We start from the raw sequence: 142833 nt of genomic DNA, 5'->3' as shown, positions 1-142833 counted from the left end.
AAACCAGAGCTGAGCAGTGCTCTAGCAAAAAAAAAACCAAAAAACAAAACAAAACAAAAAAACCAGAATTGCTAATGTTTATGCATATACTATACACATTTACTAGCTGGGAAGCATTTTGTTGACAGCTGTGTGTAGTTCTTTGCCTGTTAAGTAGAAACATTACTTCCCAAGGTTAAGGAGGCCAGTTCTTCCCCACCTTTTCAGTGCCATTATCTCCATTTATGATTCATTTGTTAAAGTCTGCAGGAGTTTAACAGATTTCCTGGAATCCTGGTTATTACTATTATTTTTAAAACTTGCATGTAATAAGTTACTCTTTATGTTATATAGCTGTGTGTGTTTTGACAACTATGGAGTCATACATGCATCACCACAATACCATATATTATAAACTCCCTTGCACTAAGCTCCTCCTTTCCCACCAAACCTGGCAGCTGCTGATCTGTTTCTCATTCCTTCCTATAGTATTATCTTTTCCAGACTGTCATGTAAATGGAATCATGAAATATTTATGTGAAGCCACATGCCTTTAGTAAAAACACTTAAGATTTGACTATGGCTACACGAACCACTAGAGAGCTCCTTTGTTTTTGCTGTAGAGGATGGAGAAACTCACTGTATGGGTAGGACATAGCTTGTTGACCTGTTCACTTGTTGAAGGACAGCTGAGATATTTCTAGATGTTGGCAATTATGAACAAAGCCGATAGACAGCCAGGTGTAGGTTTTAATGTGATTCTTAGTTCTCTCTCTCTTAAATATTTTTATTTATTTCTCATTGGATAGAGACATAGCGAAGTTGAGGGAGAAGGAGGAGATAGAGAGGGAGGGACACTGAGAGACACTTGCAGCCCAGCTTCACCACTCATGAAGCTTTCCCCCTGCAGGTGGGGACCAGGGGCTTGAACCTGGGCCCTTGCATGCTGTAATGTGTGTGTTTAACCAGGTGTGTCACCACCTGGCTCCTGAATCCTAGTTCTCAATTCACTTGGGCCAAGACCTAAATAGTAGACTGATGGGACTATAGTACAAGTGTCTGCTCACAAGAAATCACCAGCTTTCCAAAGGTGGTGACTGTGACTGTGCTTTGTGTTCTCACTGGCTATGTGTGAGCCTTCCTGTCCTGCATCTTCTCTGACATGGGATCATCCACATTCTTTTTAGAAGTTAAAATGCTCCTCTACCCCCAGTCTGACTTCTCCCTTCCTCTTGGCCTCTGTTGGGATTACAAAAGCATCTGTATGCTTGCTCTGAAGCCTGCTGGTATTAGCGGGAGTGACCACTTTAGATGACTTTCTATTTCCACTATGCACTGACATGCAGCTCATGTTCCCCCTGACTGTCCCACAAAGCATTCTTAGCAAACCTTCTCAGGCTGAAAGACTGGACAGGAGCCATCTGCTTGAGGAGAAGTCCTTTCTGGGCCTTACTAGTTATCCTCTTTGGTTAGCCTCTCAGCTCCCAGCTCATCTTGGCCTCTCTTGAACTTATACAAACAAATGCTCTGGAATATGAGGGTAGTCAAGGGTCTTCACATGAAGTGCAGTGAAGCGTAGTGACTATGGAACTGGAAGGATGGGTCATTACAAGTGATGTTCCATCTGGGTGGCTGGGACTTAATTCTTCAGGAAAGAGCTGAGGGCCCAGCCCTTGTTCAGAATTCATGTCTCCTAACTCGGCAACTAGCATATTCTCATAATCATTGCAGTCCCCATGTGATGTTTCTTCTCCAGGGTTCATCTGTTGCTTCTCATTCTGTACAGCTGGCTGACGGCTCACATAATCCTCTAAATCCATGGAAGTTCCTGACTGTGTGACAAGTTGGATGTGTGCCTCTGGATGGCCTGTCCTGCCTTCAACATGGTCCGTTGATGGTGTCGCCTCTTCCTCCCCCTGCTGCTGTTTTCCTTTGAGATCTGCTGGTAGGATATTTTCATAGTCTCCACCGGGCTGGTCTCCCTGGGTGACCCCAAGGTCTATCCCTGCCATGTTGACATAGTCATTTGAAGTCTGAGAGGAAAGCTCCCCATCGCTGAGTGGATCGCTACTCCCAGTTTCCAGAGGCCAGTATTTGGTGCAGTTCTCAGCATCCTCAGCATCCTGGCCTCTTTCCTCAGTGAACTCCAGCTGCTGGGCACTGGGGAGGACAAAGAGATTCCCAAGAGGACTGCTGCTATAAGTCTCAGCAGTCACTTCTGCTGTGGGTATATTGATGTAGTCTCTGGAATCCTCTGACGAAGTGCTGGAGTGTCCTCTGGGAGCACTGACATTGATGTAGTGTGCAGAGGGCATCTGGGCCTCCAGGGCATTGTCATAGATGTCTACTGAGTAGCTCCGGGCATGCATGTTGTCTCTGTGTACCTGGAGGGCACTGTCCGAGTGGGACACCTATGGGCAGGACGAGGAAGCAGGAAGCAAACATGACTTTGAACAGTCTTTCCTCTCCCCAGCTCAGTACTGACCATTAGCTAGATAATTCCTTCACTCAGTTTTCCACTTTGGGGGGGGAACCCCTCAAAATTAGGTGTTGGTATGCTTCTAATTCTGCTTCTAAAAGCCCCTTCTGTTTCATTTGGTTTAATCCCCCCTGCTTAACACTGTATTCTATTTACATAACCACTGTATTCTATTTACATAACCACTGCAGGGCATTGGTTTAATCCCCACTGGTTCATGATGTGTTTTTGCTCCGCCCCCTCTCATAGTACACCCTGATTTCCACCAGTCAACTTTTCTCTCCACCCTCTCTACATCACATCCTGTTTACACCCTACTTGGCAAATATATATAAGGACAGGTTTGTGAGTTTTCAGTTTTAGTTTAGTTTTAGCTTAGCTTGGCTTGGATTGTGCTGCGTTCTGCATGAATAAAGAGATACTGCATACAACCCAGCCATGGTTGTCTGTCTCCCGTCAGTGAAGCTCAGCCCGACAAATAGGGGGCCTCAGATTACAAGACTTTATTTGTTTATTTATTTGTGTCATGTTTTATGGACCTGGGGGCCTTGTGCATGCCCAATTTCATTTCTCCAGGCAACCTTTTCATTCAAAGGTAGAGACAGAGATAGAGGAAGATTGAGATAATGAGCCCACAGCACTAGAGCTTCCTCCAAGGCATCTCCTATGTGGTGCCAGAACCCAAACCTAGGCCTCAAGCATGGCAAAGCAGGCGGCCCACCCAGTGAGATATCTCTCTGGCCCTTCAACCTGAAGGCTTTAGATACTATGCAGGTACAAGTAAAGTAGACTGAGTTTAAGGAAAGCAACATTGTAAATGTGACAATGAATCGCAACTGGCTTTTGCTTGCAAAGTGGGATTCACTGGGGAGTGATGTGGGGTAAAGTACGATAACGTGGAGTGAGCCTGCCACCTCAGAGCACACTGAACAGCAATATTAGAGGCTGGGGCGGGGGGAGAGCACAGCTCTGCAAAAGATTCTCATGCTCGAGGCTCTGAGGTCTCAGGTTCTAACTCTGACACCATAGGAAGCCAGAGCTGAGAAGTCTTCATAGTAAAATGAAGTGTAAAAAATACAAGCTAGTCATTAAAAAAAGAGGAAAACCAATAGAACAATGTGGCTAGAGGCTGAAGTTTCTAGTCTGGAGTAACAAATCCCAGCCTCGGCAGTCTGTGGTGAGTTTGGGTAAGGGAGGCACTCTCGCTGTGCCTTAGTTTCTAGACCTATGAAAGGGGGCTATTCATAGTAACTATAACCTGAGGTTCTTGTGAGGAGTAAACAGATTGCCATCCACCATGTTTAGCATGGCTTCCGTCATGTAGCAAACACTAGCACATGCAAGGCACTGTGGTCTAGGGAGCAGTCGATTCATGGCCACTTAGGGATGCTGCTCTGATGTTTCCAGAACTTTTGAATTTTCCAGAAAAGTGGAACATCTCAATTTTCACTGCAGACTCTCTTCCATGTTTAAATGTTTACAACCAGTTTTAAAATGTTCTTCAAATATTACAGAGTCCAAGCCAAACATATCTGTGGGCTGAAGTCAGTTTGGGACCTAAGTTCTAAATGCCAGAACCCCACAGGACCCAACTCAATTCTGGAACTAATATTGGTCTTAGTTCTTGCTCCTTTTAACCCTTTCTGAGCCTCTCAGACTCACTGCCCAGAAGTCTCTGAGACAGGAGCAGAATTCAAGGGTGGGTCATGGGCGAGGAGAAGGCAAAGGTGACAAGGAGGCATCTGAACTTCAGTGGAGCATAGACCTCTGGGTCATGAGGGGCTGGTTCACAACAGGTTTCCAGCATGGCTTGTCCACAGCACTGGAAGTGACCCCTGAACCAGAGAGCAACTCTTTTAGCAAGCAAACAAAAGGCTCCTCTGTGGCAATGAGCTTCCTGGGCTTCCAACTTGTCCCTTTTCTGTTCCCAGTGACTCCAGCCCATGTTGTTGTGGGGCTCCTCCTTGAGGCAGGGCATCAGACATAGGGGATTGCCCTTAACTGTAATGTTCCCCTTGTATCTGCAAAGGATGTATGCCCCTGCGTGATCAGACTATTTTCACGAGAGACAGAGGGAGACCAGAACACTCTTAGCTCTGGCATCTTGGCTCAAATACTATCATTTGTTTATTTATTGGCCTGCTGGAGCTCCAATCTGCATGATTTTACTTCTCCTGATTAACTTTTTCTTTCTTTCTTTCTTTTTTAAAATTTCTGACAGAGAGGGAGACAAAGAGTGACAAAGAAGAAGAGATATCACAGAACACTCCACCATTCATGGAGCTTCCTTTGGTGCCACGCATGGTGCTTCCATGTGGTTCCGGGGGCTGGACCCCAGGTCTTCACACGTGACAAAGTCTATGTACTCTACTAGGTGAGCTACTTCCTGTGTCCTAGCCAAATACTTTTGACAGCGGCTACAAATACTGAATGAGATAAGGGTATTTCTGCTAGTGGGGATAATTGAACCAGTTTGACACAAACTTCCCGAAATAATCCCCAAAGCAGAAGTTGGAGCATCAGCAATAATATTCAGGATATTTGAGTGCTCTGGAGGTGACCACTTGAAGGGGACTCACTTGAATAAACATGCTATTAGTGTCTCCATTAAAATAATCCATTTCAGGTCTAAAATCATGTTCCTAGTTGGTTTATTGCACCAAAGTAAAAGACTCTGGGGTGGGTGGGTGGGAGAGAGTACAGGTTTTGGAAAAGGATGATAGAGGACCTAGTGGGGGTTGTATTGTTATGTGGAAAACTGAGAAATGTGATGCATATACAAACTATTGTATTTACTGTCAAATGTAAAACATTAATCCCCCAATAGAAAAATTAAAAAAAAAAAAAAGAAATGGTAGGGGATTAATATGAAAACAGAAAAAAGAATCATGTCCCTGGATACTTGGGCCCCAGCTTTTTCCTCCCTCCTCCTCTTTCTCTCTTTCCTCCTTCTGTCCCTTCCTCCCTTTCTCCCTCCCTTCCTTCACCAGAGTACTACTCAACTCGGATTTATTAATAGGACCTCAGGATGTGTGCCAAAGGACATGCTGTTTGTGGTGACCTGAAATCTGAAACCTAGAACTCTTCTGTCCCAGTTCATGTGCCAGAGACATATCATTTCTCCTGGGAGGCCTGTCATTTCACAGATTCTTACCGCTAGTTCAGAGAAAGGGCCATCAGAATTTCTGGAGAGCAGGTTCTCAGTGCTAAAAACACGGGTACTCCTTGGCTGGTGTCTGCCTGAAAGGACAGAGAACAAATGTGGAAGACAGTCAGCCAGGCCTCAGTCTGTTTCAGCAGGAATAGTCACCACACCTTGGGGTCTGGTTTCTGTGGTGTGAAGCATCAGAGCTGCAGTGATGATGTGCTCTGAGACCTGGAATTCTGCCTCTGTGTCATTGAGGGGACACTAACACAGGAGTGGGGAAGTTGGGACAGAGGCATCTGGGGTGAAGCTTCCCTGACAGGAATGTTGGCAGCCAGCTTGTCATTGTATATGACCTAGATATACTCATCCGAACATCAAGAACAAAAGAACTCCAAACTCAGATTGTGAGGGGAAGATTAGGGCCAGAGGTCCTGAATCCCAGTTCCACCAGGAATACCTGAGACCAGGACTTTTGTGGCCTAGCTTGTCTGTTTTTGGCTCCATTACTAAGGGGGAAGAAAGTTTGGAGAACACCTGAGGAGAAAGTTAGGTCTTTTGTTTTCCTTACCTAGATGGAAGAAAAAGGAGGACACAGAGGAAGAAGAATAGACACAGGCATGGCTTAGAAAGGAAGAAGAGGGTCCCTGAGGTGGTGCACAAGGTTGAGTGCACATGTCACCGTGCTTAAACCCATGCCCCCACCTGCTGGAGGACAGCCATGCAAATGGTGGAGTGGTAAATCAGGGCTTCAGGTGTCTCTTTCCCTCACTGCCTCTTTCTTCTCAGTTTCTGTCTCTATCCAATAAATAAATTAATTAATTAAAAAAAGAAGAAAGAAAAGGAGAAGACTGGGACCTTAGAAAGTCTATAAAAAAGCTCAGTTTTGTCAACTCTTTGCCATTTTGCCTGAATGATCTATACATCTCTCTTTTTAATTTTTCTATTATCTTTATTTATTTGATAGAGACAGCCAGAAATTGAGAGGAAGAGGGATATAGGGAAGAAGAGAGACAGAGAGACACCTGTAGTATTGCTTCACTACCTGTGAAGCTTTCCTCCTGCAGCTGGGGACTGCGGGCTTGAACCCCAGTCCTTGCACACTATAATGTATGCACTCAACCATGTGAGCCACCTGTTGGCTCCACCCATGTATCTCTATAAATGTTTTCATTTCCCTATATAAAGTATATAATGCCTGACCATGGCCTCTTCACTTCTTTGTGGGACAAAACCATGGTGAATCAGACACAATGGTGAAAACACCTCAGTCGTATCCCCCCCATAACAAGATGAGCCCCCTTTAAAGTACCCCTCTCTCAGTTGGAGTTGCATCTTATAGCCTGTCTGTCCCATTCTCTTCTGCTCTCTGAAGGACAGAAAGGCTTCAGACCTTAGAGAAACTTGCTTCCAGGTAGTGGCCAATGCATCCTGGGGAGTTGGAGTTTGGCTTGTCTGAACTCCACAGATCAAACAGGGAAACCTACCTGACTCTTCTTGCCTCCGAGGCAAGAGGTCATAAATATTTTTGGCTCTTGGCCTTGGCGGAAGCCGACTAGTCAAGGGTGCAGCAGTAACTCTGTAGTAAGGAACTTGTCCTGAAAGGCAATGAGAGCAGTGGGTGGCTTAGAGAGGGCCAGATGCACAGACCATGGGGACTCCTGGGGCTGAGATGGTCCCTGAAAACAACCTCCCACCCTCACCCTGCATCGTACAAGATTCGGAGTTAACCAATCCATTTGAGCTACGGCAGGGGGCTGAGTGGACAGAAGCAGGAAGAAGAAACAGTCATGGGGCTAAGTCCTCCCAGTGGAGCTGTCATCAGCACAACCTCTCAGAATCGCAGCTTTGGATGTGGACAATGAGCAGCATTTTGGAGCAGAATGGAGGGCTCCCTCTCCTCCCCCCCGCCCCCAGTCCACCAGCCCCCACCCAGTGCAAGAGTTTATCTCTGGAGAGTCAACTGGTCTTTCAGTGGTAAGGTCCAGTGTGCTTTAACTTTGGACAGGCAGGGGGACTCACGCTTCTTGCGTCTATTCCGGTTCCACAGGACACAGAACACCGCAACAAACAGGAGCAGGGTCAGGAGCCCCAAAAACCCAGGAATAATGCTGCTGCTCCAGTCTTGGTTTCTAGGAGGAAAACCAGGAGCCATGACCTGTAGGAGGGTGGGGAGGTGCAGATGCTTCCTTCAGGAGTTAGTGCCCTGGCACTGGCGGGAAGGCCAGCATGGGCTGTGGGGTGGGAGGGTATTACCTCTGCACAGTGACACCAGGAAGAGGGGGCATGTGGACACAGCAGAGGGGAGCTGTCTCTTTTGAATGCTTACTGGATGCCAGTGATTTACATGTTAAAGAGATTTAATTTTTTTCCCCTAATGATCCAGGGCCTTTTGTATGCTTGATTTCACTGCTTTTTCATACAGATAGAGAGACAGAGAGGGAGGGAGAGACATCACAGGACCTGAGCTGCCCCCAGTGCTGGTACACCCATGTGGTGCCTGGTGGGTCTCAAACTTAGGCTGTCCACATGGCAAGGCTACCCAGGGAGCCAGCTCTCTGACCACAAAGTTATGCTACAACAATCCTGAGATTTAGATAACAAACTGTCAAAGAGAACACTGGCAGGAAGAGCAGAATGTGAGTCTAGGGCTACCTGGGCCTAGAGATAATGCTCTCTCCAGAGCCAGGTGGTGGTGGCCCTGGTAGAGTGCACACACCACCAAGTGTGAGGATCCAGGTTCAAGCTCCTGGTTCCCAACTGTTGTCTTTTTTTTTTCCCCAGCGCTATCAAAATAAAAGGTAAGAAGAAGGAAAAAGAGAAAAAGAGGCTACTGGGAGTACTTGTGTAGGAGAGAACTCTGGTGGTTAAAATAAAATAAAATAAAACAAAAAGTGCTTTTTCTGCTGTAACACAGTGCCCTCCAGTCTACCCTGGTTTATCCTCATCTCAACTCCTGCATTTCAGGTCTTGCCCAGAAGGAGAGAATGACCCAATTTACAACCAGGGAGTGGCGTGTAACAAAGTCCAGATGTGTGCACTTGAGTAACCCGGAACCCCCCTCCAGCGGTGGGGACTGTAACCAGTGCAAACGCAGTTGGTCCATGCCGAGTTCCAGTGGGGTTGGACCTGCCTCTGCTTCAGCCACAGGACAGGAAGCTGCCATCAAGGTCACAGCAGGAATCACTACTAGAGCTATTAGAAACCAGGTCAGCTGGAGAACTACCTTTTTTTTTTTTTAATTTGTTCTAAATTTGTTTACCCAACATTTTACTATATTTTATTTTTGTCACTGGGGCTTCACTGCTTCAGGTCAACATTTTCAGAGAGAAATACAGGGATGGAGGAGCTAGGTGGTGGCGCACCTGGTTGATCACATACATTACTGTGCACAAGGACCTAGGTTCAAACCCCTGTTCCCCACCTGCAGGGGAAAGCTTCACAAGTGGTAAAGCAGGGCTTCAGGTGTCTGTCTCTATCCCTCTCTATTTCTCCCCCTCTCAATTTCTCTCTGTCTCTATCCAATAATGAATAAATAAATAAAATATTAAAAAAAAAAATCATGTTTTAAAAAAAAGAAAGATAAGGACAGAGAGACAGAGGGGAAATCCCCACAGTACCAGAGCTTCCACAGAACAGTGGGGGCTGGGCTTGACCGTGGGCTGAGCACGTGACAAAGCAATCACACTTACCCAAGTGAGCTCTCTTGATGGTGCTTATTATTATTGTTATTATTATTTTCCCAAAAGACTTATTTAAAAGTCTTATTTAAAAAAACAACATTTAAGTTGTTTTATGCAACAGAGATAGAGAGAGAACTAGAACAATATTCTGGCCTGTGTGGTGCTGAGGACTGGACCCAAGGCCCCACCCACGCAAGTCCTGTGCTCTACTTATTGTGTCATCTCCTCAGCTGCTAGAATTCTACAGAACTTGTCCATGAAGCCACCTAATAAGATGTCTCAAACCCGAACAGAGTACCTGATCTGCTCCTTCTCTGATGGTTCCCATGGTCTGGTGACTAAGTCAAAATGTTGGGAGTCATCCCTGACTTTGTTCTTTCTTTTAAGATCCATTTCCTGTCAAGCAACAGAGTTGTCTGCTCAGCTCTGGGCATCTTTCTATCCCAAACCCAACAATCTCTTGCTCTTCCTCTGCCAACACCTGTGACTCTGCCCCCGTGGGTCATGTGATGGGTTACAAGGATTTTTATGACACACTCTCGGATGGGTCCCCTTGGTTTATACTCTTGTGTCCAATGTGACATCTTGATAAGCGACTCTCTAAAGAGTGACTCAGGTCATATCTTTCCTTTGATTACAGAGCCTGACTTCCTGTCACACTTGGGGTAAAATCCATTGACTCCACCCCTGAGGACAGCACAGCAGCTTGTATTCTGGTCTCTGTCTATGCTTTGACACAATTTCCTGCCCCTTTCTTGTGACTGTTTCCTTGACAGAATGGCCTTTTCTCACACCTGCTCCCCAGCTGTCTGTTTGGCTCAGTTCCTCATCTCACTTGGTTGTCTTCTGAAGTGTCACCTCCACAGATCAGTCTTTTCTGGTCACACCTTAGTACCCTCACTTCCTTTACTCTGCTCTGGTTTTTCTCCATAGCACTCGTGACTAATTTCCATTACAGTATAGTCTTCTGTTTACCTGTTATAGCTGACTGTCCCATCTTCCCACTTGATCTAAGACCTAGGAGATCATGAACTCATCCATCCTTTCCAGGGGTGCCTGGAATAGTGTCTGATACTCCATAGGGAACTGGTGAATATTTGTGAATTGAATGCATAGTGGATTAACAAACAAACAAGTAACTATAACGAGTCCTTTGGTGATGGAGAACTAGCTCTTCAGATAGGGTGCTTGTGGGTATGAACAGCTCCACCACAAAAGGTGTCCTGTGGTACAGGGGGAGACTCAGCACTGTGGTCTCCCTCTTTGCCTCCCTTTCCCTCTCTTTCTGAACAAAAATGTTGGCCTGGAGTGGTGAAATTTGACATACACAGATCCAGGAAATATTATAAAATAAATCTTCTTCTTCTTCCTTTTCTCCTATCCTCTTTCACCTCCTCCATCTCTTCCTCCTCCTCCTCCTCCTTCTCTTGGGGAAGTAGGGGAAGGGCTGCAAGGTTTTAGGATTATGACAACTAATACATTCATTCTGCATCACTATTCCTGCCTACCTGCAGGTGACTTGTGTTTGTTGTGGTAATAACATGTATTTCTCCCCAAATTCTAGTAATTAATATTTATTATCATTGAGCTATACTATTACCACAACCTGGAGATTTATATTTACCAACATATGCTTAAGTTTCAACTTGATGGGCTTTTAAAAAGCTTTAATTTAATTCTGATATTTTTGATAGCTAGAGAGTGAGCAAGAGTGGAGGAGACATCCGTGGCACCGCTCCACAGCTTGTGAAGCCAGGTCCCTACACTAGATGGTGACAGGTGGTAGCACCATCCAGTGTGATATTGGCAGTTATCTAATTTTTAAATTTAAATTTATACTCACCACTATTTGTCATATGTACAGCTATTTTTCATTCATGCAGAATTTTAAAGACATAAATCCTTACAGAGAGTAGGTCTTTTTTTTTTTTCCCCTTCTATTATGGTGGGATCTAGTGTGTGTGTGTGTGTGGGGGGGAAGGGTTTCATGCATGCTTGATTTCATCATTTTGGGCCATTTTTTTCCTTCACTTTGGGGCAAGGGTGTGTGTGGGTGAAACCACAGGACTGAAGCTTTCTCTGTTGCCATCTCAGTTTCCTTGTAGTTCGGAGGCTTGAATTCTACTCAGTGAGCTCTAGCCAAAGGCAACTGATTCTATGGTAGTCTTGTGATATAACCATTTCTCTTCCCTAACACACCCTGTGCCTTTTTCTTTCCTCACAGCAGACTTGGGTGAAGATCTCTGGGTGTAGAATCTGGTGGTGGTCTGAGTGAACCTGAGCTTTAATCTGACACATGGCAGCACTGTTGGGGTTAGTGAAAGCCTCCCACTGCATAGCGAAGGGCCCTCTGTCTAAAGCAGGAGAGCCACTTACCTGTCCAGGTTGCTACCAGCTCCCTGTAGACTACTGGGCTCGGAGGTTTTCCCTCTGATTTCTGAAAGTGCTGGGGTGGTCACAGCCATTGTCACAGCGACCTCTGAGATGCTCTCTGACTTCAGCTTCTCCTTCTAGAGTCTTCTCTTGGGAGATAGGACTGAAATAGCCAAGCAGGGAGAACTTACCTTTCCCTCTTCCTGTGTTTACAACAAAGTTAGTCCAAAATGTGGGCCAACCTGCACAGAAATGGATCTGAAACTCAGATGAGCAAGTTTCCACTGTAAGGTACAGAAGGACAGCACCAGGTGGTGAGGAGAAGAGAGGCACCCTCACCAAGAAAGACACCCTTCTGTAGGACACAAGCTACAGCGAGGATTCACTTTACTGAGCCTGTCACCTTGGTCACATTCTTTAACCTTGTACTCATAATGCTGGGAGGGGAGGCAAGAAGCTATGGGTTAAGGCCTGGGGAGATAACTTCAGGACTTCAGATAACTTCAGGTAAACTTCAGGACTTGCTTGCCTTGAGGCCATGGATTCTATTCTTGGTACCACATATAATCATATTCTCTGTTTCTCTTATTTTTTATGTCTTGATCATCAGGGTTTTGTTGCAGGTTTACACATTATAGATTCCTTTTATTTTATTTTATTCTTTTCAGACAGAGGGTGAGAGACAGAAAGGAGCAGAGAAGAAGAGAGAAGATACACCACAGTACTAACCTACCACCCCTTTGCGTGGGCTCCCATGTGGAGTCTGGAAGCTCAGTCCCAGGACCTTGCACATGGTGAAACGTATGCTCTATCAGATGAACTATCTCCTGGTCCCCTAAGTAAATAATTCTTTTTTTATATAAATTTATTTATTTATTCCATTTGTTGCCCTTGTTGTTTTATTATTGTAATTATTATTGTTATTATTGATGTTGTTGTTGGATAGGACAGAAATGGAGAGAGGAGGGGAAGACAGAGGGGGAGAGAAAGATAGACACCTGCAGACCTACTTCACCACCTGTGAAGCGATTCCCTTGCAGGTGGGGAGCCAGGGGCTTGAACCAGGATCCTTATGCTGGTTCTTGTGCTTTGTGCCAGTAAATAATTCTTAAACAGAACCAAAAATAAAAAAATCCTATAGGCTATGTGCTGGGTGAAAGACTCAGCAACTTTTCTGAGAGCAGTAATGGTGAATGCCTAGTAGCTGCTAGGCGCTTCCAACCTTGAATCTGAGGTTGCCCCCTAGGCCTGCTCAACCTCATTGTGTTCACTACTAGGACTTATACCACAAACCCTTGGTTGTTGCCTAGACCCATTAAAACATGGACCCTAGGCCAGGAAGATAGCATAGTGGATATGCAAAAAAAAAAAAAAAAAAAATCAAGCTTGAAGCTCCAAGATCCCTGGTTCAATCCCTCACACCACCATCAGCCAGAACTGAGCAGTACTCTGGTAAAAACAAATGAACAACATGGACTCTCAACCAAGGTCCTCATGGAGTACCCAGCATACTGAAATGACAGAGGTAATTACTTGTACTGATGGATCAAGACAAAAGTCTGGGAAAATCTCCAAACACCACAGAGTTATGTAAACTTCCTAAAGAAGACTTCAGAGCATCCTAAAGATGCTCTGTGAAAACATAAGTTCAGTAGAAAAGAATCTCAGTAATGTTAGAGAGACATGATAAAAGTTCTAACAGCTATCGTAGAACTAAAGAGTAGCTGAGTTAAAAATACATTAGAAGGACTCAAAAATATAGACGTCAAGGTTCAGGTTATTGAGCTTGAGGATAAAGAAAAACATAAAAATAGAACCAGAAAACAACAGCCAAAACTACAACAAAGATAAATAAGGATTTATGGGACACTATTAAGAGGAAAAAAATTCACATTATAGGGGTTCCAGAAGGAGAAGTGAGAGAAGAAATATTATTTGAAGAAATAATAGCCGAGAAATTTCCCACACTGGTAAAGGATACTGATACTCAGATCCAGAAATCTCAAAAGAGTTTCAAATCAAATCCATTCAAATATACATTATAAGAATGGCAAAGATCGGGAGTCGGGCTGTAGTGCAGCGGGTTAAGCGCAGGTGGCGCAAAGCACAAGGACCGGCATAAGGATCCCGGTTCGAACCCCGGCTCCCCACCTGCAGGGGAGTCGCTTCACAGGCGGTGAAGCAGGTCTGCAGGTGTCTGTCTTTCTCTCCTCCTCTCTGTCTTCCCCTCCTCTCTCCATTTCTCTCTGTCCTATCCAACAATGACAACAACAATAATAACTACAACAATAAAACAAGGGCAACAAAAGGGAATAAATAAATAAAATAAATATTAAAAAAAAAGAATGGCAAAGATCAAAGATGAAGAGAATCTTAATAAACACTACAAGAGAAAAGTGAAATGTCATATGCAAGGGAATCCTCATACCACTATTAGTAGATTTATCAACAGAGATCCTTAAGGTCAGAAAGGACTTGGTGGGATGCCTTCAAACTGTTGAACAGAATAGAATACCAAACAAGAATACTCAGTGAGGTTATCAGTCAGATCTGAGGAGGGATAAAGAGCTTTTCAAGAAATAGCAATTAAAAGAATTCATAAGGAGTCGGGCGGTAGCGCAGCGGGTTAAGTGCAGGTGGCACAAAGCGCAAGGACCGGCATAAGGATCCCAGTTTGAGCCCCTGGCTCACCACCTGCAGGGGAGTCGCTTCACAGGCGGTGAAGCAGGACTTCAGGTGTCTATCTTTCTCTTCCTTGTCTTTGTCTTCCTCTCCTCTCTCCATTTCTCTCTGTCCTATCCAACAACAACGACATCAATCATAACTACAACAATAAAACAAGGGCAACAAAAGGGAATAAATAATAAATAAATAAATATTTTAAAAAATTCATAATCAGTAATCTGACCCTATAAGAAATACTAAATGAAGGTCTATAAAAGGAAAATCCAAGTGGTTTCACGCATATATGACATAGAAAGAAACAAAGTGGGGCCAGATCGTGGCACACCTGGTTAACACATGCATTATAGTGCACAAAGACCCAGGTTCAAGACCCCAGTCCTCATATGCAGAGGGAAAGCTTCAAAAGTGGTGAAGCAGTGCTGCAATGCTGTCTCTTTCCCTTTCTCTTTCCCCTCCTCAATTTCTCTCTATATCTATCCAATAACAAATAATTTTAAAAAAGAAAGAAACAATGCAAGGGAACAAAGTCACATGAAAAACCCTTCAACTCACTTTGCAGAGCTGGTGTTACCTAAAGGGGAGGGGGAGGGAGTTGAACAGGTGAAGGGGGCCCAATAGTTGGCAGAGGTGGGTGGGTGGTATTGCTGCTTTGGTAAGGGGCATGGTATAGTAACACACATCTTGAAGCAGTATGAAGTGGTAAACACATACAGTGTTATGAACTAATACAACCTCAATAAAGAGAAAAGCATAAAAATAGGCTTCTCTTAATCACAATCAGTTCACTAGCATATGTGCTGCTTTTCCTGGGTTTTCTTAAGTTGGTGAGTCCCAGGAGAAAAGGCAAAATTAGTTTTAATTTACATATAATTCTGTAGGATAGAGGAACTGTTTATTTTTTAGTAGATAAGAATGACCATAATCTGCCTTGGTCTCCATGTCTTCTAAATGCTCCCTCATACACACCTTTTCACTCTCAAAAATTCTCCTTAAACCTTTATCCACAAAAATCCCTCCCAAAGAGAAATGGATCACATTCATTTCCTTTCCTAAAACCTCTGATCTTTCTCTCCAGAACTTCCTTTCCCCAACAAACCCTCCATCTTGTGCCTACCCCTAAAATGTCAGGCTGAGTTGACCCCCAAATACAAATATAGCAGATGGGTTCTACCTGGATGTGGCTACATGGCCCATTCCGAGTTCATGCCTGTGAGGAACTGGTCTCCAAGTGATGTGCTCAGGAAGTGATGTGGTCTCTGCCTTCTGGTGAAAGTGTGAGGGTCCCAGAGGGAGAGAGTGCCAAGAGGCCTGAGAGAGCCTCCTTGAGACACTTATCTTTCCCCAAGCCCCAACGACACAGAAAGAGAAGTGCAAACACTTTGCCAGAATGGAAACAGAGAGTCAGTGACAGGAAGTAGCACCACCAATGTGCTAATGAAGCATGGGCAACAGGAAATGCTGTTGAGCTCTTAAAAAGACAGAAGCAAACATGTCTGCACCCCTGTTCCCAGGATTGGCCAGGTGTGCTCTGTGTGTGGGTGTGGGTGTGCGTGTGTGTGTGTGTGTGTGTGTGTGTGTGTTAAAGACTGAGCAAGATAAGACAGTGGGGGATTGGTGATTCCACTGCAGGTTCCTGAGGTTTCCAGAGTGTGTTTTCAGCAGGTGAGTTTCCAGGCTGTGTTTTCAGCAGGTGTGTTTCCAGGCTGTGTTTTCAGAAGGTCTAAAGTGCACTGGAGCCTATGTTTAGACACAAATGCCATCTCACCCCCCACCCCCAAATTTGTGGGTGGCAGAGGAAGTGCAGAGGGTGACAGGCTTCATTCATAGCTGTGTCCCAGATGATTTTGTCTGACTTGATCTGTCTTCCACTTCTTAGGAACCTCTCTGGGGTTTAGCCTGGGAATGGAGCTAATTGCTGGGTTTTCAGGTCTTCTGGAGGCTTTTACTCCCTGTACCTGGTGACTTGGGGTTGCTGTGTTTCTTGCTGTCTCACAGGAAGGCTTTTCCATAGAAGGTTTGCCCAACCAGGTTGGTTGTACATCCATGTCAGACACTATCTGATCCATCCCATGTCTGGCTACTGTGTCCCAGACTCGGAAGATTGCTCAACATTAGTTTCTGACTCCATTCATCCTTCTCCACCCCACTTTACCTCCAACAATCTCCTGAAACACTGTATGTTGGGTGAGTCCAAAAAGAAGCTAAAATCATTATGAGGGAGTAGAGAAGAGTGTTTGACTTTCCTTAGGAAATGGATTTCCAGATGGGTGACAGTGGGGGCAGTCAGCACCTTGCCTTGTCACCATGCTTCTCTTTCATCTTACAGAAGTTCCTGAGGTTGTGGTTCCCCTGAGCTATCATTGTCTCTGCCCTGTGTGTGCAGGCCTCACAGCCCCCATTAGAGCTACCAGCTCTCCAGGAACCTGGCCATTGCAGAGTCTTGGTATGGGGTATCGTATAGTAACACACATAACTCCTACCAATAGTCTTTCCTGGCAGGAAGTAAAGATGGTTCAGAGGTTCAGGTAGGTGGCTCTAGTACTGGAAGTTGGTCCTCTATCCACTTGATCTTTATATTGGGCCTGAGTGAAAACTAAGGCTCTTCATGGGAAAAGGTCCATTGTTCTCCATCACAGTGCTGGACAGAGAGTGGGTGTGTGTGGGAGAGAGAGAGAGAGAGAGAGATTGAATATCTCCCCCTCTGCCCTGAAGGGAAGGGCAGATAAAACCAAACCTCAACCCTGATGGCTAATTCAACAAAACAAACTTTTCAAAACAAATTGTTGAACAATTATGGACCTAAAGGCTGGAATAGTGCAGATGAGGTGTTAGGGGAAGTGTTAAGGGAGGGGGAGAGAAATATAGACACCTGCAGACCTGCTTCACTGCTTGTGAGGTGACCCCACATACACATACACAGGTGGGGGTCTTTCTCTCTCTCTCTCTCTCTCTCCCTTCCTTCCTTCTTTTTCTTCTCCTCCTCCTCCCCTCCTCTTCCTCCTCCTTCTACTTCTAGAACTTCCCCCTGCATGTGATCATCTCAAAGATTTGCCTTCTTATCTTTCCAGCCTGCTTGAGTCAGACCCACCAGACTCCCGCCTGCCCCCACACTTGAGGGAAACAACCTCCTCAGAGGAGGTAGCTGAACCCAACCCCCAGGCAGACTAAACCCCAGCTTTCCAGGCTTGGTTGGGGCCTCCTCCCTGCTCTCCTTTCCTTTGCCATGGTGCAGAAAGCAACCAAACCAACACATTAGAAGAATATAGACATGCACACAAGATCAAGTAGGCATGCTGCTAACACCAAAAGCCTTTCTGAAGTCCTTGGGAAAGACAGCTGCACTGGGTTAAGAGGATCAATATGAGTTCAGATCCTAAACTACAACTTGGGTGATCTTGGCAGGTCTTCTAATCTCTTGGGGGTATAATCTCTTGGATATAAAACAACACCAATAATGTACTTAGGTAACGCTGTAGTGAGAAGCTAAGACTGAAAAATGCTCGTCTTCGGGCATGGCGCATGCCGGAGCTCATTAGATGGGGCTGCTATGATATTAGCTCATGGTGCCTGAGGCTCTTTTCCGTACACTTGGAGGGCCGCCCCTCTGACTTTTCTTCTTCTCTCTGGATGCTCATCTACCTGCCTCCTACGTGCTTTATAATTTAAGGCTGTGCTTATGAGGGGCAGCAGCGCCTCACCTGGTAGAGCACACACTTTGCCCTGCATGGAGATGTGCCCATGCAGAGGGGAAGCACGGTGGAGCAGTGTTCTAGTGTCTCTCTTCTCCCTGCCTGTGAGGAGGGGGGAGGAGGGGGAGAGAGTGGGGAGGGGGAGAGGGTGGGAAGAGGAGGGAAGATGGGGAAGGGGGCAAGAGGAGGGAAGATGGGGAAGGGGGGAAGATGGGGAAGGGGGAAAGGGGGGTAAAAGGGGAGTAGAGGGGGAAAGAGGGGGGAAAGAGGGGGGAAGAGAGGGGGGAACAGGGGGAAAAGAGGGGGAAAGAGAGGGGGGAGAGGGGTGAAGAGAGGGGGGAAGAGAGGGGGGAACAGGGGGAAGAGCTGTGCTCTGGTAAAAACAAATAAATAATAAAAATCTATTACATTAGAATTGGTGGAATTGTGCAGATATAACATCCCAACGAAAACTCCAGAAGCAAAAGAAATTATATATATATATATATATATATATATATATATATATATATATATATATTCTTATTTTGCCTTTTTAAAACTTTCTTTATTGGGGAATTAATGTTTTACATTTGACAGTAAAAACAAGTTTGTACATGCATAACATTTCTCAGTTTTCCGCATAACAATACAAACCCCCCCCCAGGTCCTCTGTCATCCTTTTTGGGTCTGTATTCTCTCCCCCACCCCACCCCAGAATCTTTTACTTTGGTGCAATACACCAACTCCAGTTCAGGTTCTACTTGTGTTTTCTCTTCTGATCTTGTTTTTCAACTTCTGCCTGAGAGTGAGACCATCCCAGATTCATCCTCTGTTCATACTTTTTCTTTTGCTAGAGGGTAAGAGGTAGAAAAGTAGGGAGAGAGAGAACTGAGAGACATCTGTAGCACTGCTTCACAATTCTGAAGCTTCCCTCCAGTCCACAGTACCATGGCAATGTGTCCACTCTACTGGGTGAGCCTTCATCTGGCCCCATGGAAAGAAAGAGATCATATATAAGCGCCTTTTCCTACCACATGGCCAGTCACTGGCTTTGAACACACAGCTGACCTGGCCGACAAGCCTGCCTGTGGTGGCCAGTCCTGGGGAAACCGCCTCCTGCTGGCACTCTGCATTCCAAGCAGGTCAGTCAGATGTCACTCGTGGCAGTTCCTTGGATGTGACAGTAGTGTCTTTTTCTTATGTAGAATTCCAACGAAGTTGTACTTTACAAGTTTGTATTGGTTAGTTCTGGGATATGGGGCTTAAGATATTTCACTTTCTTCTCTGGACTCCTTACATAAATTATTATAAGGAACAAGTCTCTCTCTCTCTCTCTCTCTCTCTCCCTCTTCCCCACCCCCCTCCCTTTTTCTCTCCCTCTCCTACCCTCCCTCCTTCCCTTTACCTCCCTTTATAGAACTGGGACCTCATACATGTGTGACTTCACTGCTTTGGGTCGCCTTTTTCATTGTGATGGAGGGCAAAGGAGATGTTACATCTAAACTTCATCCATTGCCACACCACTTCCCAATGGTGCTGGGACTTGAACCTGGGCTATATACTTGGAAATGCAGGCACCCTACAAAGTCAGCTATCTCCCTGCTATTCAAGTGTCTTCTTCTTTTTCTCCTTCACCTTCTCCTCCTCTTCCTACTTTAAAAAAAAAATTATTTATTGGATAAGGACAGCCATAAATCAAGAGGGAAGGGGGTGATAGAGAGGGAGAGAGACACCTGTAGCACTGCTTCACCACTTGCAAAGCTTTCCCCCTGCAGGTGGGGACTGGGGGGCTCAAACCCGTGTCCTTGCGCATTGTAACATGTGCTCAACCAGGTGCACCACCACCTGGCCCCTTCTCTTAGTACTTTAAAAAATTTATTTTATTTTATTTTATTACCAGAGCATTGCTTAGCTCTGGTTTATGGTGGTGCTGGAGTTGAACCTGGGAACTTTAATGCCTCAGGCATGGAAGTATTTTTTTTACGTAACCATATGCTATCTCTCCAGGCCCTACTCCTACTTTTGACCAGAGCACTGCTCAGTTCTGACTTCTGGTGGTATTGGGGATTGAACTAGAGACTGTTGGTACTTCAGGCATGAAGGTCTATTGTGTAAATAAATCACTGTACTATCTCCCTGACCCTCAAGTGTAATTTTCATTAAAAACAAAAACAAACAAACAAAAAAAATTTGGAAGGCAGTGGGCCCTGGGTGTGAGGCATTCCTCTGCCAGAGCTGGGTCCTTGCTCTTCTGTGTCCCAGGGCACTGTGCATGATAGGATCTCTCAGTTGTTAGGTATCTCTCTCCCCAAGTAGACTCTGGGCCCTTTAGGACAGGGACTGTTGTATTTATTACATCTCTGATAGCTGGCTCAGTGTCTGACCATCCAGCTAATTGGACCCTCTGAATTCCTCCAGGTACTTATTGCTGCTATGAATTTATGATCAAAGTGTGTCCCCAGGGGGAGCTACTGAGAAAGAAACCCAAGTCAAGTGTGTTCTACTTACAGCATAAGGCCAAAGGCAAGCCCTCTGGCCCTCCTCCACACACCTCACTCCACCTACCTCCCAAGTCTGTGGGAAGGGCAGTCAGAGAGCTCCCACAGTGGGTCTTGAGGTAAAGGGTCAGCAGTGGCCTTTGCATTTCTGGACTTGGAAAAGGACAGTTGATTTTTGAGGGGCTGGATGGCAGCTGGAGCCTTAATGGTGGCCATCTTCCCTCCCTCACCCCTCACTCTTTGTCATCCTCAGACCTCCTCCAACCCAGGCCTCCTCCAACCCAGGCAAGCCTGAGACAGAACAGAGCGATCTTCCCTTCAAGTGTGAGAAGTCAGGGAACAGGCTGAGGGCAGAAAGATGGAGTTCAGAGGTATTTGTCTTGCTTCTCTGCTTCCCTCACCTTCCCTGCCCAGGCCCTTGGGAAGAGAATTTGGGAGCAGGGAGTAGGACCAGATCAGGAGGTTGTTTCTGTCCCCAACTAGGGCAGTGGGGTGTCACTATGGTCAGGTAAGGGAACACTTCCCTGTGTGGAGGGCAGGGTGAATCTCAGCCCATCAGACCTCTTGGGGCTCCACGTTTGGCAGCCTCCCTGGAGTCTGGGCAGTCGCAGAACATGTCTACTTGCCAACAACCTCAGAGCTGAGGGAGAGCTGACAACCCTCATCCCAGGTGGCCACTGGCTTGTTCATGGGACAGGGAGCTGCTACAGGCAAAGCCCAGGTCAAGGTGATTTTCTCTTTCCCCTTCTTCCATTCGTAACAAGCTAGAGGGCAAGCAAGATGTCTTAGTGTACTATTTTATTGAGCATTTGATTTTTCAGTGTTTTGTGTGTCACAAACAATGGCATGACTCTGGGACTTGGATGGGTCTGTACCCACATAGCTTTGGCTTGCCTGTGGCATGGTCACAGAGCTGCATTCATCTTGAGATAGAAGAACCCGAGACTCAGAAAGATGTTCTTGAATTGTAACTCAGCTAATGCTCTCCTCCAATGAACACTGTTTCATGAAAGCCAACTTTATAACGACTTACAGATGCCATCTCCCACTTTCAACCCTTTGTCTCCAAACTGGCCTCCTCTTTCCCACATAGTCATTGAATTCTAACCCTGGCATGTTATTCAATCAAATCAAAATCTTGCCTCAGGGCCTTTATAGTTTCTGTGCCCCTTGTCTGGATATTTCTAAAATCTATCTTCTATCTATCTATCTATCTATCTATCTATCTATCTATCTATCTATCTACCTATCTATCTTATTATCTGTCATCATCTATCCAATTTATAGCTCACTTTCGAATATGCTTCACATCTCTTCAGAAACGTCTGTACCTCTCTACAAAAGAACACCACTCAGTTCCCCATTCCCTTAACACCACTCTGCTTTCCTCTCTGGTTCTTGTCACCATTCGACTGTACTATGTTATTTATGAGTTTATTTTATCTCTCCTCCATAAAACAAATTTCAAAGAGGGTGGGGACTTTGGCTTATTCTCTGTTGAGTTCCCAAAGCATATGAGTGTCTGGAACTCTAACTATTTGTTGAATGAGTGGACCAATATTTGAGGGGAGGCAACGAAATCGTAAAAATGATGGCGCTGGGAGTGGGGCAGTAGTGCAGCAGGTTAAGCGCACATGGTGTAAGGATCCTGGTTGGAGCCCCCAGCTCCCCACCTGCAGGGGAGTCGCTTCACAAGCGGTGAAGCAGGTCTGCAGGTGTCTATCTTTCTCTCCCCCTCTCTGTCTTCCCCTCATCTCTCCATTTCTCTCTGTCTTATCCAACAACAATGACATCAGTAATAACTGCAATAATAAAAACAATAAGAGCAAAAACAGGGAATAAATACAAATAAATATTAAAAAATGATGGAGCCTTTCACAAAGTCTGGTGAAAGCTAGATTTGATTTAATTTAGAAAAGAAAAGAGGAAGTCAGGCTGTAGCGCAGCAGGTTAAGCGCAGGTGGCACAAAGCACAAGGACCGGCATAAGGATCCCGGTTCGAACCCCGGCTCTCCACCTGCAGGGGAGTCGCTTCACAGGCAGTGAAGCAGGTCTGCAGGTGTCTATCTTTCTCTCCTCCTCTCTGTCTTCCCCTCCTTCTCTCCATTTCTCTCTGTCCTATCCAACAACAACAACAACAATAATAACTACAACAATAAAACAACAAGGGCAACAAAAGGGAATAAATAAATAAAATAAATATTTAAAAAAAAGATGGAGCATTTAAAAAGAAAAGAAAAGAAATACATTTATCATTTATTATCTTTTTTCTCTTTTTAAGAGAAAGAGGGATAGGAGGAGGGAGGGTTGGGGAGATGGAGGGAGAGAGAGAGATAGCAAGAGAGAGCGAGCAAACAGTACTAAAGCTTCCTTCAACGCAGTGGAGGCTAGGCAGTGCACTATCCATGTGAGCTATTTTGCCAGCCCCATTTTGTGAACTTAAAGAGTTGTAGAGCTGTTTTTCTTGGCTGTAGGCGTAAGTGGCTAAGCCCCAGGTGAAATCTTCCTACACATGTTCTAGTACACAGTAACTTGTACTGTACACACAATGCTACATTCATTCCAGGGGAGACAGAACACTGAAAGAACGATGTCATTTAGACTTTCTTCAGTGATCATTAATAGTAGTTTTTGTCACTGGTGTAAGACGGAAAGGAGTGTCAGAGTTGGAAAGTGGAAAGACTGTGATCTCTAGGTTACACAGCATACTAGCAGAGAGTTTAGTGTTGTGACACTTGAGTTCCCAACCCCTGCACTAGCTCTACCCACTCTAGTTCAAAGGAGCCATCTTGCTTCATCCAATTTTACTGATGATCTGTTGGGTTGGATCTCTGAGTTCCCAAACCACTCCTCTTTCCTCTACAACTTCCAAAGTAGGACCAGCTAGACAACGATCTCAGTAGGCTAGACTATAATCACTACATGTCACATGGCTTTAAGAAATCTATTATTGATAATTACTGATCATTATCAATACCAATAATCACTGATAATTATAATGGGAGACTATTGAGAGGAGAGTCAAATTAGGCATGCCTGTGTAATGACAATTTATTGTTGCACTGTCACTCAAGTGTGGATTATTAGAATGTGTGTAAATTAGAATTGCAGCATTTCAGAGCAGGCAGGAAGCTTAGAGAGGGCTAGTTAGTTAGTTCACTGTGTTTATCAGCCAATTTGTAAAGCTGCAGCTGACTTGGAAGCAATTTATTTCTTATTTATCTCTGAGCATATATATATATATATATATATATATATATATATATATGAATGCTGCTTTTGTTGAACATGTCTGGGCTCTATATCATCTCTGAGGGATTCTTGTCAGATCTCTAAAATGTAATTGAAAAAAATCATCAATGGGATTTCAATGGTCTCCTTATAGAGAGGGAAAACCAGGCCACACAGGAAATCTCCTGGGCTGTCTGTCTACTTTTTATCTTAATTCCCCCAGCAAAGGATGAGCTGAAGAATGTCCAACTCCTTTTTTTTTGCCTCCAGGGTTATTGATGGGGTTCAGTGTGGAAGAAGGGCAAGCGCTAGAAGAAGAAGTGCCTGCATCATGAATCCATTGCTCCTGGAGGCCATTTATTTCCCTTTTTGTTGCCCTTGTTGTTGTAGCCTTGTTGTGGTTCTTATTGTTATTGATGTCGTTCGTTGTTGGATAGGACAGAGAGAAATGGAGAGAGGAGGGTAAGACAGAGAGGGGGAAAGAAAGATAGCTACCTGAAGACCTGCTTCACCGCCTGTGAAGCGACTCCCCTGCAGGTGGGGAGCCGGGGCTCGAACCGGGGTCCTTTCGCCGGTCCTTGCGCTTTGTGCCACGTGCGCCTAACCCGCTGCGCTACCGCCCTACACCCTGTGTCCAACTCCTTTTTATCTTACCTGATCAATAGCAATTTCAGTTCAAAGATTTCACTCAAATGAACCTCATTTATTTCTTTTGTTCTTTACTAGAGCATTGCTCAGCTCTGGCTTATGGTGGTGCTGGGGATCAAACCTGGGACCTCAGAGCTTCAGGCACAAAAGTGTTTTGCAGGACCATTATGCTGCCTCCCCTGCCCAGTTTTCATTCAAATGAAGGCTATTATAGGATGACCATGGAGTCTTCGTTTGTTTTTTTTCCTATCTTTTCATTACATTAAAATGCATTTATTTTCTGAGAGAGAGAGAGAGAGAGAGAGAGAGAGAATGAAAGGCTAGAGTACTGATCCTTTATGGTATCTATAGTGCTTGAGATTGTTCCTAGGATCTCATACATCAAAGCCCAGTGTTCTGTCCCATGAGCCTTCTTCAGGGCTGCTGTTCCTACATGTAGTTTAAGGCAACCCCTAGTTCTTAGTTCTTTCTTCCTCATCTTTGTTTCCATTCTTATTTAAAATGTTTATTTATTTAATTAGGGGGATGGAGAGATAGCACAGTGGTAGTACACTCTACTTGCTTGCTTGTGGCTCAGAGGCACAACACCACTATAAGTCAAAGTTGAACAATGCTCTGGTCTCTGTCTCTTATGAAGGAAATAGTTTAGGAGAACTTGAGCAAGAGTTACAGAGAGGCAGAGAATGAGAGGGACAGAGATACTAAAGTATCACTCCATCATGTGCAGTGCCAGGAACTCAACCCAAGGGTCCCATTCATGTAAGGGATGTGCTACCACTGAACCACCTCTCCAACTATCCCATTTCCTCTTCAAATCATTTCCCATAGATACTAGTTTTAAACAATCTTTTTTTTAAAAAAAAAAAAAACAACTTTATTTATCAGTGAGAAAGATAGGAGGAGAGAGAAAAATAACTAGACATCACCCTGATATATGTGCTGCCAGGGACTGAACTCAGGACCTCATGCATGAGAGAGTCCAATGTTTTATCCACTGCGCCACCTCCTGGCTACAGATACTTGTTTTAAATAAGGCCAGGGAGTGACCATCTGGAGTTGTAGAATATGAGCTTTCAATGTAGTATTCCTGGGCCCAACACAGTGAGGAAACATAACTCCTCTAATTGTACTGTTTGGAAAAAAGTGTGCAAAGTTATAGTTTACAAGACTTCTATGGGTGTGCGCTGGTCAGAGAAGCCGAGTGGTGCCTATGAGCCTAACCCCAGTCTGTGTTCAACCTAGGGCAGAAGCACTTGCCTCTGAGTGAGACCATACTGACCACTCAGAGACTTCAAGTATGTCACCTTGCTCAGATCTCATGCACAGAATCAGCTTTCTCACTGTAATGAGACTTTTCAAATGTGTGGGTCTGTTTATCCTCATTGTAAGGAAATATGAAAGGGCATTAAAAAAACTTTTATTCATTGCATACTATTATCAACTTAATTTGTGGCAGAGAGAGAGAGAGAGAGAGAGAAGAGAAGAGAAGAGAAGAGAAGAGAAGAGAAGAAGAAGATGAGAAGATAGAGAGACCATAGCACTGAAGTTTCCTTCAGTGTGCTGGGGGCCAGACTTGAACCTGGGTCTTGAGCCTGGCAAAGCAGCACACAATCCACAGGAGCTATTTCATCAGCCCATGAAACTACATTCTGATTTTGATCCCAATCTGCTTAGCAGATGGCAGTGGGAGGCCAGTCCAAAGAGACTGTTCCCAACCATGTGTCTTCTGAGGGCAGGGCGGTGTGTGTTGAAACAAGTTTCAGAGAAGTAAAGGATTATGGCTTGTGAATAACCTACATAAACAACAGGGAGTATGATGTGTTGGCAAGGCCATGGAGAAAAGGGAACTCTGTCAAATTGTTGGTGGGAATGCAAACAGGTGCAGCCCCTATGGAGAACAGTATGAAGAGTCCTCTGGTAAAAATGGGAAGACTTCTGATCCAGTAATACCACTCCTAGGTATATATCCAAAGTACATGAAAACACTAATTTGAAGGAACACATGGCCCCGTGTTCTCATGCACTTTGGATAGTGGCTGCTTTGCCATCAACAGACGACTGGATACAGAAGTCACAGGACATATATTCAATGGAATACTACTCGGCAGTTGAGAGAGATGATGTTGCGTCTTCTGGAACCAAATGGATGGAACTGGAGGTTATCATGCTTAGTGAAACTTGTGAAAGACAGCTACCCACTGGTCTCACTTATATGTACAATATAAAACTGAAACACATGAGCTTGTAAAAAAAAAAAAAGGAAAGAAAAGAAAAGAAAAGAAGAAGAAAAAAAGAAGTAACTCTGGTGGTTACCTTTGGGGAGGGGGCACAGAACTTTGGTGGTGGGTGAGGCATGGAGCTATACCATTGAAATTTTGTAAACCACTATTAAACCATTAGTTTAAAAAGGATAAAGGCAAACCTAGAACTAACAGCCTTTGCAGTCTAAAAATATTCCTGCCTATGAACCTAGCTGGCTATTATTAGCTCTTGTGACTTAAATTTAAGTTGAGAATAAGTAGGTGTTAATGATATCATATGTCTACATGGCTCATTTACCACAAGGTTTCAAAATTATCTACTGGTAAAGAATGTGTCATTCTTATTGTAGTGACATGAAGGTCATGCCCTCATAGATTCAAATCAGGGGCTGGTAGCCAGCACATGGATGCCCATGTCTCACCTTTGAATTTGCCAGAAAGCCATGCAGTAGGCTGGTTACATGTGGACTCACAAGGGAACCAGTTGATCTTGGCAGAGAGCTTTGAACCAACCCAGTGGACAAAGGGACGGGGTACGGTAGTTGAGGGCAGATAGATGAAGAGCAGAGAAAGGATCCTTTTCCAGAACTGGAGTTAGAGAAGACGGAAGAAAAGAACATGGTCTTTTTCTGTGGTAGTTCAGGTCCAGGGAGCAGAGCTGGGTTTAACGCCGCCTCCCACCGCCATTAAACCAATGCTTTTCATGACACTGGGCTCAGAGCTATCCTTAAGCTCCTACTCCAGGCCTCACTGCACATTGGGGTTGGGAGGTGTGGATCCTGTTTAGACTTGGCAAAGATATGCTGAGGGTAAGGGGGAAATACATGGCCATGCCTTGAAAGTGACTGCAGGGGTGTGTGTGTGTGTGTGTGTGTGTTTGTGTGTGTGTGTATTTACACATGTGGTGTTTTATCCCTTTTTGACAAGGGTATTTGGGAGGGAACCTAAATTTTAAAAAAGCAATTAAAAAGAGACTTAGGTTCTGTCTTGTGAATGATTTCTGTTATTAAGTAAAACCTAGTTTGTCATCTTTCTTTCCATTGATCCATCCATCCATCCACCCACCCATCCACCCACCTATCCTTTTCAGCCAGTACTGATTCTTTATAACCAGTCTGTTCAAAAAGCCAGGAGTTCTGGGACTGTTTTTCAACACTTTTCTATCCCTTAAGTACTTAGAGGAGTTTGGCAGTCTTCCATTGCTGTTTTTCAAAGAACCTAAAAACAAGAAAGTTTTGATCTGAAACTGGGACCAAATCTGGGTCATGTTAGAGACTCGGTGAATGGACCAATTAGGAGAACAAACCAACCAACCAACCCCACAACAATAACTTTGGAAAGGTGGTAACTAGAATACTCCTATAAGGAGGGAGAGGAAACCTGCCAATACAGGGAAGTCAGTTTCCCCAAAAGGCAAAGCATAGGGCTGTCAATCTTCTTATTCTCCAAATCCCATCATTCCCCCCCCCACCCCAAAGCTCCAGCTTTATACTTTTCTGATTGCTAGCACTTCAAGGCAATGAGTGGCCAAAGGAAAGCACTTGTGGAGAAGCACACCAGGGTCCACTAACAATTGAGTTAGGGGTTTGTGATGTGGCTCTGGGAGGTCTTTTCGTAGCTTGAAGAGTTAGCCAGTGTCATGACCTTTAAGCAGATGCACACCATGACAGCAGTTACACGTGGGCATGGGTTTTTATTCTCAGTGCACTGTAGTATTGGTTTCTGCTCACCATCAAAAAGCTTTATTGGTTCCAAGCATCTTTATCCTTTTTTTTTTTTTTAAGACTCCTGTTCTTCCCTTCTCCATGGAACAACATAATTGGATGTCAGATTTGCCAGTTTGTAGCATTCCCCCCTCCCCCATGAACCATATAAATACATGCGGAACATTGTACAGAGAGCTTAAATAATATCAAAATGCAAGTACAGATCAGGTGCACTGTTAAGCTCAACTGCAAATTATGGCAACACACACTAGCATACACATTGTTTTGATATCACCATTTGTTTATGTCATGCAGACCACATAGTCAATCTCTTGTTTTTCTTTTTTATACAAAAATACCAGTGCTTGTTATACTAGTTACTGAAAAACAACAATAAAAAAATAAAACAAAAAAGAAGCTCACAACTCCTGTCTGTGTGCTGATTTGCAAAGAACATCAATAGAGCTGTTGGCATATATACATATACATATGTATATATATATATGGCATATTGACATATGGCATATATACAGGTGGGGAGGAAAACACAAACCACAGGTCAGTTCAGTCACAGGGAACTCACCTCCCTCCATCTCTCTGAATAAAGAGGAAAAGGGCACACACAACAGGCCTACCAGCCCCTAGCCTGGGGTGGGAAGGCAAAATACTGGCACTGAACTACATGGACAGGCATCTAGTCTGTTCTGAGGGAGAGGCTGAAATGGCTTAAGAATAGCAGGCCTGTGTAAGTGTCCCACCCTCACCATTGCATTTGGGGGGCTCTCTCACCAAGAAAAATGAGGAAGTGTGCATCTTGTGATGGTATCACTGGCTACTTCAGTAGATTGTTAGGCAAGAAAAGAAGGAAAGAAAGGAAGCGAGGTCTTTAAGAGGTCCCAGGGCACATGGGAGCTTGACACATGCCTCTGGGTTTTTGGCAGTGAGTTAATCTCTCAGATCAAAGGTGCTCACTCTCCTCTCTGAAGCTCAAAAAAGAAACTCAAACTCTGGAGAGTTTGGAAGTGCCAGAGGAGTCCTTTCAGAAGGCAGGGAATTTCTATAGGAAGGACCAAACCCCAAGAACATCACCATCTAAGTATTTTATCCACTTAGAGCTCTAGCTACTCTATTGCATGTCAATATTTCCCCCATTGATTCTACTGTAGGAGAACATCCTAGGGGAGGGAGAGACCCAAACCATATACGCACACAACTCACTAATGGAAAACTCCAGGGGTAAGAGGAGGTGAAAAACTGGTAGAAAACACAACTCCCAAGTATGAATGTCTTTGTAGGAGCTGTTCATATTCTGAGTATGACTCTGTTCTTCAAGAAACACAAGTCCAACTGAAGTCCTGATCTGAACCACTACCTATAAGAGTCCAGCTCATGACTCTATCTGCTTTACATGCTTATTTCCCACTGGCTGTCCTTCCTTCCTGGATGCTCTCCTTCCCACCTGCACCCTCTACCTGTCTTTCAAGTTGACCAAGAGAGGATTCTAGGATCTTGCTACCTCCTCCTCCCTCCCTATCAGTTCCTTTCAAATCCAAAGCACTGTCTGGATAAAAAGCTCTCAACTATCTCCCTATCTACTCAACTGCCAGTTGGATCATTGAAACTGAATAGAAAAAAAAAACTTATATAAAAACATATGCATATAAACACTTGAAATTATTCAATTCCATTATCAACAAAATTTATATTAAAAAAGTTTAGAAACCAACCGATTTGTATTTTCCTATGTATAAAGATGGCTGTTTGGAGAAAGGAAGTATGGTGCATTGGCTTTACAAAAAAACCAATTACAAACATACTAAGTCCCCTGTCATGTCTTAACAGCTGGTTATGTGCTCCGGCCACCGGGTCACATGACAGCACTTTATTTTAAATCTTTTAAACAAAATACATATGGCTGACCCAAAAATATCAGTTTCTGATCTAAAGAAAACTATATATATTTTTGCATAATAGACCTATATTTTCTCTCCTACTATGGAAACTAGAACACACACACACACACACACACGCACACACACACACGAACCGCTGACTTGAAACATGTAGACACAAGCCCTCAAGTGACCCGTCAGGCACCATGAATTTCTTCTAGGGGCAGGGATGGTAAAAATCGCCTCCAAAGTTGGTGATTACCTTGGCTTTTAAACTGATCTGAGGTAATAAAGACTTGACAGAACTAAATCTTCCAGATATACTTAATAAACATACGTGTGAACACCTAATGCCTTGGGTGAGCTCTCTCTGGCCCTTGGATACTTAAGACAGAGAAGACACTGCTGAGGCATATAAACTCTAATTTGCTGGGTTGTGTGATCATGAGGGCTTGCAGGGGGTGTTTTTGTTGTTGTTGTTTGTTTTTTTTAAATTTCTCTTCCCTAGGACTGCTCGGCTAGAAGGGGTGAGAGAGGAAGGTGCCAGAGGAAAAGGCTAGCAAGGACAGGCCCAGGTAAACTTCTCTCACCAGTGGAAATTTGGCAGTCCAGAAGAGCCGAAGCCCATTCCCCCTTCTCCAATCACTCTAGAAAGAGGAGGGCAGACTCCATTCATGACTGGCAGACATGAGTTAGACTCTGCACAGAAGAGCTTAAGTTAACATCAGCAGAAAGGAAAATGGAGCCCTTGCAAGCATGGCTCCACCTTGTCCCATTAAGAAGCACTTAGAAAACATCTCCTAGCAAAGCCCCCAACTCCTGAGAGGCAGGTGGGAAGGGGTGACTTTGGGCAGTGGTCAGGGACAGAAGGGAGAGGGTCTCGAGAGGGGGAAGAGAAGGAAGAGGAGAGCTTTGCAGGCAAGTCTTTTGCTCCTTTACATTAGTAAAATGCCTCTGGAGCCCCCAACATGGGACACATATTTTCAGAGTCTGAGTATTTGAGAAAGGTTGAACCCTTTCCAGAGATTAGATGAGTTAGGGTATGTGGCAATGGATGGAATTAGAAAGTGCAGGGGACTGTCAAAGCTGGTTCCTGGGCACCTGCACTCAAGGTTTCTGGTTTCTCAGGGTGCCGTGTCCTCAGATCTTGTAGTAGGGCCCTCAGGTGTCCTCCAAGGCTTCAGTAGTCACTCCCATGACAATCAGCTCCTGCCCTGGGAGATGATGCCCAAAGATGGCTTTGAAAACAGTAGTGGTCATCCCCAGGAGGGCCAATGAGTTTGGCTTTGATGGTCTGTTTTGCCCTAGACCTGGCAGCTTCTGGTTCTCAACATCCATGTTCAGTTAGGAGGAAGGGTCATTCTCAAGTCACTTTAGGAAAAAGGAGGAAGCTCAAGCTTACAGTAAAAACTACATTACACCCAGAGGCAAGCTTTATGGTGAAGGCTGATCACCCCAGCACTTAGGAATCACACACATCTGACAAGATAGCAATTTAGAAGTAGAAAGTAAGCTGGGAACAACAGGAACACATTTTTTCCCCCTTTAACCAGCTCAGTTGTTTCAAAAGGACCCTTGTAGCAAAGAAGTCTATTGCCACGAGGACAAAATCAAGGGTTCCACTGCAGCCAGAAAGGAGAATGGTTAAAGTTGAAGGTCGTCTCTAGTTTCTTAGTCATCACAACTTAGAAAAAGATGCACGATAAGGAAGCTAATGGTCACGAATGACCCAAAGAACCTCAGGGAGGTTTGACTGGATGGCCAGAAAAACCTAGAGTGCTTTAGGTAGACCTTTTCAGATGGGAAAATCATTTCAAAAACAATCATGATAGGCTGGGTCTATACTTTGATTCCTTCCTCAACATATTTTGTTTAAAGACATTTGTCTCTTTGAACCGTCAATTAACTTTATAAATAGCATAATTCATAATCTAAGAGCCAGAAGTCAGGAGATGGTGACATGGGGGTGAATACTAGGGGTAGGTGGCTAGTTCAGGGGGGGAGATGTTGTCATTTTTAAGAACATGACGACTCATTCATTCAAGGAGTAGATTCTGCCACTCATTACCTACCTGGGGTTTGACTAGGTCCTGCTACAAACCCCAGTTCAAGTTTAAGTTTCAATTCTTGTAGGTCTGTGCTCTTGCCTCTTCATGGTCATGTAAGGGTCCCCACATACTTGGGAACAGCTGACATGACAGTGAAAAGTCCCGTCATCACCTTATGAACTGGATAGATGAAGAAGGAAATAGGGACATCAGGGGCGGGGGTCAGGATGAAGTTCAAACTGATGTCTCCAGGCTGTGCAGAGGACTGTCCGAGTGGGAGGCAACAATTTGCACTTGGCTGCAATCCATCGCATTGTTGTTTGTGTTGGCATATGGAGTCGCTTCACCATCCAACAGGAGCACCCTAGTCCCAGTCTTGGGAACCATTTCAGGATTATCCTTCTCTTGCTCTTCCAGAAGTGGTGTTTGTGGCCCCTCCTCATCTATGACGAACTCAGGGTGGGTCATGAAGTTGTGGATGGAGTTTTGATTGTTGGGTTTCTGAATGCTTTCGTGGAGGGAACTATGGAACGCTCTGACCACTTTGATCTACACCAGGGAAAGGAAAAGGAGGATGAGAATTGGCCAGTAGAAAAAGAAACTGGTGCTTCGAAGAGAAAAACAACAACAACAAGAACAACAAGAATTGAAACCACAAAACATTCCTGATCAATCCGTATGCAAAGATAAACATGTAAGAAGAGGTCATGGAACACCAGAAGCATCGTGTGGCTCAAACTCCAAGCACTGGGGTGGGGTGAGTAACAGCAAACAACCAGGATGTTTCCGAAGTGTCAGGGGGTGGGGGGGGGGGGGCACAACAAGGTAGAAAACCAAAGGCAGAATCGGCATTCCCAAACAATCCACTCTTCAAAGTGAACAGAAAACACAAAGATTCATTAGTTCTTTCTGATGGAGGGCAAGGATGGCAGAGCTAAGTGAAAATCATCAGGCAAACTTAAAAAAAGATGGTTCAGACATGTGGATTTCTGTGCTGAGGCCAAATGCTTTGTGAACATGGAGGGAAGAAGTGACACAAGGCGTTTGGTAAGAAATCTGTTTGGAACTGTCACAGAGCCAAGCACATCTTGATATGCAGGTGATACACCTGAGGTGACAAGTGACATTGAACATCATGCAGCAAGTCAGACAAGCCAGTCCTCGTTTGTGTTGGCAGCATGCAAGTCACTAATAATGCTGACAATTCTCCAAGGTGAGGTTTGACCTTTTGTGAGTAAACATGCACATGTACCTATCCCACTACCTCCTCCGTGTCCCCTTCCCCCAAAGAAAGCACAATTCTGCTCCTCAGTCCCTGTCCCAGAGATGTGGATGGAATGTAGCATCAGGAGCTGCCTCTCTGCTGGCCAATGAAAGACCTGGCTCCCCACACAAATGCAGGGTCACGTCTTGCAGACATAGTGGCTGTGCCCAGGCAAGCAGCTTTCTCCAGCTGTTCTGCCTTGTGAAGGGGAGCTTGCGTTTCTGTGGAGAAGGGAAGGGCAGGGCCAGAAGAGCCACCACACAGTCTGGGAGGCAGTGATGGGGACACAAGGAATTTTTCTGATAGAGTGGACAAAGAGGTTGGATGAAGGAAAACAATTTAGACTTTCCCTAGGAAAAAAAGGATGCTCTTTTCTATAGGTGTCAGAAGAAAGGGGTTCAGTCAATTCAGAGGGGAGAAAGCAAGCGAGAGTTGCTCCCTGTGAAAGACCTTTGCCTTATACATTGGCACCATCTCTGCTTTTCTGACTTTAAATTTCTCTGGGGTAGGGACTAGAACTTGGGTTTCTAAGACCAGGGTAGGGGAATGGGCGGAGGCCAAGGGAAAAGAAAATGATTGTACGTCAGTTGTTGAGAGATGGTAAATTCTAATCTTGTCCAGAAATTCTGCCTTCAGAAATGAACTGGGAGCAATGCAGATGACATTGTTGAAATGGGAGAGGGGGAGACATTGGGGTGAGGAATGCTTTTGTTTCTTTGCTGTTTAAACAAAGCATGAGCTCCTGAAGATGAGATAAGAATGCAGCGAGTACAAGAGAGAATCACACCAATGAACTGATTGGATAACCAGTCTCAGTGCTTCTGACCACTGTGTAGAACCTTCAAAAACAATGTGCAGGAAAGGTTCACCAAAGTTGTGTCTTCTGGATGAGGCCTTCTTTATCTTGTCTCACTCCACAAAAGCCTGGCTGACGCACCCAAGACTGAGAGACTGAGGGTACTCAAAGCTTAGAAGGCAACGGATTCTTGGCCACTCATTGGAATCAGCTCAGCCAAGGAGAACTAAGGATCCTGGGCCTATAGTCACCATGCTTAATAGAAAGTCAGGACCTACACTTTCACCCTTCTATGAACCTTATTGATCTTCTGATTTATGAGCTTAACTGTCATTTTCTCTCTGTTCCAGATCTTGGTGAGCTCAGTTGGATTACAGGCTCCATCCAGTCTTCAGGAGATTTCAAATGTCAATTGATTCACGTCAAATCTTAGTGCAAGGCAACTTGGGTTAAGTCAGCCCAAACTCAATGCCTCTCCCTCGGCTCTGGTCAAGCAATGGGTTTAGTCATGACACTCCCCGTAGGAGTGATAACATACAGCCTGTACTTTTCACCTGCTCTGGTGATCTCAATATTTTTGACAAGTGCTACAGGATAGCAGCTACTATCAGCTGATCATCTTCAGTGTCAGTAGCTTTCAAATTCCCTGCTTTGATTTTCCTTTTTTGGGAAACAATCAAATACTTTATTGAAACAATTATATGCAAGAAAGTCCAATATATGAAACAGGGTTTTAAAAAATTGGGGTGGGTCAAGGGGCTATGCTGGCTTTTCCTCTCACCTATTGGGATGATCAATAACTGTTACAGGAAAGCAATGAGATACAACTGAACTGGGGCTGGGCAGATAGGGAAAAAAAAAAGGACACATTTTCTTCTGTTGGGGGGGGGGGCAGGGACCAAGGAAGAACCATCCAGCTAAACTGCAGGACTTCTGGAAGCTAAAGGGAAACCAGCCACCTGCAAGGGAAGCTCAAGTGAAGAGGAGTCAGAAAGCTAGGGAGTGTCAGGGGCCTGGCAGGGGGAGAGAAGGGTTAGGGCGTAAAGGGATTGGAGGTTGTGCCAGAATGTCTAACTCCACCACTCAGAGAACATCATATGCTGACGTACAATCATACAGACCCATTACCAATCCACCCCAAGCAGTGGTTTGTTTCCTTGCCTGGTTTGTTTGTTTTACTCAGCTCTGGTTTATGGTGGTGCCGGGAAGTGAACTTGGGACCTTGGAGCCTCAGGCTTGAAGGTCTTTTGGATAACCATTATGCTATTTCCCAAGCCTGGCGTGTGGGGGGTTGGGGTGGGGTGGGGATGGTGGGGACAAGTGCTGTGAAAGCTTCAGACCCTCTCCACTCAACCAATCAACCCTTTCTCTGCGGTGAGTCATCATCTCAAAAAGCGTCTGGGGAACATTTCTTCGGAGACCCTTTTCCTATAGGTGAAAATGGTTGACTGAAGGCTAACTCTCAGGATTCAGTTCCAGGCTGGAGCTTAGATGAGGTACGCATGCCCAGGAACATTCTCTGGAACTCAGTGAATGACCGGCTAAAGACCCTGTCTCCACAGCTTGCATTCTGCAGGTTTCCCACACCCCTTCCCTTTTATTCTTTTTTAGAAGCCAGAGGAAGAGGGGGGAGATTAGGGCTTTCCTCTAGAGGGAACTCTTAAAAGAGATAAAAAAAAAACAACTGAAGATTGAGTGAGTAGTAAATTCATTTGGGGGATCTGGAGTGGAAAAGATGATTTTAAAGATGATTTTAAAGTATATAAATATAGTTTCTCAAACCTTCAAGTTTGAAGGCACAGCTGGAGAAAGAGCAGGTGTGGCCTGCTTCTTCTTGCCTGACTTTCTAATCTTCAAGGGCAAGCTGTGGACTAGGAGAGCCTGGTGGACTCTGTGCTGTCTACCATCAAATCACGGAGACAACTAACCCATCACTAACCCTTCTTAACAGAGAGACAGCATTTCAGAACAGAAGCTAGTTAGAAGGTGAATCTAGAAGAAAGAAGTTAGAGAGATATGGAAGAACTTTTCTAGTTCCACATGTTACTTGCCTTTGGGGCTACATGAATGCATATCTATAGCTGTCTCGCCCCCCCCCCCCCCCGCCCATACCTCTTGCAAATTGTCTAAAAGGACAACAGAGAATCTAGGTCTGGGAAACATGTATAATAATGTGACCCACAGACAATGGCACTGCTTTTTCTTAATTCTCTTGTCCCAGGGTTTGGTTGGGAGTGAGAGAGTAAAGTAAAAATAGAAGCTCAGACATCTGAGGTCTACAATATACCTGATATGGAGAGATCTCCTGCCCCCTAAATATTGATACATTAATAATACTATCATTAGCCTTATCTCTCCTTTATGTGTCCCATTTGGAGACAGGAAAGTGAGAAGGAATAGGAACACATAAAGATTAGCAAGAACCCAAACATCTGGCGTTGGGAAAACCAGCTGTTAGACTGGATGCTGACAGCAGTCCAGTTGACAGGCTTGCTGAGGCAGTGGTTCCTGAAACTCTGTGTGCAAACTAAACTATGAAGGGATAGCTAGAGGCAAGACAGTCAGACTACAGAGAAGGATTAAAAACAAAACTCCAAACGTGTTCTTCAGAAATTCCTAAAAAAAAAAAAATTACTATACAAGTGAAGAAAACACATTATTTTGATCTTTTGGTATATTTCTCTCCTATCCAGATGCTAGTTAACTGTTCCTTAAGCAGAGTTTGGGTTTAAGTCCCTGAAAAATGAAATAAGGGAGTGTGGGATTCTCCACCCTGTACTTGGCTGAAAAACCTTCCTTTCTTTCCATTCAGGTAAAGCTTTGATGCTAACAAGAGTGGCAACCGACAAGTCAAGTTGAATCATGACTCTGTGACGACAAATTTAGTGGTAGAACTCTAATGGGAACAGTAGTTCATTGCTTACCTTTTTAAAAATTTTTTTAGGAGATCTCAAATTCCCCCCCATCCCCACCCTATGAAGAATCCTTGCATTCTCCTTTGGTCTGACTTCACACTTTACCTAGGAGGTAGAGTTCAGATTCAGAGGAGCAGGAGGAGGAGCGAGGTAACATACTCAAACAAAGCAAAACCCAACCAACTGACCAAACAGCAAAGAAAAAGAAAAAACAAAAATCAAGGAAGAAGCAAGCAATGCAGAGGAACCAATCAGAAAACAGGATTATTGGCTTAAAAATGGTTATGATTTAATAGGTTTTTCAACATTAAAAAAATAAAATAGAAGGGCACACAGCTTTGTTTTGGAGTGGGGAGGTATCTATACATATATATATATATATATATATATATATATATATATATATATATATATACATGTATGTATATATATTTTGCCCCATCTTTCTTCCCTTAACTATAAAAGATCCAAGGCAAAAGGCAAAAGGGAGATAACCACAGTTGGTTAAAGTGGATGCCACGTGCTCTCTTGTGGTCATTTTAGCAAATCATGCATCATAATAGACTATCACTCACTGCCCATATTAGGAGATGAAACAGCAGCAGCAGCAACAGAAGTGGAGGAAGAATGGACTGGTACAACTGACACATAGGATGAGCTAGAAGTAAGTTTTACATCAAGGTGTTGACCCACGGTCTGTCGCTTTATTTTTCCCTTAAGAGAGGCTCCCGTCTGGAATGTGTTAATTACGTCGATCTGCAAAGAATCAGAGAGTGAGACAGCTTTGCTCTGGTAGTCAGAGAGAAAAGAGAAAGGAGGGAGGGAGGGCTCTGGAAGGGTTGAGGAAGGAAGACCCTACAAGGAGCTGGGAAAAGGGCTAGGAGATGGACAGCACAGCAAGAGAGATATTCTCTCCTACATAAAGCAGCAGTGAGGAGAAGGGTTCACTGCATAGCACACTTCATTAGGGGAAGGAACACTTTGCCAAGGAGTTCAGATACTCAGTTAGAATTCAGCTTTTTTAGCCAGTGGAGGACATTTATTTGAGGTGTACTAGACACCCAAAGTATTTAACATATAAAGGGATGTTTCTATTCTGTGATAGCTTATTTCATTGTTTTAACCTGTGCTCTTCTGAATATACATATACTTAAAAATATACACATATATAAAATATATATTATTTTATTTTATTATTATTTTTTCTCCCAAAGCATCACTCAGCTCCAGTTTATGGTGATATGAGAGAGACTGAACCTGAGACTTTGGAGCTTCAGGCCTGAGAGCCAATTTGAATACCCATTATCTCTCCCCACCCTTTGACCTATACTCTTAAAAACGAAGGCATGCCATTTAAGATAGAGGGCAGAGTATCTATGAGTGAGCTGGAAGGCTTGGGATTCTCTAAATCAATTAAACTAGACTCTGATTATTCCAGATTTTCTAGGAAAATAGCTTATCTATATAAAACAAAACAAAACAAACAAACAAACAACCCCCCCCCCCCAAGTATTAAGTATGTCATAGCACATAAGTTGCCATGGTGGAAAGGCTCCTGGCTCGTGACTCATTGGGCTCACTTTCTGCGGGGTTTCTTCTCTGAGCCATCCTCTCCATGGACTGTAGTGGACAGAGACAGGAGCTCAGGAAGCCAGAGGCCAGGCTCTCTGGAAAGAATGCCACAGGCCACCTGGGTGCACGGACATCTTGCACTTTCTGATAGGTAACCTAGGTGAAGTGCTGGTAGGCAGCTACGAGGCTGATGCTTTTAGAGAGGTCGCTGGCTACCAGTGGCAATTAACATCATGTTTCCCAACAACCATCTTGATCTGAGGCCCTGGTGAAGCCAACCATCCTTCTCCCTGACACTTCAAGAACAAGGGAAAAATCAAAAGGAATGCCTTTCTCTCTCAGGAGTTGGTGCATTTTAAGATTTAGTCATCTGGGGAGTCGGCGGTAGCACAGCGGGTTAAGTGCAGGTGGTACAAAACGCAAGGACCGGCATAAGGATCCTGGTTTGAGTCCCCGACTCCCCACCTGCATAGGAGTCGCTTCACAGGCGGTGAAGCAGGTCTGCAGGTGTCTATCTTTCTCTCCCCCTCTGTCTTCCCCTCCTCTCTCCATTTTTCTCTGTCCTATCCAACAACGATGATATCAATAACAACAACAGTAATAACTACAACAACAAAATAATAAGGACAACAAAAAGGGAATAAATAAATATTTTTTTAAAAAACTAAGGAAAAAAAAAAGACATAGTCATCTTAAAAATACCCACATGCTTTTCACCATGATCCAATCAATTGGGAATGGAAGGAGGTGGGAGAGTGCTAATTCCATTTATCTGATTTTGTTTTCCCAAGAGACAAGGTGGGAAAAGGCACCTTGTGAGTCAGACTGGCAGTTTTGATTTCTAATGCTTCCCTGAGGAGCCCCAGAATGCTCTGGGTGAGTTTATGGATTGAGGTCAATGTCTGAGCTAAAACACCACTCCTGCACATTACAGTTTTTGACTCTAGAGGACTAGAAGCCTGATCTTACAGGAGGAAAGGGCTGACATGTGGAGAGGACTGAGCTATATGGGAGAAGGAGGTGTGGAGACACCATCCTCCATGCTTGTTAGGGCTACAAAGGCCCAACCTCCTCAGTGAAATTGATTCCAGTTAACCTTCCCAAAGACTCAGATCCTTCTGTTTTCCCCAACTTCTGCTTTCTGATGTCTTTAGCTCCCTGTTAAGTGGAAGGGACTGGAATGGGGACAAGAGTGTGGCAACACCTGCCATCCCTAAGTGTTGCAGTGAGAATGACAAAAAGCATGAATTAGCAGGTGGTGGGGGTTTTGTTAGAATCCTGCTGAGGCTGAAGGGAGCTTCATATCTCCAGGTCACGGGCTAACACAACCAGGCTCATCAGCTCAGGGGTCTGGCCACACTGACGTGGTGTGGGTTTGGTCGTCATGGCACCTTTAACAGGCTGCTTTGGCTGACCCGTTGCCTTATGCTCCAACAGGGGAAGGCAGCATGCCTAAAGCTAGAAATCCCATGAGACTAGAGGGGTGTCCAGTGTGGGGGAGGGAAATGGTTACTGGAGGGAAAGGGAGCTGCACATATCTCAGCCCCCAAGAAAAAAGAGTGGCAAGGATCCAGGGGACACTGGAACCCTAGAATCCTGGCTAGGGTGGAAAATCACACAGAAGAGGAGGCAGATGATCCTGAAGGAAGAAAAGCAGATATGTTATTTTGAAAAGCACAGATCTGAAGGAAAGCCAGGGGCCTCAGAGACAGGAGCCAAAGACAGTGGGTTCTCTGGGTATGCGAGGCCCTTGCCCACAGTGGACTCGGCAGCCTGGAGGGTGGGCAGGGTGAGGAGGGGATGCTGAGTGTCCTGTAGAGGGAGGCTCCCTTTCTAGGAGGAGAGACTTAGGGAGGCCCCCCTCCCCTGGCCACCCTCCACCCCCATTTCTTGGTTCTCCATCTGTTGTCTCTGGAAGACAAGTTCCTAGCAGGCATCTAGTTTAAGGCGTTCATTTCATCGCCTCCCTATACACTAAGGAGGTGGGGTTGACTAGGGAACTTCCTAAACCATTGGTGAGGCTAAGCTAGAGACTGATTTCTGTACTCTCCAGCCAGTCAGAAGGGGGACATGGCCTGTTCTTGGCAGAGCACCTGATAACCTTGGTATTTACAGAGTTTAGAGATGGAAAATCTAAGTGGTGTAAAAGAGGGCAAGTGACAGGAGCTGTGCTGCCTAGACCAGCTTATTCACCCAGGAGAAAGCAGTTAGAATTGACGTGTGGAAAGTAGGAGGGGAGAAGGGAGGAGGAAGTGACTGAGGGGCTACAGATGTGGGGGGGGGATGGGTTTCAAGCACTAGAAGCAGTTCCTATCACATTTCAGACATGTAGGGAAGGGGAAAGTTTTGGAGAATTGATAGCCTCTTCCTTTCTGGGAAGCGAGTCTGAATCCTGCAAAAGATACTCAGGCATTGAGAGACCATTGACATTTACACACAGGTAACCAGCCACCAGCTTTCCACCATAGCCTTCCACTTTTTTTTTTTTTTTGAGGGAGGAGGACATAAAAGTGTGTTCTCTTACTAAGACCCCTCCAGATGACATCTCAGCCTTGAGGATGTGCATTTATTGCATGCTGGGGATGTTGGTGCTGAGATATTGTCTAAGTCCTTCCTTCCAGAGGGCAGGGAAGTCCAGGACTTATGAGAAATGACATGCAGGGAGCCATTATTCCCAGCAGAGTGTGGGAGCAATGGCTGAGAGTTGCCCCAAAGCTAAGGGGTTGTCTGAACAGTTAGGGCCACCCTCCTCCCAACCCCCGCTCTCAGCCCTGTGTGAGCCTTCTTCTCAGAAGAGCCCTGGCCTCTGTCTGTCCTTAAGCTGGGGAGCAAGGGTTGCCTGTGGGGTAGTGGGCATCAGAAACGGGTGAGGTATGGGATGCAAAGGGCTGTTGCCCCTCTACCTCCCAGCAGCCCCCCCGCCCCAAGAGGGCAGAGTGTCTCCCATGGGGAGGAGAGGCCATTGTCAGAGTACCTGAGTCTGGATTCGGTTCAGGCCTCGGAACCAGAGGATCTGGCCTCGGCGCAGCTCCATCTCCCCGTGGTCAATCTCATCTAGCCCCTCAGCTTCCTTGGTTATCTCCTCTTTGGTGGTGCCATGCCCAGCCTCCTTCAGGAACTTCAGCGATTTGGTAGGTATCATGGAGATGAGCTGAGACAGATTCAGAGAGACAGCAGCATCAGGGGAAGAGCTGCCCCTCAGCTGATATGGCTCAGGCCTGTGGGCGGGTTACTTTTGTGTGCTATCACCTTTCCTGCCCCAGCAGAGCGAGGAAAAGTGCCACCCCACCCTGGCAAGTCTTCCCTTGGGGAATGATAGCTGCCAAAAATGACTAGCCGGCCTCAGGGAGGTCTTCAGTATTGGTGGGCATACAGAGAGTGTACATTCTAGTAACCACACAGCCACCTGCCTCGTTGGCGATCTCATTTTCCTGTTTGTCTGTCCTTCTGGTCCATTTGCAAAGTATCATTTTTAGGGAACTAGAACTAAAGCGTGGTATATAGCACAGAAGGACACACAGGGAGAGGCCAGATCTAGGGACTGACTGGTCACACTGCATGTGTAGGTGCAGGCTAGAGAAGGGGCTGGGAGACAATGATTGTCCTCTGCATTGCCACATGCATTTCTTTCTTTCTTTCTTTCTTTCTTTCTTTCTTTCTTTCTTTCTTTCTTTCTTTCTTTTTTTCTTTTTACCAGAGCCCTGCTCAGCTCTGGCTTATGGTAGTATCAGAGATCAGAACTGGGACTTTGGAGCCCCAGGCATGAGAGTCTCTTTGCATAACCATTATGCTATCTACCCCCACCCTATACACATGCAAATTCTTGTGTTATAAAATTATAGTAAAAGGAGACCACATTTTCTTGGACTTGGAATGAGTAAGTAGATGGGACAGGGCATGGAAGATGGGAAATATGAATTCTATTTAGTTATTAACTTTTTATTTGGTAGGAGAGAGGGAGGGAGGGAGGAGGGGAGGGAGGGAGGGAGAGAGAGGGAGGGAGAGAGAGAGAGAGAGAGAGAGAACTATAGCACCATTTCACCACTTGTGAAGCTTCTCTACTGCAGGTAGGAGCCAGGGCTTGAACCAAAGTTCTTGTGTATAGTAATGTGAGTCCTCAACTGGGAATGCCATCATCCAGCCCCAGGAGAGATGAGTTCAACTGGACAACTTGGAGCAGTATGTTGGGCTTGCAATGCCAAATCAGTCATTAAAGTGAGCTCAGAGTTTGCCACTTGGTCCATTTTTACAAACAGGGTGAGGGGTAGACAGGGCTCAGATGGAGAAGGGGCAATGTGGGGAGTCTAACATGGTGCCACATATTTTAAAATAGGAAGAATGCCACAGTTCTGCTGTTGGATGCTGGACGGAGCAGTGGCCGTGTGGTGTCAAGGTTACATGGCCACAGGGGAGACTGGACCCAGGTGGGAGTTTCAAACAGCAGGCGAAAGAAGTGTCACCTGGGGATCTTTGGGGTCAGTTAGAATAAAGACTGTGTCACTCTGGTATCCAGTCATGCTGGGGAGATGTGGGGTCTGCAGAGGTTCAACCCAGGCCAGAGCTAAGGAGGAGGGGTACCTGCAAAGGGAAGGAGTGAAACTCTTCCTAGACCTAGGGATACTATTCTAATATGAGTAGCTAACGTTTACTGAGGACTTCTAGAGTTCTAACATTGTAACTGATTTACCAATGAACTACCATTAACTTTGTTATCCTAAATTGAGGAGAGTAGAGCTAGAGAGTAGTCAGGTTCTCTCTAGAGAGAACTCAAGAGTTTGCACTGCTAGAGACTTTGTAAGTGCAGATTGATCTCAGGTAAGAGTCAGGCATTCAACTCTCCGATAAGGGCACAGCGAGGAACAGACGAGATGGGGGAGTCCCACATGACATCAATACCTGACTACAGCTTCATGGGGATCAAGCTCTGTGGTCTGTATACTCCCCTCCCCTGAGAACCTCATCTCTCTCTCTCTTGGAGTGACTGGAATTGTCTGTAGTGGTCAACACTACTTGGGATTCTTGAAGATGGAAAGGACTTGAAAACCAAATATCTCCTAGAGGGGGCTGAGTTTGCAGACATGAGAACTGAGTGGGGTGGGGGGGGGTAGTGTATAGGGTGGGGTACTCACCTGGCCCCATAGCAGTTCTCCAATACCGATGAAGAGGCACCACAGCCACTGGGACAGGCTGAGTTTCGTGCAACTAAAGGGTTTCCCCCCAAATTCCACAATAAAAATCTAGAACAGAGAAAGAAGCAGCCTATCATGAGGGAGGTGGTAGTGGGCAGTGAGCTCTCCCTCCAGCCAAGGTCACCAAAGCCACATCCAGGACTGGGCTAGGATCCCTAGCTCCAAACCTAGATCTGCTTGTTGCAGAAAGAGAAAGAAATCATCCAGGAGAGAAAGAAAAAAAATCTTTCTAGAACATTCTGCTGGGGAGACAGACATAGTCACTGTGAAAATTACTGATGTCTGAACTTGAGGCAAAGGAGTTGGAGGTTTGTGGTTAAAGCTAGTGGGTGACACAGAGAAGCCACTGTGGTAAGGACGAGGAATTGAGGATGGGAGGCAAATAAGGGAGACGCCCTGGGGCAGGGTATGTCAGGGACTCTGGCTATAGGGTGAGCCTATACTTTCTCTTATCCACAGATTGCGTATCTCTGGCTAGATCAAGAAGGAAGAGACAGAGGAACACTCTCCTTTCATCACTGAGCCAGCCACATCCTTGACCCCGAGAGAAGCTCAAACCAGGCTCTCTCTGTCAACTCCACATGCACTAGCACATTTCTCTCTCTTTCTCTCTCTTTCTCTCTCTCTCTCTCTGTTGATTACACATCAGGAGCAAGAGCAGGGAGAGAGGGCTGTGTGAGGTGTGGGGGCACATATCAGACAGACTAGCAGGAGGCAGGAAAGAAGGACTGTCCTCTTGGTTGCTGCTTGCTTAGTGGTGTTTTAGAAAGATAAGAGAAAGAGTCCCACAGGTCTAATCTTATCTGCTGCCAAACAGGTGGCCTTGCAACGGAACACTCGCCACAGCAGGTGAATTCTGGAACACGACAGGTATGGAAACAAATTGACAACCTTCCTCAAACGTGTTACCCGCAGCTTCACTGCTCCCCAACCGACTATCTCTTTCCTTTATCAGCCCAGCTGCCACTCCATCCCCCACAACTCCAGCTAGAGTCCCACCTGTGTGATGAATGTGCCCAGGACCACAGAGCAGAAGATGAGGTTGCGGAAGATGCCCCCGAAGACATTCCTCTCCCCATGGATCTTTCGGGAGTTGACTTCATTGAAGAGCTGCATCAGCACGAAGGTGTTGAAGATGATGGTATAGTGCTGGCTGGGCGGTGCATGCAGAGGGGCCTTCCTGCCACTGTCGATGTCAAAGATCTTCTCACCTGGTGGCAGAAGGCATGCACTGCAGGTCAGTATGGCCGCTAGGGGGCTCGGGGCAGCTCAGAACACACTAGCATGCTAATCTCAGTTATTTGAGGTGGGTGTCCATTCTAACTGGTCAGCATCTAAGCTACAGTAGCTGTCAGATATTTTATGTGTTGGTCTTGATCTCCGCAGATCTGATTCTGTCTACCGGTCTGCCGTTTTTCTTTTATAGAGCACATGAATGCTTTTATCACACTGGAACATTCTTGAGAGAGGGGGACACACCACAGCACCAGAGCTTCCTCTACTGCAGAGGCTAGAGAGCCATCACCACAAACCTGGCTCACGCACATACACGGCAACACAGGTGGCCTACCCAGCGAGTTCTTTCTCTGGTCCTAGTGTTGCCTTCTTGTGGTGCACTGGAGTCAAGCACAGCAAGTTTGAAACTTAGTGCACTACTTACTCCTAAGTAACATGACCCAAGCTTTTGGATTTACAATCCATTGAAAAACAAGGGGCCAGGTGGTGACACACTGGGTTAAACACTCACATGACAGGGCTCAGAAACCCAGATTCAAGACCCTACAGGGGGAAAGTTTCACGAGTGGTGAAGCAGTGCTGCAGGTGTCTCTGTCTCTCTCCCTATCTTTCCTTCCCTTCTCAATTTCTCTGTCTCTATCCAGTAATAAGTTTAAAAAAAAAGTATTTAAAAAAAAAAAACTGAAGGAAAAAAAAGAAAAACAATGTAGTGGAGATGGCTCCCATGTGAACTTCTTTTTCCCCCCTTTTTTGCCCTAGTTGTTTACTGTTGTTGTTATTATTATTGTTGTTGTTGGATAGGACAGAGAAATTGAGAGAGGAGGGGGAGACGGGGGAGAGAAGCGACCCCCTGCCGGTGGGGAGCTGGGGCCTTGGACCGAGATCCTTATGCAGGTCCTTGTGCTTTGTGCCATGTGCGCTTAACCCGCTGCGCAACCGTCTGCCCCCCGCCATGTGAACTTCTTAAGAGAACACCAACTCACACAATGCGAAGTTGCTATAATGCTTAGTGGTGTGCCCACTTGTGTCCATGCTGTCTTCTTTCCTGCAGCTGATCTCTGCCCCCACCTCCAGCCACAGCCCGGCCCCATGTCCAACTCACCAGCAAAGACGAGGCTGAAGATGACAGTGAGCTGATAGACTGCATGGCCCAGGATGTTCTTCATCATAGTGCGTGAGATCAGAGGCTTGTTTCGGCCATAAGGACGGCGCTTCAACAGAGAGTCTGTAGGAGGCTCTGTGGCCAGAGCCAGCGAGGCGAATGTGTCCATGATCAGGTTAACCCACAACATCTGCACAGCTTTTAAAGGGGAATCCTGGGAGGAGGGGGGGACACCAGTCTTTTCAGCTCTTTTCTAGAAGCCACCCGGCCTCTTCCCACCTCAACTTCCTTTTGGCCCTTAAAATGACCTATTGTCTGCTACCCAACTTGTTAGCTGAATGACCTCAAAAGGTTTCTTCACATTTCTGAGCCCTGGGCTCTCCGCTTATACAATGGGCTTTAACTCCACTTTACTACTTCGCGAGGTTGTTGTGAAGACTAGAAATACTCTGTGTAAGTGCTGGTCACGGTGGCTGATGCATAGAGGCTGAACAGATGGAAGGTAATGGAAAGATGGAGGCAACAGACCCCCTAGAGCTACTGCCTACCCTGACACCATGGGGGAGACTGCCGCGTGACCCCCACGCTTCACCCCCTGCTGCACCCCCTCCCACAGCCCTTTCACCTGAGTGATGCAGGCCCCTGTGAATGCCACAATCACGGCTACCACGTTGACAGTGAGCTGGAACTGCAGGAACTTGGAGATGCTGTCATAGACGTTCCGTCCCCACATCACTGCCTTCACGATGCTGGTGAAATTGTCATCCGTTAGGATGATGTCTGATGCCTCCTTGGCCACATCTGTGCCCGCAATCCCCTGTGGTCAGAGGGGGAAGGCAGACAGTGAGGGAATGGATGCAGCTGAGTTTATCTGCCTTCCAGACCCAGACGCCACCTCCTGGTCAGGACACTAGAGGGCACACCAGCTACACAAAAAGGAAGGACCGGCACATCATGTTTGGGGTTACTTCTCCCTCCATGCAAACAAAAGGAAAATGCATCCCCTGTCACTCTCCAGAGAAGACGGGGGACACTGGGAATCACAGTTAGCTTTACTCTCTCATTCTCTTTTCCCTTTGAGAAATGAGCTGAACGGTAGGGAACAGGTTCTATCTAGTTTAGTTGCAAATTGTTACATTCCTCTTCCCATTGCCAGCATCTCATTTCATTTACCTGCCCTGCATTTTTTTTTTCTTTTCTTTCTAGGAGGAGTCTGGCAGTATGGCTCAACTGTCCTATCCTCTCTTTTCAAAATTCTGTCTCTGGGGAAGCACAAAAGTCTTCTGGTTAGACAGACATGCCAATGGCTGAAAGCTGTACCTGAGAAACACTCTGCTTCTGAGTCTGGCAGGCCAAGCCTACAACAGGTGACCTCGGATTCATTTCCAGCCTTCTCTATGTAATCTCCTGCTCAGACCAACCGGTGTGTTCATGGTTCTCTGGACCACCTTCCCTTTTAGATTCTATTTTTCTGTCCCCAAACTTATTTCTCCAACTATTTATTTTTTATACAAGTAGAAAATAAAATTAAGCTTCCAAGCCCTCTCTAAAATGGAAAGCCGCATGACATAAGTGAACTGGTACAGTCAGTTGGTAGCATGAAGGAAAAATGTTTCAAGTGCTTTTCACAAAGTAATTTGAGGGGAAGTGGTAGGTGGCTCAGTGGATCAGGCTCTGAACTCTCAAGTGTGACGTCCTGAGTTCAACTCCTGCCATCCCATGTGCCAGAGTGTTGCTCTAGATCTCTCTCTCTCTCTCTCTCTCTCTCTCTCCATCCACCATAAACAAATAAATAAATCTTTAAAAAATGTATTTTGATGGTACAGTCCCAGTAAGATATACCTACATGTTAAAATGAGAAAGACAGGAGAAATCTTTGACTGCTTTTAGTAATTTTGCTATCACTGTGTTTTGAAGGTATTATATATAATTTAGAATAAAACCAATAGGTAATAATGATAATATAATCAGGAATAAAAAACTTTCAGTTTAAGAGATAAAAACCAGAAGCTGGGAAGTTAGAACTCTGTAATACAAATTAGAAATAACACTATGAATTCAAGCTGTATTTTATCTTTAAGTCATTGTCAACAACAAAAAAGTATACGATATATTTCCTGGATTTATCCACTGAAGAGTTCTAGAAATAATGATTGACTAAAAAACAAAGAGAACTCTACCACTAGGGCTGGGTGGTGGTGCACCTGGCTAAGTGCACATGTTACCATGAGCAAGGACCCATGTTCAAAACCCTGGTCCCTACCTGCAAGGAGAAAGCTTCATAAGTGGTGAAGTAGCGCTTTTCACACAGGACTGGTGTCAGAGTAACTACACAGGGGGTGATTCTATTTTTTTTACAGAAGTATTAAAATTAATAAGTAATATAAATCAGAACATCTTCATTTGGGTTAGGGGGGGTTGCATAGTGGTTATACAAATGGATTTTCATGCCTGAAGGACCAAAAGATGGGGACCAGGCAGTGGCACACCTGGTTAAGCACATACACTATAGTGTGCAAGGACCGGGGTTCAAGTCCCCAGTCCTCACCTGCAAGGGGAAAGCTTCACAAATGGTGAAGCAGGTCTGTAGGTATCTCTCTCCTTCCCCCTCCCCTCTCAATTTCTCGCTCTTCAATAATAAATAAGTAAATAAATAAAACTACGTAAGCCAGAGCTGAGCAGTCATGAGAGAAGCTAGAATATGCTTCTAAAAATAACTTTTAATATATAGGAAATAGAAGGGACAAACTAACATGCTGAAGGACATTATACGGATACAACACATAAAATTCATGTAATCTGGTTTGTTTCTTTTCTTTTCTTTCTTTCTTTCTTTTTCTTTTTTTTTTGCCTCCAGGGTTATCACCGGGGCTTGGTGATGGCACTACAAATCCACTGCTCCTGGAAGCCTTTTTTTTTCCATATACTGGATAGGACAGAGAGAAACTGAGAGAGGAGGGGGAAATAGAGAGGAAGAGAAAAAGACAGACACCTGCAGACCTGTTTCACCACTTGTGAAGTGTCCTCCCTGCAGGTGGGGAACAGGGAGCTCAAACCCAGATCCCTGTGCAAGTCCTTGCACTTCCTATTATGTGCGCTTAATTGGGTATGCTACCGACCGGCCCTGCAGTCTGGTTTCTTCAAAAGCAAGCAGCTGATGGTTATGGTATGGAACTATTACCCTGTAATCTTGCAATCTTGTAATTCACTATTAATAACAAATAAAAAACAAATAAAATAAACTATAAATTTACACACACATAACTAGGGGGAAAAGATAAAAGCGGACTGTGCAGGAAAGAGTTCACATAGTAGGGACTTTTCTCTCAGAACATTCCTAGTCAAGAATTAAGTGGTAATTAGCAGTTCATGGTGCCTAGACTATGCATCCAAGCAATATGGCTCCTGTTGAACATTCACTTTACATGTGGGAGTCTGGACTCTTAGTCTGAGAATAACCCCAATAAAAACCTGAGGCCTGAGTCTCTGGGGAGTTTCCAAGGCAGAATCATCCCTGTGCTGCATCTTAGTCGCCTGGATAAGAGCATCCTTGGTGTGAGCCCTCACAGGAGGGAGTGAACACAGGGTCATCTCAGCCTATCATTTCCATTCTTACTTCAGCCTATCACGGAGAGAATCTTGGCCACAAGTGCAGCCATATGCCAAGTCTTAGTGAATCCATGAATGTGATGGTGGGGAATTTTACTTTGGCGATCCTGTAGGACTAGTTGTTCTTCAACCTTAAGTCGTGTCAGAGTCCTTGAGAGGGATCTCTAGTGTTGTATGCTTTACATTGGGTTGTTCTAGCTCTCCCCCTGCCAAGAAAATTGGTTCAGTCCTTCTAGTTTTCGTGGGCCCGCTTGTCCCCGCCCCAAGGAACCCCGAGAGAGTTCCAGAGTTCCAGAGTTGGAGAGTTCGAGAGTGCTTTGCGCCGCCGTGGGGGAAAGAGGCAACAGAGTTCTGTTTGGTGATTAGTTTGGGTTAGTTTATGAATCGTTGTTCCTGAATAAAGAAATACAGCTTCCTGGCTCAGCCGTATGTCTCTGGTCGTCTCTGTTACCCGCCCGTGAAGCTAGCCCGGCCAGCTGGAGCTTCCGAATTTTAACAACACTCTAGGTCTGAACTCCAGGCTTCCTGATTCAGTAGTTCTGATGCAGAGCCTGAGACTCTGCATTTCTCTAGGCTTCTGGGAACTCACACTTCTAGAGCTATGGCTATAGATAAGGAGACTGAAGCAATATATAAAATAACTGCAATGTATAGAACTTATCTAGATCCTGATCTGGACAAATAAACTAGAAAGACTTTTCTGAAAACATGGGGAAGTATATAAATTGACTACAGATATATTTAATGATAGTATGGCATTACATTATTGATATTTATCTTTCACATACATATATTAGAACAGGACATCTATGGGTAAAAATGATAAACACTGTTAGATTTTCTTCAAAATAGTTCATCAGGGGGGTTTGGCTAGTGGTGCACCCAGTTTAGGGCGTATATTACCAAGTACGAGGCCCTGGGTTTAAACTCCCCCACCCCACCTGCAGGGAGGATGCTTAATAAGTGGTGAAGCAGGTTTGCAGGTGTCTTTCTCTTCCACTCTCTATCTTCCCCTCCCTATCAATTTCTGTCTTAGTTAACAAAAACTAAAAAGATAGAAAGAAAAAAATGGAAAAATTAGCCACAAGGATTTGTAGTGTGGGCCCTGAGCCCCAGCAATAACCCTGGTGAAAATAAAAATAAAATAAAATGGGTGGAGGGTAGATAGCATCATGGTTATGCGAACAGACTCTCATGCCTGAGGCTCCAGAGTCCCAGGTTCAATCCCCTGCACCACCATAAGCCAGAGCTGAATAGTGCTGTGGTTAAAAATTAAAAAAATATATAAAATAAAATAATTTATCTGCAGGTTGAGGAAAGGGAAAGTCTTGGGGAGTATGTCAGTGAAAGGAAGCTGGTCGAATGCTGACTGTTACTGATGCCGGATTCTTTGTGTTCTTTTCTCTAGGTTTTTCTATTCTTGAATTTTTCTAGAATAAACCTTTTTCTTTTGTTAGAGTATCCTAAATAAAGATCACTCTTCGATTAAAAAAAAAACAATGGTTCAATATATACAACGTGCTTATAATCATAATTCAAGTATGAGGTTGTGTGGAACATCTGAGGATTTCTAAATATCCCTGACTATCAGAATCAACAAATGTAACTATTAAGAAAACCCACAAATTTCCCAGCCCCAGCCCTGATGTTACTGAATCCAACTGTAAGATGGAGCCTTGGAGTCTGTGATTTTTTTTTTTTAAAAGCTTTTAAGTGAATTAGTTGTTCCCAACCTCCTAAGTGAAAAGTAGTATATTGTTCCATGCGGAACATGAATTTTCTATATATAGGGCGTCTAGACAGACAATAGCACCAGGTTCATGGGCAAGTTTAAGTTGCTTTTTTGGGCTCTGATACTTCATGACTTCCTGCCTGTGCCACTCCGTCTGTGTTATACACACTGCTCCTGGTTAGGTAAGCAGGAGAGAAGGCGTTAGAGGAGAAGCGCAACGTGGGATGTGATGGGGCAGGAGGGAACCACCATGTTACTTACCATAGCAAAACCAACATCTGCTTTCTTCAGAGCTGGCCCGTCATTAGTGCCGTCACCAGTGACAGCCACCACCTGACGCTGGTCCCCAACGGTGCTGTCAATGATGCCTGGGGAAGACAGATGCCACTGTGAGCCCGTGTGCACTAGCTGAAGCCATCAGCCAAGTCCTCTGTCCCTTGTGAAAGGTAGTTTGGGTTTTCTCTCCACCTCGCTTGCCATTTCCTTCTTCCCTTCTTTCCCTACGCTGGAAGTTTTGTAGTATCCCTAAGAGCAGTCAACTGCTTCACAGGTGACACGCTGAGTTAACAAGATCTGTCCTCATCCGACATCTTGTCTGGTGCCCCAAGGCAGCTGTTACCTGGTGGACAAGGCACCTGACGGTTTGGAGGCAGAGACCTGGTGGCCATCTGGCAGACTGGTGGTTTGGATGAGTGATTTCCTTAAACTGTATTTGCAAAACAGGGACGGTTCAACCAAACAGGAGAACACGTGAAGGTCACAGGACCAGTGGCAAACAAGAGATGGTGTTTAAGAAATAACATTTTACTTCATGTTTTAAAGCCGACATTTGTGGAATCTTTGCATTTTTTTTTTTTTTTTTTTTTTTTACTTTTGAGAGAGAGACTGAGAGAGGCCAGAGGACTGCTCAGCTCTGATAGAAGGTGGAATGTGAGATTTAACCTGGGTCCTCTGGGACCTCGGACACGCAAATTCAGCTCTCTTATACTGAGCTATCTCCATGGTGTTTTTGTTTGTTTTTATTGTTGTTGTTTTGTTTTTCCCTTTCTGTTAAGGTTTTACTGGGCCCGAACAATTCTACCTCTCCTGGCAGACTGTCTTTCTTTCTTCAAACAGAGGGATAAAAACAGAGACAGACAGACACACACATAGGAGAGAGAGAGGGAGACAGAGGAGGAGAGAGAGGAGGAGAGAGGAGGAGAGAGGAGGAGAGAGGAGGAGAGAGAGGAGAGACCGCAGTACTGCTTCACTGCCTGAGGAGCTTCCCCTGGGGGTGCTGCTCCCATGTGGTAGCAGGAGTTCAAACCTGAGCCCTTGCACATGGAAAGGTGTGTGTTCTGCTAGGTGAGTTGGCTATTTTTATTTTAAATCTTGTTTTATTTATTTATTTACTTGGTGCCAAGATCTGAACCCAGGGCCTCATGCATGCAGAGCAATGTGCTTCCACTGTGTTTCACCTCTGGGTGCTCTAAGACTTTGGTAGACATCTTACCCTCACCAAGGGTGCAGATATTTGTCAGACTGCACGTGCCCCTTCTCTCAGACCTCCCCACTCAGGACAGGAGGCTTGCCCTGGCTGAGGGCCCTTGCTCATTCCCTCCACATCCCTGCTCAGGACCTGAGCTCACCTTTCACCAGCGTGTGCTTGTCAGTGGGGGAGGACCGTGCCAGGACCCGGAGCTTCGGCCAGATTTCATCCAGCTTTTCTTGTTGTACCTGTCAACACCAGAAAGACTCAGGTCAGCCATGCTCACCTCAGCCATCCAGAAGGATCTCACTTCTCCTCACACCTGAGCTTCAGGGCACTCTGGGCACACAGAGGTGTGGCCTCAGGGTAACTCGGCCTGGACTTCAGGTAGATGAAGAAGACAATTCAGTCTCCAGGGGCAGGCCCACTGACCCAGACCATTCAGGGCCTGCTTGTCTTCTTTTTCCTGCCAAGTCCTTACCTGGGAGCCAACCTCCCTATTTCTTTTTTGCCACCAGGTTATGGTTGGGGCCCAGTGATTGCATGATGCCTCCACTGCTTTTGGCAGCCATCTTTTTTTCATTGACAGGGAGAGAGAGGTGTGGCACCTGCAGTGCTGCTCCATCACTCCCACCTACAGGTGACGCCCAAGGGCTTGAACTTGCTTGCTCGTGCATAATAATGTGCAAGCTTTACCAGGTGTGCGCAGCCTCCCAACTCCTCATTTTCTAGGCCCTTGAGGGCTAGCTGCTGGCTCAGGTGGCTACACAGAAGCTCTTGAGTTCTCATGTTTATTTTCACCACAGACCAAGCAGTTTGGGTCTGCTCCATACACAGGCCACACACCTGTTTCCCTTAGTCACATGGCAGTGACACAGGAAAGAAGTAGAGAGAAATTCATATAAAACTGTCACATGAGGGAGTTGGGCAGTAGCACAGTGGGTTAAGCGCAGATGGCACAAAAGCGCAAGGACCGGCGTAAGGACCCTGGTTCAAGGTCCTGGTTCCCCACCTGCAGGGGAGTCACTCCCCAAGTGGGGAAGCGGGTCTGTAGATGTCTATCTTTCTCTCCCCCTCTCTGTCTTCCCCTCCTCTCTCCATTTCTCTCTGTCCTATCCAACAACAACGACATCAATAATGGCAACAATAATAACGACAACAATAAAAAAAGAACAAGGGCAACAAAAGGGAATAAATAAACAAACAAATATCTAAAAAAAAACTGTCTCAGGAATGAAAGAATAAAAAAAGGGAAGGAGAGATGTGACATAATGCCATCTCAAAAGACAGCTTGTGAAGGAAGAGAACAAAGAGAAAGAAAAGCCCCCATTTCACTGAGAGAGCCGCTCTGATTTAAAGGCAGTTTCTCCAGGAAGAAGTTTCAGTTGGAAACCCACCCTCATGGGCCCCTGTGTCCCTGCACACTCTCAAGTGGGGCTGCAGACCCACCTCGCCCTTCTCGTTGCGGATGCGCCGGTTGAACTCTTTGCCTTCCAAGCACAGGAAATCTTCCCCGGCAGTCAGAATACCACACTTGGTGGCGATGGCCCTAGCGGTGTTGATGTTGTCACCTGTCACCATTCTGACAGTGATGCCAGCACGTTTGCATTTGTTAATGGCCTCTGGGACCTGTGGAGAGTGAGGCGAGAGGAAGCAGGGACTGGGGTGATGCCTGGCAGGCGACTTCTGGCCAGCTGCCCCTGCGCTCCGGGTATGGCAGAGGCAGCCCCGGGGTGGCGCCAAGGAGCCCAGTGCCTTCAGCTTGCTTCTCTGCTGCCTGGGGCCACCTCACCTCCGCCTCCCTCACGGGACTCACATTTGAATGTTACTGCTGTACTAGGAGTTGCAGGAGAAAAATACTCCAGGAGGCAAGTGGCAAAACTTACTTTCCTGCTTCCAAATCTAGAAACTTTGGCAGGACATGCAGGACCTTTGCAGGCTAGTGACTATCTGCCTACCTAGCAGCATTCTCACCACTTCCTACCCCTCCCTTCCTGGGTCTGTGCTTTTGGCTTCTTAGTCCTCTCGTGCCTTTGGCTTTTCCATCTAAACTTTCCAGAGGCAGATGCTGTCAATGCTGTTTCCAGAGACATTACTCAATGTCTTGAGTACAAGTTACATTTATTGTAGCGAAGCACAAGAACATTTTGATTGGAAGAGCAAATTGGTGTCCTGGTTAATTTGACCTCCAGACTACTTTATTCTATTCTTTTATATTTTCTCTCTCTCTGTGTCAGATGTCAGGGTTATCTTTGGAGCTCTGAGCCTGCACGATTCCACTGCTCCTTCCCAGCTCCGCAGTTACACCAGGCCTGCACATGGGCCCTTTTTCCAAGCCACAGCCTCACCTCTGGACGCACAGGGTCCTCAATGCCCACCACCGCGATGCAGGTTAGCTCGTGGAGGATGTCGTTCTCATTGTCCCACTGCGGCTCTTCATTATCAAAATCCCGGTAGGCAAGGCAGATAGTGCGTAGGCCCTCGCTGGCCATGGGCTCGATGACTTTCTGGACCATGTCATCTCGGTCCACACTCTTGAATGGCACTGCCACCCCTTGCTTGTCCAGGATGTGATTACACCTGCAGAGGCACAAAGTCAGAAAGTAGCACCACTGTCCTGGCCAGCCTTCTCCAGACACCTCCGCACCATTTCTAAAGACACAGCCCCAGGCCCTGGGCAGGGGAGAGTCATCAGCCAGCTAGTTCCAAGGTGGGATGAGCTGAGGGAGTAAAGACCTAGGAAGCAGGGTGTGTGGCTCTCCAGGGTCAACTGCTCCTATTGGAGCAAAGGCCAGTTGTGCCACAGCTGCTCTCTGAACTTCTGGAAGGTGGACTCTTCAGTCCTCAGTGAAGTGCGAGGCTCAAAGGGCATGGTGATGCAAAGAAGGTGGCTGAATTCAAGGCAGAGTGTTGATTAATTCAGCGACTGGCCTTAAACCCAGGTAAGGTTAACTTTAACGCCCTACGGGAGATCTAGGCAGTTGAATTTCATCTCACAGCCTTCCAGTTACTAGAACTGAGAAGGGAAAGGAAGCATAGAAATCAAATTTCCAGTATTGCAAAGCACTTCTATTCATTTACTTATTTTGCATCATCTGAGTCTTGTGCTGGCACCATTTCACTGCTCCTGGCTGACTCTTTCATTCTCAGAGACACCACAGCACTGGAACTCACCTGCTGGCACAAGTTCTAGCTGCTGAGCCTTCCCTGGCCTTGAAAAGCCTCCCACACTCATGGAATCATACTGTATGGGTAACCAGCCAGGTTAGGTAATGCAAGTCGAGAGTGCCCAGGGCAAAATCCTGGGGTGCTGCTGTTAGCTCTATCACTTCCAGCAAGCTAGTTCACTTCCTTGTAAGCAAGTGACTTAATTTTCCTACTGTAAGCCAGGGATAACAATAGTATGTAAACTGTGGAGGTTCTAGAAAGCGAACCTCCTCCTAAGATGCTTAGAAACAATGGTTGGCCCAGCAGAGGCCTGGGATTTTGTTATTACGTCATCAGCTGGAAGGAGACTGTTGTTCATTTCAGGGGCGCTGCCTCGCTGACCTTCCTGAAGGGATGACCTGAGGGGTGGGCCTCGAGAGGAAGCGGAAGTGGGGGCTGGGGCAGGGCGCTCACTTGCGCAGGATGAGCTCGGAGGCGCCTTTGCTGTACATGCGGAAGCCGCCGCCAGGCTTCTGGATGACGGTGCTCATGGACTTGCGCACGGAGTTGAAGGTGTAGACCTTGTAGAGCTTCTCCTCGGGCATCTCACTGCGCACAGCGTCGTAGTCATGCTTCAGGTCGGTGACGAAGCCCAGCAGGCCGCACTCGGTCTTGTTGCCCACCTGGCGTGGCAGGCCACCCTCCTTCTCCGGAGGCTGAGAGAAGCAGGAGACATGGCAAGACTGAGTGAGCTGCTTCAGCTGGGAGAGGTCTTACAGGACCTTCCCAGGTAAGCCTGGAACCCATGGGGAGAGGTCACTTGCTTTTTCACAGGTAGGGAGCCAACACTGACTGTGGTCACCTGTGAGCCACCGAGGGTGTGCCCTCAACAGCAGACTACAAATTTTACTTTACCCAAGGGATGCTCCAGGGGTCTCACCCTGTGTTTCTGGAAAGTGTTCTGTGTTTCTGGTTACTCTTAAGAAAGCCCAATTCTCCGACTGCTTTTATGAGGTGATAGAGGGTATTTTGCAGCTCTGCCCTGTTCTCCTGACCTCTGGTCTAGTTTCATGAGCTGTTTCTAGTCTAAGCGTTCACAGGGATGTAGGAAATGAGCCCGAGATGGCCATTCAGGCAGGATAAACAAGGAAACACTTTCTCCAAGAAAACAAACGTTCTTGTCCAACTCCCCATTCTAAGTCTCTAGGCAAAGGAGAAATGTACCAGGATCTTGGAGGTGTAGGCGCTGTTGATACAAATGCCATTGACAAGAAGCTCAAGGACCTCAGGCAAAATGACATCAGGGCTTGGGATTTGGCGGTAATGGGTTTCTCCGATAAAAACCTGCACCACAGTCATACGGTTCATGGTCAGTGTGCCCGTCTTGTCGGAGCAAATGGCGGTGGCATTGCCCATCGTTTCACAAGCATCCAAGTGCCGTACCAGGTTATTGTCTTTCATCATTTTCTGCAAAGGAGAAAAAGTTTGGGGGGCGGGAAGGGGCAATTGAGTCCTTCCAAATCAAAGTTGAAGCCAATAATTAATATAAGTCTTCCACAGAACCTGAGACTTTGGCTCTGAGGAGGCAGCACCCAGACTGGCCTAGCCCACACCAGAGGGCACAGGGCACGCCCCACTTCCCCTCCCCTCCCCTCCCCTCCCCTGTGAAACAGAAGGACAGTATGATCCGGGCTCACCTTTACAGAGTAGGCCAGTGAGATGGTGACTGCCAGTGGCAGCCCCTCTGGCACAGCAACCACTAGTACAGTGACCCCAATGATGAAGAACTTGACAAAGTACTGGATGTAGATTGGCGTGCACTCAGCTAGCCACGGTTTGCGTTGTACCGCAAAGTTGTCGATCACAAAGAACAGAATCAGGACGAGGACTGTGATGGCAGACATGACCAGACCTGCCCAGGAAACAAGTCATATGAACCCAGGCTCAAAGGTTTCCTTAGGGACCTCACCAGAGAGGAATCGGCAAAATCTTTGCTACAAGTCTTTAAGAGTCTTACCTCCAGAAGGTCATGCTCAAATCCCTTCTCCATTCTCTTGTGCACTGTAGGTAGGGGGTGTGGGTTGGAGTTGCTCCCACAAGGTCAAAGATACTGTTTTGTATTCCACAGATGCAGGTGCTAGTCTCTGCAGCTCTCTAATGTGACTCGTGGCTTTGAACTACTTGTTGGCTCTCTTTGAGTCTGTTTCCTCATTCATAAATAAGGGAAGTAACTGGCCTAGTTTTCCACAACAGAATCTATCTATCCCAGAGAGAGAGTATGGATTCTATCCCAGACCTGCTCCCTTCCCACAATTCACAGTGCAGTGACTCCATTTACTTACTGCCTAGCAGGTTATCCATTTGGTCTGTAACAGTAGTCGTCAGTACAAGTCAGGCGATTCCCAGCCTGTTGACAGCAGAGCCCCTACGGTGCCAACATGGTGCCAAGCTAACTTTTAGGGCTTCCCACCCCCTCTCCTGACATGGCACAGACAGAAGAGGACAATGATACTGAACGTTTGTATTGTGCTTAGTATGGGTCAGGCAAACAGTGCACATATACTAACCCATGAGTGTGGGTTAGCATCCCTTTTGAAAGATGAAGAATTGAAGGCATGGAGTTTTTGGAATGCCACAGTGGGATGGGGACCAATCATCTTGGGTTGTTTGAGTCTGAGCAATTTGCTGAAATGTGGTAAAACCAGTCAAGTCTCAAATGAACAGGGATTGCTGGTCCCTCTGTGCTGTCCCCTGAGGAGGGGGAAAGACTCTACGCAGCGTCAACAAGCAACTGACCAAGTGCTCTCACTGCCCCGGTGCTGCCTGGCCACAGTATCTGGGGGAGTCCTCAATCCGGGCCCACCTACACCTGTCTGTGCCACGACGTGTGAGAAGAGCTCCATGCCAACCACAGTCTGGCTTGGGTCTCGGCGGGCCTGAGGGCCTGATGCTTCAGGAGGCCCTCGGCCAGGGCAGAGGTGGTTCTGTCTATCTACAGAACTTCACTGATTCTGTCAATGTGTACATTTAGATTTTTTGACCGTTAGCTAATTCAAGTGGAAATGGCTTGCCGCACAAGGCTAGAATCTTGAAATCTCAGCCTAGGTTGAGAGGACAATCAGAGACATACTGGGCTAGATGATAATTATGGTAACCAAGAGGGGTGCAGTTAGGAAGTCATTAAACAACGTTAGTTAAAGGAGTGTAACTTGAGGGATGGTCCATTCACTGCCTTTTGTTTGCACTTCTGCTCCATGCTGAGGGAGGAGGAGGCTGGGGAGGGAGAGCACAGAGGCAAGGAAAGGAGAAGCTACTTCCTCTGGGCCCATAGGCTCTTAGAAAGGAGCCTCTCCAACCCTCCTTTCCTCTTCCTCCCCATCTCCATTTTGAATTGACTACTCTGTGCCAGCCAGGCCAGAATTTGCATCCTACCATGAACAGCACCTCCCCCCCCAACCTCAAAGAGCTTACAAGGAGACAGGTGGGCACCAAGTCTGCCTTCTTGCTAATGTATAGCTCCCCTGTGGAAAAACAAACAAACAAACAAACAAACAAAAACCACTAGGCTTTTTACCCTTACCCAGAGGAAAATGTTGCTCTCTGAAAAAGCCTAGCAGAGATATGGCTATGACCACTATTGTAGCTTCTTTCTGGGAAGCCAGGTCGTTGGAGAGAGAAAAAGAATCACTGCAGTGGGGGCCCAGGACCCGAGCAGGCTGCACCCCACTCACCGGCTTTCCCGATCTGAACAGCCAAGTGTGTCAGCTTGCCCTGCAGCACCGACTTCTCCTTCTTGGGCATTTTGGGGGCCTTCTTCTCCTTTTCCTCATTGTCAAGTGCCTCCTGGCTGTTGAGTGGCTGGATTTCCAGGGCCACTCCATCCTGAGCATTTGCTAAGGGGGCCACACACAAAGGGGACAGGTGAGAAAGCAAAGCAGTCACAGCGAGAAACGGGTAGGTGAAGACCCAGATCCTTTCTGTTGTCTTCCTGGAATATGCCTTGGACCCCTGACATCAGCTCTCACCACTCAGGTCAGAAATTTGCCATTGACACTTTATCTGGGTCTTTGGACTGATACTCTTAACACTTGAGATGACAGGGGGTTCTTTGAAGGTGTGGGTTTCCTCTTTAGAGGCAGTTTCCAGGTTCCTCTCAGAGCTCCCAGCAAGAGGATTAGTCTTAGGATTGCTGCTAAGTGCTACTACCAACGTCCTCCCTGGAATTCACTGCTTCAAACAGGGAATCTTCCATGCAGAAAGGGGCTGAAGGGGAAAGTTGGCAGATGTTTCCAGAGCATTCAAAGGTCCTCAGTCTGCTCTGTTAAAAAAAGTTATTCTCTCTTTCTCTAGATAGACTGTCAGGGAAGATATGGACCCCCAGACAGGCCTTTGCTAGTTCCTTCATGTGTCAGTTGGGTATCAGGGGAAGGAAACCCCCTTTTGTAACCTGAAGAAAGGAGCGAGACACAGAGTAGAGGCCTGGAGTTAAATCATTTTGCCCCCACACCCTTGGAATAAGAGAAGGTGGGAATAAAGACAGACATATTCCAAGTCCCTTTTGCTTTTCAAAGAAGAGTTAAGGAAACGTGAAGTCCAAGAATTATTTCTATGTAGCCCTGGTTTTCTAATGTGATGACTTCACTTCTAAAGACTATGACGCTGGTTTACAAGGAAGAAAAATCCCTAGGAACTATCTCAAGAGAGCACAGCTCACTGGCTCCCAGAGCCCCCTGTCTGCACCCCTGCAGAGCCAGCCCCCTTTGGCTCTGGACGCCCTTCCAGAGACATAGTCTCTGCTGTCAGACTCACAAACAAGACAGAGACAGATGGAACACAGTCACCGGAAAAGAGACACACAGCAAATCGGAAGGCAGAACAGACTGCAGAGAGAACAAAGAGAGGGGCTAAAGAGAATGAGATCTCTCCAAGTAGCCCAGAAGACCAGCAGAGGAGGAATCCAGACCAGAAGGAATCCATGAAGAAGCCAGCAAGAGGAGGGTGCAGGGACTGCCCACCCTGACTCCCTCTGCAGTGAGGAAGGACCCTGACGCCTTTCAATCCAGAAACTGATGACCCTCGGTGTTTCCACCTGGCCTAGAGGCAAGGGAGCAAAGAATTCAGCACCCTGGAAAGAGCAGACCAATCCTAACAGCTCCCCTAGAGAAACTTAGAATGAGCTTCTGCAAGCCAACGGCAGAGGGCACTGTTGTCCCATTTTCAGTCGGAACTGGGCATCTCTGCACCTTCCTCCAGATGAGGCATCTGGGCCACAGCAGTGAGGAGCAGATTAATGGAGAGGAAAAGGGGGGCGGCAGATGGCCCGGACAGGTCTGGTTGGAGTGTAGGCAGGTAGAGATGGCAAATGGGTGGGTGGAGAGGTTACCTTTGTTGCGATTTTCAGGGGCTCCTTGTTTTTTACCTGTTTGAACAAGAAAGAAAAAAGTGGGGTGGAGACCCAAAGCGACTCCTATTCAGAGGTCAGCCAGCCAGCTGGTGGTCCTGCTCAGAGCCCAGAGGGGCGACAGCAGTGGGGCTGAGCTGCAAGGAAGGAAGCTCCTACCTTGGTGTACAACTGCTCTTATGAGCGCTTGGGATGCGGGCCAGACACCTTAAGACAGGAGAGTGTGGCCCAACAGTTGAGCTGCGTCTGCTTGGAGTACAGAGGCGTCCTTGGCCTGAGAGATGGGGTGGGGGTTAGGACATGGAGGTCCTGTTCTGCCTGATGACAAAGGCCCTGGAAGGTGTCTGTCTTTATGTCAGTTCCCCAGCACCGGGTGAGTGTTCTTCTGGCTCATTTACGGTAGCTGTAGACAACAGTCTAGCTCCTGGGAGACTGTGTACAGCTCAGGACAGTTTTCCAGCTAAGTGAGGGCCATCTCTCTCTCCCCCAAGGGAAGATGGAGTGATAGGGAAAGGTGTGGCAGTCGTCTTTTTTTTGCTTTCTGATTGTATTCTTTTCGGACCAAGTGAACAGAGACAGGAGTAACTTCAAGAACTCTCTGTCCCCACTGTTCTAGCTGTGTTTCCTACCACCGAGAGCTCAGAGTCTTAGCACTTACGTCACATTTCCCCCCTGACCCACTGGGAACCACCCTGCCTTCACTCTTCTGGTTCATTCAACCCACCAGGTTTGAGGAAGGCAGGGGTTGGAACTGAGGGGTTGGAGTCCACAGAGGATATCTGGGGACAAGTCACCTGGTCCACTCATTTGAGACAGGCTTTATAACTTTCCCTTTACAGCCCACCCACTGACACAGTTTGACGTTCAAATGCCTGTTGATTTGGAAGTCTAGACAGTCAGAGCACTCTGGGGAGCCAGAGCTGACATCTTTATCTTGGCAAGGGGTTTAGACAGCTGACCTATTCTCCCAGCAGGTTCTTCCAAATGGGCACTGAACCCAGATATACTATAACCTTTGCTTCTTAGTTTATCCACAGGGATGAGAGGGGACAGAGTCCCATTCCAAATGCCCCTTACTTTTCTTCTTCTTTTCCTCCTCTTCTTCCTCATTGGCTCCCAAGAGAGTAAAGATGATTCCAGTCTGGGAGTTGATACCCACAGCAGTCACCAACATGCGACCAGATCCTTCCATGACATGGGTCCCTGTGTGGGAAAGAAGGTGGGAGAGGTGGTGTGTGTGTGTGTGTGTGTGTGTGTGTGTGTGTGTGTGTATGTGTGTGTGTTTCTTTTTTCAAACCAGCTATAATGTGGACTAAAATACAAACTTAAGAAAGCCCCTCTTTCCTCCTCCATGAATAATGATACCAGATAGCAGGGAAAGTCCAAAGCAGGGCTCCCTGGACTTAGAGGCAGCAAAGTGAGGGCAAGAAGCAAAGTGTGTCTCCCTGCCTTGAGGACCAGTTCTCCCACCCCCAGCTTTTCTTGCACCCATGCCAGCAGAACCCTGCCAGGGCCCCTGTAGAATCTGATTCAGAGGGACCCCCTCGGGCCTTATACTCAGAGCATTTCTATGCCGTTGCCAGAGCTGAACCAGAGGAAGAGATGGGGCAGGGCCAGAGGAGAGAGAAGTGCCCAGGTCAGTGTTTTGTGATCTAGCTGTTGCAGGGGGTTGGGGAAGGGAAATCGGGTAGCCAGAGGCTCTACCTGAAAGTAACATGGGGTCATTTTCCAGGGATTTCTTGACATGGTCCGATTCCCCAGTCAGAGAGCTCTCATCAATCTTGAGATCATTGCCCTGGATCAGAATCCCATCTGCGGGCAGCAGGTCACCTAAGGCACAAAGAACAAAGCTTGACAGGGCTGGCAGGGTGGTGAGAGTCTGGGGTCCATTCAACACCCACCCCAGGCCCAGCTTATAGGGCAATGGCATAGGGAGTATCCAGAGAGCCTTTATCATTATTATTGCTACTTTTAAAAGATGTCTTTATGGGACAGTGAAATAGCTCCCTTGGAGAGCTTGCTGCTCTGCTATGTGTGTGGTCCAGATTTGAGCCTGGCCTCTACCACACTGAATGGAGCTTTGGTTCTATCGTCTCTCTCTCTCTCTCTCTCTCTCTCTCTCTCTCTCTGCCTTTCTGCTTCTCTGGTTTCTACCTTAAAAGAGATAAGTAAAATATTTATTTACGTAATACAAGAGAGTGAGAGAAACACACGCAGAGCATCGCTCTGGCATCTGGGTCGGACTCTAGAGCTCATGCACGTAGTCCTGGAGCTCTACCCACTGTGACAGCTTCCAGGCTGTGCTAAGGCAACGTCAGCTCTAGCAATCTGGATAGACTCCTTTCTGTGATAATTTCCGACTACTGCTAATCCTCAGACACTGTCCCACAGCCTGAATACTAAACACTTTTTGCCTTAATAGTCACAGGGTAAGACTGGGGAGATGGCACAATGGTAGTGCATGGAATTATATACAACAAGAGATAGTAGGTTCAATCCCTGGCACCACTGATAGCCAGAGCTGAGTGGTGTTCTAGAAAGGGGGAGGAAGGAAGGAAGGAAGGAGGGAAAGAAGGAAGGTAGGTAGGAAAGAACAGAAGAAGAAAAAGAATGAGGAGGAGGAGGAAACATACAGGTTAGGTAGTGCAAGTCTTAAATCTTTTTTTAATAATTATTTTATTATTATTGGATGGAGACAGAGAGAAACTGAGGGGGGGAGACATAGAGGGAGAGAAACAGAGACACCTGCAGCCCTGCTACACCACATGTGAAGCTTCCCCCCTGCATGTGGGGACCAGGGTCTTAAACCTAGGTCCTTGTGCACTGTACTGTGTGCACTTAGCCAGGTGTGCCAGCACCTGGCCCCAAGTCTTAAATCTTTTATGAAGTTTCAGCTTCTATTTTGTATTTCCTTCCCATAACATCAATAAATTCTAATTCAGGACCCAACACAAATTTGAGTCCGCTTTTAAAAAATAAATAAATAAAAGACCTTTCATTTAAAATAAAATGCATTTACATAGACTTTAAACCATGGATTATTGGCCAATACTGATAATCCATCCCTTCCTGGCACCCTTTTGGGCTAAGTGAGCTAGGGATTTTCTGAATAGCACCAATGCAGATTATAATAGTGCAAAAGACTAGAACATGGCCAGTCCAGACATTAGAGTTAAGGACACAGTGGCAAATCATGACTATACTGGGTCCACTTTTTGGGGGGGTCTTCAGTAATTCCCAGCCCCCAGGCTGGGAGGATGGCAAGGGCCCCTTGGAACACAGTGCCCTCACCATATTTGATCTGGGCAATGTCCCCCACCACGATCTCCGCCACGGGCAGCTGGATGGTTTGGCCATTGCGGATAATGGAGAACTTCTGCTCCTTCTCAATGCGGTTCTGTAGCCCCCGGAACTGCTTCTCTTTGCTCCAGTCATTGAAGGCGGTCACTAGCACCACGATGATCACTGAGAAGAGGATGGCTGCCCCCTCAATCCAGCCGGCTTCGGCCTCCCCTTCGTCTTCACTGGCAGCCATGTTTATATCACACTCTATCGCAGGCAAAGGACAGAGAGACAGGGTCACCTGGGCATCTGGGAACTTTTATAAACAGAGATGGTGGTGGTGTGTCACCATGCTTCCCAGGGTGGCAGTCAGATCTAACTCCCAGGGAGAAGAGCTAGCCCTGGAGGACACTAGGGGACAGCAGGATTGGGCTTCATTTTCTCACAGTATCATGATTCAGGATAACTCCCAAGAAGTAAGTAGCTAAAGAGATCAAAGTCTGGGGAGTTGAGCGGTAGCGTAATGGGTTAAGCGCATGTGGCACGAAGCACAAGGACCGGCATAAGGATCCCGGTTTGAGCCCCTAGCTCCCCACCTGCAAGAGAGTCGCTTCACAGGTGAAGCAGGTCTGCAGGTATCTATCTTTCTCTCCCCCTCTCTGTCTTCCCCTCCTCTCTCCATTTCTTTCTGTCATACCTAACAATGATGACATCAATAACAATAACAACTACTACTACAACAAAAAACAAGAGCAGCAAAAGGGAAAATAAAAAAATAAAAATAAATAAAAAAAAAAAAGAGATCAAAGCCTGTCAGTACACACGGCAGAGAGTCACGTGTGAAGGAGTTGGGCCTCCCAGCGTGGTCAGGCTCCCCTGGCTTTTCCCATGATGCCAGCTACTGGCTGAGAAGCCAGGCCTTGTTGGCTGGGGAAGGGGACGATTTGTGACACGGAATATGTCCTTGAAGAGAGAAGGGAGAAGGTCCTGGGATGAGGAAGGGTTAGGAGAATAGCTTACATGCTACTAACAGCCAGTTCTTTGCCCAGTTAGATGACCCCCCCCCATCCCTCCATAACAGGAGGAAACTTTTAAGCTAAACCTATAGACCCCAGTACAATGTGTATTTTAGTGGTGGAGTCCAGATCAGAATCACACTGAGCTGCTGAAGACACTCACTTCTATCTCCCATCTCCGGAGGACGGTAGAAAGACAGGACGAGGGACACGATGGCTGCAATCTCCAGGATGATGAGGGTGACATCTTGAAGGGCTTCCCAAACTAATTCTAAGAATGTCTTGGGCCGTTTGGGGGGGATCATGTTTTGTCCAAAAGCTTGCCGACGTTTCTCCAGGTCTGCGGGGTTCCCAGAGAGGCCTAGGGAAGAGACAGGAGTGAAACACTACTGTTCAGTTTGAATGAAGAGGACAAACAGGCGAGGTCATGAAGATAGCACACACTTCCTGACGACCAGCACCCCCGCCAGCACATAGCACCCTCACACCCCTGTATGGACACATGGATCCTGGGGTGTCCCTAGAGAAGGAAGAGGCCGGGTTAGCTCCAATGCCATATATCTGTTTCTCTTCTCTTTTAAATTTCTTTATTGGGGGGTTAATGGCTTACAGTCAACAGTAAAATACAATGGTTACTACACACATAACATTTCCACATAACAACACAACCCCCACTAGGTCCTCCTCTGCCAGCATGTTTCAGGACCTGAACCCTCCCTCCCCCACCCCAGAGTCTTTTACTTTGGTGCAATACACCAAAACTCCAGTCTGGGTTCTGCTTAGTGTTTTCCCTTCTGATCTTGTTTTTCAACTTCTGTCTATGAGTGAGATCATCCCGTATTCATCCTTCTCTTTCTGACTTATCTCACTTAACATGATTCCTTCAGGCTCCATCCAAGATGGGGTTAAAAAAAAAAAGTGAATTCACCATTGTTTATAGCTGAGTAGTATTCCATTGTGTATATAGGCCATAATTTTCTCAGCCACTTTTCTTGTTGTTGGACACCTGGGTTGCTTCCAGGTTTTGGCTATTACAAATTGTGCTGCTAGGGCGGGGATAGATAGTGTAATGGTTACACAAACAGACTCTCTTGCCTAAGGTTCCATAGTCCCAGGTTCAATCCCCCACACCACCATAAGCCAGAGCTGAGCAGTATTCTGGTAAAATAAAAATTAAAATTAAAAAATTGTGCTGTTATGAACATGGGTATACACAGAACTTTTTGGATGGGTGTGTTGGGTTCCTTAGGATATATCCCCAGGAGACGAATTGCAGGGTCATAGGGTAGGTCCACTTCTAGCCTTCTGAGAGTTTTCCTGACTCCTCCCCACAGGGGTTGAACCAACTTACATTATCACTGCAGTGCAGGAGAGGGTTCCTTTGTCCCTCAACCTCTCCAGTATTTGTTGCAGCTACCTTTTCTGATGTCTGACATTCTCACAGCAGTGAAGTGGAATCCTGTTTTTGTCTTTATTTGCCATGTATCTATTTCTTCTCTTCCTTTTATTATTATTATTTTTTACCAGAGCACTACTCAACTCTGGCTTACGATGGTGTGAGAGATTGAACCTGGGACTTTGGAGCCTCAGGCATCAAAGTCTTTTTGCATAACCATTATGCTATCTACCCTCACCCTGTGTTTTTATTTTTTCTCAAGTGAACACTGAAAATCAAATCCAGGGTTTCACTCTACAAAAATGAAACATACATGCAAGCACTGGACTATGTCCCCTGTCCCTCTGCCTTAGATTCTGGTCCCTGTGCTGGATCCCATGGCAGTTACACTTAGAGGAAAGAGAGGAAATCATGAAACTTTAATTAGTGCCAGACAACATTTCTCAAGTTGTTTACCCGGAGGGGACTAAGATCTGATTTTGGCTTTTTTTTTTTTTTTTGCCTCCAGGGTTATCGTTGGGGCTCAGTGCTTGCACTAGGAATTCACTACTCTGGGAGGCCATTTTTCCCATTTTGTTGCCCTTGTTGTTGTTATTATTATTATTGTTGCCATTGCTATTGTTGTTGTTGGATAGGACAGAGAGAAATTGAAAGATCAGGGGAAGATAAAGAGGGGAAGAGAAAGATAGACACCTGCAGATCTGCTTCACAGCCTGTGAAGCCACTCCCCTGCAGGTGGAGAGCTGGGGGCTCAAACTGGGATTCTTACTCTGGTCATTGAGCTTTGTGCCATGTGCACTTAACCTGCTGTGCTACTGTGACTTTGGCTTTTCTAACTATTGGCCACACTGCTCAACGGACCCTCTGTGGGCAGGTGGGGTAACCTCTGGCTTGAAAAATACAGGCAGCCAATGGGGAGGTTCACTTCTGAGTATTGGGGATTCGCAGCTTTGCCCTGAGTACAAAGACATGCAGAGTGGACATAGCTTCAGGGACAGGATGCAGGGGCAGGTGCTGGGCCTTTGCTACCATTAGGTCAACAAGAGGCAGGAGGCCAAAGGCAGGGGACAAGGGCACAGCATGTGGATGGTTATTGTTTAGGTCCACCAAAAAGGACTCAAGAATGTGATATGACCTATCACCCTGCAATTCCTCCCCTGGGGATATATCCTAAGGAACCAAACACTCCCATTCAAAAAGGTTTGTGTATACCTATGTTCATAGCAGCACAATTTGTAATAGCCAAAACCTGGAAGCAACGCAGGTGTCCAACAACAGATGAGTGGATGAGCAAGTTGTGGTATATATACACAATGGAATACTACTCAGCTATAAAAAATGGTGACTTTACCTTCTTTACCCCATCTTGAATGGAGCTTGAAGAAATCAAGTGAGATAAGTCAGAAAGAGAAGGATGAATATGGGATGATCTCACTCATAGACAGAAGTTGAGAAACAAGATCAGAAGGGAAAACACTAAGCAGAACCCGGACTGGAGTTTTGGTTTATTGCACCAAAGTAAAAGACTCTGGGGTGGGGGAGGGAGGGCTCAGGTCCTGGAACATGCTGGCAGAGGAGGACCTAGTGGGGGTTGTGTTGTTATGTGGAAATGTTATGCGTGTAGTAACTTTTGTATTTTACTGTTGACTGTAAGCCACTAACCCCACAATAAAGAAATTTAAAAAAAAGTGTGATCTGAGGCAGCAGAGAGGGAAAAGGTCCCAGGTTCAATGTCCAGCACCACCACCAGCCAGAGATGAGCAGTACTCTGGTTTAAAAAAAAAAAAAAGCAGAGAGGGAAGAGAGAGAGAGAGAGAGAGAGAGAGAGAGAGAGAGAGAGAGAGGAGAAGAAGAAGAAGAAGAAGAAGAAGAAGGAGAAGGTGGAGACAGGAGGTTGAGAAGGTTAGATGACAGGGAAAAACTGAATAAGAAATGGTGAAATGTAACTAGATACAGACAAGTATGGGGGGAGGAGATTTTAAAAACAGTAAGAAAGCTGTTGAAGGGAGCTTGGTCCTCTGAGAGAACCTGTGTGTCCCCACGCCCACAACACCCTCAAAGACAGAACCCTCAGGAGAAGGGCTGGAGACACCTATCCCATTGGGAAGGTGGGTGGGGCTCTTGCCTGGAGCAGAGTAGGGGGCAGGTTTGCACCCACACTTGTGGAAATGAGGAAATGAGGCAAAGGCTGAGGAAAGGCACAGGATGCTGGAGGGGAAGTGGTGCCAGCGCTCTCAGTCAGGGCCCTGGCCTCCTGAACCCACACCAGGCCTGAGCTGAGCTCTGTGGGGCACAGGCTGGGCGGCTGCCTAGAGACTCCCTGTCTCACCATGGAGCCAGGCTCCTAGTATGACAGGAGGGTGAGGGGCCTGAGAAAGGAGTGCTCTCGGGAGGAAGGAGGCAGAGCTGGCCCAGGGCTGCACCTTGCTGTTCTTTTCTCCCCAGGGGCCCTGCCAGGCTGTGCTAACCGGGATGAGGGCCAGGTCTGCCTGCAGGGAATAGGAGTTCTGACCATTTGCTGGTGGGCCTGGAAATGTTCCCAAAGCAGCAGGAAGCACAACACCAAGTGGAGAGGCTCTCTTTCTGCCTTGACCAGGGCTCTGGATAACCCAGGGTGCAATCAAGACAACAGATAATAAAGACAATCACAAGGGACAATGGGCTGAAGACAGCTCATTCAGTAGGGTGGATGCCTTGCCTTGTGAGTATCCTGGGTTGGATGCCAATGCCAAGTAGGAGGTGCCATGGCACCAGGGGAAGCTCTGTTGCTGTGATCTTTTTTTTCTGACATAAAAAGAATGAAAATATTGACTAGAGGACCAAGAAATTCTTATACTCACATAAACAAACAAACAAATGTACTTATAAACAAAAGGGGTAACCCAATAGCTTGATGAAGACTACAACAAGCAGCTAGTCAAGTAAGGACTCATCACAACCCCTGTCCACTCCCCCAACCAAATGTCTCGTCCAAAGGACCCCTGTGAGGTGGCCATGCTTCTCTGGGACCTCTGATTAATTAATACCTTGTATTCACCCTGGACTCCTTGCTCTCTCCCACTTCCTCTGTCTGTTCAGTTGGGAAATACTTGCAGTTTACCTTCAAGATCTATCCAAGGCCCAACTGCTTCTCCTTTTCCATGGCCACACCTGTGATCATCGCTGTGGCTATGATGTGCTTTGGGTTCCCTCTCAAAGCTTCTGCTCTCTTTCTGCACCCACCTTGCTCTCCTGGGCCCAGTCTCTCCTCAGAGAGCAGAAGGCTCTTGTCCAAATCCACACCGCGCCTCTAGTTCACCCATAGTCCTCTGGTGGCTTTTATACAGCGTACAACTGGGAAGGAGGATCTGATGGTGGCCATGAACCCCTTGGTGAGCCCCCAGCTCTAACCTCTGTCCTCCTACAAGCACCCCTTGTCCACTGCAACTCAGTTCTGGTTGCAGGACCTCGGTCCGAGAGGCTCTTTTGCTCAGCTTCTGAGTGTCCCAGGCAGTGCTATTCAGGTCTGTGGCTAAATTCCACCCACTCAGTGAGGCCAGTCTTGCTCCGTATGTTTGTCATTCTAATTCCTCTACCCCACACTCACCCCTACCTCCTGCCTGCTCAGTTGTTTCCCAGCCTCCTCTCTGATCCCGTAATGTGACATATCCATTGGCTATTTGCCCCTCCCCCCTCCCCCCATGGGGGAAGGGGCTGCCTTTTTCATAGGGTCCGAGGCAGTGCATGGCACCTTGTCTGCATACACACTTGCTGAAGAACATGGATGTGTGAGTAATGAAGGAGACCGTGAACGCTAAGCAATTACTACATGCCACATGTTTTTACAGGCCCTGGGGAAGCCCACGGTGGCAGCAGCCACTCAGCCTGTTTCACAGGGTAGCAAGGTAAGGTCTGGCCAGGTTATGCAGCCACCCAGCTGCCAGAGGCACAGTCTACACCCCTCTCTCTCCACAGGCGTGTGTGTGTGTGTGTGTGTGTGTGTGTGTGTGTGTGTGTGTGTGTGTGCCCTCTCCTGAGGCTTCATTCTTCATTCTCATCTTGTCCCAGCTGCCTGGAACTCTCTGGGTTTATTGCTCAGAAGCTCTTGCCTCCTGGAAACCCCCACAGTCCCAGACAAATGGGGTGCTTGGTTGTCCTACTTTCTTTACTGCTAATGAGTCCATGTGCTGCAGCTCTCAGCAAATCAGACACTCCCACTGCTGACAATGTGATGACCAGCCCAGTCCTCAGGGATGGTGGCATCAGGCCACTCGGTGGTCCACCTGTGAGTTTTATGCTTACCACACATGCACCATGGCCTTTTTCCCCACCTAGATTCAAGCAAAGGGATCCAGACACACTGCACAAGACAAAAAAGGGCCAGGCCTTGTCCTTCCTAGAGGACCTCCAAGTCATACACTCCTTCCTTCGCTGAGCATCTGCTTGGCTGGAGGGCACCCTGTACCCCCAAGGTTGCCGCCTTAGGGGGCCGTGTGGCCACCCTGTCCCTAGTGTGTCCAGTGCAGCAGGCAGAGCGGCTCTGGGAATCCTCTCTGACAAACAGGGTGCTTGGCCAGCCCACTCTGGGGCTTTCCACTCCAGTTCTTCCAAGCCCGTCCCAGGAGATTCCTAAGCCTCCTCTTCACAGCTGTGACTTCCCATGTGCACTAGTCCAGCCCAGGAGAGAGCTTCCTCCCCATCCCTGCAGTAGCCTCAAAAAGCAGCCCCTGGAGATGGAGGGAAGACTTGGCAGGGAGAAAGTACTAGGAACATGGGAAAAGGGTTTCCCCTAGAAATCCATCAAGACAATGTGAGGAAGCCAGGGCACACAGAAGAGTAAACCCATGGTGTGGACGCCCTTCACTACCACAGACCAGATTGCACACAAGTGCTAGGAGAGGCAGGGACAGCAGCCATGAAGTCATGGTCCCCACCCCAGCTGGGAGTCACAGGCTGGTGGGAGGGCGGACTGAGCAGCAATGGAAAATCTGTGTCTGCTGTGAGGCTATGCAGGGCCCAGGGCCCAGTGCCTGGGTGGAGGGACTATGGCCTAACCTTCAGTGGCCTGGTGCCAGCAGGGGAAGCCAGGGACCAGGCTCCCTAGGAGGCCAAGACCTTTTGGCTGAATGAGCCTCCTCCCTGCTTATCAGAGCCAGCTCAGTCCCAGGGAGAGAATGACAGTGAGGCTGGACGGGACTTCCCAGTCATCTGCACTGGGCTACCTTGCCAAAGAGACAGGGAATTTTGTCCTACAGATAGTACAAGGGGGGGGGGGTCCTCTGGGTTCATTTAAAGGCAGTACCCCTTTGATACATGAGAAGAAGCATAAGGATAGCTTTCAAGTCCTGCCTTTATACAAACTCTGCTCTACAGAGCACAGGGGGAATAGCTTACCGTGGTTAGAGGGACAGGCTTGAGCCAGTCCTTGCTAGTCCCCAAACTTCCAAGGGCTCAGAGCAGTTTTGCCACCTTAACAGGAATGGGACTCCAGCCCCAGGAGATAAAGCAACCTCCTCCAGGTCGCAGCAGGAGGACAGACACAGAGAAGAATGCCACCCCCAAGTTTCCTTCTCTGTCTCCTTCCAGAGCGCCCTGCTGAGGCAGGCAGCTTGCTCTGCAATGTCTCTCTCCCTCCATTCTGCCTCTGCAGAAGGCCCCATATCTGGGGGCACAGAGCAGAGGCCGCTGTGCCACCTCCTTCCATCCTGAGGCACTAATGTGCTTCCAGCTGGGGTCACACTCCCCAGTGCTCACACCTCTGAGCTAAATAAAAAGAGCGAAAGCTGCACTCCAGAGGGGAGAAGCAGCATCTGCCTGGGCTGCAGAGGGAAGGCTCTGCTTCGTCCCACCCTGGGAGGTGCTTCAAAACCAGACAAAATATGCCAAATCTCTGCTGGGCTGCTAAGGACTCCAGGTTGTGGAAGAAGAGGAAGCCGAGGGCACCCTTGAGATCAGAAGACCCAACCAACTCCCTTCTTCCATATCCTGCTTTCTGCCCACAGCATTACGCCAGTGTGTTTTGGGCATCAAGGGGCCAGAGAGAGAAGAATCTGCAGGTCCTGGGGTCAGGCTGGGAAGAGACGATGTGTACTGCTGGTCTAATTCAACCCTCGTCTGCAACAAGCCAGACAAGGAGCTCCCAGGATGCAATGCATCTCCTGCAGGGGCAGAAGATATGCAGCAAAGTGCTTTCACTCTGCCTCTTTCTCTCTCTTTTTTTGCCTCCAGGGTTATTGCTGGGGCTTGGTGCCTGCACTACGAATCCAGTGCTCCTAGAAGCCAATTTTTTCCTTTTTTTTTTTTTTGTTGCCCTTGTTTATCATTGTTATTATTGTTGTTGTTGTTATTGCTGTCATTGTTGGATAGGACAGAGAGAAATGGAGAGAGGAGGGGAAGACAGAGAAGGGGAGAGATAGACTCCTGCAGACCTACTTCACCACTTTTAAAGCGACTCCCCTGCAGGTGGGGAGCCGGGGACTCTAACCGGGATCCTAACGCTGGTCCTTGTGCTTTGCGTCATGTGTGCTTACCCTGCTGCACTACCGCCCAGCCCCTGTCTCTCTCTTTTAAAGATAGGGTTTTAGAGAGTATCTGCTATAAATAGTTTAAAGATCTGTTGTGTTTACGGCACAAGATAGATACAAAGAAAGGAGAGGCCAGAGCTCTCTGGCAATATACTGTCGGGGACTGAACTCAGGACCTCATGCTTGCAGGCCAGAGCTCTGCTACTGTGCACCTCTGGGCTGCTCTCTCACATAGTTCTCAGTCATCCGCTATCTAGTTGTTCAAGCTGCTTCTCCCAAGAGCACCTGAAAAGCTGAAAAGCTTTTTCCACTAAGCTCTATCTCTCTTATGAAGCTGCTGGGCTCCTTGACTTCGTATCTGAGTGTAGCCTCTGTATTGAGAGGGTCTGTTCAAACCTGCCCCTCCCTCTCCCCCTCCCCCTCCCCTGTCCTGAACATTCTTTTGGCTTAAGTCTTGCTTACACCTTAAATCTGTGCTAATATGCCCATCCAAAGTCTGTCAGGTGGAGCGGACCGCAGACTTAATTAATTAATTACCACCGGAGTCATTGTTGGGGCTCAGTACCTGCACAATGAATCCACTGCTCCAGGTGGCCTTCTTCCCTTTCCCATTCTCTTTTCTCTTTTGTCTTTTTTATCTTTGGTAAAGACAGAGAGAGATTGAGAGGAAGAAGGGCAGAAGGGGAGATACACACACACACACACACACTTCAGTGCTCATGAAGCTTCCCCCTCTTCCACCTTAGGTGGGAACTGAGAGCTTGAATCTGCTATAGAATGAGCTCCATAAACCCTGATGACAGAGAGAAGATGTCAGAGAAGTCAGGTCCATGGATACTTAACTCACCAAGTATACATAGTACAAAGTACAAGTATCCCAGTTCGAGCCCCCCAGCTCTCGGCTCTCCATCTGCAGGGGGGAAGCTTCACGAGCAGTGAAGCAGTTCTGCAGGTGTCTCTCTGTTTCTCTCTCTCTCTCCCTCTCTCTCTCTCTCTCTCTCTCCCCATCCCTCTCAATTTCTCTGCCCTATGCAATAAAAATGAAAAAATGGCCTCCAGGAGTAGTAGATTCATTGTGCAGGTACTAAGCCTCAGCGATAACCCTGAAGACGGGAGTCAGATGGTAGGGCAGCCGGTTAAGCGCACATGGCACAAAGCTCAAGGACTGGCGTAAGGATAAACCTGAAGGCAAAAACAAAAACAAAAACAGGTCAGGTCCCATATCCTTCTCATATTCACTTGCCTCTCACTCTTTCTACCCTCCTCTCAACACTACCCTCTCTAAAGCAGAGATGGGAGGCTATTTCTATCTGGTGGAGAATAGTTCCTCCTTGGAGTACATGAAGGGTGGCTTCTGGAATGTCCTCACCTCTGATGAGGGGGCTCATGCCCCTTACAAAATGATACAATTTTGCTGGTGCTGCTGGTTGGGTGAGGATATTACTATGCTCAAGGATTCAGTCGGGTTTGAGCCCCTGCTTCCCACCTGCAGGGAGGAAGCTTCAACACTGGAGAATCAGGTCTACAAGTGTCTCCTTCACTCTCTCCTACTCTGTCCACCCCCAATTTCTCTCTGTCCTATCAAATAAAACAGGGGAAAAAAAGTGGGGGAATAGCCTCTGCAAGTGGTACATTAGTAGTGCTAGCACTGAGCCCTGGCAATAACCCTGGTGGTAAGAAAAAAATAAAATAAAAGGGTACAGGGCTTGCGTATAATCTATACACTGTCTCAGGTACTTGAAATCATCTAGATTCCTTATGATGCCCAAAAGATATAAAGGCCATGTCAACAGTTATTCTAAAGTATTGTTTGGGGGAACGACAGGGAAAAGAAAGTCTACGCGTCAGTACAGATGCCATCACTATAAGGACTAACTACTACAGTAAACACTTTCCGTCCATGCTTGTTGGATCTGTGGTAGCAGAGCCTATGGGTATAGTGGGGTGATTGTACTGGAACTTTCTATAGGACCTGATTCCCTTCTGTGCTTGCATGTGTTACTCTGTAAAGAAAACCTTGCTAGTAGTTGCAGTCATTAAACAGCTGTGTTATTGGTGAACGTCTACTGGGGCTCTTAATGCTTAATATTTTTCCAGGCTACTAGAAACTTCAACCTGTCCTGCTTGAGTTTAATCCCAGGATGTCCCAGTTGGTGGGAAAACAGGTAGCTCTTGGTAGGACATGCCACTGATTTAAAAGACATGCAGTTAGGCTGACAGTTAAACCTCAGAGAATCCCCCCACCACCACCCAGAGCATGGCTCAGCTGTGGCTTGTGATGGTGCTGGGGATTGAACCTGGGATCTCAGAGCCTCAGGCATGACAGTCTGATCACCATTATGCTGTCTCCCCAGGCCACTTCAGAGACTTAAGGTGGTAGGGATGCTAATGTAAATTAACTGAAAGAATCCAAATTGTAACTGTGTGAGTGTGTCTATCTCCAGGGTCTCATGCATTCCATGATTCCACAGCTCTTGGGCTGATCCTTTTATTTCAGAGGGAGGGAGGGAGGGAGGGAAGGAGGAAGGAAGAGAGGAAGGGAAGAAGAGAGGAAGAGAGAGAGAGAGAGAGAGAGAGAGAGAGATGGAAGAAGAGCCCCCATAGTGCTATTCCACCATCTGTGGAGCTTCCCCTGGCGACTTGATGCTCCCATGTGTGGCTGGGGCTCAAGTCCTGGGCCTCACACATGGGAAGGTGAGTGCTCTACCAGGTGAGCTAGCTCCTGGCTCCTCAACCAAAAGTGCAATTTGGGCTGACTGCCTTCAATATTTCTCTGCCCATGCTGTTAGCTCTCTAAACAGTGTCAGCTCCTCAAATCCAGCAGCAACTCAGTAATCACGGAGTGTAAAGAGACTCGCACCTAATGGCAGGAACAGCCAGTAAGCGGTAGCAGTTACAGCAGAGCAAGGCCAGGCCAGCACCTGCCTAGTCAGATGACACGGGAGTCCTGTCTCCAGCTTCCAAGTCCCGCCTGCTCTCCTGTGCGGTCCCTCGGCCCCAATGCCCATGTTGTGTGTACCTAGTCCTCTCCCATCTGGTACCATGACCACAGTTCTCACACTGCCTGAGCTGCTTCTTTTTGCTTTTTAAAATTTATTTATTTATTCCTTTTAGTTGCCCTTGTTGTAGTTATTGTTGTGGTTACTGATGTCGTCATTATTGAATAGGACAGAGAGAAATGGAGAGAGGGGAAGACAGAGAAGGGGAGAGAAAGACAGACACCTGCAGACCTGCTTCACCGCCTGGGAAGTGACTTCACTGCAGGTGGGGAGCTGGGGGCTCGAACTGGGATCCTTACCAGATCCTTGCGCTTTGAGCCATGTGCGCTTAACCTTCTGCGCTACCACCCAACTCCCTTATATTTTCTTTTTAATGGGACTGATGTGCTTTTTAAAAATGGAATTAAATTGATTAATTTATTTATTTGGATGGAGACGGAGAGAAATTGTGAAGAGGGAGATAGAGAGGGAGAGAGTAAGAAACACCTGCAGTACTGTTTCAACATTCGTGAAGTTTTCCCCCTGCAGATGGGGAGTGGGGGCTTGAACCCAGGTCTTTGTGCCCTCAACTGGTTGTGCCACCCTGTGCCCCCCCACCCCCTACCCCGTGCCTCCTCTGACAGCCTGTAAGCTCTATGGAAAGCGGAACTGTGCCTGGTATGGTTAGCACTGTGTGCCAAGCACCTTCTCACTACGCATCTGCCTAATGCCGCTAAGGAGGAATGAAAGCCCTCTGCGTCCTGTCACACCCCACAGCCCCAACCCTGTGGAGGAGGGAAGATGGAGCTGGGTTCAGAAGGGACACGAAGGAGAAATTCCCACCAGCACTTTCCAGATTGAAATTCAGCACAAAGACCTCTGAACCAGGTCCTGCAGTGGCTGATTTATTCAGCCGTCATCCTTCCTCTGCTCTTTCTAGTTCGGGCCCAGCCCTCCCCTAACTGCTGGTTTAGGGGCTGCTGGGAAAACATCATCCTTCCTCCTGACACGACCAGCACTGCTGAAGACTACTGTTGAGACTCTCCATGGGGAAAGAACAACCTTCTGTCTAAACCAGAGAGTCTTGTGCATAGGGCCATCCTTTCATCCTCCACATGGAGACTGAGACTAGGGAAGACACCACTTCTTTCTCCCTCTGGAGTTGTAGGAAATACCCAGGATGACTGCTCAGGAGACAACTGGCTGTTTCCTAGTCAAGAGTTATCCAAACTGCTCTGCTCTTTGGTGGCTAGAGAGATTGAATGGGGAGGAAAGTAGAGTTGGGGCGGGGGGGAGAAGAGGCGATAAAGAGGGAGATGTGGTGAGAGAGACAGTTCATTGGGCCAAGTTCAAGCCCTGGTACCACATAGGAGGTGCAGGGAGAGCTCCTGTACTATGGTCTCTCTCTCTCTCTCTCTCTCTCTCTCTCTCTCTCTCTGAATGAAAAAGTTGGCCTGAGTGCAGTAAAATTACCTATGTGTGTGTGAAGTCTTGGCTCCATAAAATAATAATAGTAACAACAACAACAACAATAATAATAGAAGGAAAGGATAGAGAAGAAGAAGAAATTGAAATGAGGTAAGAAACAGACAAACTGAAAAGATTTTAAGAAGCGCTGATTTTCTCTACACAGGCGACATAGCTCATGGAGGACCCAGAGCCTCGTGCTCTTCTGTTCTTAGATGCAAGTGCAGGCCCTCTATTGGGCCCACCCACCTCTCTTTACTTCCCTGAGTCTCCTTCACTGGTTTGGTCACACTCAGCCCTGTGTTGGGTTGTGGGATCCTGTGAAACTTCAACACCTCCAAGTCTTCTGGAGCCTGGTCAACAGGGAAACACCTCTCACACCAACCAGCCGTGGACACTCCAGGTGCAAAGCCCAGCGTTACCTTACATCAGCACCAGGCCACCACAAGTGGCCATTTTGTCAGGCATCGAAATAGAAAACCAGCGTTGAGATTGTCTTGAGTTTCCAAGGTTCTCTGGATGACTGCCTGAGGCAGCAAGATGTTAATGGACCATGAGCCAGAAAATACAGAATATTGAGGGGAGTCAGGTGGAAGCACAGCGAGTTAAGTGCAGGTGGCGCAAAGCATAAGGACTGGCATAAGGATCCCGGTTTGAGCCCCCGGCTCCCCACCTGCAGGGGAGTCGCTTCACAGGCGGTGAAGCAGGTCTGCTGGTGTCTATCTTTCTCTCCCCCCTCTGTCTTCCTCTCCTCTCTCCATTTCTCTCTGTCCTATCCAACAATAATGACATCAGTAACAACAACAATAATAACTACAACAATAAAACAACAAGGGCAACAAAAGGGAATATATATAGAAACTATGGAACATTGGGCCACATCCTAAGGCCAGGGAGATAACACAGTGGTGATGCAGAATACTCTCGTGTCTGGGAGGCCGGGCAGTGATGCACATGGTAGTGTTCATGTTATGTTGAGCAATGGACCTGGATTCAAGCCTCCACTCCCTACCTGCAGATGGTAAAACAGTTCTGCAGCGCTCTCTCTCTCTCTCTCTCTTGCTCTCTCTCTCAAGATTATATTTATTTACTAATGAGAAAGATAGGAGAAGAAAGAGAGAGGGAAAGAGGGAGAGAGGGAAAGAGAGAGAGAGAGAGAGAGAGAGAGAGAGGAAAACCAGACATCATTCTAATACATGTGCTGCTGGGGATTGAATTCAGGACCTCATGCTTGACAGTCTAATGCTTTATCCACTGCGCCACCTCCCTGATCTCTCTCCATCCCTCTTCCCCCATCTCTCCCCACTGTCTCTCTGCCTCTACTCCATTTCTCTCCGTGCTATCAAATAAATAGAAGAAAAAAATGTCAACCAGGAGTGGTGGATTTGTCATGCAGGCACTGAGCCCCAGCAATAAATGTGGTAGCAATAAAATGAGACAAAGAAAGAAAGAAAGAAAGAAAGAAAGAAAGAAAGAAAGAAAGAAAGAAAAAGAAAGAAAGAAAGGAGCTTGAGGACTGGGCAGTGGTGCACCAAGTTGAATACACCTTTTACCATGCACAAGGACCTGGGTTCAAGCCCTATTTCCCATCTGCAGGAGGGACACTTTCTAAGCAATGAAGCAGGCCTGCAGTTATCTATCTTTCTCTCTCCATCTCTAGCTCCTCCACCCCTTCTTGATTTTTCTCTGTCCTATCAAATAAAATAGAAATAAAAATGGCCGCTGGGAGCAGTGCATTCATGGTGCTGTTGCTGAGCCCCAGTGACAAACTTGGTAGCAATAAAAAATAATTAAGAGAAAAAAAATGACTCCTGTGTCTGAACTTCAAAAGTCTCAGGTTCAATCCCTGGCACCACCATAAGCCAGAGCAAGCAGGCCTCTGGTAAAAATAAATAAATAGGTAGTCGGGCGGTAGCACAGCAGGTTAAGTGCACATGGTGCAAAGCACAAGCACTGGCATAAGGATCCCAGTTCGAGCCCCCGGCTCCCTACCTGCAGGGGAGTCACTTCATAGGCAGTGAAGCAGGTCTGCAGATGTAACTTTTTCTCCCCCTCTCTGTCTTCCCCTCCTCTCTCCATTTCTCTCTGCTCTATCCAATAATGACGACATCAATAACAACAACAATAACTACAACAACAATGAAAAACAACAAGGGCAACAAAAGGGAAAATAAATGAATAAATAAATATAAATAAATAAAATATTTCTATGTCTATATGTTACTATATTCTACCTGATGGTAAGAATACAGTGATCATTTAAATTCTTTGGCCTGTTTCTAGAAAAAGAGGGGAGGATTAAAATTAAGTCTTACCTACTTCTAGCATTGTGTAAGTCTAGAATAACAGAGGCTGGAGGTGTCAGGGAAGTGGTGCAGTGAATAGAGCATGGGACTTAAATGCATGTGGTCCTGAGTTCTGTCCCTGGCATTGCCTGTGCTACAGTAACATTCTGGTCTTCTTCTCTCTCTCTCTCCTATTTCTAGTAAATAATTAATTAATTAAAAAATAATCAGGGCTGGAGACATAGCTCAGTTGCCTAGTACATACTTTTATGTATGAGACTCTGAGTTTGATCTAGGGTAGTGGGAAAAAATTAAAAAAGAAATCAGATTTACTCTTTGGGGTCAGAGAAGTAACTCAGTGGTATGTATGTGGCTTTGGATTGCAACTCTGGCATCACAGAAAAAGGCAGAGCAGTGTTTTGTGCCCTCTCTCTCGAAAATAAAAAGCTTTTGGAATAATAAGTCATTTTAATAAAGCTACATAAGGCTCCTTAGTAGTTATAGTTTACTTGTTATTTTTTTATTATTGTTGTTGTAGTTATTATTGTCGTTAGATAGGACAGAGAGAAATGGAGAGAGGAGGGGAAGACAGGGGGAGAGAAAGACAGACACCTGCAGACCTGCTTCACCGCCTATGAAGCGACTCCCCTGCAGGTGGGGAGCCGGGGGCTCGAACCGGGATCCTTATGTCTGTCCTTGCTATTTGTGCCACGTGCGCTTAACCCACTGCGCTACTGCCCGACTCCCCAGTAGTTACAGTTTAAAAAGAATAAATCTGGGGAAGAGGGCAGGAGAAGCACTGGCAGGCGGCTCATCTGGCAGGTGGCACACTTCACCATGTGAGAGGACCTGGGTTTGAGCCCCTGGCTACTACACTGGAGTGTCTGCTAGAGGAAGCTTCAGTGTATATCTCTCTCTCTTTCTCACCCTCTATCCAAAAAAAAAAAAGGAAAAGAAAGAAAGAAAAAGGAAAAAACAAAACAAAACAGAAACAAGCCCACTGGAGCAGAGGAATTGTGTAGATGCAGCGCTCCAGCAGCAGCAACAGCAAGAAAACAAACCAACCTGTCAATCTGTACTAGAGATGCTATCAGGCTATGAGAAAATTAAAGCAAGGGTGATAGTCTAAGAACCAACCTCCCTAATCTGACTTTCCTTTGGTTTCTAACCAGCAGAATCCAAGCACCAGGAACCTTTCTTCAGTCTTAGTCTGCAGGGACCGCCCACTGGTGATGAAAGGCTGCAAGGGTGTCCTCAGTGTGGTCTTCTGCAAACGTGGGTTTTTATAGCCTCAGCTCACTGGGGCATCCGGGTACCTATGCCCCTTCCTTGGCTGGACCAACCAGACAGCTCAGCATCCCTTTACCTCGGGAGACATTGTTCTGTGCCTCCTTTTCCTAGTGCTTTAAGCCCCTCACTCCTGGGCATCATTGTTGGCACTGAGGGTCAAAAACCACTCCCACGAATCAGTGCCAGGGAGGTGGCTCGGTGGGAGAAGATCTGTGGGATCCCGGGTTCAATCCCGACACCACACAAGAGCTATGCAGACAAGTAGAACTCCACGCATAGCAGAGTGGTGCTTCACATCTCTCTCTGTGTGTCTTTATCTCATTCTCATAAAAAATAAAAAGTAGGGTGGCCAGGTGGTGGCCCACTCGGCTAAGTGCACATATCACCATGGGGACGAGTCCGGGTTCAAACTCCTGCTCCCCACCTGCAGGGAGGATATTTCATAAGCAGTGAAGCAGGTCTTCAGATGTCTTTCTCCCTTCCTTTCTATCTCCCTTTCCCCCTCAAGTTCTCTCTGCCTGTCAAATAAAAATAAAATAGAAAGGAAAAAGAAAAAAAAAAACTTGCCAAGAGCTGTGGATTCATAGTGCCAGCATCAAGCTCCAGTGATCACCCTGGTGGCAGTAAATAAATAAATAAATAAATAAATAAATAAATAATACTGAGTCAATACTGAGGAGATCAGCTGTGAAGTGCACGTATGAAATCCTGAATTCTTCTTCTCCTTCTCCTTTTTCAGATAAGAGACAGAGAAGCAGAGGAGTGAAAGAGACCATAGGCTCAAAGCTTCCTCAGCGTGGTGGGATCTGGGCTTGAACCTGGGTCCTGCATATGACAAAACAACTTACTATCCATGGGAGCCATTTCTTGGGCCCTATGGTAAGTTTCACATTAAAACACCTGAAAAGACATATTAGTGTCTTGGGCCATACCACACTGAATGCACCCAATCTCATCTCAACTCAAAAGTTAAGTAGGATTTGGCTTGGCTAGTGCTTTAGTGGAGCAGACAGATTTGTGCTGGAAGGGAACAGGGGAATGGCGGCACACAGCTACACCAAATACCTCCGTGTCTGGGTACTGGGGTGTAAGGACGGCCAGATCTACAGCATGGGAGCTATCTGCCACCAGAGGGGGCAGTTTTCTTTTTTCCTTTCTATTCTAAGTATTTAAATGCTAAATTAATTTAAATTTGATTTATATTGAATAGAGACAGAGAAACACTGAGAGGGGAGGGAGAGAGAAAGAGACACTTGCAGCACTGATTCATTACTCATGAAGCTTCATCACCCTGTAGGTAGGGCCTGAGGGCTTGAACTCGGATCCTTGTGCACCAGGTGTGCCACCACTCAGTTCCAGAGGGGGCAGTTTTCAGCTACAACTCTGAAACCAGGACTGGGGAAGAACCTGAGAGTACTACCATGTCTATAAGCCTTTGATATCTGCTGCTGAGATTAAAGCAAAATATATACTGGCCTTTGGAGATGGAAGCTCTCTGGGAATCTGTAAGTCAGTAGGAATAGCTATAAGGAAGGATTTGGCAAACTGGGTGGAAAGTTTGAGCCCTGCCATGGGGAGTTTCCCAGGTGCCAGGTTATGTGGTCTCCTGAGTTTCACTTTGTGGGAGAAAAAAACTGACCACGGGGAGCAAGAATGGTATAGGAAGGGGAAAGACAGGTCCCGTTTAGATTCTGCAGGGTGTGTCAAAGCTACTGCACTAGCTCAGTGGAAAGATAATAAGAATAGTTTCTCTTTTGTGTCAATGATAGAACAAAAGTGGCTGAATGAAGAACTGAGGTGAAAGGAAGAGGGCAATAACCAAAGTGCAGTCATTAGATATACGCTAATGACAAAGACTGAGCTACAAGAAAGTACCTAGCACTGCCACCTGACCTACATCTCTATGTGACATCAAGAGGTGAGTGGGAGAAAAGCAGAGATCATAGTCACACATGCAGCAGTCTCTTCAAATATAATATGCACACATACACACACACACAAAATGGAATATATGACATATGTAACACACTAGATGAATAACATATACACAATGTATAACTATCTAAGAACAACACATTACACCCTATAAGCACTGAGAATCTGGCAAATATCTTCAAGCACACATGCCCTGTATTAACCTGAGACAACCAATTTATTGAATGTTCATTACAAGCTTGAACACTGTGCATACATTATGTTATTTAATCCCAGATGCTATGGGCGAGGCATGGGAACACATAGGGCAGCTCTGTAAGATTTGCAAAGAAAAAAAGATGGGGTAATGTACAGATCCTTAAGACAAAAAAAAAGTCCCTCTTTTTATTTTCTGGTACTATTATTTTTTCCTTTCCCTAATCCTAAAAAGTCTGGGTGCCAAGTCATTGACACTGGCTAGGTTCAAAACTTTGTAGAATTGGAAATACACACACACACACACACACACACACAATGTAGACTCCAGTGAAGCCTCAAAAATAATACCCTTCAAGTGACTGAGGCATTTCAAGGGCTTTGGTCCATCTCATGCTAGTCAACCATGGCCTGCCGGCTGACAGCACCAAATATTTCTAACGGTAGATGCTAAAACTAGACTTAGTGAGAACACAAAGTTCTCTTCATTCTCCATTTTGATGAGGTAAAATTTCTTTTTTGCATGGTTCACAGGGCATTTGGATGGAACCAGATAAGCATGAAGCTGAATTTTTCATTTGAAGCATAGAGTAGGAATAATATTAAATGGCAGGCAGGACTGGAAAAAAAAAAAGAGCATCACTTTTCTGACAGAAAACAGAGTGTGTAATCCAGACATGGTGGGTACAATTTATAGCTTACCATTTGCATTTCATTTCTGACCATGATAGAATAGAGACTATCGGGTTAACAGATTCACCTCTGCTATGCCCATCCTGCACTCCGACATAGGACCACAAGGGCAGGGAAGAAATAGGACCCTTTGCAATTGAGACTGATGCCAAGTAAAGGTCTCAAGGTTCATTTCCTTCTAGAACCATCTCCACCATAAATATTTGTAAACTTGAGACTGATATCCCATTTGCTGATCCAGAACTAGGAAGGCAGAAGGCGCCTTGGCTCCCACGTTCCCGAATCCTCTGGTCTGGGAAGGACATGGCTCTCCAAGGCCTGCCTCTCTCTAAGTGTTTCAGTCCTGTCCCTACCAGCCACAAAAATATTGGAAAGGGCGCCAGAATTTTTTTCCCCTAGAATCCGGGGCAGTACCACCTTTCAGCACTAAGCCCTGTCCTCTGGTTCCCCAGCTTTTACCTTCCACAGGGTTGGTTTTCAGTTGGTTGCAGAGATTCATCAGACCCCCATAGTGGACATTGATCTGGTTCAGGGCATCCGATGAACGCAGCTCCATCAGCTTCCTCAGTTCCATCAAGGTGCAGCCGTACTCCCCCTCCCGGCTCTCGGCCATGGTGTTGGCCGACGAGGCGTGCTCTGATGGGTTCGTCATTTTGTCTGCTGGAACCAAGTCCCCCAGCCACAGAAAAGGTGGAGCCTTCCTTCAACTGGTCAACGTCTACTGCCTCTCTGATCCACCTCTTCTGTCTCTGGGGGGGGCTGAGAAGAAATCAATTGACTAGTATCTTGCTTAATCAAGTTCACAGCAGCAGCAGCCTCAAGCCCAGGTCCTTTTGGTGTTTGAAGCCTGGCAGCAAGAGGAGGAAGAGGATGGGGGAACTGAGTCGAAACTGGACCACGTGTCACAATGACTGGATGATTGGTGTCTTCAAGTGGTGATGGAAGTGTTGTCCACAGTAGATAGGTTCCTAGCTTAGACCAACTTGCCCAAATGGAAGTGTAAACAGGATGTGCACGTTACCATGGAGGCAACCTTGGCAACAACCAGCAACTGTGGTGGTGGAGACTCAGCAGAAGAGGAGGAGATACTGATGGCAACTGGATCTCTGGAATAAAACAGTCAAAAGACAGGAAAAAGGAAATGATTAGAGCAGTGATGGGGATTGGTTTCTTCAAGGGCAAGTGGTGCCCATTCCAGCACAGGGGTTTAGGTGACAGTTGATGCGGAGGCCTGAGCTGAGTGAACTGACCCAGGAGAGACCTCTTCCTCCTGTAGCCACTAATGGAGAGAAATTATTCCTTCCATGCCCCAGGCTTCACATCTCACCTCCCCTAAATTGATCCACGCAAATCCCACAGTGGCAGAAACTTAGAAATAAAAGGTGACGACCTCTGATAGCTCTAATGTGCGCCCTGTCCATTTAAGAGACACCCCCCCCATAGAATCTTCTAGTCTGATCTTTTCTCTAATTGGTGAGAAGAGATCAGGGAAGCAGTTTAGACCTAAATGATCCTGACGGTGGCCTGCTAGTCCAATCCCCCATCCCTAACGCCCACCCCCAAACCCAACACACACACTTACAAACCAAGAGGCCAACCTGGAAGAAGATGCCCCTGTCCACTGAGATCTCTTGAAATACCCAGTCTCTGCAGCCTGCTGAGGCTGTCTAACAATAAAGACCAGGCTCAGGTCTCAGGGATAAGCCCCACCAGGTCATCCCTCCAAAAAGCTTTTGGGAGGAGGGTAAAATGTTCTGACAGTTGGTGATACAGGGTGGAACCTTTTTACTTAGAGGGAGCAGCAGGGCCGCTGAAAAGAGAGAGTGAATCTGAAGGCTCGGAGCACTGAAATTTTCTCCAGGGTAGCAGGGATAATAGAACTATCATTCACATAGGGCAGAGGGTGACAACTAGGTCAGCAGGAGTGTAGAGCTTGCCTGCATGTGAGTGATCACACACACACACACACACACACACACACACACACACACACACACACACTGGGCAGAGGGGCAGAGTCATGTGTAGGAGAGCAATAGAGAGCTGGTGGGGAGAGAACTTACCCACCCCTGGTTAAAAAAAAAAAAAAAGCAAACTCTCCTTGGCTTGGTTTGTCAGTTATGGAGAAGGGAGTGTTAAGAAACTCTGGTCAGCCCTCCTCTGATAAATGCATGATGCTTCACCTCTAGATGGTGAATGAAGTGGGACAAGGACCTTCAGATAAGGATTCGACTCTCTCATCAATTACTTTTCCAAAAGTGACCCACCGCAGTTGCTGCTGGCTTCAGTCAATAGCATTCTCAGTACATGGCAGCTCTCCCGCTGTCTCCTCATTCAAGCAGTTGTTTTTAATACTTTCTTTCCTTTTTGATGCTATTAGAGAGTCTTGGGGGAACAAAGAGGTCTGGAAAGAACCCAAGTCTGAGTTCAGTGATAGCGGACATGTCTCATATGGATAAGGTCCTGAGTTGGATTCCCAATATACAGAGAAAGAGAGAGGAAGGGAGAGAGGAAGGGAGAGAGGAAGGGAGGAGGAAGGGACAGAAAGAAGGAGAGGGAAATGGAGTTTATGTGTTGAATTACCTTCATGCAGACAGACACAGAGATAGGCAGTGCTACAGAATGTTATTTCCAGTTGAATCTCCAAACCTGGAAGCAGTGGGAAGGATTATAGCAGAAAACAACAACAACAACAAAAAAAACTTGACCCTTAAGTAGAACTCCTTAACCTTTCAAGAGGATGTCAAGACCAGTGTTGATAGTGTGCTCAACTGCATATCAGAAGATTTTACTCTTCTGCCTTCAGCCCCAACAATCTGTCTCCATGAGGACAGATTTTCATTCTCTCTAGGACCAAGAAGAAAGCCATAGGATCAGCACAGCAGGCAGCTCTCCCTGTACAGCATATGTCACCATATTCAAGGACCCAGGATCTCACCTTGGGTTCCGAAATAGGAGTGCCTGCAAGGGGAATGGGAGCTTCAAGAGCAGTGGAGAGGAGCTGCAGTGTCTCTCCTCTCTCTGTCTCTCATCTTCTATCTAGAGGGAAGAAAAAAAATCAACACTGGGAGTCATGCAGGCACCAAGCCTCAGCAATAACCCTGGTGGGAGAAGAAAGAAAGAGAGAAAGAAAGAAAGAAAGAAAGAAAGGGAAGGAAGGAAGAAAGGAAGGAGGAAGGAAGGAAGGATTGGTGCACAATAGGTATTTGGCTTATTTTCTGTTTGTCTGAGTAATCCATAGTAGATTCAGTACCAGATCTATCAAGCACACACTGGGCAAGTTACTTCTGTTTTTAGACTCAGTTCCTTTAACTTGAACTCAGGAAAGAGTCAGCCCTGCATTTCCATGCTATCCCAAAGCAGTGATAGAAGAATGGGATAATAGGCAATAATAGTGCTTGTAAATCCTGGGTGACAGGTGCCCAGTGTTCAGTACATGACATCGGAGTGATGGGTCCCCATAAGACCTTGCCCTCAACTTGGATCAACAACGGTAGGGAATGTTCCATCCTCCGAAGGGAGGCTGGACAACATACTCTATCTTCCACCTGAGGAAGATGGGTCCTGAAATTGGGGCAGCTTGGAACGTTCCTACTCATGACCACAGAATGTGAGCTCAGATCTATAGGGATGTAGAGGTCACATAGGTTCCTAAGCTGAATATGGGCCCCAGATCAGATCAAATCCATGGGGTTTACAGTTAACAATATTTATACACCTTTCCCATATTTGGGAGCTATTCTCTTCCCTGACCCAACTTTCTGGTCCTTTTTCCAGCCATGACATCACCTCCCCAGACAATAACTTGGATCCATCTGCATATCAAATTTCAGGCTCAAGGAAAAAAAAAAACTAGTATAGTCACAGGCCCTTTGGAATATAACTAAAATAGGCCTACTAGCTATCTATAAAACAGAGCTTCCCCCCCCCCCCCCACAGTTCTTCATTTACACTATTCCAGCCTTTAGGTTCATGATTAGTCAATAACTTGTTTGGCTTTATATGCTAACTCTCTTTTCAGCCACCAGGTTCCAGATGCTACCATGATGCCAGCCGAACTTCCTTGGACAGACAACCCCACCAATGTCTCCTAGAGCCCCACTTCCCCAGAGCTCTGCCCCATTAGGGAAAGAGAGAGACAGGCTGGGAGTATGGATTGACCTGTCACCGCCCATGTTTAGCGAGGAAGCAATTACAGAAGCCAGACCTTCAACCTTCTGCACCCCACAATGACCGTGGGTCCATACTCCTAGAGGGATAAAGAATAAGAAAGCTATCAGGGGAGGGGATGGGACACACAGTTCTGATGGTGGGAATTGTGTGGAGTTCTACCCCTCTTATCCTATGGTTTTGCCAATGTTTCCTTTTTATAAATAAAAAAATTAAAAAAAAAAGAAAGCTTAAACTTATGTAATGAGCTTCTTCTCTCACCTTCTATGCCGAACTATGAGCTCTATATGCCTTTGTATCTTTCCTTGCCACAGGGAACTTTCAACCTCCAAAAGAATGAAATTCCCAAGGCAACTTCATTAGCAATAAGCATCAGCTAGGGTTTAACCAGTACCAATAACCACTAGGCATTACAGCCTTGGCTCTCTAGAGAAGGGACAGGCCAGGGAAGCATTCCTTACCTTGAACCTCTCTTCAAGGTATCAAAGAGGAGAGATTCTCCACTCACATAGGTAATCAATAAGAAGAAGGCATAAAATAAGAATAAACAGTGTGGGAGGAAAGGAATGAGGTCTGTCTGCTTCCAAATACTCTAGACACAGATATGGAGGCAGCCAAGCCCAGAAGCTACTACCACAAAGTGATAGCCACCAGCTGGGGTCCCAGGTTAAGGAGGGATCTCATGGAAGTTCTTCTGGATTTGGAGGGGCTGCAGGTGCCTCTACTTTTCTCTGCACTCAGAGCTTTAGACATGAGTTTCCTGTATCATCTGAGCTTGCCTAGCCCTGACCTTATTAGGCAACTGGCAAAAAGTCTGCAAGTGCTCACAGTTACACTGCCTCAGCCTGGACACCATGCTTAGCTGCCTGGGAGGTACTATCTCTTGTCAGGACAGGATTAGTCATTTGGCTTGGGGCATTCTGAGTAAGATGTGCTCTCATTCCCGGCTCCAGCATTTTGCCAGCCTAAGGGAAAATAAGAAGGAAGAGAGAATGTTCTCATACTTTCCTGCAGGGGCAAGAAATCATATTATTTTATATGATTATTAAATCACTGAAATGTTTTCATCCCTAAAGTCCTGTAACATCTGCACTAGAATTTGTAAAGACGTGTGGGAACATTGTCTTATGAATTCTAGATAGGACTGCTGTGACCCTCGCTGTATAAATGAAGATGCTGAGGACCAAAGGGTAAAAAGTGAAATGGTCTCTGACCTGCCAGGGACCTTTTCTGTTCACCTTATTTCTGCCCTTGAGTCTGGGTCTTCTGATTATCCGACAGATATCTAAGAGGTTCCCTAAAATACAGGCATCTCTGGGGAACAGAGAAGACTGACTTTAATTTAGAGGAAATGCTGACTCTCATCTGCTCTTTCTTTTTAAGACTCAGCTCCAAGACACCCCAGACAAAGAGGATGAAACAGACCCTCCTTCCCATTCCACATAGTCCGGAGACACAAACCCCCCACTTTCTAGACCTCAGTCTGCAGCCAGGCTCTCTAGCTAAGCTCCACAGACAAGGGACTATTAGAGACAAGAACCTCATGCCCCAAGCCACAGAGCTGTAAACAATAATCAGACACTCCATTTACTCTAATTTTGTCCAAGGAATCCCTTACACATGGAAAATCTCCCAGGGTGCTGCAGAAGAGAGCTACATCCTGAGACTATGAGGAAGAAGGGAATCTCACCCCGTCATGGAGAGAGAGAAGAGGATAGTTTGAAGATCCACAAGAAACCCACCTCCTGAATTTTCCCTGCCAATGTCTCCTGCTGAATCTGGCAGGAGGCCTGGGAAATGAAGTATGAATGGAAACAAGAAAAAGGAAACAGGCAGGGCCAGGAGTTAAGGACTTCAGGCTGGTGCAGTGTTGCAGCCGGACGTGCCTGGAATAATAAGCAGCTCCACTCCACTCTGGTGCCCTGGCTGTGGCAGGGGCCACTCAGCCCAGCCCACTCTGCTTCCCTGCACAGAAATGAGCCAACAGCATCCACAGGTGCTCTGCTGGACTGGCAGGTCCATTGCCCTTGCAGGAGATAGGGGCTGAAGGTGGGGAGACTAGGCGCTGGGCTGGGGGTGGGGGACAGGCTGGTCCCACCTTAGAATGTACCAAACCCAAATATGAAACCCACTGCAGCACTCTCTCCTTCCATCCTAAGTCAGGCTTTATTCTGCTGATTTTCAGGGTTGGGAATGAGGATGGAGTAGGAAGTGGGGAGGAGGGAAACAGTTGCTGATTACGTCTAACAAGTCAGGTACCAAGAAATCACACACACACACACACACACACACACACACACACACACACACACACGAAAAAATGCCTGGCACAATGGCTGATAAGTACTTGGCTCATACACAGTAGTTATTATCATCATTTCAGATAGTGTTTCATTGAACCTTCACCAATAACCCTCTAAGGAGGGCACCTCCATTTTATAGCAGGGAAACAGAGACTCAGAGAGCTATAATTTGTGTCCTAGCTCGAATCCAATTTGGAGAAGAAGAAAAAAAATCATTGGTAAAGGTTTTTCAGGAAACAAAGGCTTTGGGGATGATTTTCTTTAAATAACTCCTTAATTCTAAACGAATCTCAGCACACTCCTATAGCAGGATGGACCGGGGAGACAGCATAGTGGTGAAGCACATTCTCACAGCTGAGGCTCTGAGATCCCAGGCTCAGTCCTCAGCACCACCCTAAGCCAGAGCTGAGCAGTGCTCTGGTTGAAAAACAAAATGTTTACCTCCTAAAAAAGATGGGAACAAAGCTATGGGTTTACTTTCTAGAGCCTGATGAGAGCCCAAGGTCCCTAACAGGAACACCTGCTCAGCTCTGAGCTTCCTAGGCAGGTGGAGGAAAGCTATGCAAATGCTGAGGGGCAGGACCTCTGCCACAGCCCTTGCACCGAGACAGAATGCAATGGACTCTGCTTCAGTGCATTCAAGTCCCCCCTACTCTCCTGGAGCTTTCACGAGCTGAGATGGGGTTTTCCCCACTCCACCATCTCATGCCTTCAGCCTTAAAACCTGAGAGGACTTAGGAGCTGTCCACAGAGACATTGCTCTAAGCTACCTCTCCTTTCTACCACAGAGATATTTCCTCTGCTTTTTTTTTCTCACCTACAACTTCTTTTTAAAAAAATTTTATATATTATTTGCATTTATTATATAAGAGACAGACATAAACTGAGAGAGAAGGGGAGGTAGAGACACCTGCAGCATTGCTTTACTGCCTGTGAAGCTCCCCCCACCCCATACCACAGGAGGAGGCTGGGGACTTGAACCTGGGTCCTTGTGTACTGTAATATGTATGTCTAACCAGGTGCACCACTGCCCAGCCCCTTAACTACAGCTTCTTACACTGCACACTTCTTGAAGACTCTCCTGTGCTTCTCACAGACCAGGGCCCATCAAGAAAACTGGCTCCTGAAGGCACAAACTACCCAGCTTGGGATATTGCTGGCTGGTCTTCTCTGAACATATGAGCAACACAATGAGGGTCTCTGCTCCCCTTCTCAGGCACAGGACTCTTATGCCCATGGCTTATATTACAGCCCACCCTCTCCACTTCCCACCCCTCAGACCTGGCAGCCTCCTTCATGATGGTGCCAGGTCCTTCTCCCTGCCTGGCCTTGTTCCACAGAAGCAGACCTGAATACACACCCTCCCTCCCACCTCCTGAGGCCTTCACGGGCACAGAGGCAGACGGTCTCTAGTGCTTACATGATGGGTGGCGCCAGCTGCCTTCATCCCCCACAGCCAGGCCGGAGCCAGGAAGCCAGTCAGCCTGGGGCAGCCACACCAGGTCTCTGCACAGACCATAGGATGGCACACCATGACCTGTGACCCCAATCCCTGCTTCCAGCTCCTGGTTAGCCTATAGGACTTGTGTTCTGGTGGGCACACCCTTCCTGAAGAGAAAGCAGGGTCCCGGCCAGAAGGCTGTGTACAGGAGGCTCCGTGGCTTCCTGGCCCCGGTATCTCAGCTTCAGGTCAGCAGTGGAAATGCAGTGTGAGGAGCATCTGTCTGCAGAGTCTATCGTGCAAGGACACTCACTGGGGCTTCCTAGTGATAAGAGGTTGGAGGCAACTGAGATGCTAGAATTTTGTGAGCTTGATGATAGTCGGTATTCTGTAATAGACACACAGATCACACCAACACACCACAGTGCTGGTAAATTTTCTTTTCTAGGGCTGGGGAGACAGCATAATAGTTATGCAAAAGCCTTTCAAGCTTGAGGCTCTGCGGTTCCAGGTTCAATCCCCAGCCCCATCATAAGCCAGAACTGAGTACTGTTCCGGTGTAAAAAAAAAAAAAAAAATCTTTTCTTTCTTCCCTCCCCCCACCAGGGTTATCTTTGGGGCTCAGTGCCTATACCATAACTCCACCACTCTTGAGTGAAACAGAGAGGGAAACAGAGAAGGAGAAAGACACATCTGCTGCACTGCTGCACCACTCATGAAGCTCCCCCACCTGAAGGTGGAGACCAGGGGTCTGAATCCAGGCCTTCACGTAGTGCAGTGTGTGCACTCTACCAGGTATGCCACCGCCAGCTCCAACACTGGTGATCCAGACACAAAACACCAAGTGAAGCTTGAACTGGGCAGGGTGCACTGCACCAAAGCAAAAAACACTGGGGAGGGAAGGGTTGTCAATTAAAAAAGAGAGAGTGCTTAGTGATTGACACAATAAGGTGAACCCAAGTGAATGAATGAATGAATGAACCCCACTATGATGCTGAAAGCTTTCTGTCCCAGAGGGGCTGCTCTGCTTAGATTATTCTATGACAACGATGACAAGGCTTATCAGTTCTGGCCTGATGGCGTTCAAGAGGCAAGGCACTGAGATAGCACAACTTTTTCCAAATAGCAATACCAAGAACCGACCCGACCCGGAGCTCAGGGTCTGCTCCTGTTCCTCCGCCCAGCTGAGATCCTGCCTCTGTCATCAAGAGGAAGCCAGAAGCCAGAGCAGGAAGTTACCTGAGACAGCACCAGCGTCCTTGGCTGTGCTCCCAAATGGCACTCACATTATCATGATGCGAAAGGTCAGGGGCATCTAACCTCTTCCAGACAATCTGAGTCACACTGGCCCCGCCACCTCCACGGACATCTGTGACTCAGGGAGGTCTGGGGAGTGATTACCACCAGCCAGAGCTCCAAGCATCGCAGACAACGAACCCTCAAGGGAGACCATGGCCCTCAGCTGGTTAAGGACAAGAGCTGATTTCCAGAAGGAGCGATCACACATTCCAGAAGGCCTATTTCAGGATGAAAGGGTGGTAGTAGCCTCCCTCTCTGCTGACCCCCCTCCCCACACCATCATGGGAAACTCTCAGGGCCAGGGGTGGCAGGTGGGAGTCAGCTCTCACAGAAAGTGGGGCGCAGGGGCTCAAAACTAGGATAGGAAGCTGCCAAGCCAGCAGACGCCAGCAGACATGACCCAGACTCGGGCAGTGGCATCCACACAAGCCCGTGTGTACACTCTCTTGGACAACAGAGATTGCCTTTCTTGGGGATGCTGTGGTTTTCCAGAGGGAACAAAGAGCTTTTTAGCAGCTGGATTGGATTCCACTATTTTTAGAAACAAATTTCAGCAGAATCATGCCACAATCACCGAGAAGGAGAGGAGGCCCGGTCTCCCTTGGTTGCTGGCGTCAGATCTCGTGGCCCGAGGCCTCAGTTCTACAGACCCCACAGAGCTGTGGGGGGAAGCTGACTGGCCTCAGGCTGAGAAAGGGAATACCCCTGTCCCTGTGGGTCAGCAAGAAAAGAAACCAAAGGACATTTGTGTCAGACCCATACATCATGCTGGGGACATCACACAAGGCACAAGTGACTGTCGCCTCCCCCCATGATATGCACCTTGCAGAGCAGGGGCCCACCTGAGCTTGGCCCAGTCCAGCCTCTCTCAGGCCAGCTACTTCCTGGAAGTCCCTGGCAGACAGGCAGGGCTCCGTGCTGAGAAGATGACTTTATTAGGACAGAGAGTGGGGAGCCCGCCATTTCACCGCCCTGCTCACACTGAGTCACCCTCACCAAAAGGACCCATTCAGCTGCCTTGAACTCCAATAGCAGGATCCCCGGGAGGGAAGGCTGCTTAGAATCCATCCACACTACCCCCCACCACTCTCCCTCTCCCTCAGAGTTTCCTGCCTCAGGGAAGGTGGGGCAGGGCCTGAGAATGTGCATTTCCAGCCCATTCCCTCACCAGTAGCTGCTGGTGTTGCCGTATGAAGTATGAAACAATTGTCCAGCAACACGGGCCCACATGGAGAACCCTGGACAGAAGGGGCTGTTCCCAGCCTGGTGACCTCTGGGTTCCTCCTGGTGACCTCCTCTCCCCTCAGTCTGTTCTACCAGGATGCCTTTCCTTGCTTCCTTCTTTCCTTCCTTCCTTCTTTCCTTCCTTCCTCCCTCCCTCCCTTTATCCATTGCTTCCTTTTGGCCCAGGGCAGCCTCTCTGGCTCAGGGAGACCCACAGTCTCACTGAGGAAAGGCCCCACCCTGGGAGTCCTTGAGAAAACAGAGGATTTCCCTCAACTGGCTACAACAGAAGCCAAGATTTAAACACAAACAAGCCACCTCAGGAGGCTCAGAGGAAGCCCTGGGCCCTCCTAGCTTCAGGTGCAGCCCAGATCCTTCCAGGCCTCCTCCTGTTTCCTGCTTCCACTAGGGAGGCCACAACTTTGGGGTCACACACAGGTGAGGGGGGAAGTGAAAGCAAGACCAGCCACTGACTTGGGCAGCCCAAACACCACAGCCCAGCACATCTGGACTCCAGCTGTCTTTCTCCTGCCACCCTCACACCCCCACAGAAGAGTAGCCGGGGGTCCCAACCCCTCTCAGGGGGGCGCCTGGGGAGCAACTGCCCACTGCTCCTCTGTGGCTAGGGCAGCACTGGTGGAGAGCAGCTGCTGTTTTCCAGGGGGTGACAAGCTGCTATAAACACTCGCTCAGGTTGCTATGGCGAAGCGAGTGTGTAGCCCGGCTGTGGTGAGGCTATTTATGTGCCTGTAATGGCAGAGCGGTCTGTTTTTTATTATTTTACTTTTCAAGTTTTCCTTTCCCAACCCTCTATGACAGATTTAAATTAAAAAAAAAAAAGAAGCAAAGTCATTACAACTTTCTCAAGAACAAGGGGAGCAGAGTAGAAAATGGAGCTCAGGACACTAGGCAGGGGGAAAATGATGTGAAAAGGAGTAGGGGAGGAGGGGTAGAGGGGAGAGGGGAGGAGGAGAAGAAGAGGAGGGGAGAGAAAAGAGGAGGAGGGGAAGGAGGGGGAGGGGAGGAGGAGCAGGAAGCATTTTTAAAGGAGGCCCAAGTGGCTCCTTGCCCACTTATGCCTCTTAGCACCCCGCAGGAAGACCAACTCTCAGGGTCCCCTTCCCTCTCTGACCCTGACACTACTGAAGAGAGACAAAGCCACGTTGTCTTTGTTCCTTCCTATGAAAGTCAGGTGCCAACCAGCAGCATTCCTCACCCCCTGCCCTGCCTCACCTCTGGCTCCCAGTGTTATAAGGTATCTGGAAAGTTCCAGGAGGGGTCAGGGGAAGAGCACATCAAAGCTGCCTGCCCCTGGGTGCTACCCAACCCACCATGGTGATTGTTCACCCCCAGCTTCTATCAGGCAGGGGGTAGCCTCCAGAGCTACCCTTGAAGGGGCACAGTGTTGTTTACTTGTGCAGAGGGCTTCCATTCAATTCTCTATTTTATTTTTATGAGAGCACCGCTCAGCTCTGGTTTATGGAGGTGCCAGGAATTGAACCTAAATCACTGTGCCATCTCCCCACCCCAATACCAGACTCTTTTTTTATTTAATTTATTTATTGGATAGAGACTAAGAGAAATTGAGAGGGAGAGAGGGTGACATCTGCAGTACTGCTTCATAGCTTGTGAAGCTTCCCCCCTGCAGGTGGGGACCAGGGGTTTGAACATTAGAGCATGTGCACTCTAATGGGCCCACCACATTCTGCCTCCTCTCACCTTTTGGGGAGCTCTGGGGCAAAGAGCCACAGCTGTACAAAGGAAAGACTTTATCAGAGTGGTGGGTTCAGATGCTGAAGGGTCAAGGTTCAGATGCTGAAGGGTCAAGGTTCAGATGCTGAAGGGTCAAGGTTCAGATGGTGAAGGGTCAAGGACAAGGTTTTTCTCCCTGAGGGGAAAGGCTTGGAGGTCAGTCTCCAGCTACTGCACAGGGACACTACAGTCCCGTCTCCTCTACTGGTCCAACCAAAAGTAAAGTAGCAGATGCAAATAAGACATTTGCTTGTGTGGGAAACACATACACATGTACACACGCACATGCGTGCACTGACTGACAATGATAGTCCAGACTTTCATTACTAAATGGCATCTGAGTAAGAAGAAGGGTATCGGGAGTCAGGCATTAGCTCAGTGGGTTAAGTGCATGTGGTACAAAGCACAAGGACCGGCATAAGGATCCCGGTTCAAGCCCCCGGCTCCCAACCTGCAGGGGAGTCGCTTCACAGGTGGTGAAGCAGGTCTGCAGGTGTCTATCTTTCTCTCCCCCTCTGTCTTTCCCTCCTCTCTCCATTTCTCTCTGTCCTATCCAACAACGATGATATCAATAACAACAACAATAACTACAACAATAAAAATACAACAAGGGCAAAGAGAAAATAAATAAATAAAATAAAAATATTTTAAAAAGAAAGAAAAAGAAGGGTATCATTACCCAGAGAAATGGCTGGAATACAAAAGATGCAATGGGGGACTTTTTTTGGGGGGGGGAGATTTTCTTTTTGTTTTCTTTATTTATTATTGGATAGAGACAGAGAAAAATTGAGAGAGGAGGGGGAGATAGAGAGGGAGAGAGACAGAGAGACACCTGCAACATTGCTTTACCACTCATGAAGTTTTCCCTATGCAGGTGGGGACCAGGGGCTTGAACCTGGATCCTGGCACACTGTAATGTGTGCACTTAACCAGGTACACCACTGCCTGTCCCTTCTTTTTCTTTTCTTTTAGCCTCCAGGTTTATTGCTGAGGCTCGGTGCAGCCTTATAAATCTACTGCTCCAGGAGGCTATTTTTTTCCTTTTTGTTGCCCTTGTTGTCGTTGTCCTTGTTATTATTATTGTTGTCACTGCTGTTTTATTGTTGGATAGGACAGAGAGAACTCGAGAGAGGAGGGGAAGACAAAGAGGAGGAGAAAAAGACACCTGCAGACCTGCTTCACCGATTGTGAAGCGACTCCCCTGCAGGTGGAGAGCTGGGGGCTTGAGCCAGGTATCCTTATACCGGTCCTTGTGCTTTGCGCCATTTGTGCTTAACCCGCTGTGCTACCACCCAGCCCCCGAGGAGGAGAGATTTTCTTTTTCTTTTTTCCTAATAGAGACTGAGAGGTAGAGAGACAGAGACACAGAGAGAGACTGAGACCACAGCACTGAAGCTTCCTATAAGGGGGCAGGCTTGAACCTGGATCATGCACACGGCAAAGTCACACGCTGTTCAAGTGAGCAGTCTCATCTGCCTGCACTGGAACTTTACTAGCCCTCTCTCTCTCTCTCTTTTTAATTATCTTCATTTATTTATTGCATAAAGACAGCCAAAAGTTGAGAGGAAGGAGGAGACAGAAAGGGAGAGAGACATCTGCAGCCCTGTCTCACCATTTGTGAAGCTTTCCTCCTGCAGGTGGGAACTGGGGGCTTGAACCCAACCAGGTGTGCTACCACCCGGGCCCCTAGCCCTCTTTTTCTGCTTTATTCCAGTTCTTTCTGGTTAGAACACCCTCATAAGGAGAAAGTACCCTATAATACCAACCAGATAAAATCAGATGCACATACCAATCAGACAAAAGTAGAATTAAGGCAGTGTTAAAATTACAAATGGCAGATACTGTTTCAATTCCTTCTATCTCGGTTCAGCTGAGTGTCTCTCAAATGCCACCATGGCTCAGGGAGGACCTAGATGAGAACAAGGCCTACAGTGAGGAAGAGAGGAGCAGGGCGGGGGGCACTGCTGCTCTGGGAGATGCCTGACTTCTGACTGACAGCCCTGGAGCTGACAGTCTTGTTGGGAAAACCACAGGCTGAAACAGAAATCTGTCTTGGCAGCACCTTGAGGTCAAAAGAGCAAAGCAGGCATGATCTCTAAGCCTGTCAAGTTAACTGTCATCAGCATCCCATTATCCCTGCAGGGTAGGGAGTCAAGAAGAGGGGAGGGGAGGGGAGGGCCCAGCATGGAACACTATCCTGGACATCTGGAAGAAGGAAAAGCACCATGTGTCAGCTAGTTTCCCAAACACCAATGTGACTCTTTCTAAGACATGGGATATTAATAGGTCAAGTGGCTATCACCTGGGAATACACCAAAAGACAATGTGATATCTGGGGAGACAGGTGAATCGTTATGCAAAAAGACTTTCTTGCCTGAATCTCTGAGGCCTCAGGTTCAAGCCTCAGCACCACCATAAGCTAGAGCTGAGCTGTGCTCTGGTCAGGAGGGGTAAGAAAAAAAAAAAAAAAAAAGACAAAGAGAAGCAGACACTCCAAGGTAGAGTGAGCTTCTAGACAGCAGGGGTGAGACAGAACGTTGATTCAAAAGAGCTCAGATCCATGGTGACAGACACAGGGCCTGCTGTTGAAAGAGACAAAGGGCAGGTGAAGTGGTGACTCAGCCCCAGCTGGTCCCTGTTGATGGAAGGCTCAGGGGAGAAAAAAGCAGATGGACCTATGAATGTTCTTGTTTAAGCAAACAGAAAGGTTGTGCTGTAACCTCCAGCCCTGGACTGGCCTAACATGCGGCAGTTGTCTATCAGTGCCTCGAACCTTTCACATTTGCCCATCTCCCTCTCTTTCCTCATGGGACCCCAGCAGTGGGAAGACTGAAGGGACAGGAGGCCTTCTTCTCTGGGACAGTCACTGGGCTTCTCTGCTGAAGGTGGAAGGGCCGGCAGCAATCTTGGTAGGGTCTCCACACTAGAGAGGCAAAAGGAACACAGAGAACTCAAGTTCTCCACTCCCACATGCAGGACTTTCAATTCCACTGTGGCATCTCCAAGGAAAACTATGGTGATGGGGTGTGTGTGTGGGGGGGGGGGTTGTAGGAAGTGGTGAAAAGGGAAGCTTTCTGAATTATTTTGGAAGTGCTAAACTGTCAGAAATCAGGAGAATACCTAGTATCAAACTTTCTAGCCCCTCAGTGTCTCTCTACCCCTTGTCCACAAACTTCTGGAATTGTCTCTTCATGTTTATGTAATCTCTCGCCCACTCTTTCCCTGGATCCCCCCTTTCCAGGGACATCCAAATTAGGTGGAATTCCATTCTCCTGCTCATGTGCGGAACAACTTCGAGCCATCAGTGCTGCCTGAGTCCACACCAGGGCATGGTGCCAGGGAGCAAGTCAGGTATAGGGTGGGGCTGCCACAGTTAGTACCCACACAGGGCAGCAGTGTCCCAGGGCCCTGAGTGACAGGTCATAGGCACAGAAGACAGAATCCCATGAGTCAATCTGAGGTCTCCCAAATCCATCTGGAGCTTGCCTGGATAAGTCAAATATTTACATAGCATCTAACTATGCTTGAAGTTGAGACCGAATGCTAATACTGAGCCCTAACAGAGCTGAGAATGAGGAAGAAGACTAGAAAATTCTGATGGATTAAGGCCAAATCATAGTTTAAAACACTGTCACGCTCCCAAGCCTGCATAAACAGGGAAATGGCTTGATGGAGGAAGGGGCTGGAAGACCAGACGGATGTAAAACACATCTAGGGTCAGGGCTAGGCAGTGACATGCCTGCTAGAGAACACACACTACAGTGCACAATGACCTGGGTTCAAGCCCCTGGTCCCCACCTTCAGGGGGAAGCATCATGAGAGGTGAAGCAAGGCTGCAGGAACCTTTTTCTCTCTTTCCACCTCCCCCTTCCTTCTCAATTTCTGTCTCTATTCAAAGTAAATAAATAAAATACTTAAAACACATCGAGTGCCACAGTCTGACCCTGACGTACTTACTTAACTTTATTTATTTATTTGTTCCCATCAGGGTTATCACTGGGGCTTGCTGCCTGCAGGGTGAATCCACTACTCTTGGTGGTCACCCCCTCCTTTTTTTTTTTTTTTTAATTTGGTAGGGCAGAGAGAACTTGAGAGGGGGAGAGACATAGGGACAGAAACAGTATCACTTCACTAAAATGAAGCCTCCACCTTGCAGGTGGTGGGGGGGCAGATCCTTGTACTTGGTAATATGAGCGCTTAACCAGGTGCACCATGCCCATCCCCTACTTATATATTTATTTGTTTGTTTATTTTCAGAGCCTTGTTTAGCTCTGGCTTATGGTGATGCTGGGGATGAAACCCAGGAGAAGCTAAGAGCCTCAGGCATGAAAGTTGTTTGCACCGGTGTAGTGCACCAAAGTAAAGGGTTGGGGGGTACGGGGGGAGTGCTCAGGTCTGGAACATGATGGTGGAGGATGACCTAGGTGAAGGGTTAGGGTGTTATGCAGAAAACTGAGAACTCTTACACACTTACCAACTATCAACTATAAACCAATAATTCCCCAATAAAGAATAAAGAAAGAAAGTTGTTTGGGGGGGGGGGGGAATCAGGCAGTGGCACACTGGGTTAAGTACAATTAATACAAAGTGCAAGAAGGACCCACACAAGGATCCTGGTTTGAGCCCCCAGTTCCCCACCTGCAAGGGGGTGTCACTTCAAAAGCGGTAAAGCAGGTCTGCAGGTGTCTATATTTCTCTCCCCTTCTTTATCTCTTCCTTCTCTCTCAATTTCTCTCTGTCCTATCCAATAAAATAAAGAAGAATTAAAAAAAAGGCCACCAGGAGCAATGGATTGCTAGTGAAGGCACCAAGCCCCAGTGATAACCATGGAGGAAAAAAAAAAAAAGTTGTTTGCATAACCACTATGCTAGCTCCTTTCAAAGACTAGGAATGAAGCTGAACTTCAAAAAGTGAATGCAGTGAATTAACCCCACCCAACTACAAGCTAGGACATGATGCCATGATACCTCTGCCCCAGAGCAATTCTACTCTACTCTGGGGTATGGCAGGCACAGGCACAGGTACAGGGAGGCTGAAACTCAGCTCCTCCATAGCGTGAGACACCTTGTCCAGTTCCCTCCACTGCTCTGCAAGGATTCACAGAGGAGACCCGGAGTGGAATAACTAAAGTCCAGAGCTCTGCAGGCATCTCCCACAGCAGCCTCAGCTTCTGCACATATGTGCCGGGGCTGTTTGCTCCAAGCTTCAGGCTCCCACACCCAAGCCGGCTGGTCTAAGTTAGCAAGACGACCATCAGCAGAGAACAAGCCTTTGCAGTGAGTGTGTGGGGAGGGGTCCCAGCCCTCCTTTCCGAATTCAACCCCTGAACCTGCCCCTGCAAGCAGCGAAAATTCAGAGAGAAGACAAGGACATGCTGCTGGACTGCACTCTCTCCTTGCCTCCCTCAATGGCCAGTGCAAGAGAGAGGACTCCTCCACGGGGGAAGTCCCAGGGCAGTGAGGCCATGGAAACTTTGCCGTCTAAGGCTGTGGAATTCTTCCACCGGGGCCCTGCAGTTAATCATTGTAACTCTCTGGATTCCCAACTTGGGGCTTTAAAAGGTAACACCAGAACAAGAAGAACAAACATGTCTAGGAGAAGAACAAGGATTAAAAGTGAAAAAAAAACAAAACAGTTGGTGCAAGCTAAAAGATGATACTACTAACACTTGTCTCCTGAGTGGTGGAGTAATTGCGAGAGGAGAAAGGAAAAGAAATGCACAGGCAGTGGTGCACCTGGGTAAGTGCACCCATTGCAATGTGCAAGGACTGCAGTTCAAGCCCCTGGTCCCTGTCTGCAGGGCGAAAGTTTCATGAGTGGTAAAGCAGGGCTGTAGGTTTCTCTCTGTTTCTTTCCTGCTCAATCTCCTCCTCCCTCCTTAATTTCTCTCTGTCTCTATCCAATTAGCAATTAAAAATAATAAATGCACGAGAGAAAGAAGTATTACCACACTCTAGAAGGTTTTTCCTAACTCAGATCCTACAGAAGATGCAGAGTCCATTCCTAAAAATCTACCTGTTTAAAGATTATCTGGGGTTTTTTCATTAGAAATGGCTTCCTTTAAGCACAGCTTTTGGAAAGAAATGCCAGGGAGCTCCTTGTTGTGAGCACAAGCAACACTAACATTCAAGATGGCCAGGTTGCCATGGTTTCCAAGATAACAAAGAGAGGTTTGGCCCCTAAGAGGGGTAGGAGGGTGAACTGGGCATAGTTTCCAGAAGCATTGAAAGGAGGGGCATATGGAAAACTGAAGACAAGGTTAGAGAAGGCCTCTGGAACAGAGAATGGACAGCTTGGGAGTCCCCCACTCTTCTGGGGGAAGCTAATACGGAAGACCCCACTGGTAGCATGCAAAGGAGCTGCTTAGGGTGGAGAGAAATCTAGTGAGTACATAGGCCCATGAGCACACTCTGTATCAAATGCCCAGTAAACCTAACCACAGAGGCAGGGGAAACAGAGGCTAAGGTCAAATGTTTCTGGGAAGCACCAGGACCTACCTCCAAAGGCCCCAAGTTTTTTCTAATTAATTAATTAATCAATCACTTTATTTATTTATTATTGGACAGAGACAGAAGTTGAGAAGGGAGGAGATGGAGAGGGGGAAAGACAGAGAAACACCTACAACACTGCTTCACCACTCATGAAGCTTTCCCCATGCAGGTGGGGGCCAGGGACTTGAACCTGGATCCTTGCACACTGTAATGTGTGCACTTAATCAGGTGTGCCACCACCTGGCCCCAGGCTACGAGTTTTGATAGCAAGGAGGCTAGTGAGATAATCACTAGGTGGGGTGAACAGTACTGTTCTCCAGAACTGAGGCCTGCCCTAGTGCCCAACCTTATGGGGACATCAGCATGCCACTTTCCCAGTCCCCTGGCCAGATTCTTTTGCTCTAGTTCTAAAGGATCCAGAGACGCACACAATAGGTGCCCAAGTGCTACCATGCCTTCGTCTCAGCAGTGGGTGTCAGCCAAGCGGGGCACCAGGCATACGGAATCCTTTTCACACTGGGCTGCTCCTGAGTCTGAGGACCCCCATACCTGAGAATGCCTCCTCCAGAGTCGGTAGGACTGAGTCCCTCACATGGGAGATGGGAAGTAACCAGAGCTGCTCAGGACTCTGTGCCACCCAGAAGCAGTGACCCTGGTGTCATCACAGGCCAAGTTCCAATTGCTCACCACCACCATCTCAAAGCCATGAGGTGCCAGGGGCCAAGTGATCGCTAGTGAGGATTCAGGTCAGGCCAAATCCCAACTCCATCACCAGTAATCTCACAAGCCAAGAGGATGGGGGGGGGGTGGTGATAGGGCAACAGAGCCCCTGTTTCTCCTACCAACTACACCAGATATCCTACTGGAGTCCTAGAATCACAGGATCTTTGGAGAAAGGCTAATAGAAGCCCCCCGTCACATTTAAGGTCTGTGCCCTGCAACAAAAAGGCTTAACATCCGGATTAGAAGCAGGCAATCGGCAGAGGCTGATTTTTTAAAATCTGTATTTGGTATCAAATGAAAGGTGGAAAGCTCTCCCTTACCTGGCACTTGAGTGTATCCAACACCTCTGGGGCTGCAGGCCTGTGTATGGTCATCCAGCTACACCAGGGACAGCTTACTTACCACACGGGCCTTGCCTGTGGGCTCGCGTGCACCCACCCCAAGGACAGAGTTACCAATACAAGTGTGCAGAATGTGCCCTGAGTATGCACATCAGATAACCAGGCAGTGAGGAGATGCAATGCCCTAAGTTCGGCTACATAGGCCATCACCCACATGTAGAGTTGTTGGTCTGCTTCTAAATTCTGCTTCTAAGACCCCTTCTGTTTCATTGGTTTAATCCCCCCTGCTTAACACTGTATTCTATTTACATAACCACTGTTAACTAAGCACCACCCTGCCTCCAGGGCATTGGTTTAATTCTCACTGTTTTGCATGCTTTTTCCTTCTCCCCACCCCCTATCCTATGTACATCCTCTTCGGACCTGACTCTTCCGCCTCAGGATATATAAGGACAGGGTTGTGATTAGAGATAGCTTAGATTGCGCTGTGTTCCACATGAATAAAGACTGAACTGCATACCACTCAGCCATGAGTCCCTGGTCATCTCTCTCTCCTGCCCGCGAAGCTAGCCCAGCATAGAGTCCACCTGGAAGAAGCATCTCTGTAAAGCCCTTATAAAGGTGCCTAACAGGCTGGTGGATATACTCAACTGTCATCCTGGCATGTTGGCCTGAGTCACCAGATCCTAATGAATATGTCAAGAAGAAAACCAGCCGTGAATCTGGGGGTGCTTCTGAACAGGAGATATTGCACAAGGACTGAAGAGGCCAGAACACCTTGGCCAGGCTTCTGCCCACACAGCCACATGCCTGCCTGTAGGCTGCTGTCCTGTCCGCACCACACCCACCTCATCTTCTGGAGCCTCCAATTCCCCACTGATAAATGGACACAGTAAGAACAACCCATCTGAGGAACAGGTGGCGGTACACCAGTAGAGTGCATGTTATCATACATGAGGACCTGGGCTCAAGCTCCAGTCCCCACCTGTGGGGTGGGGAGAGGATGTTCATGAGTAGTGGAACAGAGTGCAGGTAATTCTCTTTTTCCTCCCTCCCCCCTCCCCTTTTCTCTGTCTCTATCATAAAGGAAAGAAAAAGAAAAAAAAATGAACGGTGGAATTGTCATGGGGGCACTAAGCCCCAGTGATAACCTTGGTGGCAACAAAACCAAACAATTAAAATAAATAAAAGAGTAACCCACCTCAAACAGAAGTTGAAAGGGTTCATACTTCCTTTGGATGCAAAGGCCCTTAGGTGAAGGTCGAGTGCATTCAGAAGCTATTGAGCAATGGTGGCAAAGCCAGGTTAGCCCCATCAGAGCGCTCAGCACACAGGCCTTGCTGTTACTCTCCCCAGCCTAGATCTGAACCCAGGACTCTATGTACCAGGAAGACATTAACACACCCCTCCCCTGGGCCTCTCAACTCTGAATAGCCAACATCTGCTGCTCTCTCTGGACTGTCTGTTGAGGTTCCCTAGTAGGTGGCCTCCACAAGACTGAGCAGCAAGACAGAAAAGCTAACAAGAATCAAAGAAGCTTGTGGTAAGAGCTCACATCCGGGTGATGCCTCACAGTTTCAAAGCACTCTGATGTGTGATCTTTGGCACAGCCTTCTGAGACAGACAGGACTCAGTCCCTTGGTAATTGTACACAGCACACGGTCTTAACAGTGATGCAGCTCAGTTAAGGCCACGAAACCACAGGAAGAGCCAAGAAGGAGTTGAGACAAATGACACACCACAAGGTCCTACAGGGATGGTGGAAAGAAATGAGAGAGCAACCTATATAACACAGAACCCTTTCTGCCCAACCCAGGAGCTGGAGCTTGGGGATTCCCGCCCCAATGAGCTCAGAGGATTAATATAGGTTCTCTTGCTTCCTCCACAAGGCAGCTGTGAGACTCACTGTGGCTATGTGTGATGCAGGTGTGTGTCACCCTCTCTGACTTCAGACACCTTGAGGACCCAGATTGTGGTCTAGATAGAGGTTGCTCCTGTGTATTGAGGATGGTGTAAAAAGGAGAAGAGCAGAGTAGGAAGCAGGGAAAGGTGGAGGCAGATTCAGAGTCTGGGAAGAAAGAGGGCTTGTCCCCACAGGGAACTCCCAGGCACAGAAGTCTAAATAAAGAAGACTGGACACGCCCATGGTGAGGAGCTTTAGGATTATAGGAATGTGCATACAGGAAGAATGGTGTGCGTGAAAGCTAAGCAGATCAGGGGAGACAAAGTCTGACTAGGAGAGGAAACACACAAACACAAACTCAAAACTATAGAGCAGGGTGGAGCTGTTTGAGTCACTAAGACCTTGGTCGGCAGTCCTGAAAACAAAGCATCCTGGGGGCACAAGCAGGCTTGCAGGAAGACAACACAGGCAAGGCTGTGGCCCTAGATAATCCCCTCTGCCCCTTGTAACACATGCTTCTGGGTTCAGGAGATGTCCTGCCCAGTAAAGGATCTATTGAGAAGAGAGAGACTTTAGGAAGGGGGACCTCTGCAGAAGAGGCTTCAGAGTATACTTTACAAATAGTTTACTGGGTGGCTCCCTCTCTCTCCCCCACCATCTGGGAAAGCTTCCTGCTTCAAGGGAAGAGTCCAGCTGTTCTCTCTATAACCTTGCAAATTATGATGCTTCCAAAGAAATACAATTACAGCAAAGAGAGTATCCATCAACAGATGAATAAACAAGTGGTATCTCTCCATTCACACCATTCTACCTTAAAAAAAAAAAAAGATGAAATTCCTTGTATTGAGGAACATGGCATAACACAGACAAACATTCTGCCATTATGTATGCTGAGCATGTCAGAGGAACTGGACACAAAAGGTCACCTGTTGTTAGGAGTCCACTTACTTGAAGCACTTAGTCTGGGCACAAATGATATAGAGACGAAATGTCAAAGAGATTACCTGGACTCGAGGAGAGGAGGAGATATTGTTTCATTAGTACAGAGTTTTGCTTTGGGATAATGAGAAAGTTCTGGAAGTGGACCATGGTAATGATAACTATGATCAATATCACTGAGTTATACATTTAAAAATAGCTTCAGGTAACGAGTCGGGCGGTAGCGCAGCGGGTTAAGCACACGTGGCGCAAAGCGCAAGGACCAGCGTAAAGATTCCGGTTTGAGCCCCCGGCTCCCCACCTGCAGGGGAGTCCCTTCACAGGCGGTGAAGCAGGTCTGCAGGTGTCTGTCTTTCTCTGCCCTCTCTGTCTTCCCTTCCTCTCTCCATTTCTCTCTCTGTCCTATCCAACAACGACGACAACAAAAATAACTACAACTGTAAAACAACAAGGGCAACAAAGGGGAATAAATAAATAAATAGAGCTAAAAAAAATAGCTTCAGGTGTCGGGTGGTAGCGCAGTGGGTTAAGTGCAGGTGGAGCAAAGCACAAGGACCATCTTAAGGACACCAGTTCGAGCCCCCGGCTCTCCACCTGCAGAGGAGTCGCTTCACAAGCGCTGAAGCAGGTCTGCAGGTGTCTATCTTTCTCTCCCCCTCTCTGTCTCCCCTCTTCTCTTCATTTCTCTCTGTCCTGTCCAAAAACAATGACATCAATAGCAATAACAATAACTACAACAGTAAAACAAGGGCAACCAAAAGGAATAAATAAATAAATATTTAAAAAATATTTTTTAAAAGTAGCTTCATGTTGTATATTATCTTAGCACAAAAATATATAAAAGAAGACAGAAAAACAAATGGAGTAGCGATGGTACAGTGTTGGAATGAGTAGAATGAGTAGAGGGGAAGCTAAGTTAAGGATTGTCAAGCCCTAAGTTTAGGGCCTCTGCCAGCAACAAGAGTTCAGGCCTGTCTTGGCAATGGAGGCAGAGGCCCACTGACACAGAGGTAAAAAATGCCAGACAGTGACTTCTGACATACCCAGGGCTGGGAGCCCACAGAGGGCCTGGTGCTGCATCAAACAACTCAGCAGGTGGTCTGGCAAGTCTGCTTGACAGGGGAGAGGATCTGGCTGGGTTTCCTGAATACCACACTGTGTGTATGTGTGTGTGTGTGTCTGTGTGTGTGTGTGTGTCTGTGTGTGTGTCTGTGTGTGTGTGTGTGTGTCTGTGTGTGTGTGTGAGTGTGTAGAGGGCACTGTGGGGAACAAACAAGTTATCTTTTCAAGTAACAGGTAGGAAAATTCGGCCTCCTTCTATTTATCTGAGACCAAAGCACTGCTTCACTGTGGCATATAGTGGTGCCTGGGATTGAAACTGCAGCCTCAGGTATGTGAGTCTGGTGTGCTGCCACTGTACTGTCTTTCCTGCAAAGACTCAGCTTTCACTTCTCACTCTCTGAAAGTCACCCATCACTAGTTCAGGACACAGAGGTGTGGGGTTAGGTCATGTATAGCTGAGACCTTCTAAACCTAAGACAGAAATAACAGGTTCACCTACTTGAGGACCTCAGTGATGCTCTCAATTTGACTCTGTGGAGCCTGGGGAGCACATGCCCGTTCTATGAGAGGACAAGAGGCTAGGCAGCTTGCTTAGAATCACATAGTAGCAAGAAGAGAGTAAGAAGCCAAGCCCAACTTTGCGAAGGACCACACTTCCCCACAATATTGTCTGGGTGATACTTTCTGGACATGAGGGATCTTTTTCTCGGGTACCTTACAGGTCCCCTTACAGGTCAGTGACCAGAAACACAGGTTCTTTGGGCAGATGGCCCCAGATCCCAGACCCCATACCTACACCACTGCCTGTGTGACCTTAGGAAAGTTAATAAATGCCCCCACTCTTTGAATTTGGCACCTGTAAAAGGTCAACAACAGCATTCCCATTTATAATGTTTCAGGAGATTTTGAGAAAGTCAAATATTCCCCGTAAAAGCATCGGCTTCGGCCACATGTGAGCACTCAATATAATCCTCAGGGTTATGACTTAGTGCTATCAACAGGGGCTACTTGTTGAAGTCAGAAGGGGCTTGGGGACATCCTGCAGGGCTTTCCTTGCTTCTGAAGGTGCTAACCTTAGGGTTGGAAAGAACTTAAGCTCTTCTATTCTAACACCGTCCAGCATTAGAAGCCACTCTCTCATTACTGTTCCCTAAGCAATTACATTTTCATATTGAATCGGGTCCTAGTCTATGCTCTCCACCACTAATGTGGTTGGCAGGCATCCTTACAATCTTACAACCATTTTCATCTGCTGTGACACTGTTTCTACTTCCCTTCCCCACCCTCTCTAGATTGAGACAGACGGGGGAGGAGAGAGAGAGAGAGAGAGACAGAGAGAGAGAGAGAGAGAGAGAGAGAGAGAGAGAGAGAGAGAGGAAGACCTAAAAGCTTCCTTCAATGGGTGGGTGCTGGGCTTGAACTTGGCCCTGTGCATGGCAAAGCAGCACATTATCCAAGTGAGCTATTTTGCCAGCCCTGCTGTGTTCCCTTTCAGTAGCTGAGGAAACTGAGGTCTAAAGTCCTACTGGTAATTAGCGGTCATGGTGGGCACAAGCTCTAGCTGGAGAGCTCTCTTTCTAGTCCTGTTGCCTGATTATGTAAGATAAATGTTACTGGTGCATATGCATGTGTGAGCATATACATACACAAATTTATTTTTAATGAGAGAAACAGAGAGAGGGAGAGAGAGAGGATATATATATATATATATATATATATATATATATATATAGAGAGAGAGAGAGAGAGAGAGAGAGAGAGAGAGGTGATAGACAGACCAAAGCATTATTCAGCTCTGGCCTATGGCAGGCATTGAACCTGGGAATTCAGAGCCTCAGATATGAAAGTTTTCTTTATAACTATTATGCTGTCTTCCCAGCCCAATTTATACATTTTTCATGGATGCTTTCACAACAGAACAGCAAGTTGCATAATTATGACAAAGACCATTGGGTTATAATATCTAAAATATTTACTCTTAAGAACTTTGTGGGAAAAACTGGCTGATGCTTGTAGTTCTTTTGCCTCCACATCCACCTTTTCCACCCTCAACAGTCCCATCATATGTGTAATTCCTCTTGAAACATACTCCAGTAGCTAATTTTATCTTTATACTGTTTTCACCTATTGAAATTGTAAACTCCTTTATTGGATTCTCTCATATCCAGAAATTCTCTTTGGTTATTTATTACATCTGTCTAGACAATTATGTTTCTTGTTGTCATTCTTTCAAATACCCTCTCCTCTTCCTCCTCCTTTTAAATATATTAAGCAGTATTTTTATTTTCTATATCCAATAAATCCCAGCATTGGTTACCTTTGTGGGTCTCTATGGTTATTTCTGAGCACGAGTTTGTCAGGGAAATGCAAATCAAGACAACCAAGAGGCAGTATATCACTTGGTTGGCAAAAATGAGAGAGGTTGACAATACCAAGTACTTGAGAGGAAGTGACTCCACATTATCTTTCACGTGTCACTAGTTGGGGCAACGCTATATAACACATGCATTGGGGGGGCTGCCATTAGCTTGTGGAGTTTGAGAGTCACATACCAAGACCTGGCAATTCCCTTCCAAGACCCCTACCCATAAGAGACTTATTTCTGCACATCAGAAGACAGGAACAGGAATATTAATGACAGTAGTAATAACGGTGAAAGGAGGAGTATCTTCACCAAGGACACATCATATAGCAGTGACTTGAATGAACTATGGCTGTGCACAGCAAGGATTAAACTTTGTATTATAAGAGACTGAAATAAGCAATTCCCAGACTATACAAAGAGTGTATAGATATATATGCATGTGTGCATATGAGCACACAGATACACGCCTTCCTTGGTTTAGAAAGAATTGAAGGCGTAGAAGAGTGAAGAAAACGAAGAGTAAAGCAAAGCCAATGAATAAAACTGTGTCATGAACCATAGATTTTGATTCATCCCATTTTGTGCACCTGAGAAATCAAGAAAAAGGCAAGGAATCAGAGATGGGGGAAGGAGGTGAGAGAGTGATAGAAAAATAGGATTCCTCTGCATCCCAGTCTCCCAGCAATGTCTGTGTGTGTGTGTCTGTGTCTGTGTGTGTGTGTGTGTGTGTGTGTATGTGTCTGTGTGTGTGTCTGTGTGTGTGTGTCTGTGTGCGTGCGTACGTGCGTGTGTGTGTCTGTGTGTGTATCTCTGTGTGTGTGTGTCTGTGTGTGTGCGTGCGTGTGTGTCTGTGTGTGCGCGTGCGTGTGTGTATGTGTCTGTGTGTGTGTGTCTGTGTGTGTGTCTCTGTGTGTGTGTGTCTGTGTGTGTGTGGTGTGTGTGTGTGTGCACGTGTGCGTGTGTGTGTGTCTGTGTCTGCGCGTGTGTGCGTGTGTGTGTCTGTGTGTGTGTGTCTGTGTGTCTGTGTGTGTGTGTCTGTGTGTCTATGTGTGTGTCTGTGTATGTGTGTCTGTGTGTGTCTCTGTGTGTGTGTGTCTGTGTGTGTCTGTGTCTGTGTGTGTGTGTGTGTCTGTGTGTGTGTGTCTCTGTGTGTGTGTGTCTGTGTGTGTGTCTGTGTATGTGTCTGTGTGTGTCTCTCTGTGTGTGTGTCTCTGTGTGTGTGTCTGTGTGTGTGTCTGTGTGTGTGTGTGCGTGCGTGTGTGTCTCTGTGTCTGTGTGTGTCTGTGTGTGTGTCTCTGTGTGTGTGTCTGTGTGTGTGCGTGTGTCTGTGTGTGTCTGTGTGTGCGCGTGCGTGTATGTGTCTGTGTGTGTGTCTCTGTATGTGTGTGTGTCTGTGTGTGTGTGTCTGTGTGTGTGTGTGGTGTGTGTGTGTGCACGCGTGCGTGTGTGTCTGTGTCTGTGTGTGTGCGTGCGTGCGTGTGTGTGTGTCTGTGTGTGTGTCTGTGTGTATGTGTCTGTGTGTGTGTCTGTGTGTCTATGTGTGTGTCTGTGTGTCTATGTGTGTGTCTGTGTGTGTGTGTCTGTGTGTGTGTCTGTGTGTGTGTCTGTGTGTCTATGTGTGTGTCTGTGTTTGTCTGTGTGTGTGTGTCTCTGTGTGTGTGTCTGTGTGTGTGTGTGCGTGCGTGTGTGTCTGTGTGTGTGTTTGTGTGTGTGTGTCTGTGTGTTTGTGTGTGTGTGTCTGTGTGTGTGTCTGTGTGTCTGTGTGTGTGTCTGTGTGTGTGAGTCACTTCTCCAAGGTGACTTATTTACGTGTGTGTGTGTGTGTGTGTGTGAGTCACTTCTCCAAGGTGACTTATTTACATATAGACAGAAACAGAGACCGAGGAAGGGAAAGAGACCACAGCACTGAAGCTTCCTCCAAAGCAATGGGGCCAGGCTTAAACCTGGGTTGCAGGCATGGCAAAGCAGGAGTACTATCCAGATGAGCTATTTTTCTGGCCCATTCCAGCAAATACATTTGATTCAAATGTATGATGAGAGACCATCATGAGGCTATCAATATATATTTTACTTATTCTATTTGACCAGCACAGCTCTGAACCTCAGGCACGAAAGTTTTTTGCATTAGCCATTATGCTGTCTCTATGGCCCAGGGAGTTATCAAAAGTTGGGAAGACATTCTTTTATTTAAAAAGAATTAGTTATTTTTATTTTTATTGAAGCCATATGAAAGTTTTTTATTATTATTGTAGTTATTATTGTTGTTGCTACTGATGTCATTCTTGTTGTACAGGACAGAGAGAAATGGAGAGAGGAGGGGAAGACAGAGAGGGGGAGAGAAAGATAAGACACCCACAGACCTGCTTCACCACTTGTGAAGTGACTCCCCTGCAGGTGGGGAACCGGGGGCTCGAACCGGGATCCTGACGGCGGGCCTTGCACTTTGCACCACCTTTGCTTAACCCACTGCGCTACTACCCGACTCCCGAAAGAAGTTTTTATGAGACAGAGATGAGAGGGAGAGAAACCAAAGCACCATCTGGCACATGCAATGCTGGGGACTGAACCAGAAGTCTCAGGCATGCAAGTCCTATGCTCCATGAGTTTAGCTAGATCTCTCTCTGCCTTTAAATGTTATTTATTTATTTATTTATTTAGGAATCTGGAGCACTGCTCAGGTCTGGCATACTGCATTTTTGGGACTTGAACTTGGGTCCTCAGCCATGCAAGCCTTTAGCTCTAACACAGAGTTCTCTCTCCTTCAGCCCAAGACTCTTTTAGATAAGAACTTTTGTCAATTTCAGGGCCTAAAGTTGTCATAGTCATGACACAGTCAATATGGCAGTAGATTGTATTAGCTTAGTAAGAAATGCCAATCAACTTAGAAATCCTGGGGGGGGGGGGTCTGGTGGAGGTGGGAGCAGAGGGAAGATGGGTGGGGGTGGGGGTGAGCTTTGTTTCTCTAGGAGCCAGGGAGACCCTGAGGAAGGTGGGTGAGAGGCAGAGAGGACAGGCCTTCCAGTTCACAACCGAAAGAGACTGGGACCACATGGTGGCACATCTGGTTGAGCACATGTTACAATGTGCAAGGACTCGGGTTTAAGCTCCTGGTCCCAGGGGAAAAGCTTCGAGTGGTGAAGCAGGCCTGCAGGCCTCTCTCTATCTCTATCTTCCCATTTCTCTTGATTTCAGGCTGTCTCTATCCAGTAAATAAATAAAGATAATAAAGAAATTAAAAAAAATAAACTAAAAAAAAGCATTGAGGGAGACCTAAATGTTGACTGGAATTCATAATAAAGCATCTTGGGGGGCAGGCAATTGGAACCTCAACCCCCTCCAGCCAAACAGGAAATAAGGGTCTGGCTTGGAGGCCAGGATGAGTAGCTGAGCTACCCAACATGCATGGAGGGCCCAGGTCTGGCGTCCGCAGAAGCACAGGCCTTTGCCTGGTGGGCAGTCATGTAGCCCTGGCACCGAGAGCCTAGAGGTGACAGCTTGACTGTGGTCACTCTCTGCTGAGGCTCCCCATGCTCTTGCCAAGCTGCCCAGGTACTATGCCATACTCATTCTCTGCCAGTGCCTGAGGCCCGCTGGGTTCAGACCTGCAGCTCCCCACCTTACTTCCACCTCCCAGTGCCACCCCTCTGCACGTAAAGTGTGGGTGGGGCCTGCCAGTATTGCCCAGAGGGGAATGACTCAGCCTCAGCTGGGCCAGCTAGGCAACCCCTTGCCCAAGCCTAGGTCCTCCCTGCCACACCCCTGGGAGGAATCTCCACCCTTTAGTCCCAGGAGCTGCTGGGGAACACTTCCAGTTCTCACCCCGCCCTAACCCAGCCTCACTTGATGCCCCAAGAGGAAAACCCAGTGGTTTCAGTGGCAAAGTCATCCTCTGCACAGCTTTCTCTGGAGCCCTGGTCCCCGGAGGCCAGCAGGTTGAGAATGCTGGCTCCCAGCTGCCTGCATGTCAGGAGCGGCAGATGCACCACATCAGAGGAGAGACAAAAAAACTCGGGGCTGTCAGCATGAAAGGGAATTCCATCCCTGGGGGTTGGGAAGGCTAGTAGCAGATGCCTTAACACAGGAGTTAAGAGTACAGAGTGCCAGGCTGGGGAGACAGCAGAATGGTTATGCAAAGAGACTTTCATGCCTGAGGCTCCAGGGTCCTAGGTTCAATCCCCAGCACTACCATAAACCAGAGCTGACCAGTGCTCTGGTATCTCTTTCTCTCCCCTCCTATCTCTCTCATTAAAACAAATAAATAAAATATTTAAAAAAAAAAAAGAGTGCAGAGTGCCTGAGCTCACTGCTCCCCTCACTAGCGCTGGGGGACAGAGTGGAGGGAGCTCCACTTACATGTTGGGGCACCAGAGCCCTAGAGGATGACCTTGCCTGGGTATAAGTAGGGACCAAGTTGCTCCCCTGGCATTGTTTTTATATTATTATTATTATTATTTGGTCTGAGGGGGGCTGAAATATAGACCCTTCTATTTTTCTTTAAGTTTTTATTTATAAAATGGAAAGATTGATAAGACCATAGAATAAAAAGGGTACAGTTCCATACAATTCCCACCACTGGAACTCTATATCCCATTCCCTCCCTGATAGCCTTCCTATTCTTTATCCCTCTGGGAGTATGGACCCAGGGTCATTATGGGGTATAGAAGGTGGAAGGTCTGGCTTCTGTAATTGCTTCCCCACTGAACATGAGTGTTGACAGGTTGATCCATACACCCAGCTTGTCTCTCTCTTTCCTTAGTGGGGCAGGGATCTGGAGAGGTAGGGCTCTAGGACATATTGGTAGGGTCTGCCCAGGGAAGTCTGGTTGGCATCATGGTAGCATCTGGAACCTGGCGGCTGAAAAAAGAGTTAAGATAGAAAGCAGAACAAATTGTTGACTAATCATGAACCTAAAGGCAAGAATATTGTGGATGGAGATTTGGGGTTTTCATTTTGGAAAAAGCTAGTAGGTCTACTTTAGGAATATTCCAAGGGTCCCATGACCCAACTAGTTTTTGTCTGCACCTGACGTCCAATATGCAGGTGACCTAAGCTATTGTCTGGGGGGATGGTGTTACAGTTGGAAAAAGGACCAGAAAGTTGGATCAGGGAAGAGAGTAGCTCCCAGATATGGGAAAAATATATAAATATTGTTAACTGTAAAGCCCATTAATTTAATCTGGGGCCCATAGTCAGCACAGGAGCCTATGTAACCTCTGTATCCCTGTAGGTTTACATTCTGTGGTCATGGCTAGGAACATTCCAGGCTATGCCAATTTCAGGACCCATCATCCTTGGGTGATTGGTAGAGTATGTTATCCAACTTCCCTTTGGAGAATGGAACATCTCTATCATTGTTGATTCAGATTGAGGGTCAGGAATGTGGACCCTTTTTCCCCCCCGCTATAATAAGATTCTCTGTCTTCAGTTTTAATCCCACCAACAGCCCCAGAAATACCTCTGAGCATTGCCAGTCTGCTCCTGGAAACTTCTCTTGAGATTCTATACCTCACAGGGAAAATAGCATAATGATTATACAAAGAAAGTCTCATATCTGAGGTTCTGAAGTCCCAGGTTCAATCAGTCAACTGCACTACCATGAGTTGGAGCTGAGTAGAGCTCCCATTAAAAATATATATATATGTACCTCTGAGATTAGAGACATGAGACAGAAGAGGCTGCTGAGCCTCAGAAGTTAAGGTATCATGAGTTCTGGAGCTGAAGGGTTGACATTCCATGCCTGGTGTCTCTGGACACAATCCGAGGTGAAACATGTGCTGGCTACATTGATTTGGTTGAGCTCAGCAGATGCAGGATCAAATGGTATGGATCAAAAGAAGCAGGAAGGAAAATGAGCCAAGCCCAGAGGTTCCAGGACTGGGAGAAACACAGGTTTTATAGAAAATGGGAAAGGTTCCTGCTGTCTTAGAGTTTAAGAAGGTAGTTATTATTGTAACCGAGTTCTTTGGGAACTTAGTTTACTTTGAAAATCCTATGTTTAGGATTTGCTGTATCATACACTTGCCTCAATCACTCCAAAGCTAACCTTGTCAGACAAAGTAAGGACTACAAAAGCTGAAAAAGGGCAAGAGACTGGCATTCTTTAATGATGGCTCTTTTGGCCACTAGCAGGCTACCCTGTCATCCAGGGCTCTAGTTGGGGAATCCTGGGATTCCCACACAGACATGATGGGCCTAGATCTCTATCAGATTTTTCTCCCCACTTTCACTGGTCATCTCCATCAGAAACAGCATAGTGTACCCTCTTGTGGGCCTCTACAGGAACTTGCCCTCAATGTGGGTCAACATTGGTGGGGACTGCCTCATTCTCTGAAGAAAGCTGTATCAGGGAAGAGAATAGCTCCCAATTATGGGAAAAGTATACAAATATTGTTAACTGTAAACCCATCAATTTGATCTGGGACCCATAGTCAGCGCAGGAGCCTGTGTGACCTCTGCATCACTGCAGATCAGAGCTCGCATTTTGTGGTCATAGCTAGAAACATTCTAGGCCACATTCATTGCACAACCTGTCTTCCTTGAGTGGCCCCACATCAGATCGATGGGGTTTATGGTTAATAATATTTATATACTTTCACCGTAATTGGGAGATACTCTCTTCCCACATACAGCTTTCTAGTCCCTTTTCTAACTCTGACACAATCTTCCCAGATAGCGCCATTGGACCACATGCATGTTAGCTGTTGGGCTAAAGTAAAACTTAGTAAAGTCATGGGCCCCTTGGAATATACCTAAAATAGACCTGCTAGCTTTTTCCAAAATGGAGACCCCAGATTTCATCAACTATAGTCTTACCTTTAGATCCCTGTTTATGAAACAATTTGTTCTGCTTTATATTTTAATGCTTTTTCAGCCACCAAGTTGCAGATGCTACCATGATGTCAACCTGACTTCACTGGACAGATGACCTCACCAGTGTGCCCTGGAGCCCCACCTCCTCATACCCCTGCCCTACTAGGGAAAGATAGAAAAGAGGTTGGGAGCATGGACTGACTGCCTACGCCCGTGTCCAGCAGAGAAGCAATTACAGAGGCCAGACCTTCCACCTTCTTCACCCCATAATGACCCTGGGTCCATGCTCCCAGACAGATAAAGACTAGGAAAGCTTCCAATGGAGGGGATGGGATATGGAACCCTGGTGGTGGGAGTTGTGTGGAGTTGTTCCCCTTATCCTACAGTCTTATTGATCATTGTTAAATCAGTAAAAGAAGAAGAAGGAGAAGAAGAAGTAGTTATGGTCAACCTGCCAGCTAGGGCCATAGTCAAGAGAGGAACACAATTAAGAGGCACTTTTAGTGCCTGGAGTCCCAGATCCTTCACCCATGCTAGGCAAGTTGTTCATGGATGCTGAGATTCAGACTTCCATACATAGCAAAGGAGAAAGCCAGTCTGCTCAGGTCTTAGATTGCTGATAACCTGGAGAAATGGCCTTCCAACCCTCACAGGAATAAGGTCAGGGAGGAGGGACTGCCTGTTTCAAGAATCCCCAGAAATCACAATCCATGTGTTTTTAAACCTCTTTTAATATGTAAGACATTCCCACACCCATCAGCCCATGTGGCTCTTATAACAACTCTCGAAAGGCATCTGGGTTATATTATCTAATATTTTGAGGATGGGGAGAGGCTGCAGTTAGCAGCTAAGTGACATGTACACCCTACTCTCTTCCTGTGTTTTGCAGGAGTTTCTGGGCAACTGATGTAATCACGAAGGCTCCTCGATATTCATCATGGAAAGTTAAGCATCTCCCTTCACGTTTCTCATCCATCTCCCAAGACAGCCAGGAAAGAGGAGGGGGAAGGGGTGTTGGGATGGATCTGCCTGAGGGCCAGGCACAGAGTGGCACAAGTCTTCCCTAAGTCATGCAGCCAGGTGCTAGCACTAGGATTTGGTCTCTTTTTAAAACAGAAGAGCTGTGGTCCAGCTTGTTGACACACCTTGTTGAACACACATGTCACCATGTAACCTGGCTTCAAGCTCCTGGTCCCCACCTGTGGAAGGTGGGAGTGGGGGAGAGCTTCATGAGTGGTGAAGCAATGCTACAGGTATCTCTCCCCCATCTCTATCTTTCCTTCTCAATTTCTCTCTGCATTGTCAAAATAAAATAAATATTTTTAAAAAGTCGTGGCTCAGGAGATGACGCAGTGGAAAAAGTACTGGACTCTAAAGCAGGAGGTCCTAAGTTTGATCCTTAGCATTGTATGTGCCAAGTGATATGTGGTCCTCTCTCCCTGCCACTCTTTCTCATTAGTGAATTAATCTTAGAAGAAAAAGAAGAAGGAGGAGGAGGAGGAAGAGGAAGAGGAGGAGGAGGAAGAGGAGGAGGAGGAAGAGGAGGAGAAGAAGGAGAAGGAGAAGGAGAAGGAGAAGGAGAAGGAGAAGGAGAAGGAGAAGGAGAAGGAGAAGGAGAAGGAGAAGGAGAAGGAGAAGGAGAAGGAGAAAAAAATGTAAGAGCCACTCGATACAACCTCCAAAGGCTGGTGCTGTGAAGCATCCTAACTGTTGAGGGGTGTACCTTCCGCCTACATCTATATACTAGAGTTTGTCTTCATCCCCAACTTGACATTTGTTAATTGCTTTCTGGGTGATGACAGCTTCTCACTCCTCCAGATGCCTTTTGCTCTGCCCCTCCCTGCTCTATTCCTAGATTTTTTTTTTTTGGTCTATACTTCTTTAAAACCCAACCCCAAATAGAACACCCTGAGTCTCTTTCACAGGCCTTTACAAGCAGACCCGGGAGCAGCAAGAGCTGTCCCCCTGCCATTAAGGAGAAGCTCCTCTCACAGGTTTATGGGGGGGGTGCAGCTTGGGGTATCCCTGAGCTTCCTCCCCAAAGCCTGGCCTATGTAAAAGCTACTCTGCATTTTAAACTCTCATTTCAAACACAAGTCAGCCCTGCAGCATCATGTGGGAGCCAGACACACAGCAGGAAGGGAGAAACTTCTCAAAGGCCACTCAAGAGCACCCAGCTTTTTCTCCTCTCTGATCTCTACACCCCAAGATCGGACCCCTGTGCCCCACCCAGGTTGGCTCCAGACTGTCCACTTCCAAGGCAAAGGCTGCAGAGGAAAGTCATCATGTGTCTAAAATCCTGCCAACCTTCGACCTCTCCTTGTCTGTTGTTATTGGATTGGGTGGACCATGGTTGGGACTGAGTTGTAGCCGGTTTCTTATGATGTATGGAAACACTCTAGATACACTACTGTGTGGGGAAAATTGAACCAGGGAGTTATTTACTATGTTCCTAGTTTTGCCTCATAACGCATCTGCTTGCAGCCCATGAGGTAGCATACCAGACTCCCAAGCATGAGGTGCCAAGTTCATGCCCCAGCATGACGTGTGCCAGAGTAATGCTCTGGTTCTCTTTATCTCTCACTCCCTGACTCAAAAAATTAATAAATAATCCTTTAAAAAGTATATATTTATCTACATGTATAAAATGATGAGACCAAGAAACAATTTTGATCCATACTCCCAGTGGGGGAGAAGTGATGGGGGAAGATGACTATAGGGCTCTGAACTTCAACTTCATCAGGAATGGGAGAAAGAGGAGGAAAAAGGGAGGGACATTTGAATGTAGTAATAGGTGTATGTGTGACTTGGAAAAGAAGATGCCCCCCCAAAGGGGCCAAATATATGTAAATATAGACAGATGGTTGTAGAAATAATAGTTGACCTATATCTGCAACTTTGGGAGAACTGCTGTCGCTTACAATGGAGGGACTGGGGATCCAGAACAAAAATATCTCTTATTTCTGTGAACCTCCATTTCTTCTTGGGGCATGGAGAAGTGGAATGAGAGCCTCTTTGTAGAGTTCTCATGAGGTGAGAATAAAGTCTTTCAAGTGTAGTGTTTGGTGTGGTGTCCAATTTATAATAATTACTCATTAAATGGTAGTCACTCTTGTATATTTTTAGCTTTATTCTCATGGGGGAAAAATGGTAAATATCCTTAAAAGATAAAGAAGCACTATGTCCAAAAGCCACTATTTGGGCTAAAGGACTCTGGGAAAACAAAGAAGTTCTCCTGTGCTTGTAGCATCCCTGGAAGTGACTAGAAAGAAAAGAACGTGTTGACTGTCCATCAGAAAAGGAAAACACTAGAATAAAAGGACCAAGTGAGAAGCAATGACTATAAGTAATGGCAGTCAGATGGAAGAAAATACAGGTCCTTTTTTGAGAAGAAAAAAAAAAGAAAGGAAGGAAGGGAGGGAGGGACCTCACAAAGCTAGATCAGACCACAGCAGAAGTGATCACACTCTTGAGTTGCAAGTTTAAGAGACGTGCACAAACCAGAAAGTATAATGAAGAGATTGTGTGAGTGGATAAGCAGGAGATGTTCTCTACCCAGTGAGAGAGGTAGAATTGCCTAGGGCTCAGGATGACTAAGGCAACTGAGTGATAAGCACCCTTGCCTTAAACTGGGGCATCAGTAAACTCTCTGTGAGGCAGGGGACTCTGGAGAGTTCAGAGAATGTACATTTGACCCATTAGAAAATAGCTGGTCCTGGGGCCCTAATCAGGGAGTCCTGAGTCTCCCAAACAGACTTGATGGGCCTAAACCTCAAATAAATCCCTCTCTCCATTGTTTACGGTCATCTCTATCAGGAACAACAAAATAGACCCCTTTGTGGGCCCCCATAGGACCTTGCCCTCAACCTGGATCAACAATGGTAGAGAATGTTCCATCCTCCGAAGGAAGGATAGACAACATACTCTATGATACACCTGAGGAAGATGGGTTGATACTGGGGCAGCATGGAATGTTCCTACTCATGACCACAGAATGTGAGCTCAGATCTAGAGGGATATAGACGTCACACAGGCTCCTAAGCTAAGTATGGGCCCCAGATCAGATCACATCAAACTGATGGAGTTTACAGTAATATTTATACCCCTTTCCCATATAAGGGAGCTACTCTCTTCCCTGATCCAGCTTTCTGGTCCTTTTCCCAGCCATGACATCATCTCCCCAGACAATAATTAGGATTTAGGATTCACCTGCATTTCAGATTTCAAGCTCAGGAAAAAAAAAAAAAACACTAGTATAGCTACAGACCCTTTGAAATATAACTAAAATATACCTACTAGCTATCTACAAAATGGAGGACCCCCCCCCCCAAAGCTTCACCTGCTATTCAAGCCTTTAGGTCCATGATTGTCCAACAATTTCTTTGGCTTTGTATATTAACTCTCTTTTCAGCCACCAGGTTTCAGATGCTAGCAGGATGTGATCAGACTTCCCCGGACAGACAACCCCACCAACGTGCCTTGGAGCTCCACTTCCCCAGAGCCCTTCCCCACTAGAGAAAGAGAGAGACAGGCTGGGAGTATGGATCGACCTGTCAACGCCCATGTTCATCGGGGAAGCAATTACAGAAGCCAGACCTTCAACCTTCTGCATCCCACAATGACCTTGGGTCCATAATCCCAGAGGGTTAAAGAGTAGGAAAGCTATCAGGGGAGGGGGTGGTATATGAAGGTCTGGTGGTGGGAATTGTGCGGAGCTATACCCCTCTTATCCTATGGTTTTGTCAATGTTTCGTTTTTATAAATAAAAAATTTTAAAAAAAGAAAAGAAAACAGCTGGTCTTATGGTCTCAGCCATTCCATGTCCTGATCTGTTTTGTGTCAAAGATACGGGTAGGCTCGATAAGAGAGAGAAGTGGAAAGAGAGTGAGCACCATTGCTGAGGTTCTCAAATGGAGCCCGAGTCCTCCTCTCGTCCTATAAACTCATACAGAGGAGGCTCAGGAAGTCAGGAACCTAAGCTGGTGACAGTTTGTTCAGATAAGGGCTCAGAAATTCCAGGAGCCAAGTCCCAAAGCAGAATCTCTTGTGGGGAAGGATCAGTTTTCACACTCCTGTCCCCAACTTTCCAGAGACCCCTCTGATCTCTGCCATGTAAACTCAGTTCAGCAAGAGAGCTACTTCCCAGGGCTGTCACCCCATCCCAGGTCTCCTTGTCTCCACCCTTTGAACTTGCACCACCCATATTCTAGCTCAGCAAATGCAAATGCCCACAGGCACTAGGCGGACCCGGTGAGCCAAGCAGACTGAGCACCAGGCCAGGGAGAGAAGGAAGGAGACTGTGGCCCACAAGTAGGAAAGCCCATTGGGTCTGGAGGGTAACAGTCACTCAGCTCTTGCCAATGTTGCCATAGAGAGGAGCAAGATCCAGTACTGTCAGTGTCTCTGCTTCTTCTTGAGAAGTAAGGCATTCACATTTCTGGGGGAATTTGGTAACCAACTAGAATTAATCCATAGGGCTATCTGAATTAGAGGGAGGAGGCCAAGAAAGCATGAGCTGACAATGTCCTTAAAGTATATCAGGCCAAATGATTGACTTCACACAGCTTCAGATGTAAAGTTAGGAAGCTGCACTAATTTCCCAAGAGTGACAGAGCAACTTAAGTGGCTCAACTCTCAGGCTTCCCAGCTTCTCAGCCACAATGCATTCCCCGAGCCCACTTTGCCTGTCGTCACTTTGTCAATGTCAGTAATTGCCTTTGCAATTACTCCAGCACAAGGCAGATGAAGAGGGGAACAGGATAGTGCCCCTGAGAAGGAAGAAGGGAAACATAGCTGCGATCTGGGCTTTCATTTAAAAAAGGGGAATAGTCTGCTTATCGAATTACTCATCTATCTACCCGAACTTTACTGTGATCATCTCATGAACCAGGGGTTGTGTTTACAAGAGTACACAGAAGATGACTCAAGCCCCTCCTGCCCAGCAGCTCCTAGGCTGTGTGTGGGTTCAGCTAACCCTGCAGCCAAAGCTGACCAGTTGACACAACCCAGTAGTCATGCTCCCAGGGACTCTCGGTTGGTGTCTGCAGCCTCTGAAAGCATTGCCCATCATGAAGTGCTATTACCACTAGAGCATGAAAGTAGTCAGCTGATCCACAGGAAGCAGGAGAAAAGACTGGAGTCTCACCTAGTATCCCAACACTAAACACCTTAGCACAGGGAAATCAAGCTGAGGTTAAAGCATCGCCTTGGCCAAGTGACCACTTCCTATCAGTCCAAGTCTCTGTGTTGGGGAAAGAGTTTCCAGATAGAGGCTCCGTTGCCTGTTGACCAGATGGCATGCTCAGTTCCGATGGCAAGCAGCAGCTGCTTTGGGTGACCACAGTTTCTGTGATGGAGCACAGCACTGTCACTAGAAGGTTGCCCAGCACTGGCTCTGAGGGGGTCTGTCCCTAGGGTGCCAGGCAGCAGCTGACAAGACACTAAGCAGCTCTCCATCTGCCACCTGTCCAGGATTCTTGGTGCTCAGACATCAAGCATAATCTTAAAACTGGCACCAAGAGGATAACTGGTAGTTCTGGGAAAGATGGAGCTCTCTCCCCCCCATCAGCCTGAGAAGGCTCTTTGGTGGAGAGGTGCAGGAGGCTGAAACCCCTGGGCTTTTCTGTGACGGGGTGGGTCAGGGGTGTGGGCTATGGCCCTTTCATAAAGGTACTGAGTCCAGTGGATAGGAATGAGTATGTGGACAATGAGCATAGAGATGAAAGGACGAAAAAAGGCTGGGAGGCTGGCCGGTGGCATACCTGGTTACGTGCACATATTACCATGTGCAGGGACCTGGGTTCAATCTCTGGGTTCAAGCAGTGAAGCAGTGTTGCAGGTGTCTTTCTCTCTCCTCCCCCCTTTTAAAATTTTTATCTTTTTCCCTCTTTATTGCCCCCTACCCTCTCAATTTCTCTCTGTCCTGTCAAATGAGAAGAAAGAGAGAAGGAAGGGAAGAAAGACGTGGAGGAAGGAAGGAAGGAAGGAAGGAAGGAAGGAAGGAAGGAAGGAAGGAAGGAAGGAAGGAAAACAAAAGTGAAAATGGCTACTGGGAGCAGTGAATTAATCACTGTACAGGCACAGAACCCCACCAATAACACTGGTAGCAAGAGAGAGAAAAGAGAAGAAGGTGGAGGGGGCTGGGTGGTGGCACACTTAGTCGAAAACACACGTAATAGTGTGCAAGGACCTGGGTTTAAGCCCCTAGTCCTCCAGGAGGAAGCTCTGGGAGTGGCAAATCAGTGTTGCAGTTGTCTCTCTTTCTAACTCCCCCTTCCAATCTTGATTCCTCCTTGTTTCTAACCAATAAAGGGAGAGAGAAAGAAAGAAAGAGAGGAAGGAAAGAGAGGAGAAAGAAAGAAAGAAAGAAAGAGAGAAAGAAAGAGAGAAAGAAAGGAAGGAAAAAAGGGCATGTGAAACTCTTACATTAAAATCAAATAAAGTGGCCCCCCACACTTATGGACATCTAATCATCTTTGGTAAGGGGGCCCAAAGTATTAAATGGAGGAATGAGTCTCTCTTCAATAAATGCTGCTGGGAAAACTGGGTTGTAACATGAAGAAGAATGAAAGTGAACCACTTTATATCACCTGAAACAAAAATCAACTCCAAATTGATCAAGGACACGGATGTTAGACCAGAAACTATCAAATACTTAGAGGAAAATATTGGTGAAACACTTTCCCACCTAAACCTCAAGGACATCTTTGATGATACAAACCCAATTGCACAGAAGACTAAAGCAGAAACAAACCAATGGGACTACATCAAATTGAAAAGCTTCTGCACAACCAAAGAAACCATCACACAAACAAAGAAACCCCTCACAGAATGGGAGAAGATCTTCACATGCCATATATCAGACAAGAGACTAATCACCAAAATATACAAAGAGCTCAGCAAACTTAGCAACAAAAAAGCAAATGACCCCATCCAAAAATGGGCAGAGGATATGAACAAAACATTCACTACAGAAGAGATCCAAAAGGCTAACAAACACATGAAAAATTGCTCCAGGTCACTGATTGTCAGAGAAATGCAAATAAAGACAACACTGAGATATCACCTCACTCCTGTGAGAATGGCATACATCAAAAAGGACAGCAGCAACAAATGCTGGAGAGGCTGTGGGGACAGAGGAACCCTTCTGCACTGCTGGTGGGAATGTAAATTGGTTCAGCCTCTGTGGAGAGCAGTCTGGAGAACTCTCACAAGGCTAGACATGGACCTTCCATATGACCCAGTAATTCCTCTCCTAGGGATATACCCTAAGGACTCCATAATACCCAACCAAAAAGATATGTGTATACCTATATTCATAGCAACACAATTCCTAATAGCTAAAGTCAAATAAAGTGAAATAGCACATTGTTGCCATTGGGAGGGTGGATGGTTGCTATAGTGAGAGCTAAGGAAAGAGGTCCAGGATTCTGTAAAACCCTGACCACTCAAGACTGAAAATTCAATGGGAATCAACATTCTTTCTTACAGTCATACAGGCTCCTTCCACCTGCTCCCTTCCTGGGGCCGAGTGTCACAGTGCAGCAGCTGTTTGAGACACGAAACACAGGTGGCTCAAGGGACATGCTCCTCTTCAGACACCTCCCCCTGGAGGCACAGTTGCTAATGCTCCCCACCCAAGCTAACTGTGTGAGCAGGATTCAGAGGCACATCCACAGGACTGCCTCAACACATTATAGAGGTCCATCCTCTAAGGGCTAATGCCCTTCTCCACTGCCCATGGGAAACCTTCAGAGCTGCAGAAGAAGTTACCAAAGTAAACATCACCCAGCAATTTTTCTATATGTTAGCATTTACTATATACTAGGCACAATTCTAGGAATTTGGATGAACACTGCAGCAGAATTAAAGTAAGAACTATCTTTATGTGGGAGGCAGTGTTGCAGGCTGGGGCAGAGGGGACTTGGTGACAGAGAGACCTGGGCCAAAGATCAGTCCAACCTTTAGCCAGATGATTCCTGGTCAAGCTACTTACATGAGGAATACAGGTAATGACACGGTTGGGGTACTGTAAGGATTAAAAATAACTTACATAATAGCAAATGGAATAGTAACTACTGTCATCAAAAAGATGAGACTGTATATCATGTGGAACAAAATGGATAGGACTGGAGGTGGTTATGCTGAATCAAAGAGCTGAAGGACAGCTACTGCATGGCTTTGCTCACAAGCGGCCTAAAAATTAAGACGGGAACCGAAGTGTCTCTTGGGCTTTGTGAGAACTATGGTTATTATAGGGGGTAAGAAGGGAGGGCACAGAACCTTGGTGCAGTTTGTGGTGATTTATACATACCACATATGGGTTTGAAATTATACCCCTGGAAGCTTGTAATTTTGTAAAACTCTGTTAAATCATTAATAAGAAAGAAATAAAATGCATAAAGAGTGTCCGGTGGGGAGAGGTGGTGGTTTAGCTGGTTGTGTCCATGTGTTACAGTGCACAAGGGCCTGGGTTCAAGCCCCCAGTCCTCACCTGAAGAAGGAAAACTTTGTGAGTGGTGAAGCTGTGCTGCAGGTCTCTCTCTGTCTCTCTCTCTCTCTCTGTCTCTCTCTCTCTCTATCTCCCCTGTCCCTCTTGATTTCTGGCTGTGACTATCCAATAAGTAAATAAATAATAATGAAAAAATTAAAAAAGAGGGTCTGGCATGTAACAGGGGTTGAAAATGGTCATTTTATTTTTCCAGGCCCACCTGAACCCAATTCTGGTTCAGTTTCTATGCCCTTCTGCAGGGGCACATCACCTTGTGGTGTCCTAGAGCCAATCTGGTGGGGTGAAGCACATGTCTGGGTTAGAATCCACCTGCTAAGGTCAGGGATTTCCTCATGGGACCCTTGTCGGGGTGTAGGGGCTAGTGAGTCCCCACTGACCTCCAGGGACCATAGGTGATTACGCTGGACTAATGTGAAATCAGTATCCCCTGGCATTTGGCCTGAGATGAAGTATATTTATTTTGAAAAAGGAAAAATTAAAATTCAGTGAGCACCCACTATGGGTATTATCCCCACCTTCCAGAGAAAACAGACTCTGGAAGATTCAGTAAGGAGGACACTCAAGACAGTCTTGGACACTTGAATTTGCTGCTTGGTTCACCACCACAGGCTGTGGATGGGGAAGCAGAGGAGGCCTCCTCAGGGGGGAGACAGTGCTGGTGGTCCAGGGAGAGGCACAGTCCATACTGGGATGACTGAATCCCTGAAACCTGCTTATAAAGCCCTGTCTGATTGTTATTCTTGGGGAGCTTTCTATTCTTGCAACCAGATGATCTCTAAGACAAATGCTGCACCTGTCTCAGAAGGTGGTTGTTGTGACATAGTTTGAAAGCAGTTGGCATTTAGTCGACATTCAATAAAAGCTGTCGAATCTCCTCGTGTTCTTGTCAAGCAGTCAGTCAGCCACTTGACAATGGAAAGAGGGGGAAATCTATATATGGGGAAGCCTTGCATTGTGCAAATATCTTTATTAATCTCTAAAACGAAGACAATCCTGGCATTGACAGTGACTTGCTAGGAATATCAAGGGAGATTAATCTAGGTTGAATACCTAGCACGTCATTAATAAATGTCAGCTTGGACCCAGAGTTCAAGTGTTGGTGTTATTAATCAATTAGGATCTAACTAGTGTTGGCTCATATCTTGATCTAGAACAAGGAGTGGCACAAGAATCTAATGCGGACAATGAAATCTGGGCATATTCTATAGGGCAGGTAAAGGCAGCGTGACCCACACACACTTTGTGGATGGGAAAACTCAGTTGCAGTGTGGTTACACATAGTATGTCTCAACTGAGTCTAAATGCATCCTGTCCTTTAATCCCATGCTGCCTCTGGGAGGTGGGTTGGAGAGGCTGGATGGAGAAAGATTGGAGGAGCAACCGGAAGGCTTCCCTGGAAGTTTTAGTCATTTAGTTCGTTTTTCAGCCCAAGCCCCCATTCAGATCCTGTCTGGGCCTATCAGCCAAGGAATGGCACCTTTGTCCCGGGATGCAAGGAGTCCATTGCACAGTCAGATGATGTGGGCTGCATCTTAAGGACTCCAGCCCCACTGACGAGCAGCTTAGCATCAGGCCCTGCCCTGGAGAAGGCTTCCTCAGCAAAGACAAGGGCAGCCCTCTGACAGGCCGTCATGTCTGACTGGTAATAGGGACTGCACTGCTTTGCATCGGTCTCCAAGGACCCTTGCTGCTCCGTCCTTGATGGAGATTAAGCCATGTGTTCTAGAAGTCAGGGAGGCCTTGTGGATGTTCTCCGGGGAAACAAACGCACAGTCTCCAGAGAGCAGCACAATTAGTGTTTGCTCTGGGACTCCTGGCTTGGCTCAGGACCCAGTCCCTGAGCTAAAGGGGAAAGTGGGGTCCCCAACCACTCCCTGCCTCTGAGTACAGCTCCACCCCCAGTCTGAACATATGGTTTGTGCTGGTTTCATGTTTGGTGAATGAACAGGTAAGTCAACAAACAAGCAATTAAACAGCAGCTTGGCTTTGATTATAGAGCTAGCCTGATGTCATCCACTCTGCAGACCCTTTGGCCCCAAATCAGAACTCATTTATTAACCTGCTTAAGCTTCCTCTTCATACTTCCTCTGACCTTTCAGAGAGCTGACCCCAGAAAAAGGCCAGCTCAAGGACTCCCAGAAAGGAGGAAGGCTCTGCCCACCCCTCCTAGGACTTCCGCTTCCCTTTTCCCCTGCTCCAGGCTGGGGAGAGAGGGCACTGACAAGGAACCAGCTGCATTAGGAGCCACCTAGAGAGCTCTCTCCTGCATTTTCTGCAGTACTAATGACCTCTTTTGGTAACAACAACAGCCACAGCAGCTGTCACCATGCTTTTATGGTTTTAGCATCCTTCTTCAAAGTGCTCTAGTACATGACTCCACTATGCTCTAAACCAGCCCCAGAAGGTCTGGAAGGAGGGGTCTCTTTATGACAGGGAGGTTTGGTATTGGTCCAGGGCACTCAGTGATGTGATGATGGGGTGGGGGACCCAGAATGGGGCTCAGATTGGGCTCTCGCTCTGCCTTTGGTCCCAACTAGTCCTGTGTCCTTGACCAAACCTCTAGGTTTCAGTGTTTCTCTGTAAGGAAAGGGAGATCAGACCCTTCTCTGACTCTATTTGCTTCAAGTGCTCTGGCTCTATCCAGCTCAAAGCCTGGGGATGACCTCCCTGGGTCAAGGTCAGGAAGCCCCTGGAAGCCTGCATGCTAGCTGGGCCTATCCTCACAGCTAGCTGGCTTATGAGACGGCATGGAGGAAATAGCAGCAATCCTCCTAATGACCGAGAGCACTGGCAGAGCAGGCCAGCAGCAGGTGTGCGGAGGCCAGATGCCAATCTGCCTGCCACACCAGTGCTAGAGCCACAGCTGGACGCCTTCCAGCGGGTGGGAGCAGACAGCCTCCTTCACCTGCCAGACTATTTGCACTCTCCATGGTGCTCGAGAGCAAGCCCATGGCTGGACAGCAGCTCTATCCTCACTCCCACCCTCCCTGACATCAGCTCTGTCATCTCTCTCCACTCCCCTATCTGGCAATCACCAACCCCAAGGCTGATTTCTAGGGGATCCCTGCCAAATCCTGGTCTCCACATTCCAGTGTCACTGGGTTATGTGTCCCTATAGGCGGGTTTTCAAGTGTATGTCCCTGCTTTCATTTGCCACAAGATGGGGAAGAAAGGAGGGAGGTTAGGATGTAAATCACAGCATTCAGGCACAGGAATAGTGGACTAGCTACCAGAAGGGAATACTGAACTCTCAACCAGAGTCTGGGCAAGGGCTCAATCAGAGTATCTACCACCAGTGGAGAGAGGGAGAGGCTGCTGGTCTAGCAGTTGGCAACTGTGTCCACATGTCTCCTAACCCAACCTACAATTCAGACGAAGACCACACACTCCACCACAGCCCTGATTGCAGCCTCTGCCTCCCACTGCTTTATAAGACAAAGATGAGGCTGGAGCAAATGAAATTGCCGTCATAAGTCAAAAGTGCTCAAGGATTATAATTCCATAGAGAAAGACCTCAGAACTCTGAGGGAACATGTTCTTGGGAGATAATAAACTCCCAAGGCTTGGGTCTGAAGCTCTGGTCAATCTTTCTAGGTTTCTGATTTAGAATTTAACAGACCCTGGAAGATGAGGAGCAGATTCTTTGACATCAAACTTCCAGGCAGACCTGCAGGAGGACGCTTCACAAGTGGTGAAACAAGTCTGCAGGTGTCTTTCTCTCTTGATTTACAGTCAGAGTGGGGAGGGATGCAGGGTGGGATCAGGGTGGGGAGTGAAGGGCAAGAGATAACATCTACTTCAGCCTAGGCCACACAGCAGGCAAGAGCCCTTATCACCAGTTTTCTGACTCTCAGTCTTACGCTATTCTGGTGAAACTAGAGGACAAAATCTCATTGTCCTGGCTCCTGAGCTTCCAGTTTCCCTAGTGAGGCAGAATGGGACCTGACTAATGGATCAATATCCCTCTTCCACATGAAAGGAGGCATGAGTCATACCAGGCCTAACCCCAGGGTTCCCGGGGAGAAAGAGAGGGCCATGGGTAGCCCTGGAAACCTCATCTCTTGGGGGGTGGTGTGTGGGGGGTGGACAGCACAATGATATGGGTCACTGGCAGTGCAGTGGTGTGCTGTCCCCACTCTCAGAGCAGGCACAGCTGTGGTCTCTGACTTGCCTAATTAGAATTCAGAAAGGGGGGTGGGGGAGACAGCATGATGGTTATGCAAACAGACCTCATGCCTGAGGCTCCTAAGTCCCAGGTTCAATCCCCTGCACCACCATAAGCCAAAGCTGAGCAGTGCTCTGGTGTTTCTCTTTGTGTGTGTGTCTCTCTCTGCATCTCTCTCAAAAATAAAATTTAAAAAAAAATTTAAAAAAAAAAAAAAGAATTCAGAAAGGATGGGGATGGCTGTCAGAAACAACTCTGGGATGCTAGGAGGTTCCTCCTCTCGTAACTGGGACCCCTGCCTGTTCCGAGGGAAGCCCCTGGATTCTGGAAGCCCCCAGGCTCTGGGCTTCCTCAGCTGGTCCACAAGCCTGGTAGGGAGATGCCAGATCCCAACTGTTGCCTGCTGCTCTGCCCTAGCTGCTCCCACCTGGAAGGAAAATATGCTGATGACAGATGAGCACAAGAAAGAAGTGCCCTGGGGGTATCACGCAAGGGGCAACTCCCTCCTGTGCTGCCTAGGGACCTGGGGGCTTAGGAAAGGTGCCCCTGTTGTCAGGAGCTTGGGGGATGACTGAGACAAGTCCAGGAATCTAAGAGTCCTTCCTATTGGACTGTCAGAAAAACCATGACACACTGTTGCATAGAAAAGCACTGTATGACTTTTCCAAAAACCCAATGGAACTGACTTTATCCAACTTAGTGGTATAGAGAAAATTCTAATAATATAGGATAATAAGCAACTCCCGTCCTGACACGTAGATTTAACCATTATATATGTGTGCACACACACACTTGAAAACCACTTGCAGATACTCTGTCCCTAAATACTTTTGCATATTTTCCTATACACCACCATTACCAACCTTTAAACAATAAGACGCGTCACCCATTGTCTACACTAAACATTTTCAAATTGTCCCAGAGTGTCTTCTGTAGTCTTTGTTTGTTTTTTAGCCCCAAGATCAATTAAGGTTTATCTATTGCTTTTCCCTGTAGTGTCTCTGTAATTTCTTTATATCTGCCCTTTCCCCCAACACACAATTATTTTTTTGCATCCAGGATTATCGATGGGGCTTGGTGCCTGCACTATGAATCCACTGCTCCTGGGGGCCATTTTTTCCATTGTTGTTGCTGCTGCTGCTGTTATTCTTGTTGTTGCTGTTGTTGTTGGATAGGACAGAGAGAGGAGGGCAAGATAGAGAGAGAAAGATAAGACACCTGCAGACCTGCTTCACTGCTTGCGAAGTGACACCACCAGCCCCCGTACGTGGGGAGTAGAGGGCTGGAACCAGGATCCTTGCATTTCACACTATATGTGCTTAAATACCGTCTGCAACCACCCCCCCAATTCTTTTTAAAGAAAACTTTTGTATTAGTGATTTAATATTGATTTATAAAATTGTAAGATAACAGGGCTATAATATCATACCTTTCCCACCAGTAGATTTCTGTATCCCCATTAACACACAATTCTTATGACATCCACTTTTTTTTAAGTCTCAGTTCACACAAAGAATGGCTGACATTCCAGTTGTCTTTTTTCTCCTCAAGAATGGAGTACCAGGAGGATAGATAAGTTCTTTTCTTTTTTAATAATGAAAAATAGATTTGACAGCTTGGAAGGTTGAATAAATCATTGAACTCTCAAAGATAAGGTCCTGAGTTTGACTCCCAGCATTGCATGTGTGAGAGTGATACTCTGGTTCTCTCTTCCTCTCTCTTTTCTCTCACTAGATTGGAGGCCTAGGAGGTGACACAGTGGATGAAATGTTGGGCCTTTAAGTATAAGGTCCTGAAATTTGATCCCTGGCATTGCATGCACCAAAGTGGTTCTCCCTCTCTCTCTTTTAAATAAACAAATGTTCTTAAAAGAATGAATTCAGGACATTTTTGATAACATAAGCAATATGTTGAAGCTCCTTTAGCTATACATCAGAAGGGAAGAATGACAGATGGTTCCATATCGCCTCTGTTTGGCTACTTGATTCAGGTGGTCAGAGGTGAAGAGCCCCATTGGGAAGATGGAGGTTTTCTTCTTCCTTTTATAAGGAGTAATCATGAGGCAATGTATGGAGGTGAACCTTTCACCTAATAGTTTTATCATCCATTACTATGTCTAGAGTTTCCCTTCTCTGCTCCCTCTTAACTGTCACAACAGAGCTGGGAGATGGTTTTTCAGTGTCTTAACAATTCACTGTCACTATTTCTTCTTATTTTTTTAAATTGCTGCCAGGATTATCGCATGAACTCTGTGTCTGTATAGTGAATCCACCAATCCCAGCAGCCTGGTTTTTTTCTTATATTTGATAGAGACAGAGAGAAATTGAGAGAGGAGATGGAGACAAAGAGGGATAAAGAGAAACACCTGGAAGTACTGCTTCACCACCTGCCCACGAAGCTTCTACCCAAGTCTTCAAGTATGACAAATACGTGTACTCTACTGAGTGAGCCACTGCCCAGCCCCCTGCCGCAATACAGTCCCAATGTGCCCAGTGGGATTCACTTTAACTGTCCTTTAACCTGAGCTGGTCTATGCCATGGTCCAGCTTTCTGGCCTAACATGGTTCACTGCTTCTTCCTCAGTCCCAGACCTGAAACCAGCTAATTCTCTAGGAACATGGTTTTCTTTTAGTGGAAAGTGGTGTTCAGAAATACTAATCCAGGCATGAGGTACATTCTGTGCTACTGCAGAACATTCTAGAGCCAGAGCCTTCTAGCAGACAGATCTAGGAGGTGTATAATAATCACAGAGACCTTCTTCATCTTGCTTTATTCTATATTTGTCTCTCTTTTTTTACCCCATAATGAAGCCCTGATTTTTCTGACATATGAACCCAATTACTTATCTGATTTACCCTAAAAATAAACAAACAACAACAATAACAAACTAGTCTCCAATTTATGGCACCAATACCATAACCAACAACACACCTACAAAGTAAAGTTCAAGAATTTTTTTCATCCTGAAAGTACTCATTCTGCTAAGAATGTAGTCAGGTCATTAAGTTAAAAAAATTACTTGAATGAATTATCTCTAATTAAGCTGATATTCTATTAGGTTTATTCTTTTTGTTATGACTAGCTTTAAGGTGTGCCTTTTTTTTCTATTACATTTAATGTATTTTAATCTATCAAGTATATTTTGTATTATTGATAAGTAACTTTTAAAAATATGTTTTTAATATTTTATTTATTAACTTTAATGAGACAGATACAGTGAGAAAGTAGATAACTAAATGATTGAAACCAGACCCTTGCTCAGCTTTGGCTTATGTTGGTGCAGAGAACTGAACCTGAGACCACAGAGCCTCAGGCAGAGAGTCTTTTGCATAACCATTATGCTATCTCCCCAGTATTTATCTACAGAATTGTCTAACAGATATAACTAGTAAGGTTTAACTGTATCCTTTTCTCTTGGTTTTATCATTCTTCTATAAGTACTCATTTAAATCACTTAATTAATTATTATTTTACCAGAGCACAACTCAGCTCTGGTGTGGGAGATTGAATTTGGGGCTTTGGAGCCTCAGGCATATGCTATCTATCCCCACCCCTTATGTTTATTCTTTGTATGTGTTTGCAAGAAAGTATACCTACTCCTCCTGCTCTCCCTCTTTTCCCAATTTCATTTTATTTATTTATTTTAATTTCATTTCATTTATTTATTTTAGACAGAGATAAAGAGAAATTGAAAGGAGATACAGTGGTGGGAGGTTGGGGCTTAAACCCTGCTCCTTGTACATTGCAATGTGTGCACTCAACCAGGTGAGCCACCACCACCTGGTCCCTTTCACCTGCTTTCTCAATTCTAAGCTAGATATACTATATAGTATGCACTATGTACTATATAGTATGGAAATCCTTTGGGGTCTTTTTTTGCCTCCAGGGTTATTGCTGGGGCTCGGTGCTTGCACTACAAATTCACTGCTCCTGGAGGCTATTTTTTTCCCTTTTGTTGCCCTTGTTGTTTATTGTTGTTATTATTGTTGTTGTTATTGCTGTCATTGTTGTTGGATAGGACAGAGAGAAATGGAGAGAGGAGCGGAAGACAGAGAGGAGGAGAGAAAGATAGACACCTGCAGACCTGCTCCACTGCCTGTTAAGTGGCACCCCTGCAGGTGGGGAGCCAAGGGCTCGAACCAGGATCCTTACGCTGGTCCTTGCACTTTGTGACATGTGCACTTAACTGGCTGTGCTACTGCCGGCCCCCGGGTCTTATTCTTTTCACTTAACACATTTCAGAAATCTGTAGTATCAGTTTGTAAGGCTCTGGCTTGTTTTTGGTTGCATAGTACTCCATATATTTACAATTATTCCTTCAACCAGTCTATTAGGGATGGGCATTCAGTAGCTTCCAACTACCTCCAATTACAAATATGCTTTGAAGTATCTATCATCTTGGTTGCAGTCCAGAAGTGGTATAGTGAATAAAGGAGATCCCAAGTTCAATTCCTGGCATTGTATGTGCCAGAATGATGCTCTGGTTCTTTCACCCAGTAAATAATTTTTTAAAAAAAGGAATCACCTGTTCATATGTTATTTTGTACAGTGAATGTGCACTTTCTGGATAAATTCCCAGAAGGAGGGAGTCAGGCAGTAACGCAGCGTGTCAAGCGCACGTGGCGCAAAGTGCAAGTACTGGCAGAAGGATCCCGGTTCGAGCCCAGGCTCCCCACCTGCAGGGGAGTTGCTTCACAAGCAGTGAAGCAGGTCTGCAGGTGTCTATCTTTCTCTCCCTCTCTCTGTCTTCCCCTCCTCTCTCCATTTCTCTCTGTCCTATCCAACAATGACGACATCAATAACAACAACAATAAAACAACAAGGGCAGTAAAAGGAAATAAATAAATAAATCTAAAAAAAACTGATTAAAATTCCCAGAAGGAGCTCTTCTGGACAAAAGCAAGTGTGGTTCTGCTTGATAATGCTAACTTTCCATCACAGGGGTTGGGTTGGCTTGCTCTGCTGGTATCAATTTTATAACTCCGAGAATCTTGCTATGAGAGCCCCTCTGACTCTGCCTGATAGTCCTCAGCCTCCTGCCAACAGACACACTACCTTAAGCTGCCTCAGTCATATCCCAAGTGATCTGCTAGGAAGGCAAGACTAAAAGGCTCTCACAGCTTCCATTCTTGTTCACCCAGAAATTTCTGCACTGAATTTAGGAAACTGGAGCTAAGAGCAGTAATGAGGCTGAAGACTTTATCCTGGGAGAAACCAGAAATGAGGAGGGGCCCTAAGCCCTGGTGCCTGGTCCCCTGACAGCCCTACTCTCATCTTTCTGTTCTCCCCTTTTGGCACCTTCCTTGAGCCCCCTCCCAACACACACACACACACACACACACACACACACACACACACACACACTATGCTACTTCCCCTGGCTAGTAGCCCTTGGCTCTGGTTCTAACTGGATCCTACCCGTTTTCCTTCCTCAACCCACCTTCCTGAGGGCTGAGCACTGAGCACAGGCCTGGTTGCAAGTGGAGGCAGAAGTAACAGGCCCTGTCATTTCTGTTTTAATGCTTGCACAGAGGAAATAAGTCAGTGGAACAACTATGGCTTACACAAGGGAAAGACGAAAGAGGAGACAAAGAGAAATGTGGGGGAAAGGAAGTCAGAGTATAAAACATTTCACACAGGCCTCTTGGACTTCAGCCCTGAAGCCTGCTGTCCAGAGACTGGGCTACACACAGAGAGGAATGAGTACATTGAAGATGGTATTCCACTTCTGACAGGGCCTAGATCTTTCTTCTCACTCCCTGCGCAAGTCTGAGCAGCAGAGGAACAGCTGGAAAGAAGTCTGATCCCCCAGGAAAGGCAGCTGAGACCCAGGGTAGGGCATTCTATTCTCCTTCAAGGTCAAGTCAACATTTGTATCTGTCTAAGGCAGACCAGCTAGGAGTCTTGGGGTCAACAGTGAGTTTCCACCTTTCCTGTCTCCATAGCTTGGTAGGTCTGGAATCTCTAGCCTGATAAGGATGACCCATGTCTTTGGGTGCTGGGTCTCAGGCCAGGAGTCAGAAAGAAGAGAAAAGGCGGGGCAGGGAAAGAAGCGAACTTTCTGATTTATGGGGGGATGTTCGGAGCAACCACCCATTGCAGGGTCAGTGCTGGCTAGTCTCAAGACTCTAGTAAAAGCTGGAGTGGGGATCCCCAATATCCCTGCCAAAGGATCCTCCCTTCCCTCCCCCACCCCCTTTTGCTTCTTCCAGCACTCACACCTGGCAGTACTTCCGCTCCTAACTAGATAGGGCCTTTCATTTTGACTACTCTGCCATCAGAAGACCACGGAAACCTGACTCTGCCACTGCCGCCCCCACCGCTCCCCAAGGTACAAAGGGGAATCCGTGACTGCCACAAGTTAGGAATCAGCCCCTCCCCCAGCCCCCGGACTGATTCCCAGGCTCCTCCAAAGTGCCACCTTTTTTTTTTCCCCTCCCAACAGACACAGACTAACCAAATGCCTAATCTCAGGCACAGTGCTAGGTGGCCCCAGGTAGCCTTCATGGGACTTGACCTTGAACAGGGGCGAGAAGGTAGGGGCTTGAAAAGGAAAGAACAGGGGCTCAGCAGCACCCCGAAAGCAGGAAGCCTGAGATCTCCAGTTTGAGGGAGCAGCACTCGGTGCCCTGCCTTCAGAGGCAGCCTTAGCGCGAGGGTGGAGCCCGGCTGCAGGAGAAGCTGCGACGGGGCGGGGCCGCGGGGGCTGCCCCGGGAGGGCGGAGGGTTTGCTGCAGAAGCCAGCCAGCCAGCCCGCAGCCCTGAGGCTAGACTGGGGCCCGGAGATCCTGCCGCTCTCCACCCTGGTGGGCCCTGTCCTCCGACTCCACCAGCCTTCCCCTAGTCAGAGAACTGAAAGTAGCAAGGCTGGCTGCGGGGATAGGGGAGTATGGGCCCCACCAGAGGGTAGACTGGGGCGTATGGGGGAGGGCTGTTCAGGGGTCAGGCCAGGTTGGATGGCTCTGGAACAAGAGCAAAGAAATGGACTCCTTCCCCCCCCCACCCCCCCGCAGAAGGGCGCTGGGGTCCCTGTCCTGGCCTGAAGCCTAACTCCCTGCTCCATAAAAACACAGGTAAAGAGGGGCAGTCTGGCCATGGGGTGCAACCCCAGCAAACGCGCAGCGCCTCCAAATGGAAACTAGTGCCTGCAGTTCCCTGACGCCCCCCCCCCCACGCCCCATGGAAGCTCTACTTTAGGTCTTCTGCTTCCTTCCTTCTTTCCAGTTTCTAGTTCTGCCTTTACTTCTCCTCCAGCAGTCTACATGCGTTTGCTCCAGGTCCAGGGTCCAGCTACCTGTCACCACCATAAACCAAAGAAGCCAACGAGGGGGACCAGGCTCACTTTGGTCTCAGTCACCGCCTCTTCCTCTGAGCCCACTACCATCCAGCCCCTCCCTTGGCCCGTCCCCGCCTAGGGCGCGACCCTGGCGCTTTCCTTACTCTCAGGTGAAGGGCTGTGTGTGTGTGGGGGGGGGGGGGAAGGATGACCTCCAAAGCAGAAGGGCAAAGAAGGGGGCAGCTCTGGGGAGAGGCTCTAAGGTGGGGGTGGGATCTCAAGACTCGGAGCCAGACACCCCACCCGGAGGAGGAGAGGGCCTTGGGTGTCCTTCCCCCAGCGTCGGCAGTGGAATGCCCGCCTATTTCTCCATCTGCTACCCCCTCCCGGTGGGCCGGCGGGCGCCGGCATCAGCTCTGCAAGTTATTGGAGGTGCAGCAGGAATGCCCAGGGGACGACGTCTCTGGCCAGCAGGGCGTTCCCTCTCTCCCAGGATGCGGCCAGCGGCTCCCCAACCAGCTGGGGGGGGGGGGGCGGGGAACGGTGGGTCCTGCGGTGGGATGGAGAGCTGAGGCTGCTCCTGCCTTGAGAAGGGTGCCAGCCGGCCTCCTCCACCCCAAGCGGGAGCCAAGTGTGTGTGTGAGCGTGTGTGCGCGCTCGCGTGTGTGTGCGCGCGCGTGTCTGTGTGTGTGCGCGCGCTGGGAGTGCCCCAGGGACAACCCCGGCTCTCCAGCGCGACAACACCGCCGCCACAGCCCTGCCAACCCGGGTCCTCCCCGGGATGCCCATGACTAACCCCCGCCCGCCAAACGCCGTCAGCCCAGTGACCCGCCTGGAAAGCGCAAAGTTTCCAACTGCACCCCGCTCTCCCCTAGGGAACTAGAGTTGTTTGGGGCGGCGCCCTCGGAGACACTCATACAGTTGGTTCTTCACGCTCCTCACACGCTCCGAACAACAGCCGTCCGAGGGAACTCCCAGCTTTTTCCACGGCTAATTATAGACGGGAAAGTCTGAGGATGCTTTGCAAGCGGCGGAGAGAAACTGCTGAGGTTTCTCCACAAAGCCCAAGACCTTTCGGATGGACACTCCCCCTTCCCACCGCCCCCCTGCCCCTTCCCCCACCCCAGCCCCTCCTCCCTTCGAAAGATTTCTTACCCTCTCCCTCTCTCTTTTATCTCTCTTTAGGGCTTTCAACAAAGGGGACAGACTCGGAAAATACTTTTTTTTTTTTTTTTTTTTGCAACAGTTTTCCATTCTCCGTCTCATTCCCAAGCCGAGGGGGAGGAAGGGGAGGGCAGGAGCGGATGGTGGTGGTGGGGGGTGGACCCGGGAAATGCTTTTTCCAGAAGCTTAATCTGGATGTGAAAAAGAGTCCCACCACCTCCCCACACACAGAGACAGCCCCCGCCCCCAACCCCGGAATGTCAAAAACTAGGCAGACAGAAAGAAAGCACTTGTTTGATGCTACAGTTTTTCAGAACTGAGTCTAGGGAAGAAATATGGTCTTGGGCAAATCTGTACACACGCACACACAGCTCACACACGCACGCGCGCGCACGCACACCCCGAACCTAGTGAGCAGAAATACGCAAGGGAGGAGAAACAGGCTGAAACAGGAGAGTTTTAGGAGCCATGGAGAGGGAAGAAAGCAACAAAGTTTGCCAATTGCCGTCCAATTCATTCTCTGCAAGCCTACCTTTCTTTCTAGCAAAGATCCAGAGTGCTCCAAACGGGACTCTCCCTTCGGCTTTCCATGGGCTGGGGGCAGGCTGGGAGTGACCACCCAAAGGCCTCCCCAAGGTGGCAAGTTCGCTGGCGATGCTGGCTGGACTGTGCCTCCCAGCTTCGGCCTGGGTCTCTACCCCCAGCCCTCCTAGCGGGAAGGAGCGCTCGGGTTCCTGGAAGAAAATGGGCGCAGGGGAGCTGGGCCGTTGTCTCTGGTCGTGCTCTTCTCCGAGAGGTGGTTCCCCAGAAAGTTCGCTCCCTCCTTTCCCCTGCAGCCCCCAGCTTTGGACCGGCTCAACAGCGGAGCTAGCTTAAGAAAATGCTTGTCATGGCAACAGCTCGAGCCAACTCCGCCAGACCCGGGCTCCCCAGCACAGCCGGAGCAGGCGGGAGGAGTGAGGGGAGGAGCCGAAGTTTGAGCGGGGGTGGGGTTTGGCGGGAGGCCAGACCATTACTCCACTGTTAAGGTGGCTTGCTTCGCAGCCCAAGCTGCTTCCTGATCTTTCTTAAGGGAGAATGGAGAAAGAAAGCCAGGGACTCCTTTCTTCTGTGGGGTTTTCTCCCAGCCTTTGCTCTGGCTTGTTGCAAGGGGGTGGATGTGGATGTGGGAGGTGGTATTAACCGTTGCTGGGTGACGGGAAAAAGGAAGCTTCTGCAGGGGTTGGCTTCCTGTGACTCCTACCAGCCTCTCTTCTTACTAGCTGAAATCCAAGTCTCAGAACCCCAAGTTGCCTGTGGGAACCTGTGCTGTGGTTCTTGACCTCAGGCCCTTTCTGAACAGGGGTCTCACTGGGAGCATATCCTTGGGCAGAATTCACACACACACACACACACACACACACACACACACACACACACACACACACACCCCTGGGTCACAGGTGGCCCCCTCTTGCCTCTGTACCTAACAGGCACATCAGAAGTGCATGGCAATAGCTATATGGCGTTGAGTCCTACTGTGTGGGTTCGGGCACCCCAAACTCTGGTACATATACTTTAACTTTAAAAATATGCATTGTATTTCTTTTTATTTGAGAGAGAGAGAGAGAGAGAGAGAGAGAGGAAGAGAGAGAAAGAGAGATACAGAAAGACCAGAGCAATGGTAGTGGTACTGGGGACTGAACCTGGGACCTCAGAGACTCAAGCATGAAAATCTTTTTGTATAACCACTAGGCTGTCTCCCCAGCCTATGTGGTGTGATTTCGAATTCTCATGGCAACCATGAAAAGTACTTATCATCATCATTATTATTATTATCCTCATTTCTTTCTGTCTTTTGTTAAAGAATTATTTTTATTAGAGAAAGAATTAGATCATCACTCTGGCATGCAAGAATCATGCCAGGAATTGAACTTGGGACCTCATGTTTGAGAGCCCAATGCTTTCCCCACTGCACCACCTCCTAGGACCACCACTACCCTCATTGCATAGTGGGGGAAACTGAGGATAGTGATTCATCCATCTGGTTAGTAACAAGAGAAAGAGCTAAGTCAGACTGACTCAAAAGCAGGTATCCCTTTTTTCCCTTTATCACAGTATGGCACACATGTCCACTTGCATTTGCACAGAGATAACCATGCACAAGTATCCACAGCCTAGAAACTGTTAATGACACCTCCACAGCCACACACCCACCAGTGTTGTGCAACAGTGCCACCCCTAGACTTTTGCATCGAGTCTTATGGCTTTCAGGTCGAGACCTGCTCCATCTACTGGCTCACAGAGCATGTCTCCATTGACTGGTTGGTTCCCACACCTACCTTATTTACTGCATACACACACACACACACACACACACACACACACACACACTCATATTCTTTTTTTTTTTTTCTCCAGGGTTATCACTGGGGCTCGGTGCCTACACTACAAATCCACTGCTCCTACAGGCCATTTTTTTCGATTTTCTTGCCGTTGTTATTGTTGCTGTTGTTGCTGGATAGGACAGAGAGAAACTGAGAGAGGAAGAGAAGACAGAAAGAGGGAGAGAAAGATAGACACCTGCAGACCTGCTTTGTGAAGCCATCCCCCTTGCAGGTGGAGAGATGGGAGGGGGTGGGTAGGAGGGCCTAACCTGGATCCTTCCATCCTTTCCTTGTGCTTTCCACTAATTGTGCTCAATGCGGTGTGCTACCGCCCAGCCCCCTACACACTGATACTCTTTTTTAAAAAATATTTATTTGTATTTATTTTCTCTTTTGTTGCCCTTTTTTAGTTATTATTGTTGTTGTAGTTGAGGTTGTTGTTGTTAGATAGGACAGAGAGAAATGGAGAGAGGAGGGGAAGACAGAGAGGGGGAAAGAAAGACAGACACCTGCAGACCTGCTTCACTGCCTGTGAAGTGACTCCCCTGCAGGTGGGGAGCCGGGGGCTCGAACTAGGATCCTTATGCTGGTCCTTGCTTCATGCCACATGTGCTCAGCCTGCTGAGCTATGACTCCCCACACTGATATTCTTATGGAAGGCAGGCTCACATACTCTCACATACTCAGCTAAGAAGGTGACCGCCCGCAACTCCAGGGGTTTGGGAAGAGGCCTCTTTGATTCTCCCATCCTAGCCCAA

At 47.0% G+C, this 142833-nt stretch overlaps 2 protein-coding genes and 1 long non-coding RNA gene across 11 annotated transcripts in view; 1 reads left to right on the top strand and 2 right to left on the bottom strand.

The window, feature by feature from the left end:
• The window catches only part of LAX1 (lymphocyte transmembrane adaptor 1), a 17425-nt gene extending 1721 nt beyond the window's left edge, over window positions 1-15704 (bottom strand). Inside the window, exons 1-6 of one of the 2 annotated variants that reach the window (XM_007522142.2) lie at window positions 15516-15704; window positions 11663-11822; window positions 7626-7735; window positions 7091-7201; window positions 5613-5698; window positions 1-2390 (exon numbers count right to left, since the gene is read on the bottom strand). The exon at window positions 1-2390 is cut by the window's left edge and continues 1721 nt beyond it. In XM_007522142.2, the coding sequence (XP_007522204.1) occupies window positions 1524-2390; window positions 5613-5698; window positions 7091-7201; window positions 7626-7735; window positions 11663-11751 (1263 nt within the window). In that variant the 5' untranslated portion in view covers window positions 11752-11822; window positions 15516-15704 and the 3' untranslated portion in view covers window positions 1-1523. Of the gene's footprint in view, window positions 2391-5612; window positions 5699-7090; window positions 7202-7625; window positions 7762-11662; window positions 11823-15515 lie in introns of those variants that run through there. The other variant, XM_060178627.1, reaches the window with a different exon arrangement.
• A 15011-nt stretch (window positions 15705-30715) lies between these two features.
• On the bottom strand, window positions 30716-140651 carry ATP2B4 (ATPase plasma membrane Ca2+ transporting 4). 7 transcript variants are annotated; one of them, XM_060178623.1, is made up of 22 exons: window positions 140242-140651; window positions 85230-85876; window positions 66192-66389; window positions 65022-65279; window positions 63435-63560; window positions 62808-62933; window positions 61713-61748; window positions 60061-60222; window positions 58027-58241; window positions 57554-57796; window positions 56804-57045; window positions 55531-55762; window positions 54632-54811; window positions 53343-53430; window positions 51976-52082; window positions 46999-47190; window positions 46374-46587; window positions 45035-45246; window positions 43976-44083; window positions 41821-41997; window positions 37950-38030; window positions 30716-32848 (listed from the first exon to the last, which is right to left on the bottom strand). In XM_060178623.1, exons 2-22 carry the CDS (start codon window positions 85420-85422, stop codon window positions 32534-32536), a joined length of 3705 nt encoding a protein of 1234 aa, XP_060034606.1. In that variant the 5' UTR covers window positions 85423-85876; window positions 140242-140651; the 3' UTR covers window positions 30716-32533. The 7 variants fall into 7 exon arrangements, with proteins under 7 accessions (XP_060034606.1, XP_007522179.2, XP_060034607.1 ...); XM_007522120.3 differs by having other exon boundaries at window positions 32797-32848; window positions 37850-38030; XM_007522117.3 differs by lacking the exon at window positions 37950-38030.
• Window positions 137970-140232, top strand: LOC132534610 (uncharacterized). Of its 2 annotated transcripts, none has more exons than XR_009546324.1 (3): window positions 137970-138342; window positions 138547-138715; window positions 139421-140232. It is a non-coding gene; the product is annotated as an uncharacterized LOC132534610 (long non-coding RNA). The 2 variants fall into 2 exon arrangements; XR_009546323.1 differs by having other exon boundaries at window positions 137970-138466.
• Window positions 140652-142833: the final 2182 nt, after the last annotated feature.

This window comes from Erinaceus europaeus, chromosome 19 (genome assembly GCF_950295315.1).
Source record: "Erinaceus europaeus chromosome 19, mEriEur2.1, whole genome shotgun sequence".
In the NCBI taxonomy this organism is placed as follows: Eukaryota; Metazoa; Chordata; class Mammalia; order Eulipotyphla; family Erinaceidae; genus Erinaceus; species Erinaceus europaeus.
The sequence above is the reverse complement of the archived record's forward strand: the minus strand, read 5'-3'. Positions and strand labels throughout refer to the sequence as shown.

Bases quoted from the DNA above. Each gene is read 5' to 3' on its own strand.
- ATP2B4 (XM_060178623.1), bottom strand. From the start codon at position 85,422: ATGACGAACCCATCAGAGCACGCCTCGTCGGCCAACACCATGGCCGAG. The intron at 58,242-60,060 runs GTGAGTGGGGTG...TTTCCTGGGCAG, and splicing joins TGTTCAGATCGGGAAAGCCG to GTCTGGTCATGTCTGCCATC. The intron at 32,849-37,949 runs GTAAAACTTACT...TCCCTGGTGTAG, and splicing joins CCGTGGGTCAACACCTTGAT to ATCAAAGTGGTCAGAGCGTT.